This window comes from Physcomitrium patens, chromosome 7, assembly GCF_059467195.1.
Source record: "Physcomitrium patens ecotype Gransden chromosome 7, ASM5946719v1, whole genome shotgun sequence".
Lineage (NCBI taxonomy): Eukaryota > Viridiplantae > Streptophyta > Bryopsida > Funariales > Funariaceae > Physcomitrium > Physcomitrium patens.
Window position 1 is genome coordinate 16,344,188 of NC_143416.1, and position 142,034 is coordinate 16,486,221.

At 35.0% G+C, this 142,034-nt stretch overlaps 13 protein-coding genes and 2 long non-coding RNA genes across 23 annotated transcripts in view; 10 read left to right on the plus strand and 5 right to left on the minus strand.

The window, feature by feature from the left end:
• Positions 1-24,022: 24,022 nt before the first annotated feature.
• Positions 24,023-29,254, minus strand: LOC112284760 (high mobility group B protein 9). Its single transcript, XM_024524938.3, has 7 exons — positions 28,839-29,254; positions 28,178-28,566; positions 26,916-26,994; positions 26,212-26,374; positions 25,712-25,870; positions 25,113-25,522; positions 24,023-24,931 (listed from the first exon to the last, which is right to left on the minus strand). The coding sequence occupies exons 2-7, from the start codon at positions 28,486-28,488 to the stop codon at positions 24,470-24,472; spliced, it is 1,584 nt and encodes a 527-aa protein (XP_024380706.1). The 5' UTR covers positions 28,489-28,566; positions 28,839-29,254; the 3' UTR covers positions 24,023-24,469.
• Positions 26,374-27,815, plus strand: LOC149988589 (uncharacterized). Its single transcript, XR_016504275.1, has 2 exons — positions 26,374-26,694; positions 26,821-27,815. It is a non-coding gene; the product is annotated as an uncharacterized LOC149988589 (long non-coding RNA).
• Positions 29,255-30,635: 1,381 nt separating the features above from the next.
• LOC112284325 (cytidine deaminase 1) lies at positions 30,636-33,380 on the plus strand. Of its 2 annotated transcripts, none has more exons than XM_024524035.3 (4): positions 30,636-30,800; positions 30,940-31,023; positions 31,426-31,743; positions 32,196-33,380. In XM_024524035.3, exons 2-4 carry the CDS (start codon positions 30,977-30,979, stop codon positions 32,854-32,856), a joined length of 1,026 nt encoding a protein of 341 aa, XP_024379803.1. In that variant the 5' UTR covers positions 30,636-30,800; positions 30,940-30,976; the 3' UTR covers positions 32,857-33,380. The 2 variants fall into 2 exon arrangements, with proteins under 2 accessions (XP_024379803.1, XP_024379802.1); XM_024524034.3 differs by having other exon boundaries at positions 30,640-30,800; positions 30,931-31,023.
• Positions 33,381-35,411: 2,031 nt separating this feature from the next.
• LOC112284731 (acetyl-CoA acetyltransferase 2) lies at positions 35,412-39,019 on the plus strand. 2 transcript variants are annotated; one of them, XM_024524865.3, is made up of 8 exons: positions 35,412-35,769; positions 36,209-36,315; positions 36,405-36,471; positions 36,825-37,069; positions 37,215-37,349; positions 37,680-37,883; positions 38,045-38,155; positions 38,280-39,019. In XM_024524865.3, exons 1-8 carry the CDS (start codon positions 35,577-35,579, stop codon positions 38,550-38,552), a joined length of 1,335 nt encoding a protein of 444 aa, XP_024380633.1. In that variant the 5' UTR covers positions 35,412-35,576; the 3' UTR covers positions 38,553-39,019. The 2 variants fall into 2 exon arrangements, with proteins under 2 accessions (XP_024380633.1, XP_024380634.1); XM_024524866.3 differs by having other exon boundaries at positions 37,701-37,883.
• A 467-nt stretch (positions 39,020-39,486) lies between these two features.
• LOC112284733 (vesicle transport v-SNARE 13) lies at positions 39,487-41,476 on the plus strand. The gene is made up of 5 exons (XM_024524867.3): positions 39,487-39,670; positions 39,821-39,879; positions 40,240-40,425; positions 40,692-40,862; positions 41,064-41,476. The coding sequence occupies exons 1-5, from the start codon at positions 39,577-39,579 to the stop codon at positions 41,214-41,216; spliced, it is 663 nt and encodes a 220-aa protein (XP_024380635.1). The 5' UTR covers positions 39,487-39,576; the 3' UTR covers positions 41,217-41,476.
• A 5,875-nt stretch (positions 41,477-47,351) lies between these two features.
• Positions 47,352-50,056, plus strand: LOC112285185 (uncharacterized). 2 transcript variants are annotated; one of them, XM_024525813.2, is made up of 3 exons: positions 47,547-47,849; positions 48,258-49,105; positions 49,375-50,056. In XM_024525813.2, the coding sequence occupies exons 2-3, from the start codon at positions 48,434-48,436 to the stop codon at positions 49,552-49,554; spliced, it is 852 nt and encodes a 283-aa protein (XP_024381581.1). In that variant the 5' UTR covers positions 47,547-47,849; positions 48,258-48,433; the 3' UTR covers positions 49,555-50,056. The 2 variants fall into 2 exon arrangements, with proteins under 2 accessions (XP_073391652.1, XP_024381581.1); XM_073535551.2 differs by having other exon boundaries at positions 47,352-49,105.
• A 2,545-nt stretch (positions 50,057-52,601) lies between these two features.
• On the plus strand, positions 52,602-54,760 carry LOC112284829 (uncharacterized). The gene is made up of 3 exons (XM_024525113.3): positions 52,602-52,799; positions 53,231-54,100; positions 54,366-54,760. The coding sequence occupies exons 2-3, from the start codon at positions 53,384-53,386 to the stop codon at positions 54,549-54,551; spliced, it is 903 nt and encodes a 300-aa protein (XP_024380881.1). The 5' UTR covers positions 52,602-52,799; positions 53,231-53,383; the 3' UTR covers positions 54,552-54,760.
• A 970-nt stretch (positions 54,761-55,730) lies between these two features.
• On the minus strand, positions 55,731-64,783 carry LOC112284827 (uncharacterized). Of its 2 annotated transcripts, none has more exons than XM_024525110.3 (25): positions 64,353-64,783; positions 63,902-64,003; positions 63,210-63,647; positions 62,837-62,898; positions 62,468-62,611; positions 62,040-62,291; positions 61,795-61,881; positions 61,304-61,405; positions 60,815-60,886; positions 60,162-60,275; positions 59,931-59,992; positions 59,636-59,680; positions 59,369-59,442; positions 59,200-59,267; positions 58,998-59,066; positions 58,794-58,912; positions 58,584-58,665; positions 58,366-58,444; positions 57,883-58,124; positions 57,565-57,747; positions 57,172-57,231; positions 56,947-57,021; positions 56,469-56,662; positions 56,153-56,258; positions 55,731-55,980 (listed from the first exon to the last, which is right to left on the minus strand). In XM_024525110.3, the coding sequence occupies exons 1-25, from the start codon at positions 64,744-64,746 to the stop codon at positions 55,930-55,932; spliced, it is 3,276 nt and encodes a 1,091-aa protein (XP_024380878.2). In that variant the 5' UTR covers positions 64,747-64,783; the 3' UTR covers positions 55,731-55,929. The 2 variants fall into 2 exon arrangements, with proteins under 2 accessions (XP_024380878.2, XP_024380877.2); XM_024525109.3 differs by having other exon boundaries at positions 63,210-63,650.
• A 2,341-nt stretch (positions 64,784-67,124) lies between these two features.
• On the minus strand, positions 67,125-69,103 carry LOC112284828 (tetraspanin-8). Its single transcript, XM_024525112.3, has 3 exons — positions 69,039-69,103; positions 68,163-68,702; positions 67,125-67,833 (listed from the first exon to the last, which is right to left on the minus strand). The coding sequence occupies exons 2-3, from the start codon at positions 68,658-68,660 to the stop codon at positions 67,543-67,545; spliced, it is 789 nt and encodes a 262-aa protein (XP_024380880.1). The 5' UTR covers positions 68,661-68,702; positions 69,039-69,103; the 3' UTR covers positions 67,125-67,542.
• A 945-nt stretch (positions 69,104-70,048) lies between these two features.
• Positions 70,049-72,609, minus strand: LOC149988590 (uncharacterized). Its single transcript, XR_016504276.1, has 2 exons — positions 71,589-72,609; positions 70,049-71,266 (listed from the first exon to the last, which is right to left on the minus strand). It is a non-coding gene; the product is annotated as an uncharacterized LOC149988590 (long non-coding RNA).
• A 39,682-nt stretch (positions 72,610-112,291) lies between these two features.
• Positions 112,292-117,701, plus strand: LOC112285213 (uncharacterized). 3 transcript variants are annotated; one of them, XM_024525877.3, is made up of 7 exons: positions 112,292-112,565; positions 113,155-113,276; positions 113,513-115,862; positions 116,093-116,192; positions 116,330-117,039; positions 117,149-117,247; positions 117,435-117,701. In XM_024525877.3, the coding sequence occupies exons 3-7, from the start codon at positions 113,550-113,552 to the stop codon at positions 117,549-117,551; spliced, it is 3,339 nt and encodes a 1,112-aa protein (XP_024381645.1). In that variant the 5' UTR covers positions 112,292-112,565; positions 113,155-113,276; positions 113,513-113,549; the 3' UTR covers positions 117,552-117,701. The 3 variants fall into 3 exon arrangements, with proteins under 3 accessions (XP_024381645.1, XP_024381646.1, XP_090108297.1); XM_024525878.3 differs by having other exon boundaries at positions 112,411-112,548; XM_090252171.1 differs by lacking the exon at positions 112,292-112,565 and adding an exon at positions 112,784-112,898.
• Positions 117,702-118,827: 1,126 nt separating this feature from the next.
• LOC112285216 (small ribosomal subunit protein eS4z) lies at positions 118,828-121,279 on the plus strand. The gene is made up of 6 exons (XM_024525883.3): positions 118,828-118,904; positions 119,409-119,486; positions 119,908-120,088; positions 120,263-120,360; positions 120,537-120,619; positions 120,757-121,279. The coding sequence occupies exons 1-6, from the start codon at positions 118,902-118,904 to the stop codon at positions 121,103-121,105; spliced, it is 792 nt and encodes a 263-aa protein (XP_024381651.2). The 5' UTR covers positions 118,828-118,901; the 3' UTR covers positions 121,106-121,279.
• Positions 121,280-127,005: 5,726 nt separating this feature from the next.
• On the plus strand, positions 127,006-130,136 carry LOC112284833 (ribulose-phosphate 3-epimerase, chloroplastic). Its single transcript, XM_024525121.3, has 9 exons — positions 127,006-127,204; positions 127,583-127,700; positions 128,198-128,338; positions 128,678-128,791; positions 128,978-129,056; positions 129,177-129,286; positions 129,399-129,455; positions 129,616-129,685; positions 129,812-130,136. The coding sequence occupies exons 1-9, from the start codon at positions 127,089-127,091 to the stop codon at positions 129,865-129,867; spliced, it is 861 nt and encodes a 286-aa protein (XP_024380889.1). The 5' UTR covers positions 127,006-127,088; the 3' UTR covers positions 129,868-130,136.
• A 1,460-nt stretch (positions 130,137-131,596) lies between these two features.
• On the minus strand, positions 131,597-136,906 carry LOC112284832 (uncharacterized). 3 transcript variants are annotated; one of them, XM_024525119.3, is made up of 11 exons: positions 136,755-136,892; positions 136,379-136,496; positions 135,520-135,638; positions 135,227-135,391; positions 134,880-135,077; positions 134,630-134,714; positions 134,144-134,310; positions 133,952-134,036; positions 133,563-133,686; positions 133,123-133,285; positions 131,597-132,851 (listed from the first exon to the last, which is right to left on the minus strand). In XM_024525119.3, the coding sequence occupies exons 3-11, from the start codon at positions 135,592-135,594 to the stop codon at positions 131,868-131,870; spliced, it is 2,046 nt and encodes a 681-aa protein (XP_024380887.1). In that variant the 5' UTR covers positions 135,595-135,638; positions 136,379-136,496; positions 136,755-136,892; the 3' UTR covers positions 131,597-131,867. The 3 variants fall into 3 exon arrangements, with proteins under 3 accessions (XP_024380887.1, XP_024380885.1, XP_024380886.1); XM_024525117.3 differs by lacking the exon at positions 136,379-136,496 and having other exon boundaries at positions 136,755-136,906; XM_024525118.3 differs by lacking the exon at positions 136,755-136,892 and having other exon boundaries at positions 136,379-136,703.
• A 3,851-nt stretch (positions 136,907-140,757) lies between these two features.
• The window catches only part of LOC112284205 (uncharacterized), a 2,879-nt gene continuing 1,602 nt past the window's right edge, over positions 140,758-142,034 (plus strand). The window contains exon 1 of the mRNA XM_073535489.2: positions 140,758-141,171. Coding sequence (XP_073391590.1) covers positions 141,043-141,171 — 129 coding nt within the window. The 5' untranslated portion in view covers positions 140,758-141,042. The remainder of the gene's footprint in view (positions 141,172-142,034) is intronic.

The following is a 142,034-nucleotide window of genomic DNA, read 5'->3' on the forward strand; positions in this document are numbered from 1 at the left end:
ACCTTAATATGCTTCTTAGATGAAGAATTTGCTAAAAGATTTAGCACATTTTTAGTAAAAAAAACAGAACTTGTTCATGTAGAAGTCATAGATAGTTGTGCGTTGTCTTCTGATGATGTTACTGACAAAATCCTTCGTACAAAAGTAATAATGAATAGTCATAATAGCTTTGTGGTATTTAATATCATTAAATTTTTTCTAATCTAATTATGTTAGGATTATTGTGGTTAGAAAAAATACAACCCTTGAATAGATTGGATTTCTTATACTCTTGACTTTTCTAAAAGTAAAACTAAGAGTGTAGTTAATCAAGTAAAAAATCACAAGTCTAGTCCAATTAAACATTTATTTGTAAGTACAAGAGCTTTCTTGCATACTACAAAAAAATGATCACCTTGTGTCATTTATGCCACATCCATTTCTAATAGTGCAAAGACTTTAAGTGGCATTTTAAGCCAATATCAAGAATTTCAAGATATAATAAAAAAAAAAATATGGATATTCTTTCAAAACATCATCCCTATAACTACTCAATTAACTTTCAAGAAGGAACACAACCTCCTTTTGGACCAATCTACAATTTATCACAAAACAAATTGGATGAACTCAATAAATATATTAAAGAAAATCTAGCTAAGAATTTCAAACGCTATTTCAAATCTTGAGTAGGAGCCTCAATTCTATTTGTCAAGAAAAAAGATGGATCATTGCGAATGTGTGTTGATTATCGAAAACTCAACAAGATCACCATCAAGAATAAGTATCTACTACCTTTAATATCTCGACTTCTTGATCAGTTGAATCAAGCTAAGATCTATACAAAAATAGATCTATAAGGAGCATACAATTTGGTATGCATAAAAAAAAAAAATGAATTAAAGAATGAATTTTGAACCAAGTACAAACATTTTGAATATAATGTCATACCCTTTGGATTTACAAATGTACCAATAGCTTTTCAACATCTTATGAATGATATTTTTTGAGATTTTTTGGACAATTTTGTTGTCTATTATCTAAACAACATCTTGATCTATTCTAAGAACACAAAAGAATATGAATTTCATGTTTGTCATGTCTTACAAAAATTAAGAGATATAAGATTCTATCTCAAGATAAAAATAAAATAAAATAAAATAAAAAATAAAAAATATATATATTCTATACTACTTAAATTGACTTCTCAGATTACAACATTTCAAATGATGGATTTATGATGGATCCTAAAAAAATTCAAACTATTAAAGTTTGGAAGATCTCAAAAATGGTATAAGATGATTAATTTTTTTTAGGATTTGCCAAATACTATGAGATCTTCATCAAAGACTTCTTTCAAGTTTCAGCTTCACTTACACATTTGAGTTGTAAAGACATACTTTAGTGGAATTAAGAAGTGGAAGCAATATTTGAAGCTTTAAAGATAATCTTTATTTTTACACCAATTTTATATCAAGTTGACTTCTCTAAAGCATTCTTTGTAGAAACGGACGCATTAGACTTTGCTTTGAGTGCCGTATTATTATAAATGGTAATAGATGATAAACTTCATTAGTAGCTTTTCATTTCAAGAAATCTTCAGCAACTAAGATTAATTGTGAGATCCACCACAAAGAGCTTCTTGCAATTATGGATTCTTTTTAAGAATCGCATAATTATTTAGAAAGCACTTCTAGTTTAATCATCATATATACAGATTACAAAAATCTCAAATATTTCATATCAGTACATGTTTTGAATTGTTATTAAACCCATTGGAGTATATCTTTATTAAGATTTGATTTCAAGATCATATATCAACTTAGTAAATAATAAGATTTATTAAATATTCTTTTTTAGACATTCTTATCTTGCACCAAAAGAAGTAGATGTATTTTTTAATCAACATAGAATGATTCTCTTGAAGCCCGAGCATTTTTATCTTTGAATATTGAAATGAACATTGATTATTGATTCAACTTTTGTTAAATAAATTCAATCAAGTATGTCTTCTCATCTTCTTGTTCATGATATTAAGAATCCTTCTTTCAAATTTCATGATACTTCAAAATTCAAATTCAAAAACAACCTATTCTATTTTCAAAGATGTTTATATGTTCTAAAAGGAGAAGCACGTTTACATATTCTTTAAGCATGCCACAATATTCCAACAGCTAGGTATTTTGGATACAAAAAGATTTTAGATCTGATATCTAGAGATTTTTGGTGGCGACAAATGTAGAAGACAGTGAAAGATTTTGTTCAATTATGTGATGTTTGCTCAAAATCAAAAACTCCCCATCATTGATTTTACAGACTTTTTTAGCCATTACCTATTCCAAAACAACCATGGACTTTTGTTTCTATAGACTTTATCATATATCTTTTAGTCTTAGGTTTGTATAATTTTATATTTGTAATAATAGATCATTTACAAAGTTGGCATAATTTATATTATGTATAAAATCTATCATAGATGAAGAAATAGCCAAGCTTTTTCTTGATAATATCTATTAATATCATAGATTATTCAAAGATATTATATTGAATATGAAGACTCAATTTGTATCAAGATTTTTGAAAATTATTTTTAAGATTTTAAAGATAGACATGAAGCTATCTTCGACCTTTTATTTTTAAACTAATAGATAGACAAAACATGTAAATTTAGTTTTGGAGTAGTATTTAAGGTATACTATTAATCACCAATAAAATGATTAGGAAGCTCTTTTGCCACTAGCAAGGTTTGTTGTAATAATATGGTCCATTCTTTTATGCAACAAACACCTTTTTTTTTACCAATTATGGTTATTATCCATGACTTAATACTTTTAACTTTTCAAAAGTTGATAATCGTGTAGCAAAAGATTTAGTAAATTGTTTGTCTGAGCTACATGCAACAATGAAGGTGTATTTAAAGGAAGCTCAAGAATGACAAAAGATCAACATGGATGCCTATCGAAAAGAACAATCATAATTCAATGTAAGAAATAAAGTATAATTACTTCATTATAATATTAAGACTACTTGTCCTTGTGATAAGTTGGACTACTATAAGCTTTGATTTTTTCCTATTTATAGATAAATCAATCCACTTGCTTATCAATTATATCTACTAGAATCAATGAAGATCCATCAACTTTTACGTGTCTCTTCTTGAATTATACAAGAGTGTGAACATATCAAGAAGAAAGATAACAAATCTTTGCTATAAATAAAATATAATTCAAAAAAGTTTCATTCTATTTTTATCTTTTTTTATAATTTCTATATAATTATTTCTTCAAAGAGATGTAGAATCAACAACCAACAGACTTACCTTAAGAGCCATCATTTGCTGACTTATCAGATAAGATATTACAATTATCACAATCTTTAAGACAACATAATAGACATTAAGACTTTCAAGAATGACATATCTTTCCTCAAATAGATGGCAAGATACAATGTGTTTGATTTCATGACTTGAGAAAAGACTTTCAATATTTGGTGATTTTATTAGAGGTAGGTACAATTCATGATGGTATTGTAAATATTTTATTTGAAGGAAGTTATGAAGGTTCTAATAATAATCAAATCACAATGTAATCTTTTTACCTTGGATTGAGACATTTTCAATGGCTGAAATGACCTATCAACTATATTTGAAGGAAACAAAGATCAAAATATGTGGCAAACACAATTTGTTGCATCTTAGACTTCCTCAACATATGATCACTTTTCTTTGTGGAACTTGACTCTAATAAGGGAGATAATGTCACAAATATATACCTACTCATTATTTAAATGAGTAGAATTAAATAAAAGTAAATTAATTTTATAATATCTTCTAAAAAAGCCTTTTAGAGGCTTCTTAGATATTGTTTTAACTTTACATATGTTTATAGTTGATTAATAGGTTAGAAACTTGGTCAATAAGCTATGCATGTGCCACATTTGTTGATAGCTTGGAGAACAAGATAACTATATGGCAGCCATATAGAAAACTTGCCTTGCAAGTCAAGATATGTTTCATGCAAAGTCAACACATTTTTTGAGGTCCTAAAGAATATTGCTACATAGATCTTAGATAGATAGTATATATAGAGGTAAAAATGAAGCTTTGTTCACTCTTATCAACTCCTTTCTTTCTTTTAATTTAGATTCAAGAATCTTTAATTTCCTTGTCTTTTGGCAATAGCCATTCCAGTTTTTTTTTAATATACATACTTGTTTATTTTTATTTTATTTTAATTTTTTATTTACTTTTATCAAGTTCTTATTGAAGATCAGCAAGACCTTCCATAATTTCCACAATATAGATTTAAATGATAGTAAGTTGTTAATAATGAAAAGATAATAAAAAATTAAAAGATATTACTATGGTAAGGGCTAGGATTTTTAGGTGGTGGTTACAATAAAAAGAATCTAAGATTTAGTTAGATGTAAAAAAGAATGATGAAAATAATTAAGCTCATCTAAAATCGATGTAATCTCTAGCTATAAGTAAAGAATGTTGGAAGTCAGAGTCATCTTATTCCACACTTCACTTTGTGTTCAACCTTGCTGATACTAAGTATTGTGGCTTCTAACTTCTCATTCTTCAATAGGTTATGGACCTACTCACATTATTTTATGAATTTCTTTGAAGTTTTATGAATTCTTTGTTGTTGTATGGAGTAGATCATGTTGTTGTTGCTAATGTTAGGATTTTGAAACTCCTAACTTATAGATTCAGATATAAATCTAGATCTTTGTTTGTTATTACTTGCTGTTACATACAACTTGAATTCAAGATTTGATTTGCACCTTATGGTGATTTTATAGAATACTAGTATTATATTTTTTTATTGATTAAGATCCTTGGTGGACTAACTTTGTAGTTTCATCTGTTAGAAGAGTATAAAGTGCTTAAAAGACCTGTTATGGTGCCTAGAGGTGATATGTGAGTATAAAAGTGATAGAAGAGTGACAAATCTAATTTGATACATTTATATTGATCATTGAATTTGTGAGAGGTCCTAGAAGTGAAGTTTAGAGTGTTTTGAGAGTGAAAACACTAATTGATTCACAAAGAGGGTATTTTGAGATTTTAAGGCGGCAACTTCTTCTTTGTGATTTTGAGAGCTTTAAGACCATTTTTCTTAATCTTTTTTGATACATCTCTTCTTTAAACATGGCTTCAATTGAAGGTGAAGGCTTGAGAGCAATTGAAAAGTTTAGAAGTAAGAATTTTTTCCATTGGAAGGTCAAAATGAAACTTTTGTTGGCTTCTTTGGACCTATGGAATATTGTAGATGAAAGTAAAGAGCCTCCAAGCATGCATGCTAATACAAAGAAAAAGAAAGACTATAAATATCATGAAAAGAAGGCCTTTGGTTTGATTTCATGCAATGTGGATGAAGCCAACTTCTCCCACATTATCTCTTAGAAAGGACCAACGGAAGTATGGAAAACTCTTTGCAATATCTATGAGAGCAAGAACTTATCCAATATCATCTGTACAAAGAAGAAGTTCTTCACATGTAAGATGGAAGAAGGTGGAGACTTCATGGCACACATCAACAACGTAAAGGCACTTACAAATCAGCTTGTAATTATAGATAAGCCTTTAAAGGAAGAAAATATTGTCATGATTCTATTCATGAACTTGTTGAAATCCTAAAACTATCTTATAGTGGCTTTGGAATCCATCAAAATGAAAGAACTTACAATCGACTATATCATAGCAAGACTTAGCCATGAAGTAACCAAGAAGAAAGAAAAAAACTATCAAAGTGAAGATTCAATATTCTACTCATAACAAGCCAAGGGCAACTATTTAAATCAATGAGCTAATATCAAAACTTGCTTCATTTGTAGCAAAGTAGGATATTTTGCTTGAAATTTCTACAAAAAAAAAATATATATATATATATATATATATATATAAATAGTATATAAGATGAATTTGGACGACAAGATTATATATTTACTGCAATAAATGAGACATCTATGGTTACCATATCACTATATCACTGTATCTCTATGGATTGTAGATTCTAGTTATTCTAAGTATATGACACCTTATAAATATTCAATTAACACTTATGATGTTATTTTAGCATCAAATGTGATTTTGGCAAATAGTGGCACATGTAAAGCCATTGGAATTGGTTCTATTATAAAAGAGGTTGTTGTGAATGGACTAAGTAATAGAATCAGATTCAAAAATATCCTCCATATGCTTAAGATGAAGAAAAACCTATTTTTGGTGAGTAAAATTATAGTAGAAGGTTTTATGGTTCAATTCAATAAGAATGGATGTTTTGTAAAAATATTGTGTAGAAACATGGTTGCCAAAGGCTCTAAATAGGAGAATTTATACTACCTCAAGTATAAAAAAGTCAATAGAGTGGAAGTAGCTGCATTTGCTAAGTTTACATCAAACCAAGACAAGTTGAATATATGGCATTGTCGCCTTGGCCATTTGAACGTAAAGAGCATGACAAAGCTTAAATCTATGGTAAGTGGCTTAAGACTTAGTAAAACAAGCCAAAATGCAATATAACTTACATGTAAAAGATGCATATAAGGCAAACAACAAAAGACTTCATTTTCAAGTGGTATAACAATACATTGTCGTAATACGTGAAGTCTTGCTTGAAAATTCTCCAGACACCTAGTTGTAGAAGGTAGAATGGAAATTGCAACAATAAAATCTTAACTCTAATAGAATATTAACTAAACTCTAATTAGACCATAATAATGCTAAGCAAGCTTTAATCAAATTCAAAGAAACCTCAAAGGAATTACAAAGAAATAATAAGAAATCTTAAAGAAATATTAAAATAATCACAAATATATCTCAAATACATCTCAACTCAATCTTAATTTAATCTTAGTTAAAATCCTATTAGACTTCATTCAAACTTTAGGCCAAAAACTAACTAAAGCTTAAATCTTAAACAAATCCTAATAAAATCCTAAATTCTAAACCAAATTGTAGAATAGATAAATAAACTTTGTAGTGAGTTATTGATTGATTATTAATAACCTTGAGAATTAGACTGATAGTTAGGCAGTTTAGTTGATAATAATAGGTTGTTAGTGGAATAAATGGTTAAGAATTCAAAGGATCATAATCTTTGGAATTTGCTGGCCAAAAGATCATCTTTTAGGTGGGATAAATAGGTTGAGGAAAGAGAAATCGGAGCCAGACTATGAGAGTCATAAGCTGGGAACCATACTGTGAGAATCGTAAGCTGAGAGCCAGATTGTGAGAGTTGTAAGCCGAGAGCCAGACTGTGAGAGTCATAAGCCGAGAGCCAGATTGTGAGAGTCGTAAGCCGGGGTAAGCTTGGTACTACCTCTTTGTTTTCTTTATTATTTGCTTATGAAGAATTGTGATTATGAGAAGTATTGTTGAATTAATAATCATAGAATGGATTATAGATTGAATAAAGACAGAAGTAGTAAGCCTTAGTGTTTTGTAGTTTGATACTTGATATCACATAGCCAAAATATAGTCAATTGTGACACTAATAGATCCAATTCATATAACCAATCTTTTCCCATGTTCGAAGCTACCTCTATTAGTTCAATTGCTTTGGAATACTGAAGCTTGAACACAACGAGAATAACATTTTGGCATCACTGCTCGGAAAATGGTAACAATATAAAATGTTAGAAATTGATTGTATGGGAAGAATAAAAGATTATGAGTGATAATCATGAAAGAGAGGATTATCAAAGAATTAATCGACAAGCAAAAGAAAGATAGGAGTGATTATGCATAAGAAATCTCCTACGGGAACGACAAAAAGGAATTGTAGGTCCAAGTAAAATCAAAGGAAGAAAAATTCAAATTCAAATAGCAAGGAGACCAGTGATAATACCAATGGCTGCGGGAGTGCCAAAAGTACCAATTGCAGTATAAATGGGAGCAATAGGAGACTGAACTACAAGTATGGCACCATTACCTACTTTTAGTGGTTGGCCGGGCTCTGATCCCAATTACCATATATCTCAATTCTTGACAGCTTGCATAGCTAATAATCGTAGAACTGAAGATATTTGGTTGAGATGGTTGCCAGCAACTTTAAAAGATACAGCTTTTGAATGGTATATTCGACAACTAGTGGGTAGATTTTCCAATTGAGAGGCCTTGAGGAATGCCTTCCTAATCCATTTTAGACTAATTGGATTTGAAGATCAGCTTCGAGAAAGTTTTATGAATAGCAGTATGTTTGCAGGGGAATCCGTAGAGTCCTATTATGGCTAGATCGTAGATATACTTTGTAAATGGTCAAATAATCAAATGCTAGATGCGTTTATATTGTCGATATTAATTAACGGTTTGCATCCACCAAAATTAAAAATGTTTGTAAAAGAGGCTTGACTAGCTACGGTAGAGGCATCGTTGGCACGAGCAAAGGTGTAGGAAGAATGTCATTATGACCAATTATTAACAATAGGGGCCACGATGATTCTAAGTTCAAGAAGCCAACAAATACAACCGAAAAATGTGTCGATGGATAATTATCCACAAATGGCTACCTCCAATGTAAAGAATATTATGTTGCAACAACCAATTAATGCTACACTATTCTAAGCAATAGCGCCAATAATAATGACACCTTATTTTACATTGCCAACCTATCAATAACCAGAGTTGTTCACAAATGCCATTGTTAAAGATCCAAATGAAGCCTTGTTATTAAATCTAACAAAGAAGATGGAAGAATTGGCCGTGAATTTGGCTAAAGATAAGGAGAAATGACATAAACGTTTTAATACAAGACCTAATGTATGGTGTAATAATTGTAAGAGACAAGGTCATTTTGATGTGGAATGTCCATCACCAAGACAAACAGGTATTCAATGTACATTTTGTAGAAGAAAGCACCTTACTCAAAATTGTTGGCATTTACAAAGGCAACAACAATTCAGTAATCAGACCATGATCCCACCGACTCAATGGGAAGTCAATCAAGTTCAAATGAGAAATACGTATGGATAGAATGGTAATCGATTTAATCGACAAAATCAAATATATAATAACTTTCAAAGTTCCAATTTTAATCAGGGATCGACATCAAGGAGTAGCAAAGGTATCAGCAATATGCTCCATCAGCGTCATCAAATCAAGTACCCTCCATACCAATGGGACAATCAGGATCATTTTCTAACCCTATATGGAACAAGCCTAGTAGGTATATATCGGTGGAGACACCCAATATGCCAGATGGAGGTGCAAGAAGACCACTTCATTGTTTTTTTTATAGGCAAATTGGTCATTATGCCAGTGAATTTTCTAATCCCAGAGCTAGTGTCGATTATGTGCCAGTATGTGCAAATTGCAAGCAATCAGGACATACTTATCAGCAATGTAATGCTCCGTTCAATTTTAATAATCAAGATCAGCAGATCCAAAGCCAAGGAACAATGGAGGAGATAAATCAAGGTCCTCAAGATTCCCTAATTCATCGTGTAGAAGTAGTCCAAGTTGTCCTTACAAGAAGTCAATAAAAGGAGAAAGGACCAATTCAATATTTGGGTGATCCTGAAGCGAAGAGCCAATTGGACCCAATTACGGGGACATCCAATCTAGGTCCTGACATGGGCCCTTTACTCAGTATAAGACCTGAATCGGTTGTGCACCCTAATGAGGTACCAATTATAGAGGCTTCAGTTCCATGTTAAGATGTTTTATTTTCTACACAGTTTTGAGAAACGTCCTTTCCGTTGAAAGATCCTCTAAGAGGCATGAATTCCAAGGAACCAATATTAGCCTAATTAGAAGAAAAATCTTACCCATTGAAAGAACCAATTTTACAAGCTCCGTCAAATTCAGTTCCAGTAGCTCTACCAATTTTTAATATAGAAAAAACCAATTTATCTGCGACAATGTCTTGGACTGAGAAGAAGAAACGAACATTGGAAATTACTACTAATACAGAACCATATGATATTCTAAAAGATTTGGACACCATACAGTCTACAATCTCTATGAAGCAACTATTGGTGGTAACACCTGAGTGCCAAACTATCTTGAAATCCTCATTAATTTGTTGCAGATCTTGAAATAAAGAAATCCAAGAAGTAAGTTTGAATCTCGATCCGAGTGCACCTATGATTGATATCTCAATTCATGGAGTGTTATTATCAAGAGTGCAAGTAGATGGAGGATCTAATGTAAATCTTATGAATGCCGCTACAATAGAGGAGTTGGATTTGAATCATTTCTTGCCTACTACAGTGGTTTTGAGAATGGTTGACTCCAATCGAGTTAAATCTATGGATATTTTAGGAAGTATTGATATAGTAATTGTGGAAATTACCTACAAAATTGATTATATTGTTTTTTGATTGTGAAGCTCTATATTGTCATACCAAATTTTATTGGAGCGATCATGGTTATATCAAGCTAAAGTTCAAAATGATTGAAGTCGTGGTACATTGACAATTGGAAAAGGTAATGATAAAATTGTACTTCAAATGTACCCTGTGGTGCCTAGGAAAATCATTTATTTTAAATTTTGTAGAAATAGATTAGAAAAGATCTGAAGAAGAAGCTGTTAAGTAAGAAGATAGGAGATAAACAGTGAATTAGGAATATAGTGTTAGAAGACTGAAGAGAAGGTCAAAATCCCGAAGATGGTTATCTTGAAGATCTTCGGAAATTTACATTTGGAAGATGACCTTCAAACAGACCTTCGACCTTCGAGATTAGCTATCTTCTAGATTTTATACTTAGTAGGATAAAGTTAGAGTTTATTAGAAAAAACCTTTTTGTACATTTTCCGAAGGCGAAGGACCTTCAACCCATTTCCTAAAGGAAGATGAGCTAGTCCGAAGACCAAAAGTTAGGAATTATTGGCAAGCTCTTCAAGCAAAGGATCGCAAATTCATAGCGACAGGAATCGCAGACTTAGAGGATGTGGATTTCGTGCAGTCACCGAAAGGGAAACGTAAGAGCGGAGCTGTAACCACGACACGCAAGAAACGAAGGCAGCAACCCAAAAATGTGCCCTCGGATCAGACAATTTGGATGGACGGGCAGGACCAACCTGAAGATGAGGTCGTTTCTCACCCGCATGTGTAGGAAACTGAAGGTGAGAAGAGCGGAGGTCCCTTTTGAAGGGCCTTCGAAAGAGCCACAAAGAGCAGGACGTTCGGAAGCAACTTCGGAAGCAACTCCACAGGGAGATCAAAGATTTGAAGGCCTTCAACCAGCGAGCTGAAGGAACTCTGGAACGGGCTAGGAAGATCGATGAAGAATGGAAGGCGGCAGTAGTAGCGGCACAGAAGGCTCTTGAGAATCTTTTAAGAGTCTCAGTTGACACATTTTCTACTAAGACAGAAGGTACTGGACCTTCACGTACTTAGTAAAACAAACCTTTGACCTTCGAGATTAGTGTATCCACAGTTATAACAGATTTCAGTTAGTTAGTTAGAGGTAGGTAGTTAGACCTTTCCGAACTGGAGTAGTATAAATAGAGAGGGATCTGAGGAAATCAGGATCCTTTGTTCCGGTGGCTGTAGCTATTGAAGGTTGAATTCAGATTCCCTCGTCGATACTCTGAGACTCAAGCAGCTTGGTGCTCATCTCTTTTGGTAGTTGAAGCTCTGTGGGAGTAAGTCCCTCTACACAATGAAGATCCTTGTCTTGGAGGCAAGAGTAGTTGTGTGGCATCCATAGTAGCATTGAAGGTAGCACACTTCGAGGAAGGTGTTATTCCCTTGCAGTAGACTGCCAAATCGAGAGGACCTGCCTTCAAATTGAGTTTCTGAGCTCGGAATAAAGTGATCATCCATCTCAAGAGACTTTGTTTCATTCCAGATAAGAGAGGATTTGAATAGAGAAACTAGAAGATTGTGTATCTGAAGACCTGTTTAGAACTGGCCTTCAACTCGTTGGGTTATGTCTATCACCCAGGAGTCTAAACTAAGAGTGAAGTGACTGAATGAAGAAGATGTGGCATATTTGCAAGCTATTTGAGATCTTTGACCATTTTCCTCATGGGATCGACCTGTATTCACCATATACCTACAATCTTGTGGTTTTGTGAGTCGTTACATACCCCATCCAATATCACAAAGAAACTCAAGTTGTCAATTCAAAATTCACATCAAATTATAAAGATGAATCTACAGAAGAAATTGGTGCACTTGACCCAATTTATATTAATACAAGGCAAGTTGTTGAGCACACTAGAATGAAATACTAGTGCAGGGAACCGAGAGAGTACCTAGTTCTTCCAGATGTTATTGACGATTCTGATCATATGATTGCATATTGGATGAATAGACAAGTTGTTAATCATGTTAATACTATGGAACTGAAGTTGGAAAGTTCTAATCTCTCGAATTTTATAAAAGATTCTTGAATTGAGTAGAATATCAATCCAGGGACTCCTAAAATTCTACGATGTCAACCAATTAATTTAGGTACAAGAGAGGCTCTCCAAATCATTCAGATTTACAACGGTATAAAAAGCAAGGAGAAAGAAATTTGGATGGATTACTTTTTAATGCATAAAACTGCTTTCACATGGTCGTATGCGGATTTGAAAGGAATTCCAGCTGAAGTTTGTGAGCATCAAATTATATTGGAAGAGAATGCTACACTAGTATGCCAAAGACAACATCGACTTAATCCAAAATACTTACTTATGGTAAAAGAAGAACTAGATAAACTCTTGGAGGTTGAATTCATCTATCCAGTTCCTTTCAGTGAATAGGTTTCACCGATTGTTATGGTACTGAAAAAGAATGGAAAATTTTGCATCTGTCAAGATTTCTAAAAATTAAATGCGGCTACCAAGAAGGATTATTTTCTTTTACCATTTATAAATAGTATATTGGATGCTGTTGCTGGACATGATTGTTATTCATTTCTTGATGGATTCTCTGGTTATAATCAAGTTAAAATTACAAAAGAAGACTAGTTAAAAACTACTTTTACTACGGATTGGCGGACCTTTGCCTATAAAGTTATGCCGTTTGGGCTTTGTAATGCACCCACTACATTTCAAAGGATAATGATACAAGCATTCGAAGATTATCTATGAATTTCAATGGAAATATTTCTAGATGATTTCTATACATTTAGTACAAGAGCCAGGCATTTAGAATGTCTCAGTCAATGTTTGAATCAATGTACCAAATATGGAATTTCTTTAAATTTAGAAAAGTACCAATTTGGTGTACCTTTTGGTAAATTATTAGATCATATAGTGTCGATGGTAGACATTGCTATAGATCCAGATAAAATAAAGATTATAGTAGAATTAAAGCAACCAGACACTATTACGGATGTTCAAGCATTTGTCGGCCATGTCAGTTATTATCGGTGATTTATCTATCTATTCACAGTTATATGTCTTTCTTTGACAAATCTCTTGAAGAAACCACCGACCGATGGGACCAGTCCATTTTGGATAAAGGAATGTACAATTGCATTCGAAACATTGAAAGAGAAATTAGTTTCAGTACCAATATTGGTGGCACCTTGTTGGACAAAACCATTCCAAGTTTATGTGGATGCATCTAATGTCACGATTGATTTTGTGCTAAGCCAGAAAGATGACCGGGGTTTTGATCATCCTATTTATTATGCAAGTCGTCAATTCATAGCAGCTGAAAGAAATTATACAACAACCGAAAGAAAAGCATTGGGGATGATTTATTTCGTACAAAAGTTTTGACATTATCTTCTTGGTTATAAATTTATTTTCCATGTCGACCATGATGCTTTAAAATATATGATTAATAAGCCTCAATTGAGTGATCATATTATACGATGGATTTTACTCTTGTAGGAATTTGACTTTACTATTTAGGTAAGACCAAGAAAATCACATTCCAATGCAGACCATTTATCTCCATTATCCAATATATTGGATAATGAACCCATTAACGATGCACTACCTGATGCGGAACTGTTTGCAATAGATGTAATTATTCCAAAGTATAGTGAAATAATTCAATACTTGACATTTCAAACCTTTCCACCTAATTTTAATGAAAAGCTTAAACGATGCTTAATATTAAAATGTGTACTTTATATGATGATTGGTGAAGCTTTATATAAACAAGGCAAGGATGGATTTTTGCGATGCTGTATTTATCAGACTGAAGTGCGTACTATATTAAAAGGTTGCCACTTGGACAATTGTTGTAGACATTTTACGGGAGATAGTACGGCTCATAAAGCTTTATAGGCTGATTATTGGTGGCCAATAATGTTTGCAGATGTCCACCAATTCGTCCGTCATTGTGATCCATGTCAGAGAACGGGTCGACCTACTGGAATTTCAGCCATGCCATTGGTACCAATTCTGGCTCAAGCGCCTTTTAAAAAATGGAGAATTGATTTTGTGGGACCAATTATACCAGCCTCGAGAAATGGACAAAAATGGTATATACTAGTAGCAATGAATTACGTAACAAAATGGACTGAAGCCATAGCTATAAAAACCGATAGTGCAAGTACAATAGCAACTTTTTTGTATAAAAATATTATTACACGGTTTGATTGTCCACGAGAATTGGTTAGTGATCAAGGAACTTATTTTATAAATAGTACAATGGAAGCACTCACGGCTAAATATGAAATAAAACATCATAAGACTACACCGTATCACCCTAGAACCAATAGACAAACGGAAAAGACTAATGGAATTTTATGTAAAATCTTAACAAAAACAATTTTAGGAGCGGGAACAGATTGGGACACTAAATTGTTCGTAGCTTTATGGGCATACCGTACTACGTATAAAGTTACTACCAATATTATCCCTTTCTAATTGATTTATGGCCAGGAAGTAATATTACCTATTGAATTGGAAGTCCAAAGTTTACAAATTACTATAGATACTAGATTGAGAGATCATGATTCATTACGACACCGTTTAGAAGAATTGAAAAAATTAGATGAAACTAGAGCCAATGTATTAATGATAATAGAAACTACACAAAAACGAAGGAAGACTTATTATGATAGTAAGCTTAGACCAAAGGCTTTTATGCGAAATGATTTGGTACTTCTTTATGATAGTCAATTTAAAAAAAAATTAGGAAAATTTCAAGTTCGATGGCATGGGCTATATCAAGTTATTGACTGATTTCCAAATGGTTCAGTACAATTGAAAGATTTTATGGGTACTAAATTTATAACACGGATCAATGGTAATCGGCTTAAACTTTATCCTACATAAATCCGGGACGGATTTTCTGTTACAAAAGGGGGAGTCGACTCAATTGATTGGACCATAGTAAGAAGTAGGAGGGGGGCTCTTGATAAGCATTGTATTTTCTTTTGTACTTAAGAAGAAGTGGATGGAAGAAAAGGAGTAGATGGCGAACATGGTATTTGAGAAAGCAAGGATGGAGACCGATTGGAAGGAACGGTAAGAGCAGCTATAGGTAGAGGTTGCAATGTTGCAGGCTAAACTAGCCACAATAGCGAAGGAGGCCAATAATTTAGTGCAGACTAATATGCCAGTTTCAGCGACAACACCTTCGGAGATACCTTTGAAACCGACAGAAGAATGGCAGAAGATGTTGGAGGAGTGTAACAACCAAATTGTCCAACTTGAATGTCAAGTACTGGAATTGGGTTTGTTGAATGAAGATCTGACGGTGCCTTTGGATGAAAAACCATCGAACATCGAGGCAGATGATGAAGATGTAAAGAGGAGAAGATCACCAATTCAAAGGGTGGTAAGCCAACGCCATTGATTGAAGAAGCCAACGTTGCTACGTCTTTATAAGTTGAGGCTAAATAATGTTTGCGAGGGCACTGCATAATTAGGAGTGGGGCTATGTAGAATAGGTAAATAAACTTTGTAGTAAGTTACTGGTTGGTTATTGATAACCTTGAGAATTAGACTGATAGTTAGGTAGTTTAGTTGATAACAATAGGTTGTTAATGGAATAAATGGTTAACAATTCAAAGGATCATAATCTTTGAAATGCGCTGGTCGACGGATCATCTTTTAGGTAAGATAAATAGGTTGAAGAAAGAGAGATCGAAGCTAGACTATGAGAATCATAAGCCGAGAACCATACTGTGAGAGTCGTAAGCTGAGAACTAGATTATGAGAGTCGTAAGCCGAGAGCCAGATTGTGAGAGTCATAAGTCGAGAGCCAGACTGTGAGAGTGATAAGCCAGGGTACGCTTGGTGCTACCTCTTTATTTTCTTTGATTTTATTATTTACTTATGAAGAATTGTGATTGAGAGAAGTATTATTGAATTGATAATCGTAGAATGGATTATAGATTGAATTAAGATGGAAGTAGTAAGCCTCGATGTTTTGTAATTTGATACTTGATTCCAGATAGCCAGAATATAGTCAATTGTGATATTAACAGACCCAATTCATATAACCAGTCTTTCTCCATGTTCAAACCCACTTCTATTAGTTCAATTGCTTTGGTATACTAAAGCTTGAATACAACGAGAACAACAAAAATCCTCACCAAATCCTAAATCAAATCCTAATCAAATCCTAAATCTTAAATCAAAGCTTAATCAAATCCTAAATCCTAAATCAAACCCTAATCAAATCTTAAACCCTAAATCAAACCCCAGTAATTCCTATAATAGATTTAAATCTCAATTACTAATGAATGAATCGTTGATCTTAACTCAAAATTTGCATGCTTTTTAATAATTAAGTTGACAACAAGCATAAGAAAAATTTGAAAAGGATGAGAATTATCAAATAGATGATAGCCTCAAAAACGTGCTTGAATATTGGTCGGCTTCCTTCTTCGACCTTGATGTCAATCTTCCAGAGCCAATATCTCTCTTTTTCACCATTCAATTGATGTCAAAATTTTTATATACAAAAGAAAATAAGCTTAATATTCTCTTACATATATTTGACTCCAATCCAACTAGTAGATTGCAAGAAATCTTAAAAACCCTCACTAGACCTAAAATTCTACTTTCTGAGACCTTTACCCACTTAAACCTCAATAATCCTCAATTCAACTCCTTGATCAAGCTAAGATTCACAACACATATTAAGAACAATTATGACCATTAATCCACAAAATTTCACCTATAGATCTATTACAAAACTCTTGAAATCACTAGAAACGTCAACCCTATTTTATTTCACAAAATTCAAGTCATCCAAAAACAAATTTGACTTTGTAAAGCTCTTACAAAGTCATTACAAATCCAAATCATCCAAAATCAATGCTCATAGAAATCCTATCTAGTTTGCTCTCAAATCCCACTCTTTGATCTGCAAAAGAATCCTTGAATTACCATAGGTGCTTGATTTTGTGCCTCATGGTCTGATTTCGACCCAGGTTGCTAACCGGCCCTCCTTAGGTATCAATATCTAATTTTTCTTAGTAATTTTTGCTAGAATTTACTTTCAACTTCCTCCTAAAGATATTTATATCATTTATTTTTTCAATATACTTTATTTTGCCTTACTTATGGTCCTATAAAGTAAATAGAAGTCACTTTTGTAAAAAGGTAGTAGTACTACTAAAAGTTTTATTACCTTTCTATCTTTTATCCATATTTTTTTACTTTATCTTTTAACTTGGCTCTTCTACAATAAGATCCATATTATCATCTTTCACCATATAGTCATGTTACAATATGACAACGTACTAAAAAATTGTTGGAGATTGTTCATTCTAATCTATATGAACCTATGAAGAATACAAGTATTGGAAGAAAAAGGTATTTTTTCATTTTTATTGATGATTTCTCAAGAAAAATTTGGATATATATTTCTAAAGAAAAAAGTGAGTATTTTTGGAAATTTAATGAGTTTAAAGTACTTTTTGAAAAACAAAGTGAGTACAAGATCAAAGTATTATATATGGACAATAGAAGTGAGTGCATGTTTAAATAATTTGATGTTTATTTGAAGAATGAAGGAAGTATTAGATAAACAACAACTCTATATATTCTTTAAAAAAATGGTGTTGCTGAAAAGACAAATCAAATCATTATGGAGATGGCAAGAAATATACTTCATGCTCAAAATCTTGGTTATGAGTTTTGGGCGGAAGCTGTGGTGAATACAATATATACAAGGAATAGGTATTCAACAAATGCTCTTGCATCAAAGATACCACAAGAAGCTTGGAATGGGAGACAATTTTATATTTTATATATGAGAACCTTTGGATGCATTACATATGCAAAGACATCAGATTGTATGAAGTCCAAACTTGATGCAAAAGGTACAAAGTGTATTTTCTTAGGATATTGTGAAGGTATTAAAGCATATAGGCTAATGTGTTTGGAGACCAAAAAGATCATCAAAATTTGTGATGTTAAATTTTTAGAGCATAAAAATACTTATGAGTACTTGAAGATGTATCTAAGTAGGAATAATGATGTGTTTATGGACACATCTTCAATTCTAGCAATAAAAGAAGAAGATGAAGAAAATGAAGATGATAAAGGTGTGAATGACAATGAAGAGGCAAAAAAGATGAGAAAGAAGGCCTTGCAAATTTCAAAAACCAATAATGAAGATGTTGAAGATTATGATAATGATGATGATAAAGAGTATCAACCTTTAAGTAAGAAAAGACAAGCTTTACGAAAGAAAAAACTTGGAAGAAAGCTTGGAGTATAACAAGCTGAATCTTCTTCAAATAAAAGTAGATATCTCTTAAAAGAAAAAAGACCTTATGGCAAATGTTGGAAGAACCACATCTTTCTTTAAGTAAGTGAAGAACATGCAAATGTTGCTCTTCTTATTGATCCATTGTCTTTGTATGATTTTATAAATTTTTAAGATGGAATGAAGTAGGAAAAGGCTATGGAAGAATATTAATCTCTTATGAACAATAGTACATGGGAATTCGCACCTCTTCCAACAAATTAATCTAGTGTTGGTTGTAAATGGGTGTTTAGAATTAAAAGAGATGTAATAGATATGGTGGTGAGACACAAAGCAAGATTAGTTGCTAAAAGATATTCACAAGTTGTTGGAATTGACTTCAATGAGATTTATACATCCATTGCCAAATTTACTATCATTAGGACCATTGTTGCAATTGAGGCAACAATGAACTTACAAATGTACCAAATGAATGTGAAGATTGCCTTTATAAATAGAGAATTGCAAAAAAAACATCTATATGGACCAACTTCAAGGATTTGTACAACAAGACAAAGAAAATATTGTATGCAAGTTGAAGAAATCTTTGTATGGATTGAAACAATTATCAAGAGCATAGTATCAATTTATTGACATATTTTTTGTCAATAAAGAATTTATAAGGAGTGAGGCTGATCATTTACTATATGTGATAGAATCTAAAGAGTTTTTGTTGATTGTAATCTTTTATGTTGATGATTTGATCATCTTGGCTAACAATATAAAAAAGATGGATTGGACGAAGGCCATATTAGAAAAAAAATATGAGAAGAGTAATATGGGAGAGGTCTATTATTGCTTAAGAATGGAGATTGTGGCAACAAGATCATTACAATGAGCCAAACTAAGTACATTGAAGAAGTGTTAAAAGAATTCAACATGGAGGAGTGCAAGTCCATTCGATCACCGTTGCAGGCCAACTTGAAGTTGATGAAGCTCACAGATGAAGAGTATGCATAAGTTGAAGGTGAGATGCAAAGTATTCCATATAAGGCAGCAGTAGGCTCACTTATGTATCAAATAGTGGCCACAAGAGTGGATCTTGTATTTAGTATGAGTATTGTTAGCCAACACATGTCTAAAGAAGGACCTTTATATTAGAAAACAGTAAAAAAGATACTAAGGTACTTGAAAGGTACAAAGAACTTCAAATTGTTTCTTGGTGGTAATAACATTGTTTTGCAAGGATATTGTGAAGCAGATTGGATTAGAAATATAAATGATAGAAGATCCACAATGGGATATGTGTTCTTTATTAAAGTGGGAATCATTTCATGGAATTGCAAGAAACAACATACTATTGCAAGATCAACTATGGAAGTTGAGTACATTGCAACAAGTCATTTTGCAATAAAAGCATGTTAGATAAGACAACTCTTAAAAGATATTGGACAAGTGCAATTGGAAGCAACTCCAATAATGTGTGTTAATCTAAGATGTCTTGCATTTGCTAAGAATCCAAATCACCATTGAAGAATCAAGCATATTGATGTTCAACATTATTTCATTCAAGAGAAAATTGAAGATGGAGTAATAGGTATGAAGTATTGTGCTACAAAAGACATGCTTACTAATGTACTTAGAAAAATAATAGTAAAGGATAGACACCACAAGTTGATAGAGGCATTAAGTTTCAAAGCCTTTAGACAATTAGCAAAGTAGGAGTATTGAAGATCAGTAAATTCTTACATAGTTGCCACTACATAGAATTAAATCATAATAAGTTGCTAATAGTCAAAAGATAATAACAGATTAAAAGATATTACTATGGTGGTGGTTAGGATTTTTAGATGGGAGCTATGATAAGAGGAATTTAGGGTTTAGTTGGATGTAAGAAAGAAAGATGAAAATGATTAAATTCATTTATAATTGTTGTAAATTCTAGCTATAAGTAAAGAGTGTTGGAAGTGAGAATCATCTTATTCTACACTTCACTTTATATGCAACTTTGCTGATGCTAAGTGTTGTGGCTTCTAAATTCTCTTTCTTCAATAATTCTTGTCTTTGACATTAATACATGATGCTTCAACTGAGGATGGAATTTTTATATTAGTAATAACACAATATAAATAATAATCTTTATAAGTTCAAACTAATTTGTGCATCTGATTGGCTTATATATATATATATATATATATATATATATATATATATGTGTGTGTGTGTGTGTGTGTGTGTGTGTGTATGTATGTAAAATTTGATAAAGCTACATTAGAAAAAGCCATGCCTCCTTCTCTTTCTTTTGTCATTTTATAATTAATTCCATCTATTTCCATCTTTATTGTCTGTTTCTAGTCCCCTCTCATCCTTCCCTCCCTTCTCCTCTTTTTCCATCTTTTATTTCAAACCAACCCATTTAAAGAATTTTTTCAAATGAACATTTTGGATGTTAATTAAGAAAAATTGTATGTGTTATTTTTAAAAAAAATAAAGTATTATTGAGAAAATATTGGTAGTGAGAACATGTTTTCAATTTTGCAAAGAATAGAAGGTTGATAACAAGAGATAGAGATGGTAGATGGACAAAATCAATCATAAAATAGTAAAAGAGGTTGTGGCTTTAATAACATTAGAATGTGGCTTTATCAATTCCATATATATATATATATATATATATATATATATATATATTTGTTTTTTAAACTTATATTTTAAAAACAAAGTTGTAGAGAGATCATACAACATATTTTTATTGAGAAGATTTTTTCAATTATCTTTAATTATTTTACCAACTCTATGATCAAACACCTCTATGACATGAAATTTTCTTAACCATCCAAATCATGTTTTATTTACAAAAAAAAATAAAGATTGTGATGCAAATTCTATTCCATATTATTTTTTAATTTAATTATTAGTTTTTGTTCATTATATTTAAACCTTTTATTTGAAGAATTGTATACAAGTTTATATTTATTAATATACCAAGAGATTCAATTCAATTCTTAAGCTTTAAAAATTATAAATTTAATCTAAGATATTATATCATCTTTAAAAATAAAAAATTATGAATTAACTCTAGTAAAATAACTATATTCTCTATTTGAGGAGCTATTTTATTTTGGTTTCTTAAAAATTCAAAACTTCTTCATCTTTCTAATTATAAATATCAATTATTTGTTGTAATTTTTTAAAATACTTATTTTGGCTAACTTTTATTATAGATAGATAAGTGCCAATTAATAGATGAGGCAAATCTCACCATAAAAATATAATTTATGTTGGATAAATAGAATATGGATCTTATAGTTTTAGAAACCAAACTATTGTCTACTAAAATTTGTCAATTCTAGACTAAGTTTTAGAAGTTGGTTTACATTTTTAGCTATAAATTTCTATCCTTATGAAAAAAACCATTTGCATTAGTTAATATTTGAGAAGTTGTTTGATTCTTTTGTATTTATTTGGTGGGAAAGCTTATACTACATTATTTTGGTTGTTAAGTCCAAGCTTGCTTGTTTTATTGGCTTATAAGATAGGTTTTGCACTACTTTAAAATATATTATTGATTGTAAAATTCTCTGAAAAATTTTCAATTGCCATTAGTAAATCTGTCTATAAAGCTAAAAAAATAAAATATTCATAAAATAATTATATTGTTTGTAATAATTGTTCTTTTTTCCATGTTTAGTTTAATTTTATATTAATAATTCAGTTTTTTTAATCTTATTTATAAAAAAATATTAATATTACTTTTAAGAAAAAATCTTTAAAAAATTTTAAAATTATTTATGTATTTTGTTTCAACCAAGTCCTAATTAAAATCTCTTATTTATACTAGTTTTAGATTATTATTTTTTTGATAATAAAAAGCCAATTTAGTCCAATTAATATTCAAACATGATGCAAGACTAAATTGATTGAAGATATAGATATTATGTCTTATGTGATATTTTTAAAAAATTAAATAATATTAAATTATGGACATATTAACTTAGAATTCTTTATGAAGTTATTTTTGGTAGTTTTATACTTCTTATTAATCTATTTTCAATGACTTCCAAAAAAAATTATATATATGGCTTCTTCTATAGTTATAAATAGATAACAATAAATAAATCTCTTTATCTTGGTCTAATAAAAAAATCTAATTATATAGTTTTGAAAAAAGCCTTAACTTATGTCTTGTATAATTATATAAAAATCATCTTTATCTAGTATTTTTGAAAATTCTTAATTCTTTAATATTTACTTTATCAAATACTAGAGCTTCTTCAAAAGAAATATATAAAAGAGCATCTTCCAACTCAAATATTTAAATTTTCTTCTAAATTCTTTATTCATTTCTTTTGTAACTATCTTTAAAATGATTTTTGTGAAGAATCTTTTTATCCCTCTACTTCTAAATGAGATTGGTATATCTTGTTATAGTTTGGAATAATATTCTAAACATTTGGTCATAACTTATATTATTTATTGATCATTTTATTGAGATTATTTTGTAATATCATTATTTTTATATGTAGTCAATTTTTTTGATTGAAAAATTTTACAAGTATAATTATCTCCAACATTTCTGCACCATACTTGTGTTCTACTAATTTGTCCTTTTATTTTCTAATCTTCTATTTTTCCTAGTTGGACTTTGGCTTCATAGAAATTTTTGATTATTTTGTCCCATGAATTTCTTTTTGGTTGAGAACAGACTTATATACATAATTCTACATAATTTTACAAGCAAATGATTAAACAAAATCATATCTCCTTTACTATCTTGTATAGAAATTTTATGGTTTGAGAAAAAATCATTTGTTACATAAGAACTAATTCAACCTTATGTCGTCGTCCTTATCTCAAATTATTTTGTAAGTACCTTTGACCATTTTTATCTAAAAATAAAATAATTTAAAATTATCTTTTACATAGATATGTGTCTTAAGTTTAAAACCACACCCCACATTACTATCTCATGATTGATTCTGACAATCTCCATCTCTGTCCCTTGTTCTATGTCCCCCACATGATTTGGAGGTGCAGCTTTAACAACCCCCTAGATTTATTTAATATCATAATAATTGCAAAACAGCAATGATCTTACCTATCCAACCTATCCAAGAATACTTATTTCATAAGCAAAAAATATTTTTTTAAATACAACAAAAACAGCACGGCTGGGTATAATTATTATAAAAAAAGCTACCACTGTATTGTTCTGGTTTATTTGCTGAATGTTTATTACTACACAAATTAAATTATTCTTGAGAATTTGAAATATAGACCCTACATCAAATTTCCTTTATAAGGCAATGCTCTGACAAGCACAATTGTCCCATCTGTTCACTTTTAGGAATGAAATTTGGCAATATACAGAATGTTGTCATCTTGTAAAACGCATAATCAGAAGAGTACAAATCGTAAAAATAATTCGCCACTTATACACCAAGTATAACATTCAAAAGCATCATGGGAATATAAAGCACAAAGTAGACAAGTATTGAAACATGGGGTAAAATTTTAAAATGCAGACTTCACTGCAAAATCAAGCCACAATCCCAAAACCCTCCCGAATGTGGGCCTCGATCAAAAGACAACGTCAAAAAGTAAGGCAATTTTCACATTCTGGCGGTATGATCGAAGCCAAACCACTAGCCTGCATATTCTTTCTTCGCTCAAAATAAGAGGTTTCGTCTGTACCCTACGTTGTCAGATGATTAACATATATATGAACACCACTAAGTGTTTGAGATAGAAACCTGCATCACATCGTGGGACTATTATGAGCAACACTACCAGAAAGAATCAAAATTGGGTAAGCTTGCTTACCAGGGCCGGCAACGTCTTCATGAGGTAGTCGATTACGGAATGCTTAGTACATCCAGATTTCCGTTTACCGCAAAGCATTTTAATGGCCGGAACGTCAGATATGCACAGAAAATTGTAATCAGTCCATGAACTGATGAGCTACTGGTTGGCTTTTAGAACCTTGATTTCCTTGAGGGCCAACCTTTTTGTGATCTGGGTAAGGATGCTGCTGAGCAGAGGAAGGAAGTGTGGTTCCTGTGGTGCTATGAAGGGGATTGGTGAAATGATGTGGAAAATACTGATGTGTAGAGTGTTGGTCAGGTGCAGATTGTGATGAGTTGACAAGCTGCTGGGTCGACGGGAATTCATAAAAACAAGTTGCGGGTGGAGTAGCTGGAACCACAGCTGGTCTCAGATGGGGCTCCACTGCCGCGACATTATAATCACCATCCCCAGCATTTGCAGTTGCCACTTCAACTGCTTCTCGACGTACTTCTTCTGGAATAGCACTGCCTAAAGTCTGGGAAATTTTCAACTGCTTATATTCACGCATTTCTTTCTCGTACCTTTCCTTGTCCTTGACTCCTTTCTCTTGATATGGCTACATCAACGCAAACACACAAGCACTTAGGACTCACCTCTTCCGTTCAAATAGGGATTAACTCTAGAATAGACAAAGACATTACTCATACCGCTAAGCTTGACAAAATGAAGGAAGAGAGCACTTAAGATACGGAATTGACAAGTAGGAACTGATGAATAGATAACTGCATTTTTTATACCAATTTTTGTTCCTCGGTAAGGCTATTCCAAGCGTCGCCAATCATGCGGCTCAATTCCCTTTCCTTGTCCGGATAAATGACTTTAAGTTTTGCTCGTTCTTCGGCAAAAAAAAAGTTATACCCTGTCCGGTTAGATCGAGGAGCATTCGGATCCTTTTTAAGCTCCTCTCTTAGTTTCCGTTTTCGAATTTTCTCAGGCACCACATTTTCAGGTATCGTTACCTCAGCACCAGGTGATAGCGCATAATTTACAACCTGTGCATGCTGGGGAACACGCTGTCCGGGTGGAATATGATAGATAACTCCTCTCAGCTTCTCAGTACCAACCGTTACAGTAACCAAGTAACCGTCCTCAAATTTACCTTCAATCGCGCCACTTACAGCATTTCCAACTGCAGATACTGGATTCACTGCAGAACAGATACATTGTTTCTTTTCTGTGAAACAAGCATGAAGTGCCCTATATGCAAGGCTCAAACTTCTGGAGCTCATCATTACTTTCTCTTTTCGCAACAATCCTAAAAACAAGATTAAAACAAGTCAAGAGAGAGGACACCATGAAATTTGTCAGTTTCAAATATTGATAAGAGTGCACAAACCTGGTGCCATTGCCGGCAATATTGGAGTAAGCTTCCTCTTGCGAACTTTCTTCCCTTCTGTATTAATTACTTCCGGCTCCTCTGAATGTACCTGTGGCTCCACGGCAGGGGCGTACTCAATTTGCTTCACAGTAACAGGGGTAGGTGCAGGTAGTGGTGCTGCAAATACAAAGGGGTGGTAAAGATTGGAGCAAACTTCTACAAAGGACAAAAAAAAAAAAAAAAAAAAAAAAAAAAGGGAGTTCACGGAGTGTTTTAAGTATCATAACTATAGCGGCATAACTATAATGGCATGCTTATCTTTCTGTTGTTGCAATCCAGATCGATTGAGCCTAAGCTCTACAGAGGCTCTTATGTGAAGCGTCATTTCTGTCAACCTCCAATCTAGCTTGCACAAGCAGAAAGGGAAAATGATATGCGTCACTGGCTACAACTTGAACAGTAATCAGATGTTACAGAGAAATAAAATGAGTAGTTCGGTAAAAGCTTCGAGTGCTTACTTGGAGGAGCTACGAGGAGACCCCTAGAACCAAAAAAATATAATTGCTCATAATGATGAAGTAATGTGATGTAGTATTTGCGCAAGACATACGAGGCACTTGTGGTAGTGCGAGGAAAGTTAAAAGCCCCTGTGATTTCCTTCCACTTTCTGTCCTTGATAACCTGTAAGTTATATGTCAGAACCATCTACATAAAAGTAACAATGCCGCAAAACAGGAAGCTGCACCTGCTTGTGATTTTTCTCTGCTAAGCAAGCCATCTAACTCAAGTTAAATTGTAAAGGCAAACAATACCCAACTGTTCAACCCACCGTCGGAGGAAGTCACTTCAGAAAACTCACTAGAGCGACGGCAATAAATGAACAATATGGAGAAGAATTATCTTAAGGGAGAACGAGGATGACGACAGAGAAAGGAAGATATCAGGAGAGATATGACCTGGTCGTCAAATAATTGCAGGGAAATCGTAATGATTAAGAAACGGTACATATAATTCGTCCCCAATGATATGATAAGAGATGGTGCTTAACAATGATAAACTAAGCAGAATATGTGAGAAGAATTCAGTTAAATAATCAAATCAAAGTCCGTAAATTTAACTCATAACAGTGATGTAGGATGTGAAAAACTACCATCTGGAAAAAGGTGGCCAACATAAAACAAGAAGAGATAGAAACTGAAATGAGAAATCTGTGATGGAGTACCTGTTGCAGACCACCTCGCTGTGTAACTTCAACGTACAAAACATGTAGGTCAAGGTCCTTGCCTCCCATCTTTGGAATCCTGTAGCCGAAGTCAGTGAGTCAAATCTGAGGGATACTGCAAAATCTTGAAAATAGCTAGTAACCTTGAGAGCAGCTTACCAGCCAAGAATATCTAGCACCCTGGAAAAAATTTACAATAGATACGAACTGATAAACTCACAAAACCAGGAAGAGAAATGATTTATAATCGACATCAAACATTCGAAAATACAATTGAGACGCTCTTAGGCAACCCTTAACCTGGAGGAGCGTTTCCTCGTACAATTTACAAATTTCACGTTACACATAACATGCCTGGGAGGGATAGTGGTCATTTTCGCACAAAAAGTGTTCTGTTCTCATTTCTTTTTCTTTTGTTCTTTAAGGAGGATGTCCTATGTGCTCTAGAAATTGTCGAATCGATTGAGATGTATATGTTGCCTTGATCCTCAAAGGATCAAAGATACAAGAAACTAAAGCTCAGAGCTCAAATGACAATGCCTCCGAGGCGTTGAAAACTGGGACAGAGGACGCAGAATGTTCAGACGAGTAACCTGACACGTACAATTCATGTAATAACGTGGTTATTTTAGCATCATTCTTCAACCTCGGACAGCGACTGACGGAAAAAGGGAGCAGAATGAAATTAACGAGAAAGAGCTGCTGCTCCGGTGTATTCATCACAATGCTCAAGCTTAAAGACAATCCTTGTCCTCACACTACATAGAACTTCTTCGGGAGAAAGTGGCAAATCTGATGATAAGAGAGTTACTGTTAAGCGAACGTGACATCAAGCGTGTGACGTTACTGCACTTCTGACCACAAAGAGTAGACGTCAAGTTTGTTTGGACATCTCAAAAATTAAGAAGGCGATAGTGATAACTTTAGTGTAACATCACCTCATTTTTTCTGCGTTGACACTAGTAAATGTCAACCCAGTGCTACTGTTGCTTTGCCCTGTGTAGTTATTTCAATGAAACTACATTCTTTCTGGCAAATACGAAAATCCGTAAAATCCCCGCAAGAATCTGTGTGAAACTGAACATGATTGGAAAACCAAGGACATCTGATAACTATGTTGATAACTATGTGCGGTGAGAACATACGATACACTGCGCAGGTTGCCTTCAGCCCACAGATTTAAGAGGGGCGGAATCGGGAGGGAAAAAAGAAAAACGTCGGTAGGAGAGAAAAAGGGCTAGTAATGCATGATAGGGTCTTACACGAGACGAGTGCCAAGAGCGATGTGAAACTTCTTGAGAGTGTCAAGAAAGAGCTCCTTGCTTGCAACTACGTCCTGGTGCTTGGCAAGTGGGGTCGGGTACAACTGATTAGGAGCAATGGAGTGCGATAGTAACCCTGGAGGCGTCATCGTCGGCGAAAGCACTGTTCTAACGGGCGTCGAGCCTGGTGTAACTGGTGCCTCTGTGTGCACTAGTGGCCGTGGAGGTAATGGGGAAGCTCCATTATGACTCATGGTTAGCATTTGTCCTTCTAATGGTGAGGAAACCGACGGCGCTGCCACCACCTCCATATTCGAGACACACTCTAAAAAGTTCTACTCTTCTTCCTTTACTGCGTACAGTCAATGCGAAACTTCTCCTGTAAAACCCTGAGACCTAAAACATGTTACTCCTCATGAAGTACTCTCACAATGTCACGGAACGGCATGCAACGCTCCAGACAACCGTCAAGTCAACATCCACACAAACTACCTGCACAGCAAGCTAAGCCAATTTTTTTTAAAGCCTCTGCAACGAAGCCAGCACTTCTAACACTCTTCCAAAATGTAGACGCGACCAGAAATCCCTCCAAGATGAAGAACAAGCCCCCTCAGAGCGCTGGAAAATATAGCTACACGCAACGACGCAGAGCGACTCATACCGACAAACATAACTCTCTGCAATTTTCGTGCCACTGTTTCCCGCACTTCTTAAACACTCTCCGGAAGTTTGAGCGACAGGAGCAAGTTAGGTAGCCGAATCATCGAAACTAGCATCGTGTGCGTGTAGTTGCCACCCTCAACGGCCAAAAGCCCACACGAACTTGTCCTGCACGAAACTCGTCACGGACCAAACAGCTACCACACTAGGCGCCGAGAATAAGCTTCAAACAAACACGAATCTGCACCAAATTCGGAGCTACAAAGTCCAAGAAAAACTGCACGGAAGTGAGGGGAGCGAGGCGAGGGGGCGATGGCGCCAAAACGGACTCAAATCCCTCGTCCTTGCAGCAATCAAACTTACGCAAAACTCTCCGCGGCCAAACGACATCGACGAAGGAAAGACCCCGTCATCTCACACTCACCCTGAGCCCTTGTCCAACTCAGCAATCGGAGAAGTTTCTAGTGCTGATTCCTCGTTTGTTTGACGGCGAGAAAATCCTACATGGCACGCGTGGCGAAGACACCGCTTCCCGCCACTGGAGCGGAGTTCTGGACTGTCCAATAGAATTTGATCTGCAGCACTGAGAGGTCTTCAAGTGACCACACAGTGTTAGGGTTGGTTTTGTAGTGGTGAGTGCACGCCCACAAAGTGGCTAGAGAACCCTCTCCTAAAACTTTGCTCACATATTATGAGTTCTTGCGAAACCTTTTGAATTCAGTTGGAAAATTTGCACTACCTTTAATACTATATATGTATATATATGCTAATGGGTGTCTCATTGATCCCTTAATATTGTTGTATACAAATGGATAGAATTAGTTGCGAATATTAAGACTATTCAATTGATCCAAAATTCAAAAGTTATTATTCTTTCTATGGCAAAAATTACGTACTTCAAAAATATGCCTATTAAAAAGTTAATAAAAGAAGTTGTAATTTACTTTCTCAATCATCACCCTTGCTAATATATATATATATATATATATAAACACATACATACATGCTATTAAATTATTTAAAAGTTTTTATTTTTTACAATCACTAAATTATAATACATCTTATTATTTGATTAACTACTTCTTGAAATTTAGATTTAAGATTATGTATAAATTAATATGATTATTAAAAAAAAATCAGATATTGCGTACTGAATAAAACATAGTTACACCTAGAATCAATTCTTAAGAATGACTTGAACAGTGTAAAACTAAATTTCAAATTATTATTATTATTTTTATTTTAGTGAAGAATTTTTTTCCTGATTAGTTTTATCTTTCAAAAGATACTTTTCTTTTATCCTAAAATTTTATTTATAAAGCCAATACCTTTACTGTAAATTATATATTGTGTGTGTGTGTATGTGTATATATATATATATATATATATATCCAAAACCTCCACTAATTAGCCTGAATAATTGTGTTTCGGGTCAAAAAAAAAATAAAAAATAAAAAAAAATCAATCAATCACATTTAATTCACTTTTGTTTTCCTCGAAGAGAAAAAGAAAACACAACTTCGAAGGCAGCGAAAGTTTGTAATATGTCACTACCGTCGGGCTCCGAGCACGACAGACGCAGTGTGAACGGGGGTTTTCACGTGGGGATACCGAAGCGGGGCTCGATGCACATAGTGCAGTGTGAATGGGGCTTGCTTTTCTAAATTACGGCATCCTCCATTGCTGCACAGTAAAAGCTTCATGAATTGCCAGTCGACCTCGTTGGAAGATCCGAGCTCCGCAGGCTCGAAGGCCACAACAAAAACGGAGGGTCGGCTCGTCCAAAGCATCACATCCACAGCGCCGATTTCGCCAACCTCGGTCAACTACGCACCCCTTTGCAACTGAATATGCCAACACCGTTTTGATGGATGCCATCGATGTGGAAGCCTTTTCGCAGGCCTTCCATGCAACAAGTCAACAGTGGCAATGTTCTTGCAGTGTAGTGCACTTAACATCTTCGGTGAATATCCTAATCCGATCCGGTTAGATGCTAGGAGGTCTTTTTGGCGCATCATTGACTGGTGGGTTTGTCAGATTGACGTTCCCTAATCACGTTGCATTTCTTACATTTCCGTATCGTCACCTCGTAGTGATTGCAGTTGAACTGTCCGGAAGGAGAAGTACTGGTTGGAATCGATGAGTTATCAGAATTTGGTGACCGAAAATGTTATCGACCTTAATCGGTATGTGTTCTCGAGCTGGAATGCGTTTCTGGCCTTGTTTCTGGTCTGGCAAGTGGGCGCTTGAAAGCGCGCAGCCCTGTAGCGTCGGTTGTAAGGAGCTAGTGTGCTGTGTGCCACGCCGTTTCTAGTTTCTGTTTGATTGTGATAGTGTAGGGAATTGCTGGTCGGTGAATTTTCGCGAGGAATATTGGCTGTCAGATTGTTGGGTTGTGGTTCAATTTTTAAGTAGAAACGGAGAGTGCCAGTTTTTACAGGTTGGGTCTCCGTCTTAAAATACCGCAAATCTCGTAGACCTTGAACTGCACAGTGCGTGTGTGTGTGTGTGAGAGAGAGAGAGAGCAAGAGAGATTACTTTGAGATCAAGGGCTACCCATCAGTCTTGGTGCGACCTGGGGTTGGAAGAATGCAGGAATTCGTCATTGGGGCCGCGAAGGCGTCAAAGCTGCGGCGTGCGTCGGGTTTAGGAGTGGAACAGTTCCTTGCTAGCCTTGTGAGGTCGACTGCAGAGTCGGCGCGGCCGGCGATATCTAAGTTTCACGTTGGAGCTGTGGGTCTAGGAGTTAGTGGACGCATCTACAAGGGTGTGAACCTGGAATTTCCAAAACTTCCTTTGAGCCATTCTGTGCATGCCGAGCAATTCCTCGTCGCAAATGCGCTGCAACACGGCGAGACGAGATTAGTGTTTATCGCCGTATCTACTGCTCCCTGTGGGCATTGCAGGTTTACCTCATACCCAACCTTCCAAACCAGATCTACATATTCTTTACTGTCGGCGTCATTTTCTATGTGATTATACGCTAAACATAGTCAACCCTATTTGACCTCGCTCTCCAGTGTACATGTTAGAAACGTCCATGATCAAAGCGTGCCATTTTGTCTCTGTTCATGTTTTCCCAATCACTTCGTTTCGACAAAGCAATTTCGTTTTGATGCCATTCTCACCGGGTACATATTTTGCTGTTGGGGTTCATAATTGATAGTAATAAGAATAATGCGTGCACCCTACGGTATAGCAGCAAGCACGCCCTGTGCGTGCTTTGAATTTCTCATAATCGATAGAAGGGTTCAGATGAGTTCAGCTACAACTTCTTGCCCTCAATTTCTTGCTTTTTGAGAGCTATGTGGTTGACTAAGAATTGTGGGATTGCATGGGATGCATGTGGATGCTGCAGGCAATTTCTCCAGGAGTTGAGGGATGCAGGCGACATCCGGGTGTTGGTCACAAATGGAAAGGATTCTCAAGCGCACCCACTGTCGTACTTCCTCCCCCATAGATTCGGTCCAGATGATGTACTGTCCAAGGAATTCCCACCTCTCCTCGAGTCAAGAAGTAACAGACTGATTTTTTTAGCGAGTACAACAAACAGTGAAGACGATTGCGACTTATCCTGTGGGGTACACAACGACGACTCGACGGATGTCACGAAGAAGCGTAACCTGACGAGGGAGGCCAGCTTCGGTTCCTGGCTGCGTGGCAGCAAGCGCTCATTGCTAGACCTCAAACTCGCAGCTTTCAATGCAGCCAATGCGTCCTACGCGGTCTACAGCAGGTGTCCTTCGGGAGTAGCCCTCGTAACCAGAAACGGCGAAGTCTACAGCGGCTCTTACATCGAATCAGCCGCCTACAACCCAGGACTTCCTGCTCTCCAAGCCGCGATCGTGTCATTCATTTGTGGAGGAGGCACAGACTACGAGGAAATCGACACCGCCATTCTGGTCGAGACGAGAGACGCAATTGTGCAGCAAGCTTCTACAGTCCGTCTCACCTTGCAGACCATCGCCCCGCAAGCCAACTTCCGTCATTTCGAAGCTGACGCTCACAAAAGTGAGTAGTGAGCCTCAGAATCATCAGCTTCAAACCTCATTCTTCTTCTCCTCCGCTTAGCTCCACCACGAGATCCTCTTCTTCTTCACAATTTTGTACATAGCATAATGCCGCATACGCAATGCCAGGGCAATGCTCTCTCAAAGCTTCTCCTCCTCCTCCTCACCGCAGGTATGAGTCCATCATGCTCCTCCGCCTTGCAAAACCCACACCACTCATACTTCACAAATTAGGGTTTGACGCCGAGCTTGTATTAAAGAAGAAGAAGACAGAAATCATAGCATTACGAGGATTACTTTACATCCAAGGAATCCTAACTAAGTTGCTCTTGATGATCAAGTTATTAACATCTCCATTTGTAGAAGTTTCTATGATACCATGATAGCTAGGATTAAATATAAGGAAATATGGATTATGATACTAGAGGCTAGAATTGTTAAGGAACAACTCATTTTAAGAGTTTGATGGAAACATGTAAACCATTAAAAATAGTGGTGAATGGACACAATAAAGTTCTATGATTTTCAAGAGATTCTTAATTTTTTTGAGGAGCATAATTTTTTTTGTTATGTAGCAGAAATAGAAATAATATATTGATTGGTTAGTGTTTGTATCATAAGTGGATGTAGAAGAAATATGGTAGCTTGCATGGTTTGAAGTGAAAATATGCAAAATAAATCAATGCTTTGAATATAATGTCTTTTGCTATTTTTGAAATTTGAATAGGTAGGCTCTTTAAAATCTTACTTAAAATTATGTAAAAATGTCAACTATCTTTGTAACATTTATATAGAATGATTTGGTGATAAAAATCTTAATCTATGCTTCAAGGAATATTAGAGCATAATTTTAAAAAGATTGTAGTGATATTACTTGAAGACTCTTAAAGATGAACTTAGATGTTTTTTATAACATTTTAGAAATCTTAAGGCAATATTCATAAATAATATATTGATAATTTTAAATTAATTTGAAAGACTTGACATATAACAAAAATATATTTAGAAATAGCATCACTTCTTAAGAAATAAGATAAGAATGATAGTCCACCAATTATATTAAATAAATTTATGCATAAGAATGTTAATTCTTTAATATAACACAGGTTTACCTATTTTTATTATACAATATAATACAATTAAAAATATTTAACAATATTTTATGTTTGTATGATTTATTACCAAAAATAAAAAGGAACATCTTGGATATTGTTTTGTTGTAAAAATATTTTCTAAAAGTATTTAAAACAACACTAAATTTGTAAATAATACTTTTATAACTTATTTTTAAATACATCAATTCTGTTATACTTATTTAGAATAAAATATATTATAACTCTTATCTTGAACAAAATCAACAAACTATACTGCAATTCTCTATAAAGGCATTGTTTAAAAAGAAAATTCAAAACCAGAAAATTATATTAAATGGTTTTATTTTTTATTTTCTTTGACCTGTTTAAATCGAGTTGGAATGGAAAATTACACAGGCACTTCATTAGATTTCACAATTTCCATAATCTCCACCATTTCAAACACAATGAATTTTTCCAACACATACTTCTTTAGAGTTAGTGTTTTGATTAATTTGATTCTTATTCTAAATTACATAAACAACTATGCACAATGGATACATGTATAAAAATGTCTTTTGTTTCAGAACAAGACTTTAAAATCAGGTATTTAACCCAAATTCTTCAAAATTCAATAAAAAATTTCATCAATTTCATCCATCAAAAAAAGTGAAAATCATCTTTAAAAATTAAAAGTAGATATACAATTACAGATTACAGTTCAACCACATTCAAAACCATCTCTGTCTCCTACATCTCAACATGCAAGTCAAAAAAATATTGCTATATATATTTTTTATAATGTACTAGTTTAAATTGATAGAGAGTAAATAATTATTACTTTATATTACAATATTTCACATGTTCGGATCAAGACAATTCATTTGATAGATCAACAATAAATTACCCACTTAAATACCATTGTCTCAATATATATATATATATATATATATATGAAACACACAATATATTCCGGCAGCCAATCAGTGCCCCTTACTGCAATTAAAATAACAATAAGAATAATAATAATGAAAACACACAATATACCTTAGCAATGAGTGCCCCCTACTGTTTGATCCAATGGGATTTTTTGACGCTACATACAAATGTAGGCTGATCAATTTTATTATATCAATAGAGATATATTTATTTCCCAACTACTTGTTCATTACTTTCATGGCTTAGATTCAAATTAATAACTTACCTTATGTCTCAAAATCTAGGATTTATAATAATCCAAACCATCCTCTAATTCCAGGGTCACCATGCGAATTCCACATGGAATCTGCACCCGAGAAGAACTCTAGGTGTCTACTGCGAAGTCACATCAGCTGGTCACCGCCACATCAGCAAGCAGCTTCTCCACGTCGGCATGCAGTCCCGGCACGTCAGCGTCTCCACCCCCACCAACACCCGCCATCTAGCACGTTCCTCGCAGTCAGTCACTACTTATAATTGGTTTGTGCGTGTTTGTGTTTTCTGCACCTTCATCGATTTGTAGCTTCGTCGCTCGGGCGAGATCCTCGTCTGATTGAGGATGGCATTTAGTTTGTTTCTAGCAGATTGTTGGGAGGATTAGCGCAGTGCAGACGGGTGGAGGAAGCAGCAGAGAGCGCCGGAGACGAGAAAGAAGGGGGAATTGCTGTGGCGATAGCGATGGCGGTACGCACGCTGTGGAAACAAGTCAGAAAGAGGTCTGTAGGTGGCGTTGCACTCACTGCTGGATTTGCCGCTTCGGCCAGTTTACCCGAGGTGGTGATTGTAGCAGCGAAGCGTACTCCGGTGGGATCGTTTCAAGGCTCCCTCGCTTCTCTATCCGCGCCTGAGCTTGGATCAATTGCAATTCGAGGTTAGGCACAACTCAGTTATCTTGAAATTAAGTTGACTTATTGGTTTGATTAGGATGGAATGTGATTGTTTGTGCCGGGAATTGTACTGTAAGAGGCGAGTCATCATTTTTCGTCCTAGATTGTGAAAGTATCGCTTAAACCTGCTGAATCAAAGTTGCAGAAACAATCTCACAGACAGACAATTACCTTGATAGCTTTGATGTAGGTTCTGTTTTCCTATTTGCAATTGTTGCTCGGAGGAATACACTCAGCAACCTAGTTTGATCCAGTCAGTTATTTTTCACAGAAAATAAAATTAAATAAATTCTTACCGTGTTTGAAAGTTGGGCGATTTTCGACATCAATACTTGCCGACACCGATGCATGTGGTTTTTATGGTTTGCTGATTTCAAAATGGTTAGTGTGTTCTGGAGAAGGGCACTGAAATTATTTTTTCAGGTGCACTGGAATCCGTCAAGCTGTCTCCAGAGCACGTCAACGAGGTGTTCATGGGGAATGTTTTGAGTTCAGGGGTAGGTCAAGCTCCGGCTCGCCAAGCCGCCTTGGTAAGTTGACTTGATCTCTAACAATAAACTTCTCTGTACTATTCATTCAACGGTCATGGAAATCTAATTGAAATGTAATGGCTTTACAGAAAGGCGGATTATTACCTGCTACCGTATGCACTACTGTGAACAAAGTCTGCTCCTCCGGCATGAAGGGTATGCCAGGAAGACAACCTCATCCTTTTTTGTGTGATTAGCTGGTTCTCGGTCTTGGTACTATGTATTAAGCATTTGAGGTACACAACTGAGAAATCTCGATTAGGTTGGAATTACATACAAAGAACTTTTTAATCAGCAATACCTTTCCCATTGCTACAAAACCTGCTGTCATTGCTTATTGGTACTTCTGACGAGGAATCAATGCTTTTAAAAGGTAGTTTTTGGTGTAATTATAGGTTCGCGTGCCTGAATAATTCGATGTTGCTATGGTAAATAGTTCGCCGTCTCAAACAGATGAGAGTGGACTTCTATTACGAAGTTAACACAGTTGTCCAACGATTTAAATGCAGCGGTAATGTTGGGGGCTCAAAGCATAATGCTAGGAATCAACAACGTCGTGGTTGCTGGTGGAATGGAAAGTATGTCCAATGCACCTTTCATTTTGCCGCGAAATCTTTCTTCCAAAATGATAGGTCACGTCCAACTGAGGGATGCCATGGTCGCTGACGGTCTTTGGGATCCACACAAAGACATTTCTATGGGCAGTTGTGCAGAGTTATGTGTAGACGATCTCAGCATTTCTCGTGAGGCACAGGTACCCAGAGATGTGTTCTTCTTTTCAGTTTGATAAGGTATGTTAGATCATAATTGGCAGGATTTCTGATGGCGTGCACAACCTATTTGGTCAGAGGTTATCCTGGTTTATTGTCTCCATCGTGATTTGTGTGCTCTTCGAACAGGATGATTATGCAATTACAAGTTATGAGCGTGCAGCGGCTGCTCAAACTCTAGGAGTGATGAAAAATGAAATTGTGCCCGTCACTATTGTAGGCAAGAAAATTGTCGTCGTAAACCATGACGAGGAATGTCTCAAGGTTTTTCTTCACTTAAACTCAGGCTGTTAGGTTCGTTGCTTATTGTAGTGGTTACTTGTTACTTTCAGCATATGCTAGAACGTAGTTGAAATTAGCTTCAGCGCATTATTACAGTGAATGTAATTTTCACAACTGGAGCGGAGATATGATTTAGTTCCCAATGTTTGAACATTGCAGTGCATAACCTTGCGTTGTGTAAGTTTTCGGGAGTAATGACTTTAAGAATGATTTTATGGATGGCTTTTACAACGAAAGCACTATCGAATTGGGGTTGCAATTTCCCTTCCTTTTCTGATTCTGGAGAGAATTTGCGTGCATTAACGTCTGCAGAGTATTCCTTGGACTTTGCAGTTCGATCCAGAGAAGCTGAAGAAGCTACGACCTGTCTTCAAGGAAGACGGCACAATCACTGCAGGCAACTCATCAAGCATTAGTGATGGTGCAGCTGTTTTACTTCTAACATCTGCAGCCTTTGCACATGACCATAACCTTCAAATCCTTGGGCGGATTCGAGGTTTCGGAGATGCTGAGCAGGTACTTCATCGGGATTGCTATCTAGTTATTTTCCACTCAATGCTTGTTATTGCAAAGAATTTGCACATGTACTGAGAGGGTCCGGCATACCTTGTTCGTTATAATTGTCTAATAGCATGTTTTCTGGCCATTAAGTATCAATTTTGCTTCTTATGTGACAGGATCCAGAAAAGTTTCCGACATCACCATCTCTTGCGATTCCCAAAGCACTAGAACATGCAGGTCTGAAGAAGGAAGATGTAGATCTGTATGAGATCAACGAAGCATTTTCGGCAAGTTTTTTCACCATTTCAGTTTTCTCTTTCCGTTTAAGTGTCTGGCACAACACATCTTTTTCATTAAATTTTTGTTATTCTTTTTCTGTTCTAAACATGAAGAGTGAGACTTATTGTGCAGGTGGTGAGTTTAGCGAATCAACAATTGCTGGGTTTGAGATCAGATCAGTTGAATATTCATGGAGGAGCTGTGTCAATTGGACATCCGATAGGTGCATCGGGTGCTCGGATCATCATCTCTCTTCTCACTGGACTAGCATTAAAAAATCTCAAGATTGGAGTTGCTTCAATCTGCAACGGCGGTGGTGGCGCTTCTGCCATAGTTATCGAGCGAGTTCCTGAGTACCGCATATCTTTACACGGTCGTGGTGGGAACAAGTCCGAGAAGGACTGAAACTTCTGATAAATACTATAATGCATTTCCTTCGTCAATCCCGATTTGTAGTCACCTCTAGTAGTGGAATGTATATTATTTTATCTAACATCAGTTAGCTGTGTGATAGAGGAACCCCCGCTTCTTGTGTCAGTCCCCGAATCATTTACACTAGAGGGTGGCTGAAAGTTCCCGAGTGCTTCAGGTTACTGCTTTCAAACTTCAACTTCAAGCCACTTATAAACTCCACGAAACAATCCTGACAAAGCTGAGGGGTTACACTTACTAATATGAGAACGATCTCTCGATCCGAGAATGTAGATTTGGTTAGAGAGCTAGAGACACATCTGAAGTACAAAGACAGGTACTCAATGGATGTGCAAATAATGTCAAGTGTAGTAGGCAGAGTGAAGGTTTAGCACTTTGCCGACAGCAAGGTAATTTTTACTTTATTATATGTCTCAATAAATATCTCTCATACGCTCCAATCATCCACAAGTTGACCTTCTCAAGAACCAAAATTGTGGGTTCTCGCTAAAGCTTAGGAGCTTACTCCTCCATCAATTCTGCAATTCAAACAACTTTTAACTTTGCCTTGTTCATCACTCTGGCTTCAACAAAGTCTTTGCATTCTGAAATTATGATTCATCCCAATTATTAACGTCACCAAAGACTCACGGCTTCTGAATGTTCTGTACTGGCTAAGTATCGAGACCACAGCAATTGTGAATCAGTTGTACGCTCTCCTTCAATCGCGGGGTGATAAAATTGCTGCGCTCCAATGTGAACAAATGTTTTTGCTCTGTTCCTTGTGATGAAGTGCGGCCTCGGCTTCTCCGAAGAAGAGGGTGGAGAAAGTTTCGTCCGCTTCCGTCGCGTGTTCGTCGTCTGCTCCAGCGCGTGGCTCTTGCTAAATCTAAGTTTTAGGGTTACAACTCTCTTTGGTGTCTGTGGAGTGTGGTATTTTACGATTTCTCGCCGGTGTTGACGCAAGCTTTCGGGGGGATTCGGTGCGCCGGGAGCCGTTTCAGCGCCGAACGTCGCCATGAGTGAGATATTCGATGGCTACGAGAGGCAGTACTGCGAGCTCTCGGCTAACCTTTCTCGCAAGTGTACCTCTGTTGCTGCGCTCCATGGCGGTAAGCAACCACTGAACTACAAGGCTTTACTTCACATTGAGTGGAAGGAAAAGTTTTACATGGCGAATTGGTGTTGAAGATTTTCGGTTTTCCTGCATTTGTGAGAGAAATTGGCGTTTCTGGTGACATGGATTGTATTTCTGGTCGCAGAGGAGAAGAAGCAGAAGCTCGCGGAGCTTAAGGCTGGGATGGATGAAGCAGATTCGCTGGTAGGGTATTGGCTGTTTGACTCCTTTGTGACAATTCCTGCTTTGCAATCTGGATTTCATTTCGCACGAAGCGGGTGTAGGTTGTCTAGCAGTCTGGATATTCATAGTTGAAGCATTACTGTCTTTCGCTCTCATGTTTGCCCATCGTCGAAAATTTCACGATTAAATATTTTGCACTCCTAATTAGCAGTTGACACATAAACTGTATGCTAGTAGAGTTATCCAGTCATTGTGCTTCTTGAAATTTTATTGTTCGCGTAATTAACGAATGGGAATGATGTAGAGTTGTGGATTGGTGTCAGTTTTGGTAATTAGAAGGATTCTGTAAAGATTTGGACTGAGTAGATTTTATTTGTATAGATTCGTCGCATGGATCTGGAGGCCAGAAGCCTGCCTCCGACTCAAAAAGCCACCTTATTGGCCAAGTTGAGGGAGTACAAGTCCGATTTGACTAACTTGAAACGAGATGTTAAGAAGTCTGCTACAACTGATGCAGCTGCTGCTAGGGATGACCTTTTGGAATCTGGGATGGCCGATCGTGCCAACGTAAGCACACTTCTGTTACTTGTAATTGAGTTGTTGATAGCTTTAGCTTCCATTACTTAATAATGGACACGGCTTGTCGAGCACGTTACCAATGCTGTTGTCTGGTCCTTTGGTGCTTACTCTCTAGTAAACATCTAAACTTAACATGTCGAGTTTTAGTTCAGCTCGATTTTCAAGCAGTATTGATTGCACTTCTTGAATAGAGACACTTTTCATAATAATGTATTCAACAACGCATCTTTATGTGGTGGTAATTATGTGTACAGCCTACCCACGACCAAAGAGGCAGACTGCTGATGTCGACGGAACGCCTGAATCAGTCTGGTGAGAGAATCAAGGAGAGCAAGCGGACCCTTCTCGAAACGGAAGAGCTTGGTGTGTCCATCCTGCAAGATCTTGCCTCGCAGAGACAAACCCTTCTTCATGCCCAGAACAATGTACGTTCGCTGCCGCTGCTAGGTTTTTTGGTGTTTGATACTCATTAGAATATGATTAGTCTAGCTCTGATGATCTAGTAAGTGTTATGTGGTGCACACTGAGCATTATGTGCACATGGTTTGTACGATCCGAGGAGTTGAGGGATGGATTGATGCTGATAAGTTTTTGATATTCAACTATTGTCTGTGTTGACTTAACAGCTGCATGGTGTGGACGATAACATTGGGAAGAGTCGGCGGATCCTGAATTCGATGTCTCGACGGATGTCACGAAATAAGTGGATAATGGGAAGCATAATTGGAGTGCTCACTCTGGCCATTGTGTTCGTGATTTATGTGAAAGTGACCAAGTGAAAGTTGGGGGAAGTACTGGTTGGGTCAAGTTATCATAGGCTCTTCTCTTGCGTGACCAAAGATATCAATTGTGTAACATCATTTAGCTGTGTGAATATCTCCTAGTGTGTATAGATCGAGAGATTAAGCGAGTGCCCAAAGAATAAGTGGGAACGATTCTGTGGTAAGTTGTTGCACCATTCGCTTGAAGACACTACACTGATGGTTGCAACTGTATACATTCTTTTTTTTGAAAGGTCATTAAAGACTGTCTTTAATTATCCATGGTGTCTCGATTGAGAATTTAGTGTTTGAAACCTGACGATGTAGCTTATGTGATTGCGTGCTCTACCTATGGCGTGTATGGTTTACTCATTTGCTTAAGAAACTTAAACTGTACGTTTGGAGAAGGCCTCATCAGATGTGGATGGCACAGCACATTATGCTTCTACTTTCACTTAATGTAAATGTATGTTTCACATATGTTGCAACTTGCCATACGTGTGCGCACCAAATTACAGTAACGATATGAATATTTACTGGAGACGAAGAGTGAGATAATTCGTAATCTTTGTAGATCGAATATTGTAAAGTTCTTAAAGGGGATCGGCCTTTCTGAGAGGAGACGCTTCCCACCGTGGAAAATCGAGCAAGATAGTATTCAACTAGCAGTCGAAGCGTTTCATCTGTTTGGGGGGGGGGGAGGGGGGGCGGAGAGGACAATGCAACCTTTTAGTAATGTTTCCTTATGCACTCCAGTATTGTTTACTCATGAACTCCATGCCATTGTCTGCGACCCATATATGCCACAACACACCACCCATGTAGACATGGCTTTTCCTTACTTTGTCTGGGCTTGAAAAACCATCCTGATCGCATGCCTCAGGTGGACGAGGTGTGGGCAGGGCTCATTGCCGAATATGGACCTCGTGGACGAGAATGATCGACTTCCTTCCCATTCTCTGGCCAAGCAAAGTCCACATCGGAATCCTTGGAGTCTGGTTACACAGCCACTCCGACACGACGTGATCGAAGTGGGCCCATCCGGGTAAAAAGCTCCAAGGCAGTTTTGCTAATGCTTCTTCAATATCACGTGCATGCTGGCCTGTGGATCTACGTAAAACGCGTCCCTTCTCACATCTTCTCAGAGCTGGTCACGACCTGCATCCTTATCATTCTTGTTAACGAACAGATCGTAGGAATCTTCCACGCCACCTGGTTGACAGAAGGATTCTCGCCGACTCTCATACCCCAGCTCTTTTTCGAGCATTTCAGAGCTCTTCTATCTGCGCAAATTCGTTGACTTGATTGTATCAGCGGCAGTTTTTTCACTGTAGGATGAATGGATTCCTGTCTGGAGAATAAGTGTCAACTGTGTACCTGTGATGGTTGTGTGTCTGTGGCGATTCGAGTGCGGTGCTAACCACGAGGACTCACGCTCAAAACCTGAACAGAGAGTCCCAAGTTTGTCTCGTTTCTGAGGGAATTCCTTGCGTGAAGGGTGTGCAGCTAAGACCCATGGTCAACAGAAATCACCTCCAAAGATCGCTCTGGACTTTCGCCAGGCTGAAATACTCGGAGGGTAAAACTTTGCGCGAAATTCAATAATTGGATGTCCCCCTGTTTCATGCCCGGGCCCTGATGTAACAGTGTCATACTGTAGAATCACCATAGCCACAGAAGAAATAGGGGGTGCAAACCTAAAAACTTTATTTTATTTTTGATTTACTTATCGATCCTAGAAGCATCACGACTTTTCGATTGCGATTAATGATCAGTTTGGTGCAAGAAGAATTTCATGATCTTTTTACACTGCCTCTCCCATGTTTTCGCTCCGCAGAGGGTCTTTTGCAGTAAATGCAAGAGTACGAGAATCACAGTGAAGACCAGGTGTTTAGAGTCGGAGGCTTGACAGTGAAAAGTCAGTAACAATCAAAGCAGCTTCAGAAACGGCTTTAGAACAAGGCAATAGTTCTCTTCCCTAAAGATTTCTAAAATCAGCTCAATGGCGCAGTGATACAATGTATGATATGATCCCTCAAGCCGGGAGTCTCACAAGATAAACGATTCTACCTGAAGCTTGTGCTCCGAACAAGTCGAGCTAGTTATACGGCAGCCTGGTTCCGCAGCTCTATCTCGAGACCAGCCGTTCGAATTCTGCAACAATCAACCGCCGCTCTGGGCCATCTCCACACTCGGATCCGAGAGTTGCATTTCGCATAGATATATAAAGTCGAGGAACATGAGGGTTAATTCTCATGCATCTCCCGCACGAGCGACCTGGACACGTCTCCTTGTGCTTGTCATGCTACAGTTACTAACGCGATGTCAACATACCCCCTCGCTCCAAATACAGAAACCAGGCAGTAAAGCGACGAGGAACTCCAATGTCGACGACTTGGGTATGACAGACAACCCATCGCGGTTAAGATTTGCAACTGATGAAATGGTAAGCTGCACCGTGTCACTGCCATCACGAGAGACCCCTTCTCCCGCACCTCGCGCGTTGCCTCCTCGCCCGAGTTTGTCCGCAACAGCTCGAGTGCCGATGCCACGCCGACAACATGCGGAGTGTGTCACGTTTGTCTTGGTTTTGTCGCCACGATGAATGCGCTAAAAACCGCGGATGCGGATCTAGACACGCCGAAAGTGGTGTGGTATCGCCTCGGATTCCGCGCTATCATCGGGATCGATGAGAGCCTGAATGCGGCGGTTTTCCCAATTCCTGCCTTAGCTTCGAAAACATTAAACATTTTTTCTTCAGGTGTTCATCTAAAACGAGCACGAAGATCGAACTTTTGATCTATTTGGGAGCTTCGATTCTTGCTATGAAATCTGGCGTGGCAATGAAAATGGGGTTTATTTGCATGTGGGTATTTCATTAGGATTTTTTTAATAAATTACTAAAAAATATAATAAATTAGGGATATGGAGAAATTTGTTTTCTACAACATGAGAGAATAAAAGTAGAGGTGCAACTAGCATTTGAGTTGTGTGGTGGAATGTCGGTGGTTAGTGGTTAATACCCCTTCTTGCTTTGAATTTACCAAAGATTGTGTATTAGTCCAAACTATAATGTCAGACAGTTCAACACCAAAAATGTAAAAGATTCATACATTTAAAATATCAGCATTTAGTGTGATAAACAACATCCAAGCAATTCAAATTATCACAGTATACATGCCATCCACAATACATATATTAAAAAATAAATATTGTCTTGAATTGTTTCTTGTCATAGAATGTTTGAAAAGAGTACAACACCCGAGTTACACCACACATGATGTAAGAATAGATACTTCACAAACATCAAACATCTCTCCTCTCACAATTGCACACACATGTATTAAGTAAACAAAAGCAAACTCTGCTTTTGTAAACAACATAAACACCTCAATAAGTTTTAAGAACATTTTTTTAACAACCTTTACAAGTAAACAAAACAAAAAAGTAAGAGACGAAATGTGTATCAAACCATTACAAATTTTGTATTATTTTCCATATTGTATTGCATGGGGATTTTGATGGCCAATAAAATTATAAAACTGACACGTGTCAGTAACCAAACAATGAAGCCATATCTAACACGTGTGAGCCATTCCAGTGTCATCTCCATTATACGAGTCATCCAAATATGGATGAACGATAATTCCGAATAACAGAAACAATGGATGAGAACCACCTCGTTGGGCAATTGATGCTTCCCCACACTAGCAACAACTACCCCACCTCGCCTCTTAAATGCACATTCTATTATAGTTTTTGTCCTCATTATCTTTTTTTTCTTTTCCTACAAATTTTTGAAATGGATTCTTCTTTTTCCTGGATTTTCCTTTTTTGGGTTAGCGTTTGTTCTAGAGAAATAACATAAAAATTTCTCCTTTGTCATTGTCAGACACACATTTAATTTGAACATCCTTCTGACAGTTATCAAAATTATAAAATTAGGGCTAACCCAGAAAGGCAAATGGAAAACCCGACAATGAATTGGAAAGGAATGGAGGTAGGTGTAGAACTAACCCCAAATAGCTCACTTCTCATTAAGAGGGAGGGTGGGGGGGGGATACTGGGGCTCCACACCCATAATAATGCCAAAAGCCAATCCTACGTGGCTTGGACTTATATCACACGCACCCCTCCAGCTGGGCCTTTACCTTGGTGGTGACTCCACCTCATTGCCACGTACGCACTCCACGTCGGCTTTCTTTAGACGGTCCAGATCACATCCCCCTGCCCACGATGGACTGTGTGCCGTGAAATACAAGCGAAGTTGGTAATTTGAGAAAGGGGGTTAATTTTAAGATGAATGAGAATTTTTTAAACTAGACGCTGATTAAACTGTTTTATTTTTATTTTTATGGTAGTTTAGATTCCAGATACCTCCTTTTGAGATTTCTGGATAACTTTAATCAATTTTACAATTATCTATGGAACTCACCATGGTTTTGATTAGTTTCTTTGCTTTTTGATGTAATTTTTTTCACGATGTGTTTTTTTCTTTAGTTGTGCCATTACATTTCGTTGAACGTTACTATTAAAATTAATGTGTTTAGCTTTCTATGTCACTTTATTGAACGTACATTGGGAATGTTAAAACGTGCTTGAATAGTTGGATTTAATATTAAACCAAAGTTGGGTGTATGTGTGTGCTGCCTCATTGCAACAAGTTTTCCAAATCGAACTGAAGACCAATCGAATTTTACATAATAAAATAAGCATCCATTTTCATTATTATATATATATATATATATATATATATATTTAATTCCTGATGATGTGTAATTGATTAAACAACTATGTTTATTATAATGCTAACAAAATTTGAAATCATATTGAAAGAAGGGTGATAATTGACAGAAATAATTGCTCAAACAAAAAGAATTTTATGCAAATGGTGTTATTTTATTTTTCTTCTTGTTTGAGCAATTTAAAATAACACCATTTGTATAAAATGTAAAAGCAACAAACTCAGCACTTATAATAATGTATACATGTGTATATGTATATATATATATATATATGTGTGTGTGTGTGTGTATGTGTAATGAGTAGTTCCATACTCAGTTAACCATCTTAAAAGAATATCAAATACAAAAAGAATTCATTTAGAAAATTAATAGTTATTTATAAATATTGTCAAGTTTTTAATAATGATAATATTAAAAAAAACACATTGTAGCATGTAAACGCTATAAATGCTTTGAGATTGTGTTAAAATATATTATATTACCATGTAAATTTTCTATTGCCGCACTATATCCATAACTATATTTATACGAGAAAACCAGAGAATAAGATTAAACCATCAAGTTTTAAAGATTCTTTCTCGTGTAATTTTTTTTATTACCGTAGAAATGGAATGTTCAGTACAAACTAATAATCCTACAAATACTGCATCGTTTGAACTTTGAATTAATGGCTTTTGTGAGTTCAATGTCAGTTACAACAACTTATTTATATATATATATATAAGTTGTTTGAACAGCCAATTAAAGTAATATCTTGGATACATGTCATATCTAAGGGAGAATTTAATCTGTTAAATTGGAAAAAATATAAATTACCCAATTATCCACACCAATTTTACATGCCAAATAACCACTGACAAACAATTTGGAAATTGTAAAACATCAAACAATTTTATTATTATTATTATTATTATTATTGAGACTGAACACATAAGAAGTTGTCATTGAATGGGTTTTATTTCAATAATTAGTCGTAGATGTCGATTGTTTGAAATCATATAAAATTGAGTCCTTTCTACGTTTTTAAAACTTTATCGAAAACATATAAGTTGCAAAGTATTTCCACAAGAATGTTAAACATATGAAAGTTGATACCCACATAAAAACCACAAAACTACAATTTCTATGGCGTGTTGGTATCAAGTTCTTCAGCCAAATTCGATGCCACCCACCTTTCATTCTTGTCACGCATTTCTAAACAAAATATAGTGCTTAGAGCAAAATTAGAATGCGCACCGTTCACACAGTGCAGCGACACAGTTACAGGAAACCACATCCACGTCAACCGAACGAACAGAGTCCCAACCAAGACGAACACAAAATGGAAAGCCGGTCTCCAAGCGCACTAGTAAAGCACCCCACCGGATAAAGCCAGTTGCGACCACGGGGAGCACCGGCGCAAGTTCAAATTCTCAGACAGGCGCGAGAGTCAGGCTTCCCTCGTTCACTGCCCCAACCCGCTGAGACGGCGGGTGACCCCTGGATCTGGTTTGAAATGTTTTGGGCGGGGATAGGGAGCCAGGCTCACCCTAGCCGCCGTTTGCTGGGGCCACCCCATGTTGGGCTCAGTCTACAATACTGCCCCGCCCATTCTACTGTGGGCAGTCTGCTTGGGCGGAGTTGTCTTCCTCCCCGCTTTGCAAATCGCTTCTTAGTTCCTCCGAGAACAGTGTTTACAGTTTAGTTACATTTTTCCCGCGTGCTACTGTAGCTCAGGTTTCAAACGATTTGGTGGTCTGGTGTGGGAGTTCAAGCGCGGAGGAGGTGCAGTGCAGTGCAGAGCTGCGTCGTCGTAGTGTATGGGTTCTGTGCCTTCGTGGTGTTTTGTTTTTTGAGGTTTGAGCTTCACGCGTGTGCATTGGAAGTCGGGTTTGCGGTAAGGTTCCACAACGGGAGGTGTCCGAAGGTGAGACTCGTCTTGGACTTTCCTCGACTTGGTTTTGAGGTGTAGCCGACTGTTGCAGTTTGTGAGGAGTGTTTTGTGAGGCCGGGAACTGCTTTTTTGAGAGTGGGGAATATGTTTTTTCCATGACTAAGTTGCGTTTACGCTCTTCACTGATAGTAGATTGCCTCGAGTGTTGGTGTTTCCGAGTGCTGGATTTGTTGTCTGTGAATATTGATGTACATGTACGTGGTATGTGTTTTCTTCTATTGTTGCTGATGATTTGAGCGACCGTTCAATGGACGGATTCTTGGGAGGAGGAGATGAATGTGTAGGCGATGTCTGATGCCCTTGGTTGATATGTGAGATTGCACCTTGCAACTCGATACTTTCCGGTAGTACTGAAAAACAACTTACTCATTGTTTTTCAAGAGGGAAGGAGCGGAAGATCTTGTTAACAGTGTTCACATCACCCAGTATCTCCGCTGCCACTTGCGAATTGGAATTGGTCGAGCTATTTAACTCGAATATAGAGTTATTGGGAAGGAGTTGGTTGGCCCTAGACACAGCTGATATCATTGGAAGGTTTGGTACGAGAGAGTTCAACAATGAAGAGGAGCCAACTCGAGGAGGAGAATTGTGGGCACTGGGAATATGATGTTCCATGTGATGTAGCATCTTCGGATGGCGTAGGAACGGTGGACCCCGACTTGGTGGCAACAAATTTTGGCATGACCATGCGCAGGTTGCGGTTTACAAGGGCATTGACCAGAGAGTATTCAGGGAAGTCGCTCTCTTTGGAAGAGTTATCCAGCAGAGTCCGCGAGAATCACAGCACTTCTCAGAGAGTAATGATGGCTCTGGATGCGGTTGGACCAACCGAGGGGGTTGTGGTCCGAAGATTACCTGTGCTACACTTTGGCTCAAGTATGGTATCAGATGAGAGGGATGGATGCGAGACAATAATCACACCTGGTGTCTTGGATGCCACGGAGTATCCTATGTTAGAGGTCTGCGGGCGTAATTCTGCTGGGACTGTACCTATATCCCATGGGTTAGAGGAAGAGCGTAACCGTGACGTTTCATCCGACGCAACTAGGCCAGTCGGGTCCAACGCAGAAGTGGACGTGGCTAATGAGAGACACGATCAAGATGAACTTGGAAAGGAGAACTGCGATCCCCTCGGCCAGTGGAATATCCTGGAGTCTCGCAGCCCGTTGCCTGCGTGGTTTCCCCGGAGGCCATTGCAAGACATCACTAATGTGCTGGCTTCTGAGCTTGTGAGTCGCCGTGCCTTTGTCTCGATGTATCTGTCTCACGGGTCCACGCCATTAAGACAAAACCTGCATGTCTGCCATTTTTTCTGAATTGGATGGGAATTAGTTTGAAGTAGGTTACTAGAACTTGGAGCAGCTATAAACGTATGGCTGGTTCAACACGATTGGAAGCTTATGGGAATGTGTCTGTCAGGATTGCAAGTGATCCATCCTTGAAGTTTGAGTCGTTGGATGCGATTGCCTCACCTGACAATGCGTTTGTGGGTTGGCAGGATAATGAATTGCCTCAACCAAAGAAAAAGCGCAATAAAAAGATAACCTCTGGTGTGCCTCCACAATTGGAGCTGCGGTGTGAAATCCCAGCAAAGAATGCTATGTCGCTCTGGCAACCCAAGGCTTTGAGCTGTGTAGCCTCAAAGAAATGTTCCAATCTCAGGAAGAATTTCAGATAATTTGAATTTTCGGGAGTGGTCACTGTACTTATGTGACACTATTTCAAGGCGAATTGAATGATACACATGCTGCTGGGAGATGATTCCAGAAAGCGATGGAGGGATTTACTACTGGTGAATGCCTCGGAGCTACTCTGAAGTGGTTGTGTCATCACAAGATGATTTACCGCCGCGTTCGTGAGTTGGGCTGAGAGTCAGATTCAGCAGCTATGATTGCAAGTGTTGTCCATGTGAATAAATGTCGGAAGCCTCTATTTGAGTGGGTGTTCTGTAGGTTGCGGATTATTTAGTTGTGCCGTTCCAGTCTAACTGCGTGGCATAGAAAGACATGTTGAATGTCCCTTCAATTTTGGTAGCCGGCACGATAGGCTTCGGAAGGCAGACGTCTGAAATCAGTAGTATCGTCATGGGGCTGAAGCTGAAGAAGTTTGTGGGTGTAAACCAGAATTCATTATGTAAGTCAAATCATTGTTAAATATGAACTAATTATTTCTCCTCTTCAGATATGGCCTTGTATCAACAGCTTAGTGTATCTAGCAACTAAAAACATATTGCAAAAAGTTTGATTAAATGACATGTTTCAATGGTACTGACCTGTATTTTGGTACGGCAGAAGTAATTGAGGCTTTGTACTATTGTTCAACTTTAATGTTTAATTATATAAACACTTTCCTTCATTATTTGATCCTTAATATATTTGGGGTTCAAATTTAAGTATTAGAATTTAGACAATAACTACGTTCATAGTTATTATGTGTATATATTAAGTTTTGTGATGACAATACATATATATTCTTGGATATATGTATATTAGCATAATCTTTGATGTAGGACATTGCAAACTTTGTTCTACATTTTGTAATATATGACACAACTTGTCCTAGATTATACTTCATATAAAACACAATTGAGTGTGAATATAAATAGAGCTACTAAAGAGGATTATTTTTATTTTTATTTTTATTTGCATTTAATGCTCAATAACAACTTTATGCCCTATCAAAGTTGTCTTATAACTATGAGTTTAAAAAGTATTCTCTTATCCCCCTAATAAACAACGCAATTTTTGATAATGTCATGACACATGTCTTTCATAAGAAGCGCATATGTAATAGTTTATTTATTTATTTATTTAAAAAAGTATGCTAAGATTATATAGTGGAAGACTCCAAATTTAGGTGGTCCAGATATAAATTAAATAATTTGTTACAAAATTTATGGAGATAATTTTATTAAAAATACATTTTTATTTTTAAAACTCGAGAACCTAATATTAACTTATTTTAGATGATGGAGTATATAAAACAAATTCTATGGCCATTATCTATATACCAACATAACAATATGCAAGAAAAAGTTGTTGCAAGTTGGTGACAATATTGGTACAATGTTTTATTTGCATGTAAACTAATATTTATTTATTTGTTTTAATTAGAACTATAAAATACATATTACTTGTTTGTGAAGAGTTTGCAACTGAAAATAATACAACGTATATTATTTTATTTAGTAATTTATTATTATATATATATATATATATATATATATATATAAATCAAAAAAATTACTCAAATGATGTTAATATTGTTAATTTATTTCAAAATTGAAGATAAATTTTAATGTAGAAATAATAACAACGTATGTATATATATTCATACAGTAAAAAACGTGGTGTTAGATTTTTTTTGTTTAAGATTCAACAATCTTTAATTGTTATTTACTGCAAGTGTGCCAAAAGTATATTGTTTATTATAGTATTTTTTGTAATAAACAAAGATATACTTGTGTAAATCATATGATAGTAGTTGGTCAAAAACATCTTCATGTGAGAAATTGAGTTTAATTTTTTATAACAGGTTGAGTAACACATTACAGGGGTACTTATATAGAGTGAACAATGGAGTTACATAGGATATTTGTTTTTATTGTTGTGTAAATAATTTGAACTTAGTAGATTAGATGTGCAAGGTTGAATTAATGTCAATTGGTCTTAGACATATTTAAAATAAATTTGATCAAGTTCATCATCTTGAGTTTTACTATGCTAGGCTAATATTAATAAGGCTGATTTAACATTGCACTGACTTGTCAAATATTTTTTTTGGATAAGTACTAAATTTAATTCTAAAATAATATATTATAGAATTTTTGTATGGCCTTAACTATTTATTGATTATATAATTATTATTTTAGTATTTTATTATTTAAATATATTAGAAAAAAACATAAATATGATATTTATTTGTATAATATTTTTAGTTATTAGATTATTTAAGATATATTTTCTTCTTGGTTGAAGTAATTTCAATCTTAAAAAATTAACCTTCAAATTGAATAAATGCAAGCCTTATAAAGGACACTACAAATTTTTGTTAGTTGACTCAATAAACTCACAAGTCAAGAAGTGAAGTTACCTACAATAATTCAAAAGTATTAAAAAATTTCAAATTCTTCTTCTTCTTATTTTACTGATTCTTAAATAAAGTGACATAAAAAACAAATTAAATTGTTGCTAATTAGATTTTACAGCCTCCAACTATATTTCTTCAATAATAGTTTAGAACGAGTTAATAAATTTTCGTGAAAGTGGTGTATGAGATAAGAAGACATGCTTAGAATTACAAAACTTAAAACAAAAACTTACCTATATACTTTTATTTATTTATTTATTTAATGTATTTTGGTTGTTGTTGTGGTGGAAATACCCTTGTAATCCTCGAAACTCATGTCTCAAGAATGGATGTAGACATACAACTCCAGGTGGGGAATGTGAACTAATCAGTGCACGTCTCCAACCCAATGCAAAACGTGCGAGATTCCCCGGCGCGAGGCTTCTTCTTCATTGCGGCCCAGCCGGGTGTGGCCCCAACACTTTGTCGGTAGCGACGGCGCCATGTGTGGAGGAGAAGGAGAGAGTGGGAACAAGCGCATGCTCGACGCGAGAAACAGAGGAAGAAATCGGTGCAAGTCGAGCCACAACTGACAACAGGCCACGGCGACTCCACGTCAGAATCTGACGTGGAATCCGACCCCCTGATTCGAAGGGTGGGTGGAAATTCAATCCTCCGCCACCCCTTCGGCTCGGTTCCGGACCGATTTCCCAAGCCTGCGAGAGTCGATGGCGAGCGGTAGGGGCCCCGAACGAGAGAGGCTCCGTGTTGTGGAATGTTTCTGCGCAGCGTGGTTTTTTCAGACCAGTTTGCATCAACTTGCTGCTTCGTATTTCAAGCCCCGGCGCTGTGAGGGTGCGTCACAACTCGTTCCTGTTAGGGTTACACTGTGGTGTGCGTAGTGGCGAAGTACTTCGCTTCGAGGTGCCTGCACTGGAGGTTCAGTTGTCCGGTTGGTGGTGAGTGAGTGGTTTGGAGTATAGAGCATTGTCTTGAGTGATGTCTGCTTGAGTGGCGGGTTTTCCGTGTGTGTGTGTGTTATTTTTTTCTTTTCTTAGCTCTGCGTATGTTTGGTTCATTCTGCTATCGTTGCTGCGGGTGGGAAGTGGTGGAGGTGGCGTGGTCTTGTTTGAAGTGGAGTATTTGACAACATTTTTGTTTCGTGTTGTGATTGCTCATCGTTCTTGAATTGCATGGTTTTTGCGATATGAGTCACTGTTAGCTGGAGCTCCACGCGGTTTGTTTGAGCTTTGTAATCACCACTTGTTGTTGGTGCTGGGATTCAGTCACGGAGTGCCGAAAGCTCATTTCATATTGTTAGCTTCCCGGGCAATTGGGATGCCACCAATCCTCACGCTAATCACAGAGAGAATATCTTCACGCCAAACGTCTTGAATTTGGTGTGGTTTTTGATATGCATACTACTTGAACAATTATCAATGGAAAGAGTAAGAGAGCAGATGAAGAGGGGTCAGCTCGTTGAGCGTAACAGCGATCTCCTTAAGTTCGTGGTGCAACAGCCCATTGCATCCCTGGATCTTGGAGAAAAAGAGCAAAGTTCGGTGTCGAGAAATTCTGTTGTAACTCCTCGCAATTTGAGGTTCAGGACAACATTTAGTAGGGAAAGTTGTACAGAAGCTGCACTGGAGGACTTGTGCATTCGATTGAATGAGACTTACAGCACGGTGCAAAAAGCATGTCCAATTGATCTCCACGTCGATTGTTCCGAGCGAGAGTTGAACGGAAGGGTAACTTTAGAAGATCTGAATGATGCATTGGAAAAGAATGGAGGTGCGGTCGGTGCCAGAGATTGTGTTTTGGAAATCTCTCAGATTAGGGTATGCTCTTCGGTACTGGCTGCAAAGGGACTTTCGAAGATGGAGTTGGAGATCGACGAAGACCTCCCTCAAATTGTGATGAACACTCACAGCAGGGTGGATGAGTCTGAACAAGGCTTTTCATCCCCTGTTGCGCGAAATGTCACGTCCAGCTCTATCATGAAAGAACCACAAAGCGTTCTTGGCAAGGGTGACCCTGGCAAAGAAAATTGGGATCCTAATGTCGAATGGAGTGACAAAAAGAGTGGCAGTCCCTTGCCTGAGTGGTTCTCTCGAAAACCCTTGCAAGATATCACTGATGTACTCGCCGCTGAACAGGCAAGTTTCCACTCATTGTCTGGTTCGAGTTTGTACCCCACTTATGTCCTGGATGTTTTAGTTCAAATTTCACCTTTAACTTGTTCACATGTCCTTGCATAGTTCTTCGCTCTCGACATGCATTTAGCATTCTATGGAATCTCCTTTTCTATTTATGATTGAGCATGCAGGAAACATTACTCAATCTAGATAGATAACTGCGGCCTTTCACATGCCCTTTCAGGTGTCCTCGGTAATTGAGCTGACAGTGCTTGCGATCTTGCAGGGCAAGGAGCAACAGCCACAACCAAAGAAAAAACTCAAGAGGAAGGTATCCTCTTCAGTGACTTCTTTATTCCCAACACTCTCTGAGTCTCTAACGACGAGGAAAGATTCATCCGTCATTCAGCTCAAGTGTGCTACTTTTGCAGCCCCAAAGCAATATTCATATCTTGGGAAGAATTTCCGATAACCTAATTTTCTTTCCCTCTGGGATCAATTCGTTGTGTTTGTCACCCATTCAAAGATCAATTGAATGGTGCGGGAATTTTGTCATGAGCATGACATCAGGAGACAAATGAGGGAATTACCTATTGGCAGTGCCTCTTCTTTTCTGTTGTTGGATCTGAAAAAAAAATTAATGTAGGTTTGTACCCCGCATCTTGCATGGGCATTCGTTCACCTAAAGTTGTGGAGAAAATTGAGTATGTTCAGCTGATATTTCCTGCGCATTTAGATGATGATTGAATGGGCTTGCATCTAGGGCTAGGTTGTTTGAGGCAGTACGTGGCAGCTGTTACAATGTATCCTCTCCTGGGTTACTGCTTGACATCTGTCATCCTGTGGATTTAGTAGCCTATTTCCAGGACCCGTTACACGTGTAAATATTTTCTAACTAACAGTATCGTAGGAGATCATTGAGCAATGAAGTCCCCTTCGTTGACAGTGTCTACGGAATACTCCGAAATCCGCACGGATCTTAGTTTTGCAGTAGAACACTGTTTCAGCGTCGCTAATTTACAGCTACAGAGTTGCTGAGTCGATGTTTTGCCTGCATTAACGTATCTTGGAAATGTTGCTAATTCTTTTAATGCACGTTTTTACAGTTTCGATGACGTTCAATGTTGAGTATACTTACAGCCTTCTTGACGAGTCGCACAGCAAGAAAAAATGATCATTATTTAGAAATCAAGCCTACAAACTACTTCGAAAAGTCTTTGCTCATGTCGCTTGAGAGCATCTGTTTACCAATGTAAAGAGCATCACATAATCCACAACCAACTAAAACATTTTTTCGTCAAGCACATATGTACATGTAAATGAATGTTTATATGAATTAAAAATGTAAATCATCGTAGTTTGAATGAACTAGTTTGCTTTTTTTACTTGATATTAAATAGGTTACAAGTTGGGACTAAATGTAAGCAACACTTACTACAAAATTTCAGAATTATACACTACTTTGACACCATCAAACACCTAAGAATATCCTGGAAAGCAAAATAGAAAATACCAGGAAATGTAACCGATTTCACCCAAAATTTCCTATCAATTTCCTTGTTTATAATCACGAAGTATTCACAAACCTAATTAACCCAGAATTTTTCACAGCACGCTTCACCAGATTCACGATAAACTCAGAAAAAAGGGCTTATGAAATAGTTCTGAAATGTCATACAATTTAGTTAAAATTATGCATACATCCAAAACCAGAGGACATGTAACAGGTGAACCTAGCCTCATAAGATGTGAAACGATAATGTTTCCACAAGAGGCATTGCGGATACAGCATAATAAATGCGTTAATCACTACCATAAACATAATGGGCTACCGATACCTTCGTTTTGAATCACAAAAAATCGCGGACAAACATCGGTCGCTTAACAGCATTTGTAAGTCCCTGCGATAACCACCGCATAACCTCCGTTATTTAGCAACTTGGTAAAGGAACAGATTCGACTACCATTTTCAAACGTTTCCAGGTTATTTCATGTACACAGAAGTGCAAATATATATATGTGAATATATATTTTCACATACACAATACACGTGACCGGTGAAAGGCAACTTACTTCATGATATTTGTACAGCAAAGGGCGTGAGTCACGCTGTAGAGTAGCCAATTTCTCCTTAGCTTTCACATCGGCGGTAACATCTGTCTGGGTGGACTTTTTAAACCTGTGGCCACATTAAGAAAAGGAAGAGGAATGTCATGTATTGAAAATGAAGTGTACCAAAACCTAATTCTTGATAAATACACTGCTGACACTAATATTAATAGTTCACGTACTGTAGCTTGTGTCTACATGATATTTAGGCAATCTAAGCAGTAAATATGTGTCTGTGGCAGCAGAGTCCATATATTGAAAATGGAAACGGGAAATCAACCTTTCGAAAAAGTTCATGGACCGGCGAGGTTGCGGTTTCTCTTGTTCAGGTACGCTCTTCTTAGAAGAAGAAATATAGCACATTTTTTTAGGAACCTCGATTTTCTCATCGCAAGGCTGCAACGGATCCTCCACAAGTTGCAGTGGAGGTTTACCTCGCTCTTCATCTTTCTTATTAGGAGCATCAATGGTTAGCTGCGCCAAACAAAAAAATATTTGAACTAAGAGATAAGAAATCTCTAACACATAATTTGAATCTCCAAAACGTGTGATTACTAGTAGTACTCTCATGTTTAATAGAATCATAAAGTACTGAATAAATTGTACAGCATAATAGGCCAGAGATAAATAAAACATACGCAACACATACCCCAAGATGAATAGCAGACGATGTAACCTAATTGAAATCTACTATTTTTTACATACTCATGATATTAGAGAAAGTTGTGTCTTAAATTTGAAACATATTCTGTGCTTACCTTTGGTGTGGGATTGACTGCTATCATCTTATTTTCACGCAGAGCTCCTTCCCGTCGGATGCGTTCAATTTCAACCTACACATGCAGAATATATATTCCGAAACTTAGAATAAATTTGAGAGAATATTCTGAAATAAAGTAATAGAAAAGCTGCACAATAGTTGGCCAAATTTAGTCTATGAACTGTTCACGAGGAATTCCAAACGATGATAGAGAGAAGAGAACCTCATGAGCCAACATTTGGCATAGTGTACTAGACAGTTGACGATAACCTGCTGTGAATTCCTGCGAAACAAGAATAGAGGATGCCGATTGAAGCATTTGTCAAGTTCATAACAGCAATTATAATCCCCCAAGCTTCAAATGAACAATAGTTCCTGAGTTAATCAGAAACCCTTCAGCTTTACATAGAAATGTTCTAGTTTCAGTACGGCCGGGAGTAAACTTGAAAGGAAAAAAAAGACACACATGATACTACTGTCGACATCTACCCATCCTACTGAAATTCTTATTTCTGGGTTGAAATGATGCCCAATTCCAAGGAAAACAGCCCTCGCACTTGTAGACTCAACACTGATAGAATTAAGAGACCTCAAACATTGCAAAAATGGAAGTCACCTTATATTTAACCAAAGTATCAATGGGAGGATCCAACGTAAGCGAACTGTGTCCATCTATACCATGGTCAGCTTTAAGCATGCCTGCCTTTGGATGTCTGTATGAAAGCCCGAACCCTAGCATTGTATCCACAAGCTGTACAATTTCATCTTTCTCTTTCGAAGTTAGCAGCTGAGTAGCAACCTGGAAAAACAATCCATTTGTTGCATATTATCCACTTATTATTGAAAATACGACATAAGTCAAACAATGCAGATAAAAGAGACAAAAGTGAAACGGGAGGAGATAGAGGATAAATCCATAAGGATAGCGACTTACCGGTCTGATGGTTGGGGGGGTAATGATCGTAAGCAACGGGGTGACTATGTCAAGTCCAAGACAAACAGGAGATAATGCGCGAGAAATTGAGGCCGTCATAGATCCAAGCCAGGAATTCAACATTTCCATCTTTACAGCCTGCTCGGTTCTGCTATTCTGATGTTGCTTTGGCCATTGAACTTGGGGTCGCTCTTGTTGCGCAACAAGTCCTCTAATTGCAATCATTGGCAATGGCTGATATGCTGCCCTCACAGACAATTGGACTTATCTTTTAATCGGAAAATGCAGATATAATCATGTATAATTTTAGGCCAGCAAGTGAGACAGTTACGAGAAGAATTAACGATTAATAGCGTAGAACGACTAAAAGTCGACCTAAACACGGACACATTTCATATTACAATTTTTCTATTCATACCAGCACAAAATCGTTGATCCGTCAGGATAGACTGACTTATCCTATTTCTGCAGGTTAGAAAGTACCTAAGAGATGGAACTGCTGTTTGGCTATGATATGGTGACTGAAAATTTCTGAGTCTCCCATCCATTCAAGCGCTTCCACCTGAGGTCACCTCCTTTAATTACTAGAACAACTTAAAAGTAGGAGCTGTAGCTAGTCAAGTACCACCACAAAAGCCTGAATATATGAATCTTGATCATTAGCCAGTATAAGATCGAAAGTGCGTTGTCTGGAACCTTACTGTTTTTTCCAGGGAAGGGTCGAGATAACGCATGTGTAGAATATTCTCATGAATGCCACTCATTGTGAGATCATAATCTCCGCTGCGCAGTTGAAACGAAAATAGTAAACATAATGAGTTTAAGGAACACACTATCACAAGTTTCCGCAACATCCAATACCACTAAAAAGTGAAACCCAAATTCTGAAAAACGGCACAGCAATTTCTTACTGGTTCGAAAACAATCCATAGCGACGAACGAATTCTTTGTGGTCCTGGTTGCCAATTTCTGGCATTTCAACCAGACCGCGCATGCCAGAACCTGCTCGCACTTTTCGTTTGTGGAAGATCTGCCAAGCAGTTGATAGTAAGCAACGAAAATACTAGCTACTGCCATACATTGGGAAGACGACATCAACGGAAGTCCATGCTCACCTCTCCCCAGATATCAAATATGCTGCTGGTCATATCTTTCCGGCCCACAACTTGAGAGCCTACATCCAACTGAAATGTCATGGGAAGCTCAAGATTAGACTGGAAGACAGCTGCGCCCAAATCCCTATGTAGCTAAGTTAATAAAGACGATAAAGCGACGTATAATTGAAACATATACATAAAGATACCACGAGAAAATTACCGTCTTCAAGTTCTGCTTCTTCCGGTTCAGAAACTGGCAAGTGTTGAGGCATGATCGAATATCGCACTCTGCATAATCACCACAACTAATAGTGAGATAACCTTCTGCTGCTGTAGAACACACTAAAAAAAAACTAATTAGTCCCATGTCGGTCAAAGAAATGTACTACCTGTATGTGAAGCCAAAGCGGAGAGAGCACGGGCATTAGTTTTGAAACCCTCCTTGCCACAGATGTATTTGAGTCTGATAAGAATGCACGCTGACAAAGTTCAGGACTTAAAATTTTACGTGATTACATGTGAGGTTGAGAAATCAATACAAGCACTATCGTGCAAAATATAATGAGGAATATTGAAATTTTGGGAGAGCGTATGGGACGAGGTGCATAAGACAGGTAAAAGAATGTCTGAGAATGAGAAAAACTAGAAATTCGAACCTGGACACAACTCGGCTGACACTTGGTTGCACGAAGACATGCACTCTGCGGTCCCAAAATTCACAAAGAGCGGCCGTTTCTCAGAACAAAGTAGTATGCTTTGACAAAACAATAAACTAAAAACCAAACATGGCAACTGATACAAGAGGAAGCAAATGTAGCTGCAACACTATCTAACACTATCAGATAAATTCAAAGCGCAATTTTCTCAAACGTAAAACCCAATTTTTATAGGCATAATACTGTCATATACCAAGCTAATCAGAGTCTTGATTCTTTACCCTAGATTCCATACCTGGCCACTTGTCGAAGTTTTCTTAAGGCAGGTGCATAGAAATCATTACAGATACATATTACCTGAAATGTGAACATTATTCATTTGGAATTACATTAGCACTTCGATTATCAAATAGAGAATAGTATTTAAAAATACAAAAATTTAACAAAGGCAGTTTAGTTGCTACTATTCAAAACAACAATTCGATTATGTCTCAACCGTGCGACAAGTGGAAAAGATCGAACATACTGGTCTTGACAAGCGACGCACTGCTGAACCTCCTGTCTTCTTGGAGCTCACTTTGGTGACACCCTCTTGCATTTCATTCTCCTTTCCCAGTGATGATTTCTTGTCTGCATTAATCTGACAAAAAATAATAGGTAGGAAACACTTATTAAAGCTTCATCAATTCCCAGAGACGCCAACAACGATTTATTACTAGAAGTACACAAGCAAATAGTTACAACGAACACAAAAAAAATTTCCCTCAAAGTTTAACCAAAATCTGTTCTGTGTATCTTACACTTGAATAACGAGAATTACACGTACAAATGTGTGTTACGTTTACCCAAAATCGTGTACTCTTCTCTTAATCGTAAATAAATGAATTACATAAAACTTATAGATTATTCAACAGGAACGGTAAGGGGAATTGATGGCTTCAACGTGAATAATATGGATAAGGATATATGAGGATGCTGTAAGTGACGTGCCTCTAATACTCCAGAGGCTACCTGCTATGAATAGCTATAGAGCAATGATAAATTTAATCTACTCGTCGAACACTTGAGAAATAATGAAAGATGTGCGATAAGGACGTCTCAAAACTAGACACTCTAATGGTCGTACTCTCGTTCAAATTTGTTATTTTATGCGTTTTTTGAATTACACGCCAATCTTACAATTTCCAGTAGGGAATCAATCGCCCCTTTCCCCTCTGCACCACTTAGTGCTCCGTCAATTTCATCTATAACCTGTCATTTGTTGCCAAAAGTAAAAGTCAGTAGACGATTAACATATTTTGCCACAAACTGCAACATTGCAAACAAAAGATAGAACTCATCATAAAGTTCCGGAATGAATCAAAACTCATCTCAGGGCTCAGCACCTACAATTGTCGATATGACTGAAACCACCTAAAAACCACCATGGTGACGATAAAAAAAAATTTGAACGCATACATCAGTGAGTTAGTCAGAACGCTTCATTCATCATTCCTTGAGACTGTTTGTTCTCAGTTCATGATTAAAAGGGTACAAACTGAAGTATAAAAGGGCCCATATCAGAAACCCGTGAACTTGATTTAATTAAAAAAGAAAGGAATATCAAAAACGCTGGTCGCTGCGATGGCTAAGCCATCTACTCCAAAATGATAATCCTAACAAACTCACCAGGCAATTTGGTCGATTGTCGCCCGTAACCGATTTCATCTGTATAGCATCTAGTATCTTTCCTTGAAGTGTTGTTGCCACTCGATCATCGCTAGCGTTTATCTGGGGAATTAAGCATGCACAATTCCATAAGCATTGTCTCGATTGTTGGTGCTTACCTCTAAAAATACATCAACTGACTCGTAGCTTCATCTACAAAGCGGCAAATTTAAGAATTCCATAACCAAGTAGAAGAGGGTAACATGCAAAAATTCTAAACTTAAGTTTCTCACGCTGATAAGTGAAGGTATTAGTGATAAGGTACGAAAGATGAGAGTATGGTCATGTCAAAACAAATAAATAAATGAACAAAATGAACTTAACAAGTAAAGAGGTAGCACCACTAAAAAATAAAAAATAAAAAATAAAAAATTTAGAGAATTGAGGATTCACATCACCCAATTCATCACTAAATTATCAATTCTATGCATTTAGTTGCAATAACGACTTACCTCCACGACCCGATACCCGCAGTGTCTAGCAGCAACATGTGCCAACGTTGTCTTGCCCAAACCTGGTGGTCCGCACAGAAGCAAAACCTGCACTCATATTTTTATATTTACTTTTATTTTTGTTCTTTTTTAAAATGGGAAGACAATTCTACGACCATTTAGAAGCTACACAACTCTCTCCTGAGTTCATAAAGGATAAATTATCAAGAACGGATAATTGATATATGATGAAACAAACACTAAACCTTTTCTTCAGGTCGGTCGAGAGTGGACTTTTCTTCAGTTGCCACTTTCCGAGTAGAATCACTATTGAACGTATCATTCCGGTACGCCATGCTCTTGTTCACATTGTTGTTGAAAGATCCCCTTCCTCCCATATTTACATTCCCATGTAAGTGAGTCGCTTGGCGCCTCAGGGATGTTAAAACTTCCTCAGAGGTAGAATATCTCTTGGATCCAAAAACACAAGGGTCCCATTGCTTCAACCATCTAAGAACCTGAACACCACGTAGCAAAAGGGACAAATTAAGAAGAAACTCAACACTCTGATGACTTAAGTATGAAAGTTCAAATCTAAGAGCTAACATTGCTTTAGTAAAGCTAGGTGACTGGGTCCCTCTGGTTATTATTGAGCGTGCAGCAAGACTTGACAAGAGGGTCAGGTGAAAATTACCTCTCTGTTGGTTTTTTCGTCACTAAGAAGTTCCGTAAACGACCGAGGTGCATATTTATCAACCCACAGGTCTTCGTGCTCTGAGGCAGGTACTGTTCCAATCGTATCAGCTGAGAGCATTTTCTTGTCACTTGCTGCAATAACCTACTTTCAAAGCTGAGTTGATAATCAGAAGTGCTCAGATTTGTCTTAAAGACGTCTTCGCTGTATTACAGAATGATAGACATTTCCTACAAAACATGGCTTGCAAATACGCTAAGGATAGACGAATGAACCTAGTTAGCAGACAAGACAGCGACCATATAATGGGTGTTGCAGATCATAATACATCAACCCTAAATGTACAAAGAATAAGTAACTGCTGGCAACCTGCTCAAATGATTCCCGCTCGATCCTTTCGATCATTTTTGCAATCGGCTCTCCCAGCAGATCTGCAACTCATAGTACCTCAAGACTATCACTCATTGCCATATGCGGGCTTACACGGAAAAGAAGCAAAAAGAACTGCACACAAGAAATGACCCTCAATTGCACTAATGGCTCAGTCGCAGACATGAAAACTATGATAACTGACGTAAACCAAGTAAACTAAGAAGCAAGTGGCGCTAAAACATCTCTAAAATGAACTACTCAGCTTCAGAACAATAACCGGGATCTAAGCAAAGAGAACTATGATATTTCCTCTTTGTCCCCCTCAGAATCGCAATCAAACATATGAAGAGTTACCAATCAGGAACTGCACCTTTATTATGAAGAGCGGTCAAATTGTAGTTGGCTTTGACAGGCTCTACTTTTGCAGAATATACTCGATCACCATCAAGACCGGTGATTGGGATGAAATCGCCATCTATATCTGTAACACATCGACGAGGTAATTTGCATGAAGTTGGAACTTCTGGTACTTCGATGTATTCTTCTTCTTGGTTTCTAGGAGACATGTGACAGACTTCCTCGGTTGCAGGAGGCGGCCGGAGTGTCCACGGGTCTGCCGCCAAGACCGATGCCAACGGTTGTCCTTCTGTGCAAGGAATTGGACTACCCTTTGTAAAAGTAGCTGGGGAAGTACGAAGAGAAACTGTATTCTGTGTCGGGGGATTTAGAACCGTTCCAGGTATAAAAAGGGATTTTTTCGATGAAGTCCCCGCTGGATCTGACAGTAAACCGCGGTGTTTCTTCACAGCTACTGGAAAGACACGTCCACATCATTCAGTCAATGCAAAGGCAATGGCATGTGTAACAAGCATTTGAAGCATAACAAAACTGATTGTTGAATTCATCTTAAAAAGACACTTGACACTACGAATATAAGCAGTATCGTGTTCATAAATCACTACAGAATTAATGACATAGGGGTCGTATACATGAAGTAGATTTCTGAAAGCAACTCAATGATACAATCCATCCCAACATAAGTTCCGTAGGAGGTCGTTATACCTGCATTTCCAGATGACTCCCGGTCGTGTGAATCCTCAACATACCAGGGCCGCTTTCGAGAGCTGTCATCATGAGAAAATGATTCATCTATACGGTCGGTTTCTGCAAAAATCAAAGACAAAGACACGCTCTCAATGTTGGAAGACCAAAGTCCTAATAAAATTCCCTCTAATGTATTCAAATTCAACCGTCTAGGTCGGAATAAATCCTTCAAGGTGTAAGCTAAAGTTCAAAGATATCACGAGTAGCGTTAAAAAAAAACGACAGATTCCAACCATTCATGTCAATGGAAAAATGGTCCACCCTAGAAATAACTCCGAATTAGACGCCTCATACCATCTTATTTCAAAGAAATGATAAATTATCAAAACGATTTCACAAGGTCATAAAATCCAGAACATACTCACAGAAATTGAAATTCATCCAGAAAAATTTGAAAAGACACACGCACCAGGAGGATGCTCAGGTGGCGGAGGCATTTCCTCGTAGCCGTCGTAATAATCTTCGTCTTCCTCAGGCGGGAACTGCTGACACGCCATCCATTCCAGCTCGTCTAGATCCGCTTCCTCCATTGCGACTACTCTCAACCCAAATCCCGCAATGCAACAAAAGGGAGCAGCAATGCGCACAAACGCAGATGCAGAGGGTGAGGAAGATTGGTGGAAGACGAAGAAGGGCGGAAGACGAAGGGCATGGCCATCCCGCAATGCAACAAGGGAACTGAACCGCGGGAAGAAGCGGGAGAGGGCGGGGTCGAGGGCGAGGTCGAGGCTCCCATTGGTTATGACCCTTCCACGCCACGTCGGCTTTTCGACAGTGATTCTTGCTGACGTGGACGGCTCCATTTTGAATACCGTCGTGTCAGCACAACAATAACCACTACTGATGCAATCTTAACAAGTTGGAATTCTGAGTAATATGGTAAATAAGGAAATAATTGTGCATGTGAAAGCCATTTAGGGTAAAAATATATTTGGCGAGAGAAAAAGATATATTGTAAGCACCAATAAACAAGTGAACATATTTTATTTTTGTTACCAAATCAGTAAGATTGTAATTTTAGATTTTAAAATAAGAATTATTTCTATCTAAAATTAAAATCTAAAGATAATTGAGTCCAAATACAAAATATGCATCTAAACACATGCTATAGACATAAAAATGATATATATATATATATATATATATATATATGGGTGTGTGTGTATGTATGTATGTATGTGTATTATAATAGTAATGATAATTGCTTTCTAAAGTAAAATATATGGATATTAATTTAACTCAAAAAAGTAAGAATGAAAATAATGTTTGTTTATTATAAACAATGTTTAAATGGATGCTAAACTGTATTGGTATTAAAACATTGTTTTTGAACTATAATTACAAACATGATTAATTAAATAATTTTACTTTATAGTTTATGTGACAATAAGCATTGACAATTTAAATTTTTATTAATTTTGTTGATTTGAATTTTGTGCTTCAATTATTACTAAATTTTATTTTTATATTTCAATTTTGAAATAGCTTTAAGAATAGCAAAACATATTTATTTATCAAAATCATAGTGTAAGTTGTTGCAAAAATATGTCAAATAATAATTATTTCAGGAATCTTCATAATATCAAAAAAAATAATTTGTAACTAATATTAATAATACAACTAAATAAAATATTAAAAAAATATATGTTGCTTAAATTTATGCTACAAAGTATTTAAAATATTAAAATAAACTAACTAATATTAATTATTATGCATAATTAAAAATATAATTTTAAATACATCATAATTTTAAATTACAACATCCCTCTTAAAAATAAAATAATCAATTTTATTTTAGTATTTGCATTCCATTACTAGATTTTTATATAATAGAATAATTTAAAAATTCTAAATCAAACAACTAGTTATTTATTTATTTATTTATTTATTTTACATGGTATTATTTATATAAGAAGAGAATATATATATATATATATATATATGTATATTTAAGGGAATGATAAAGCAACCCAAATTTTTACTAAAGCAATTCATTTGGGAGACTAGGAACTTCAAAAATAGGGGCGATGGTTGAGAACAAGATAACAGTTGGGAACATGGCATTTAGGTGGATTTAGTAAAAAAAAAAATTGTCACTTTATTATTTCCCAATATATATATATATATATATATATATATAAATTAATGTAGAGAATTTTTAAATATAATAGAAACTAAATTTTTCTTTAGTGATTGTTTTATTGATATTTATGTAATTAAATCTACAAAAAAAAAAAAACTAAATAATATTATAATATTTTTAGATATATATATTTTAATTGAAATAACTTTAAAATCACCATTCTTAATTATCAATTATACATTAAGTAATATGTTATTAATATTTTAAATTGACATCTACTTGTTGTAATTGTTTACTAAATTTGACATAAATGTAAATAAAAAACATTAATGTTGTTCAAATAATTTGTCTAAAAAAATTATAATTTTTCATGTGATCCAAAAAAAAATTTATTCTAATCTATTTGTCTTATTTTATTATATTTTTATAATAATTATACTCACATTTTAAATAATATCAAAGTCGACAGCAATTAATAATATCTTTATCAAAGAATCAAATTTTTAGGTTGTGTTGTAACCTAATGGAAAACAAGTATGCACATAACACATACCAATGCCAAGCATCTAATAGAGCTCTTCAAGTTCTATGTCTTACTAAATATAGTACATTTGAAAAAAATTAATAAGACATGTTCTCATCTATATACTATTCAATAGTTGAATTGAATCTCTAATCAATCAAGGTTAGTTTGACTATTCTAATATTGGTTGAAATATATGTAGATTTAATGGAATAACGGTAAAAGCATGTAATGGAAAACTTACAGCACGCAATCTAAGGTGCATTGAAAAGTTGCAAAGACAATGATGTACTCAAAGGTATAAAAATGGAAAAATAAAAAGTAAATTGAGGCTTTTAAAATGCAGTGTTGCACAGGAATGTCTTAGCAAGGTACAAAGGATAGGGTAAAACTTATGTAATACCCAAAAGGATTTGTCTGTGCGAACAAAACAATACGAAGAAGTTCATGTCATGAGACCCAAACAAACAGCCACAACGGAACATACAAAAACAATTAAGAGAAAACTTAACAATTGAAGAATCGAAATAGTAGAGCGACATTTGTAACACACACACTTAAAATTTTAAAAAAAATTAAAAAAAAAAACAATAAGCTTATATCATGGTTTCTCAGTAGTGGCACAAGTGATAGAATTAACATTCACTTGTGCAACAGTATGTGAACCAGTCCCAACACTTACAGCCCTTTGTGGGTGCTGCATGAATTTGACTCCAAGATTTCATCAACCTTCAAACCACTGAATGATCTCAACTTTTTGAGAGCAAAGTAAAGAGCTAGAAATAATAAACACTAAAACCAGCCGGTAACCTATCTAAGTTCTGCAAGTAAGAATATCATCCGCGTTGCCCTAAGAGTCTAGTACATCTGGTTCTAGATGTATATGATGTCTTCATCAACACCTTCTTTTGTATTCACAATAACTTCAGGTAGTCCCCACTTGTCTTTCAAGGCACTTATCCATGGCGTTGTTGGCTGCCTCTTCAAGTTTGCTTACGCATAGCCCTTGTCATATCTCTTATTGTTTCGGTATGCACAACATCCACAGGAATACACAATGACGAGGAAAACCAGCACAATAATGTTGCCAATGGCGACCCTACGCCAGTTGGACTTCACATTCTGTAAAACTCCAGCTCGGCAGGAATTGCAACCCAGACACCATTCTTGAGGGGTGTTTTTCCAAGTTCCGCAGTCCGCATCTGCAGTCGAATTAGTTCCCGTCCACTCTATGGGGGTCACGAATTTGTAACCGCATGCCGTTGGCGGCTTGCAGCATCCAGACTGTCAATACAAAGTCGACCAAGGTAGGGATTTAGTTTCACGGATAACAAGCTTCCTAGTTTGCAAAGATTTGAGTAAAACATGAATCCTATTCTTTACTTTTTATTTGAGCATGCTGCATTCCGAATTCAGATATAAGCATTTTGAATCAGCCTCCCGGTGCCAAGAATGCAGCAAACATTTCAGTGTTTCACTCAGTTTAGGATCGGGACAAGAAGGAATGACTTCCTTAGCATCTTAAACACACCAAACATACTCTCCAAGGATAATAACAGCCACACTGCAATTCTAACTTTCTGGAAGTAGAGGAAATTGGTGAAGCAATTTACCTCGAGAGGAGTAAGAGAGGCTTTGTTAAAATCAGTTTCTGTGGTGTACTTTTTGCCCAAGTCGCTGCACACTTTAGAGTCCTGTATGCAGCTTCTGATCTTCTCCCAGGTAGATGGATTGTCGACTCTCTTTTGCAACCAATTAGAATAATCACCAAGTCGGTACTCCTTATATCCTTTCCCAGAGACCGCACTTCCGGCGCCGGAATTCGTCACCACGAATGCGAAGATTGTGAAGCAGAAGAGCAGAACAATCAGGATAAACATAAAGAAGAGGTAGATCAGTAGGAGAAACTTCTTGTCGCACCAAGCGCCGATCATGCCAGCGAGGGACATGAGCAGCATGAACACTCCAATAACTATGATCGGATACTGCAAGAAGCGCATACAAGTTGAATCATGCGTCTTCGCGAGATATGCCCCAAGAGCAATGATCGGTAAGGAAAGTAAGAAAGTTAACAAATTCAGAAACCCCGTAAGTCCATTGCTGCACCCCATGGTGTCTGGCTAGGTCTTCAACACACTTTGTCGAATAACGCCCTGCAATACAGCAATTTCGTCAGTCTGTGGCTTCTGACAAAACGGTCCTTCAAGACCTCCAACGGCCGCCGCACCAGCAAAACCCAATCAGTACACAAAAGAAAACGCCATGTCTTAGTTCGTAAAACCATCTCCATGTCATCCTCAAGTCAAAACCCCAAGCAGAGCACTCCTGCTTCGAAACAAGAAGCCTCTATGTCACCAACCACAAAACAAGCAACAATTAAAGAAAAAACAAAAAACCAAAACTCCCAGCACCTCCTCCTCCTCTGCAACCCCAAATTTTACGTGTCCCCATCAACCAACAGACGTGAAGGTGAATACGCAATCACCCACCTGAAGCAGTCCGGCGTGCAAGTCGTCGCCTCTGTTCTAGCTCTCTTGTGCGACTTCACAAAATCAAGGCGCATGATACAAAAACGGAGCTTGTCGATCGTCTATAACTCTGGTTTTCAGTAATAGTCGGGCCAAGTAACCACAACCGCCCGCTCCTGGAAGCTGCCTCCCACATCGCCCTTGGCAACGCGGAACGTGTTTTTTTTAACTCGGCGACTAGGTCTTCAATCGCGTCCCAATTTCAGAGACTCTTCCCCTAATTACACCATCACCGTGGATTTGGATGAACCAGTCACCATCTCCGCAAGTCTAGGATCTATGGTTGTCGGCAACGAGTTTGGTTGGTGAGAGCGAGTTCATCGGACAATCTGCGCCGTGGTTGAAAGTCAAGTCACTGCGGCAGGTCCAGCGGGCGCGTGAAAGAATTGTTCCATGTGGGCCATTTATTAAATATATTATCACCCTGAATCCTATAGTCGGTGTTTTTTTTGGGTTTTTCCAGCAGCATTGGGCACCAACTCTCTTGCTCCAGGGAATTTCTTTCACATCATATTCAAGGCGACAGTCTGATATATAGATCAAGTCTGTATCCGGTGCAATACTCGCCACTCACGAGCGTACTGAATTGCAATGTTGTGATAGATATTGTTCTGAAAAAGGAGAGCACAAGTAATCGTGCAGCGGCTACCCAACAGTTTCTTCGTACGCCAGTGTCTGCACGATTGTTCTCAAGCTGACCTACGTTGAAAGTGGGTTTCGCTTATGATTCAAAAGTACATGCAGGAGGCTGCAAGGAGTAAGACATCGTGACATCAGGGAGTGAGCGTTTTGGAGTATATTCGAACGTGAGCGTGGACTTCGATGTGTTTTAATTTTGTTGCTGTGCTTTTCCAGCGAGTGAATCCACTTACGTCGGCATCGGCTATGAATATACTGCAAGCCCTAAACCCTACCCTGGAGAGATGACATTCTGTAAACAATGGAAGTACAGCTTGTATTGTTTTTGAAGGTCCTGGTGGAGAATACTATTATCATGATGCACTATTTTTCAGTATTCAGTTTCTTGCAACAAAAGATAATTGATCAGGTTTACCAAGCTCGTTTAGCTGTTCTTCTAGAAGCGACTGCCCTGGCAAGCGTAAGAAAACTAACATTTCTTCATAAATGTTTAATTTTTAAAACTTCATCTTCATGAAAACGACAAAAACTAGAAAAATCAGCCAAATCAACTAAATCAACGTTTACCAAATCATTGGTGATGTTTTCTAGGTGTTGCGGTTACCATTTACAGAGAGAAGTTCTTAAAACAATATGACATTGCTTTTCGTTTTTGTCCACATTGCTGCTGACCGTGGCTGACAGAGTTGAAGATAAATATGGGCTTTAAAAAGCTGATTTCGGAAGCACAAGCAACGCAACAAAAGTTGGCGAGTTTTCAGTTTTCTCTCATTGGACGGTCAAATGCGGTATCGTATGATTTGCGAATGCTGAAATTGGCTAGAACACGCCAAGCTTAGAAATCATATGCTATTATTTCCCTGCTGTGGTCTATGCTGGCAAAGGGATGAAGGAGTAGCTGCCTTTACCGAATGAAACCTGATCCACCTGCAGTTTAATCCTTTATAGTATCTACAACGGCATCTTCGGGGGGCCCATCAAACACTGGATCCCTGTAGATGGGTCGAGCGCTCCAGGGTTTAAGCTGGGACCCAGAACATGGAGACCAAATCGCAAGTGGTGCTTTTTTTCAGACTACCCACAGCGTGAAACCAAGTAGCAAAAGCCGCGATAGGAAGTCTAACACCAAGGTGATGTGTTCAGTCTTTCTTAGTTCGAGCCTACTCAGAAGATAAGCGCACTAGAACCGACCGCCACGTCCAGGCTCCCGATGTTCGGAGGTGCTTTTCATGTGAGGTCAGTCCATCGGATCCCATTTGGGACACTCCTCCGGACGGGTTCATCGAAGTATGACTGAAAGTTTTTTTCGCTGACTTTTAAAATGGATTCCTCGACTGCTGTAGGGGCATAGGGAATATGGGAACAATTCTGCGACTGAGCTGTGCAGAAATGTCAAAGAGGCATGAACGCACGAGCTCAAGACTTCATCTCGATTGCTACTACCGTGCCCCGCACGATATTGCTTTCTAGGCGAATATATTGGTGGTATCTAGCTGCCACAGTACTCCGTTGCCCGTTACCAACTCTCGTCGACACAAGCTTCCCCAATACTGTCATCAGAAGCCAATTCGTAGTATAATATGAGTTCCTCCGTTGCACCTCACCAAGCCACTGCTAGCACCTAGTTTCGAAACCTCAAGACCCTAACTCTGACAGAATCAAATGGTAACAAGTTGTTACATGGGCCTAATTGCAACTGCAGTGATATCTTCTGAAGATTTGAATCCATCTCGTCTCCATTACTCTCTCAGAACAATCATGGGAGGTCAGATCACATTCGAGAAACATGATTTTACAATCTCCCAGTAAAAAGAAAAAAACAAAAAACAAAAAACAAATAAAGTCTTTCATATAAAGTGTAAGGGTGCTTACAGAGTCCGTTTTAGCACATGTTCGCGAATCCAACGCCCAAGGCTTGTCCACAAGTAGTGACTACCATACTCACACAAGGCTGTGCTCCTGAGTCTTTCATATAAAGTGTAAGGGTGCTTACAGAGCCCGTTTTAGCACATGTTCGCGAATCCAACGCCCAAGGCTTGTCCACAAGTAGTGACTACCATACTCACACAAGGCTGTGCTCCTGAGTCTTTCATATAAAGTGTAAGGGTGCTTACAGAGCCCGTTTTAGCACATGTTCGCGAATCCAACGCCCAAGGCTTGTCCACAAGTAGTGACTACCATACTCACACAAGGCTGTGCTCCTGACGAAAATTAGGTCAAGAAACAAGTGGTGCTCTGAGCTGAGGCAAATTAAGCCCCACACCAGGCGATTTTTCTACCGATTCTAAGTTAGTAAGAATTGGGTATACGCACTAGCACGCAACTGCCCTATACATCATAGTAGACTACCGGTTTATTGAACCTCAACCTTCATACAGGGACAAAGAAGTTCGTCACGAGTAATCTTTAATATTGGACGCTTGAGACCCTGTACAACAGACAAGTGCACCAAACAGCCTTCGTGAATGCCGTAATCTTGCAGGCTCTTGCTTTCGCATTCTAACCACGTTCCTTCAAAAATCAGACGTTGGCAGTGCACAGGAAGCCCTTCGACCTCCATCAGCTTGGCCTTCAGCTGCTTCACAGTTGTGATCGCTTCCAATTCCAACGTGAAGTGCTTCCGCAACAGAGTTCTAAAGATGACCCTCATCTTGGGCGTCATCAACCCTTGCTTCACTAGTCTAAAACTGGAAACATCCGAAGCGTGCGCCGCTCTAAAAGTCTAAAACTGAACCAGCAGCAAACCTTGCCTTGGAAACTTGATAAGTTTTATATACAAATGTGCAGACTCTGTCGTTGCTGTTTGCAATATCGGTGATGCTAGACGATAGTGCAGTGCTCTCCATCACTGTGATTGTCTGTGATATAGATATTCCTCTATTTGCGCTTTGCTGGATGCCTTTGCTTGTCATGCTTGAAATTCAGGACCAATTGTAGGAGTTGCGGAGATTCAACATTCAGACACGGAGTTCATTGACCGACCATGCTGACAACATGGATATGCAGACCGACGAGGAAGCCTTATGCTTGAGCACCAAGCACCTGGCGAAGGAAACCACCATGAGTGGGCCCGCCTATCACCTGTGCTGGCAAACAATGAAACCAAGCACCAATGAATGTTTCAGTAGCATATTGTCAAATCTACACAGAGAATTTGGAGGTGGTGGGGTAGAAGTGGATGCTGAGTACTTCCTTGGAATTTGTTACACTTGAGCTTTGTAGAGTTTTGTTGAATCCTGTCTGTAAATTTGACAATATGCTACTGAAACATTCATAGCGAACATGTGCTAAAACGGGCTCTGTAAGCACCCTTACACTTTATATGAAAGACTTTTTTTGTTTTTTGTTTTTTGTTTTTTTCTTTTTACTGGGAGATTGTAAAATCATGTTTCTCGAATGTGATCTGACCTCCCATGATTGTTCTGAGAGAGTAATGGAGACGAGATGGATTCAAATCTTCAGAAGATATCACTGCAGTTGCAATTAGGCCCATGTAACAACTTGTTACCATTTGATTCTGTCAGAGTTAGGGTCTTGAGGTTTCGAAACTAGGTGCTAGCAGTGGCTTGGTGAGGTGCAACGGAGGAACTCATATTATACTACGAATTGGCTTCTGATGACAGTATTGGGGAAGCTTGTGTCGACGAGAGTTGGTAACGGGCAACGGAGTACTGTGGCAGCTAGATACCACCAATATATTCGCGTAGAAAGCAATATCGTGCGGGGCACGGTAGTAGCAATCGAGATGAAGTCTTGAGTGTTGTACAGTGTGTGCATCCACGGAGTCAACTAGTTTGCAAGTATGCGAGTAATTGTTCTGGTGTGTGTAGTTATTAAGGAGGTGGACCATCCCCTTGGCAATGTCTGCGGCGCAATATTCACATGAGCCCACGCAGGTACAGAGGTTCCAAGCCTCCTCCTTTGCCACAGTTGCATTCTCACTCTGACCATCTCTGTAAAAGAAGAGTGGAAGCAGAAAGACAGATGCGAGCTTTAGTTTTCAATTGGCAATCAGCCAGGCTCGCGGATGCGCCCATCAGTTCCCGAAACACTTCAATAAATTTTTTCAATTGACCAGCCATGCTCTAATATTTATCCGCTGAAGAGAGCTTTCTCAACCGCTCCTCGAGATCCGTCTTCAATCTTGACCGAATGACACAAACCTCAGCTGCCCTGTCATATGCTTTAGAACAAACGTATTCTCCCACAAACACTCTCTCCAAGCAAAGCTCTATCCAGAATGCGTCCTGTACAACGTCGTCCCTGAGAAGGGCTTCTGAAATGACATCGGCTATTGTTTGATCTGCTGGAATTCTTTGACTCTCATAACAAAAAACTATGGGCGCAAGAACACAGAACGAGTGAACTATGACATCTACTGGGTGAGCATCAGCGGGAGATCCTGAGAACCTTAATCAAGCAAGGTCGTTGGCATGGACATTGTTGATATCATTCTCTGCAACTCCTTGCGGGATAGACTCTCTTATCTGTTCACAAGTGCTCTGAATTTCTGAGTCCCCAACCATCTCACGCACCCTCAACTGAGATTGTAGGGCTCTGCTGTAATACTGGAGCGCTCTATAAAAGTGTCCATTGTCAAATTCCATATTACCTAATCGCTTATACAACGAACTCACCAAGTGCGTCATGCAACTAGGAGGCTCTGTAGCAAGCTCAATCGGCCTGAGCTGCCGGTGCTCCTCCAGCCTCCTTTCAACTACTCGTCAGTGTAGGTCAGAATCACTTGTAAGGCCCGCCTTGGGCACTCCAATCGCCTGCAAGGTGGCAAGTCTCAATTTGCACACCCAAAATGTCTGAATATCAAATACACCGCAGAATCTGATTCAGCTTGCACCCTGCATCTCAGCTGCAGCTGTTCAACTTGGAACCTAACTAAAGTTAATGTAACCAAGAGATTACAAAGAAACAATCTCTGCGCACTCCATAATACTTAGAAGGCTCGAAAGTGCGGCGACCATCAATCCCAACATTGCATCCCAAAGATGGTACCATCTTCCTTTGTAAACCGGTGAAAAGTCCTCGCTGACAACCAACTTCTTGTACACACAACGTAGGTCTCGACCAGCACCTAACTGCACTCCTGATCTCTACACAAAAATGCAACTCTCACGCCCTGCCTCCTGTCCCAAAACTTGAGAAGTTTCTACGGTGAACTGAGCACTCTCCTGCTGTAAACAAGAACATCCATACAAAAAAAATCAATAAAAGTTATCTGTACAGAAGAAAAGTGAATCTAGTTTATGCAAAATGGTGTCGAATACCCCACGAACGTCTAGATCGCATGCGGCAGGCTAACATGTGTAAAATTCAACAACCGTGGGAGTGATGTTGTTTACAATATTAGCCAATTTGGGGTAGAGTTCGACCCTTTGACTCTTTCTTTTGAAATCTGTCCTTTTTGCTTGGAATACATCCAAGTACTGCTGTGCACAAATTACTAATTATTGTAACTATATGCTTTCAGAAAGTTGTGGATCTTATTATCAAGACGTTCCAGAATATTGACACGGATAACGAGGGGAAATCTATCCAGAGTCCCGCAGATTTCAAGAATGAGATGCTCATCATCACTTCAGTTGATGATCATTTCCAACTGTGGAGAGAATTTATTACAAAACATCGCACGGGTGCGTCGTATGATCCAGATGGGGGTGATTTATTCAACAAGAAACCCAATTTTAAAGTTGGGAAGACTTTCCAACTTGCTCGATCATTTTTCAGCAGAAAGAAAAATCTGGTAGAGATGTAGACCAAGTTATTGGTTATCCACTTGCTTGGGGAAACTAAGAAACAAAGAACATGACCTTGGCCTATTCCAAGGTTACTGTGCACAAAATCAAGTCCGTTCTTCCTCACCATTACTCTGCAGATGAGTGGTTGCAGCGCCAAAAGAGGAAAAGAATTGTGATGCAGAAGCTTAACTAAATCGATCCTTCCCTTGGATTCCTGAACTGATATTTGACGTTGAATGCAGCAAAGTGAGGTTACTGGAAGGACAAGTATCACATATCCGCTGCAACTATGAACATTCTGTTGTATAGACCACCAAAGGCACTCTATGCGTTTCGACAGCAGAAACAAAGGACGAAGAAGCAAGCAAAGGGCTGTCTTCAAAAGTACCCCACTGATCTTCCATTCTTACGGAAATTCCTTGTGGTGACAGGCGAATGCGCAGCAGCCAGGTTAGCATACTTAACCAGCAAGGTTCCGGATAATTCTTGATCATGACGATAGACCACGTGGATGATTCTTGATCGTATTCTGCACCTCATGTACGCAAAATGTGCTAGAATAGTGTACCTCATGCACAGATATCTCTCAAGCTACTAATGTGGGATGTCTCAAGTGAAATGGACAAGATTACTACGTTGTGAATCTGTCTAGGTTCCTTGTGTTTGTATGAATCATGGTTTGCCTTTTTGTGGTGCATCTCCATCTTGTTGCACAAATGGTCCACAATTTCATGAATCGGATGTTAGTTGCATGATCGTTTATGATTACCAAGATTTTTATAATTTGGTGGCGCAGGGTCAAAGACTGTTGAAGCTAGAAGTGCCAAAACTGCAATTCCAGCACAGTTTCAAATATATATATATATATATATATATATAGTTAAATATTTAATTGGATAATACTTTGAAATTCAATATCTTTTTGTCCTAGCTCTGAATTATGCAAGACCAAGCCAGTGCAGGCACTTGTGCTCTCCAACAGATTTTTGACAATAGCAAGTATGCCTCTAATCAACTAATAGTGTGGATGATCTCAACATTGTCACAAACCAAGTAAACAACAAACATACACAAAAGTTCAATAATATACACTAGTATGACATGTACCATTGGATATCACTTTGCAAGAAATTTCTAACAATATCAAGTATACTCCATGTCAACTTAGAGTGTGGCATGTGATTTTTGCAATAGTAGATGTAAATATGTTAAATAAATTTATTCAAAATTTTAAAATAATTATTTTATTAATTAAATTATATATATATATATATATATATATATATATACATTGAGAGAGAAATGTTAAAATAACCATAAAAATTATTAAATTGATCCATTTATTATTACAAAATATTCAAAATATTGGTCTCATTTGCTTCATTATTATTCTAACCCATATTTGGATTGATATAATAATGATTTTTTAAAAATATAATTAATACAATAATAGTCATATTACTAAAGACAAAAATTAATTATAAATGGCTATAATTAATAATCTCTTATCTTTATTCTATGTTGTCAAAAATATATCTTCTTATATATTAAGCTAATTTGCTATTGAATATGCATTGTACTATTGTAATATATTTGGTATTGTGTCCAATGTTCAAAGAAAGAGAGAGAGCTCTACTTTTAGGTTATTTGGATTTTTTAATGGATATTGTATTGTATATGTCTCTTCTACCAAAAGGAATAATTGATTCTTTTGAAGACATGAAAGAAAGTATAGATAAGTTTGCATATATTTAAGATTGCATCATTTGCAAGCAACAATTTTATAAAGATTGCATGAATTTTAAATATGATAGAAGACAAGTTTATATTGAATAAATTAATTTCACTTGTTAGCAAAATATTGCAAGCTAATTAATTGGATGTCCATTTGTAGTGCATGCATAGTGTATCCAAAGTACTACACAATGATACTTAATAGTATAAAATGGAAAATACAATCATATCATTTATCATCTTTAATAGGATATTTGATTGTACAACAACTCCAACTAACAAAAAAGGAGATGATAACTTGGATGCTTGCAACAAGAATACCATCAAAAAAAATTATAACTACATTATGTTTGAAAAATCCTAAAAGTTAAATTATTATACGTATTATTTATAATAAACACCAACAACTACATTACATTGCTATTGATGGTTGTGCTCCCATTTTTTCACTTATGAAAATTCTATGCAATGGTACATATCAATTATCTTATTAATGTGATGACAAGAACAAGGTAACATTTATTTATTTATTTCACATAATAAATATACTAAATTAATAAAGAGATATTAATTTTTTTATTATTATGAATTGCACTTACATAATAAATTGATTTAAGATACCTATATTACACATAGTGGAAATAATCAACTTTAATACATCTTTAATAATTATTATTTTTTTGTAAGAATAAATAAAATTATTTTTTGTTATACCTTAATTCAACTTATTTAATTGTATGGAAATATTTGATCCATTTGTATTGGATTTGATCAAGATTTGGTATTAATAAATGCCATTAAAAATATTTTTCATACTTCTAATATCTTACTTTATATATGGCATATTAAAAAAAATATCTTGATAAATTGTAAGAAGTATTTTACTACAAAGTTGAAAGCATGTTGGTTTACATTTCTAGCAAATTGGACTAATGTCATAAATGCTTCTTTTGAGGTGCTTTACAATTAAGACTATACTAGCTTTTTTTACCAAGTATACACCAACTACTACCTATGTAGCTATTAAGTATTTGCAAAATACTTGGATATCATAGAATAATTTTTTTGTTAAAGCTTAGATAAACTCTTATTTTCATTTTCGAAGTGTAATCATATTTTGATTTAAGGATCAATAATAAACTTTCAAATTGTATTTAAAAATTTCTACCAAAGATTTATAAGAGATACAAATTTGCTTCTCTTACTTTTTAAAAAATAAAATAAAAAATTTTAATACACAAGAAAGTTTAAAAAGAAATTATACATATTAATAATATATAATTATTTTACAAATATTGTAAAATGAGTATCTATGTATGCACTCAACATTATCTTTGAGCAGTTTGAATGTGCTATAGAGGTATTTGATGTTAATTCCTACATGTGTATATTAATAAAGACATTGGAAATGCCATGTAGGCATAAGATTTAAACTATACTATGTAATAGAGGTATTTTGGTAATAGAAGATTTTTATGCTTACTGTTATTTGGTGAATATTGCTGATTTAATATCTCAATTACTACCAAGAAATCTATTTGCATGTTCCTAAGATCTTTGCATTGTCTTCAATATTGTTGATTAAACAATTGAAGTATTATTTTTCCACCAACAAGAAAGAAGCATGCTCAATTGTTGGAGCTTATATCAATGATTGTGAGATTAAAAAATCTAATAGTTAGTCATTCAAAGGGCCGACTATGTAAAACACCTAATTGTACAAGATAATTTTGTATAGAATCTTCTATACAATGTATACTTTTACAATTTGAAGTTGTTGAAGCAGCAGTAAATATTTGGTATTACAAAAATTACAAATGCCATAGATACAACAAGAGTACTAATAATATTCAAACTATTATACCTTCATAACTATCTAAAAGTGCATCTCAAAGATTATAAAATATATAATAGCTATGTACAAATTTTTATTTTAAAAAAAAATCACTTGATGTGCAGGTGGTAGGAAATAATTTTTTCCAATAATATGAAAAGTGATTTATGATCATGATTGTATAAAATATATACTTCTAGCTATCGTATAAATTTATAATTATTTATATTTATTTAGCGGATTTAAATTCACTTACATATACAAACTTATATATTATCTTTAAATACAATATAATATTATAGAAACAACATGTATGCAATGACATCCATGCTATTTATTTTCATAGTATTAAATAACCAACCACTACCATTGGTGCTACAAATTCTTTCTATTGTTTTGTAGTTCAAGCTAACTATTCATTATGGGCTTATATATAAAAACTATTTTTTTATTTTATTTTATTAAAAGTACTTATAAAAGCTAAAAAATAAAAATTTAATTTATAATAGGTACTACCAATAACTATAAGTTTATATTCTATAGCTATTAATAGAATTTAATTATATTAACAAAGCTAATAGTCCTAAAATACAAATAAAATCAATTAAAATAAATTAATTGAGAAAATAATACTAATGACTTGTCAATAAATTCACTTCCAACTTAGAAATTATTAAATCAAAGCATTATTATTTATTTATTTATTTATATTTTTTTTTCTAAATGCCCTAAAATTCTTCAACGTGACTTAAATTTTTTTACATGAATAGAATTGCCTTTAACACTTATAAAATTTTAAAAATCTAACATATCTTCTACTAATAAAATCCTCCAAATATCAAATACTTACTTCCTTTAACTACATAACTTCTTGCCACAAACTCCGAACTTCTTCTATAGGCGTAGAAATAGTACCTCCATGATTTATGTTGAAAATATGTGAGATTGCTACTATAAGAGTGTTGACAAGTGTGAGCCCAAATTTCACCACGCGATGAAATTAATGCCACACAACAAGTTCAAGAGATGGAATAAGAAAGCTCTCAATTGTGTAATTGTTAAATTATTTTAAATCTTTGTATTAACAATTCAATTAACTTTAAGCCTTCCAAGCAATAGTTACCAAAATTAAAAAAAAATATTTAATGAGATTACTATGATCTTCAAGGCCATTTGCATGATCCCTACTTAAATCTCAATAGATTCTTCAAGTTTATTTATATAATCCATAATTACTAATTTTTATGTGATTACAAAAGAATAATTAATTATAATAGATAAATAATTAATTAATTGAGGCTTATAAATTATAATATCTTAAATAATTGATGGTAAAAGTGATTATTCAAATTATTACCATTAATTCATAATAAAAGTAAAAAAATCTTAAAGTTTGAATTAAAAGTAAAAGTTAAAAGTTAAAAGTTAAAAGTAAAGAATTAAAAGTAAAAGAGAGAATATTAAAGGTTAAAAGTTAAAAATTAAAATCTAAAAGTTGAAATATAGAAGTTACAAATCACTATAAAGATAAAAGTAAAAGTAGGGCTAAAGAAAGATAAAAACAAAGGTACTTTAACAACCCCTAAGAATTGAAGGTAGCAAACTCTTTTCTATTCCAAAATTTGCCAAATTTTTTGATTAATTCCAAATTACATGATTTTTATTTTATTGCAAATTTAACTTGAAGGCGCTCTTGTTCCAATAAATTTAAATTTAATCCAGTATCTAAGCCGTGAGAAATGCTCCTTTAAAGTTGACTAACCAAGTTTGCCATGGCAGGCAACCTCCTTCCACTTGAAAATTAACCAAAAATTTAGTGAAATTTATGCCATTAGAAGCTCAGCTTAAAGATGCACTTAATTCCAATTTTTTTTAATAATCCAATAAGGAGGCATTAAAAAATATTTTTTCAAAAGTGGTTGATTTAAATTGCTAAGGCAACCGATCCCTACACATTCAAAATTCTACCAAAATTCCGCCCTTACTCCAAATCAAACAATCCTTATCTTGTTGGAAAGCTAAAAACAAAAGCTATAACTAAAAATAGAATTTATATCAAAAATAAAAAAATTGAATGATTGATTGAGAGAAATCCGAGGCTCTTGAATCCTTAGAGTATTTGAGAGGCTAAGGGAACTACCTACTACAATGACCTATGTCTTAAACTCCAATGACCATCATTCACTACTCCAAATCCATGCATATACAACCACGAGTTTACAATGAGATTAAAATCATTTTTTTTTTTTTTTTTTTTTTTTTTTTTTAAGATTAAGATTTAGGGCCAAAATTTGGCATGGCTTTGCTCTTCATCCAAAAGAGGAGAGAGAGAGAGGGCTTAAAGGACCAAGCCACTCTTACACAATTGAATGATGGATTGTGGAAGGGCAGTCACATCTCCATCCTCGATCTCTAAGATCCCTAATGTAGATCTATGGCGCTCATTCATCCAAGAGCCAATCTCGTTACTAAGGCTGATGGCACTTATAAGTGGTCAAGAAAATATTTTTTTGGTAAATATAACTTCACTATTATATTCAAAACATCTTTTTATGCTAAGATCAACTACTCACATGCCTCAATCCATGCTCAATTGTAATTTTCATGGAAGTTTTTTGTGAGTGTAAATTTCACTCTTTAACCCCAATTACAAGATGGCCTCAATTAATAGTTGCTTGTAATTGGTGGTATGAAGGGAAGTAAGCAATTAACAAGAACAAAAATGAACAACCACAAAACAATTGAAATGAATTACATAAAGCAAATACACAATCAAAAACTAAGTCACAGTCTGTTCATTGTGTTTTTATCCAGTAAAAAGTAAAAAGTAAAAAATAAAACATAAAATTTTAGATAGGTAATTTTATTATCTTTCCAATGACATAAGAAACATGTAAATCCGAATTACTATGAGTAAGTTATGAAGTTTTAAAAAATAGGAAGTAAATAATTAAAAAAGTGGAGTGGAAATATTTTACCTCAAGGATAATTTGCTTATAGATCATGGGTTCGAACCTCACCAAGGGTCACATGTAGTGTATATCGGTTGCCTAAAGAGGCCTTGAGGCCTTAGTCTTATCTTCCTACCTACATCCAAGATGCTACAACCCATATGGGACTTGTGCACCTCCCTTCTTACAAGGACTATATTAGCTGCTGGTCCTCATATTTTCTACAAGTAGAATTAATATTTTTGCATTTTTGACTTCAAACCTTGCTCCATTTCTTCATAAAAACTCCCCAAGTGGTAAAACTCAATTTTATCAAGGTCTTAAAAATTACCCTAAAAATTCATAGAAAATTCTAAATAAATTTTAAATAAATTCTAAAAATTCCTATAATATTTTTATAATTCTAGTATCCATTTAAAGATATAATTCCCTATATTGATGATTTTTTATAGTGATAAAAATTAATTTGAATTTACTAAAAATTCTAAATAAATTCTAAATAAATTCTAAAAATTCCTATAATATTTTTATAATGCTAATAGCAATTTAAGGATATAATTTCCTATATTATTGATTTTTTATATTAATAGAATAAATTTAAATCTACTATAAATTCTACTTTTTATATAAATAACTAAAAAGACATGAGATTCTTTCTTATGCTTCTTTTAACTACTAACTAATATTTATTGTTTTTGTATAAGTAATACATATAGATATAAGATTAATATAAATATTGATTTTAGTAACTAATCCTTACTCCTCAATAATAAGTAAAAATACTAAATCAACTAAAATAATTGCCTCCAAGGCTTACTAAGACTCCATTTCTTCTCTACTAATACTATTCTTCTTTCTTTAACATTTTCTAAGTACATCTTTACCTAATAATTGTAATTTTGGCATTCTACATGTATTCTTTTGTTCTAAAACAACTAGTGAGTCAATCTGATGATTCACATTTTTATTTACAAGGATCTTGGAAATTTTTGTAAAATTCTTCAAAATGAGAATTTCATTGCTTTACTTGTATTTTGAAAGAGAGGGTACTGATCTTATTTTTTTTTTCACTCCATAAGGTGAATCAATAATAGAAGTATGATAATCCACTAATTTTTAAAATAAGTCAAAAATAATAAGTTAGCATTCTTGTCAAACTCTCAAGGATATGAATCTCAAAAAAAAAAAAAAAAAAAAACAACGAGATTAGAAAGACTTGAAAGAAGATTAACGACTAAAAAAGTATTGACAAGAGTGAAGAAGGATTTACTCTTGACTCCATATATACTCTTAACTAAAAGCTACATGATGATATCTTATAGGACCTCCAAAACATGTTAATTTTGCAAGACACATATCTTTACTTGCAAGGCAAGATTTTTATATGTGTACCACATAATTAACTTGTTTTGAAAACTATCAAGATGTGATTTACTTGTTGACCAAGTATCTAATCTATCAATCAAGTATAAATATATGTAAAGTCAAAATAGCATCTATGAAGCTTTTAAGAAGCTTTGTAGAATATAATATAAAATTAATTTATTTTTATCTACTTTTACTTATTTCTATCTAATTATATAGATATTTACTAGAGTATATATATTTATCTATGACAAGCGGCTAATGACTAAGATATTTTGGAAGTTTTTTTTGTAATTGATAAGTCCGATTTTTTAAAAATTTGCATGATTATTAATTTCTTGTTGATTAAAGTTTGAATAAAACTTTAAGCAAGACCTATGTTTCAATTAATATTTATTGAGGTTTCAAATAGCTATAGTAATTGATAGAAATATATTTTGGATTTTTTTGGAGTTGTTTATGGTTTTAGATATCATTAGGATTATCTTAGTTATTTTAGGATCCAATTATTTTAAAATTGTATTAATTAAAAAAGTATAATCCTCAAATAAATTGTATTTCTTATAATTTTATTTTTTCTCGTAGTTAAATCCAAAATCTTATTAGTCAAGTAGAAATATATAAATTTAGTATATCCAAATTCTTATTAGTAGGTGCAAGAGCTTTCATGAATGCCATAAAAGAAAGATTATTTTTATTAGGAACTATATATAAGAGAAGGATTTAAGATCAAGAAATAGAATTAATTTGACATTAGAACAATAACTAGATATAAGGCTAGAAGGTCCTAGCTAGACCACAAGAAGTGAATTGTTAAGACTAAGGATTTCTTCACCTTTGGCTTCTATATACACTAGGTTCTAGGAAGCTTCTTGAGAAGTTTTCATGAGGCTTGGAAACAAAGTAAGTCTAAGATCCTTCTTTGTCAACTTCATAAATCATCTAAAGCCTCCTAGAACCTTCCAAGATCTCCTATGACCTTCTAAAACTTCCTAGAATCTTCTCAAATCTTCTTCAGTTGTATATCTGTGACATCGCCTCCTCTTCTAGCTTCAAGGTCTCCAAGAAGCAATGTTGTTATAAGTCAGTATATGCACAAGAAGTTGAAGATCTACAGCATAGTATTCATTATATATTCTAGTTGTTTTTTACGAGGAAAATGATTCATAGGCCCCTGTAGCTATCGATAGTGTCCCAAGCCTTTTACTTGTGATTAAGCATGAACTTTGATATCTTCGTCCTGGAATTTTCTTGCAAACACTCTTTTTGGACATCCTTCATAAGCAAATTCTACCTCAAATACAATTAACAAAGACCTATTACTTGGTATCCTTTGACATCTTTGTGGTTTAGGTAGCTTTTCATTTCAAGATTGTCTCTACAAACTACTTGGTTGAGATATTATGACCAAAAGGGTGTCTATCTATTGACTATCTATCACGGACATAATCATATAAGCTAATAATTACATATACAAATAAGTAGAAGTAAGTAAAAGTAGGTAAAAGTAAATTAATTCTATAGTATTTAATATGAAAGCTTCCTAGAAGCTTCATAGACACTGCTTTGACTTCATAGGTGTCTTTAATTGACTTTTTGGATTAAAAACGTGGTCAACAAGTTGGCCATGTGCCACACATGTTGTTAGCTTGAAGATCAAGCTAACTATGTGGTCCACATGTAGAAAAACTTGCCTTGTAAGTCAAGGCATGTGTCCTACAAAGTCAACACATATTGGAGGTCCTATAGAGCATCGCCACATAGCCCCTAGTTAGATAGTATATATAGAGACAAGAGTGAAGGCTTCTTCACTCTTGTCAACTCCTTTCTTGCTTCTAGTCTAGTTTCAAGGGTCTCTAGTTTTCTTGTCTTTTGGCAATAGCCATTCCAGTTTCTCTTTCAATATATATACTTATTTATTATCTCTCTTTGAATGAAGGCTCACTTCTCTGAATTGTTTTTTCATCAAGTTCTTGTCGTTGAAAGATTGACAAGAGTATACCTACAATATCAAAGCTTTGTCTAATCTTGATTAAGAATGGATTACCCCTTTTTCTTGATAAGATATAAACATATTAGAAGTTGTGGATTACCTTCTTCTAAACTGATATTGTCCTTAGTATTTTTTTTGTTCTCAAGTCCTCTCTTCTATTTGTCTTGAGCGATATTAGACATCTTCTCTCTTCTAAGTATTATCATGGCAGAACTTGTTGAAATAAAGAGTGCAATGGCACAAATGTAAGAGCAATTGAAGGAGTTAATGCTTGCGATGCATCAACTCAATTTACCACCACAAGGAGCAACAAGATTGGCAAGAAGTGAAGATATAGAAATAGTTGGAGCTGCTTCAACATCTACACCAAACCATATCCTTTCTCCTATGGTGGAATGCCCTTCAAATATTAGAGAACCAAGAATTGCCCTACCTGAGAAGTTTGATGGCACTAGATCCAAGTTTCGAGGATTTATCAATCAAGTGCAATTTATGATTGAACTTCAATCCCAAAGCTATCCAACTCAAGGATCGCAAGTTAGATTCATTGATACGCTTCTTTCAAGTTCAGCACTATCGTGGTTTTCATCTTTTCTTGAACAACGAGATCCAATATTGGATAATCTAGAGGCTTTTTTGGCGGAGTTTTGATCCATGTAAAGAGAACATAATGCAATTCGTGTTGCAACCAATAAGATCCATATTTTACGACAAGGCAATCGATCAGTAACGTTATATGCTTCACAATTTTGACAACTTGCAACTGATATCAAGTGGGATGATGTTGCACTTATTAGCCAATTTTTCTACGGATTACAATATGAGGTAAAAAAATTAATGCTCAACTTACCTGATCCTCAAACATTGAGTCAAGCAATTGACTTTGCTATGAAGTGTGACAATTGCCTTTTTGAATTTCGATCTGAGAACCGTACAAGTGGACCTCAACGTTACTATAATTCTATGGCAACACCAATACCTCTTCAACACATACATTCAGAAGTAGAGGATATGCAAATTGATGCAGTACGTTTCAAACCTCTTACTGAGCAAGAAAAGACTCGTCGTCGTCAAGAAGGATTATGTTTATATTGTGGAGAACCAAAGCACACTGCTCAACATTATCCAAAGAAACGACGCAATCACAAATAAGGAGTATGGTTGTGAAAGAAGACAGTATGTCGGAAAACAAGTTTGTCCAGCTACAATAGGAACCGTGTGGCTGGAACCTTGCACAACATCTAGTAAAGGTCATATTCTCTTCTCAGAGCCCTCTTCTTGTTTTATATTAAATATTATTTTAAGACCTAAATATTACTGAGTCTTTGTCTTGTTAGATTCAGGAGCCTCAGCGTATTTTTTAGATGAAGAATTTACTAAAAGACATAGCATATCTTTAGTAAAGAAAACTAAACCTGTTCATGTAGAAGTCATAGATGGTCGTCCATTGTCTTCTGGAGATATTACTCACGAAATCCTTCCTATAGAAGTAATAATCAATGGTCATAATAGTTTTGTAGTATTTAATATCATTAGATCTCCCTCTAATCCAATCATTTTAAGTTTATCGTGGTTAGAAAAATACAACCCTCAAATAAATTGAATTTCCCGAACTCTTACTTTCTCTAAAAGTATAACTAACAGTGCAGTTAATCAAGTAGAGAGTCATAAGTCCAGTTCAATTAAACCCATATTTATAGGTGCAAAAGCTTTCTTGCATGCTGCTATGAAAGAATCACCATATATTATTTATGCCACATCCGTTTCTACTGGTGAAAAGACTTCAAGTGGCATTCCAAGCCAATATCAAGAATTTCAAGATGTATTTGAAAAAAAGAATGTGGATACACTCCCAAAACATCGTCACTATGATTGCTCAATTGACCTTCAAGAAGGAGCACAACCGCCATTCGGACCAATCTACAGTTTATCACAAAATGAGTTGGCTGAACTCAAGGAGTATATTGAAGAAAATCTAGCCATGAATTTCATACGCCATTCTAAATCTCCGGCAGGAGCTCCAATTCTATTTGTGAAGAAAAAAGATGGATCATTGCGGATGTGTGTTGATTATCGAGGACTCAACAAGATTACGATCAAGAACAGGTATCCACTACCTTTAATATCTGAACTTCTTGATCAGCTGAATCAAGCTAAGATCTATACAAAAATATATCTTTGGAGAGCATACAATCTAGTACGCATTAAAGAAGGAGATGAATGGAAGACTACGTTTCGAACTAGGTATGGACATTTTGAATACAACGTCATGCCTTTTGGACTTACAAATGCACCAGCAGCTTTTCAACATCTAATGAATGATATTTTTCAAGAGTTTTTGGACGATTTTGTGGTCTGTTATCTAGACGACATCTTCATCTATTCTAAGAATCCAGAAGAACATGAACTTCATGTTCGTCGTGTGTTACAAAAATTAAGAGATGCAGGACTCTATGCCAAGATACAAAAGTGTATGTTCCACACTACTCAAGTCGATTTCTTAGGTTACATCATTTCAAATGATGGACTTATAATGGATCCTAAGAAAGTTCAAACTATTATAGACTGGAAGATCCCAAAAACGGTAAGAGATGTCTAATGTTTTTTGGGATTTACCAACTACTATCGGATCTTCATCAAAGACTTCTCTCGAGTTATAGCTCCACTTACACGTTTGACTTGTAAAGACAAACTCCAATGGAATCAAGAAGCAGAAGTTGCTTTTGAATCTTTAAAGACAACGTTTGTTTCTGCACCAATCTTGTATCGTGTTGATTTTTTCAAAGCATTCTTTATGGAAACAGATGCATCAGACTTTACTTTAGGTGCAGTTTTATCACAAATGGGAACAGATGACAAACTTCATCCAGTAGCCTTTCATTCAAGAAAATTCTCAGCAGCAGAAATCAATTATGAGATCCACGACAAAGAACTTCTTGCAATTGTGGATTCTTTTCAAGAATGGCGTCATTATCTAGAAGGCACTTCAAGTCCAGTCACCGTGCATACGGATCACAAGAACCTCGAATATTTTATGTCAACACGCGTATTAAATCATCGCCAAGCTCGTTGGAGCATGTCTTTATCAAGATTTGAGTTCATCATCACTTATCGGTCAAGAAAACAACAAGGTTTGTCCGATGCCTTGTCTAGACGTTCTTATCTTGTACCAAAAGAAGGAGATGCAGCTTTTGAGCAACAAAGAATGGTTCTCTTGAAGCCGGAGCAATTTCATCTTTGAGCAATAAAATCAACATTGACTGTTGATTTAACTTTTCTTAAACAAGTCCAGTTAAGTATGTCTTCAGACCCTCTTGTTCGTGATATCAAGAATAATTCTTCTAAATCTCATGATCGCTCTAAATTTGAATTCAAGAACAACCTACTCTATTTTGAAGGACGCCTACATGTTCCAGAAGGAGAAGCACATTTACGTGTTCTTTAAGATCGTCATGACTTCCCAGCAACAAGACATTTTGGATATAATAAGACTTTAGAGCTGATATCTAGGGATTTTTGGTGGCCTCAAATATGGAAGGCAATTAAAGATTTTGTACAATCATGTGATGTTTGCTCAAGATCGAAAACTCCTCGTCATCGATCTTTTGGACTTCTTCAGCCATTACCCATTCCTGAACAACCATGGTCTTCTATTTCTATGGACTTCATCACGGATCTTCCAATCTCAGGTTCTTATGACTCTATATTCGTGATAGTAGATCGTTTTACCAAGATGGCACATTTTGTACCATGTACAAAATCTATCACAGGTGAAGAAACAGCTAAGCTCTTTCTTGACAATATCTATTGCTATCATGGATTATCCAAGGATATTATATCAGATAGGGGAACTCAATTTGTATCAAGATTTTGGCGGATTCTTTTCAAGATTCTTAAAGTGGATATAAAACTATCTTTGGCATTCCATCCTCAAACTGATAGACAAACGGAGCGTGTTAATCAAGTTTTGGAGTAATATTTAAGATATACCATTAATTATCAACAAGATGATTGGACAACTCTTTTGCCATTGGCAGAGTTTGCTTACAATAACACGGTACATTCTTCTACAAAACAAATACCTTTCTTTGCTAATTATGGTTATCATCCACGACTTGATACTTTTGACTTTTCAAAAGTTAATAATCCTGTTGCGAAAGATTTGGCAGTTCATTTATCAGAGCTACATGCAACAATAAAGGTGCAATTAAAAGAGGCTCAAGAACAACAAAAGGTCAATGCGGATGTCTATCGAAAGGAACAACCATCATTTGTCTTGGGTGATAAGGTATGGCTACTTCGTCGCAATATCAAGACCACTCGTCTTTGTGACAAGTTGGACTATCAAAGGCTGAGACCATTTTCTATTTCTGTACAAATCAATCCAGTTGCATATCGTTTACATCTACCGGAGTCAATGAAAATCAATCCAGTATTCCACGTGTCTCTTCTTAAACCATACAAGACAGTGGACATTAATGAAGAGTTTGAAGTAGAAGAAGTCTTAGATTCAAGGTAGCGCCGAAATAAATTAGAATATCTTATCCATTGGCACGGATATGGTATTAGTGAACGCACATGGGAGCCAATAAAGAATCTTGCAAATGCAGCAAAGGTGGTGGAGGCTTTTCATCGACGACATCCATCAAAATCAAGATGAAAACATTTTTTTATAAAAGAAACAATATCTAGGCAAGATAACATTCTACTTTCAATTCTTGTTCATAGCTTCTTTGTAGTAGTGACGCTCAGGAGATGGAGAACCAACAACCAGTGGATTCGACTCAAGAGCCTTCATTTGCTTACCTGTTGGATGAGACATTACGATTGTCACAACCATAAGACGACACAATCGTGATGAAGATCTTCAAGAACGACATGTTCTTCTTCGAATAGATGGCGAGATACAATGCGTTTGGTATCACGATTTGAGAAGGGACTCCCGATGTTTGGTGATTGTGCTAGAGGTAGGAACAACTCCTGATGGTGTTCCATATATTCTATTCGAAGGAAGTTACGAAAGCCTCAACAATGATCAAATAACTGGATGGTCTTCTCGCCCTGGTATGGGACACTACCGATGGTTGTGAGGCCCTATCAATCATCTTTGAAGAGAACAAAGATCAGAGTATGTGGCAAATATAATTCATCGCATCATAGATTTCATCAACATATGATGACCGCTCCTCGTGGAACTCGTCCCTAGAAGGAGGGGTAATGTCACGGACATAATCATGTAAGCTAATAATTACATATACAAATAGATAGAAGTAAGTAAAAGTAGGTAAAAATAAGTTAATTCTATAGTATTTAATATGGAAGCTTCATAGATGCTGCTTTGACTTCATAGGTGTCTTTAATTGACTTTTTGGATTAGAGACATGGTCAACAAGTTGGCCATGTGCTACACATGTTGTTAGCTTGAAGATCAAACTAACTATGTGGCCCACACGTAGAAAAACTTACCTTGTAAGTCAAAGCATGTGTCCTATAAGGTCAACACACATTGGAGGTCCTATAGAATGTCACGACATAGCCCTTAGTTAGATAGTATATACAGAGACAAGAGTGAAGGCTTCTTCACTCTTGTCAACTCCTTTCTTGCTTCTAGTCTAGTTTCAAGGGTCTCTAGTTTTCTTGTCTTTTGGCAATAGCCATTCCAGTTTTTTTTTCAATATATATACTTATTTATATATATATATTTTTATCTCTCTTTGAGTGAAGGCTGACTTGTCTGAATTATTTTTTCATCGAGTTCTTGTCCTTAATACTATTTATATCACATAAAGTAGATAAAATCAAAAGAATATAAACATGCTATGATCATAAATTCAAACTATTGACTTATATTATTTTAAATATATGAAAAAATTGCCTCTTCAAAGGCTATCTCTTCTCCTTCTTTATGAAGCCAAGAACTAAGAATCTTTATAGTGTAGCCATCTTACCAAGCTATTATTTCTTATTTCTCTACTTTTGGTCTAGATGGATATTGTTGATAAAACTTTTGAATCTTCATTTGTGCATTTATAAGGTTGACAGTTAATTCCCACATGTAATCATTAATATCATATCCACACCAATGAATCGGATATTTGAGCCTTCTATATCTTATCTTTGAATCTAATACCTCTTCTACCTCAAATTCAATATGATCATTGATTTCAACCATAAGAGGTGGTATTTATCTTCGACTAAGTATGTTTGATTCTTTATATCTTTCCAAAAGTGAAACATAAAAGATAAGATGAATTTTTATGGATGAAAGTAACTCTAAGCAATAAGTTATATTATTGATTTATTTTTGAATCACAAATGATCCCAACTTTTGATAGTCCAACTTATCACATGGCCTATTGGTTTTTATATTGTATTAAAGAAGCTACACTTTATGACCAACTTCGAATGGAGGAATGTTCTTTCTTCAATTCATCCGCCACTAGCTTATAATATTATTGAGGTTTTTTTAGGTGAGTCTTCATGGTTGCTTAAAGTTTGGCCATCTTCGTAGTAAACTCATGTGCTACTAGATTTGTCAACTTTGAAGGCTCTATCATATCCAACTTTGGATGATGATTGTAGTTTGAGTAGAATGGAGTTTGTTGTGTAGATACATAGATTGTATTGTTATATGCAAATTCCACCAAAGACAAGTAGAAAGTCCAATCATCTTATTGATAGTTGATGTTGTACTTCAAATATTAGTAAAGAATTTGATTGACTTGCTCCATTTGACCATCAATTTGAGATTGGAAGGTAGAAAAAAAGTTGATGTCAACCTTAAGAATCTTAAAGAGTACCTTCTAAAACCTTGATATAAATTACGGCCCATGATCTGACACAATATTGTCTAGCAACCCATGGTAAGGATAGACATTATCAATAAAGAGTCTTGTCATCTCTTTACTAGTAATTGACTTCTTACAAGATATAAAATGTGTCATCTTGGTCAATCAATCAAAAACTACAAAGATAGTATCAAATAAGCTTGATGGTGGAAGATCTATAATGAAATCCATGGACATAGATGACCATAGTTGTTTTGAAATAGAAAAGAGTTGAAGAAGTCCATATAGCTAGTGTTGAGGATTATTTGATCTTAAACAAGTATCACACAATAGTACAAATTTCTCAACATCTTCCTATATTTTAGGCCACCAAAAATCTCTAGATAGAAGTTCCAAGGTCTTGTTGAATCTAAAATGTCTGACTGCATGGAAGTCATGGCGTATTTGAAGAATGCATAGACAAGTTCGCCATTCAAGAATGAATAAATATTCTTTAAAGAATAAGAAGTTATCTTCAATCTTGAATTTAGAAGTCTCTTTAAGAATTTTATTGGCAAGGTGTTTGATATTAAGAACAAGACGGTCCATGGTTGAGTCTTTACAAACTTAATCAAGAAATGATAAATCCATAGGCATTGATACATTGATTGTTCAAAGATAAAATTACTCAAGTTTTAACAAGATTGCCCATTATTGATCATATGTTGCCTTGTCTTCTTTTGGTTTAAGGTAGGAATATCTTGATAATGCATTTGATAACTCTTGTTGGCTCTTGGGTCGATATATAATGCAAAAGTCAAATTGTGATAAAAATATATTCTAATACACTCGACGATAGTTGAAAACTTAGGCTAATATGAAGTATTTAAGATTCTTTTATTTTATATATACAGTCACTTGATGAAAGGCGCGTTGAAGAAAGTAGTGTCATTCTTGGAAAGAATCCATGATGGCAAGTAACTCTTTATTGTGGATTTTATAGTTGATTTTTATCACTAAGTATTTTCTGAAATGGAATGTAATTTGATGAAGTTTGTTATCTTCTCTATATTGCAACAAGATTGCTCTCATTGCAAAGTTTGAGGCATCAGTCTCTATAAAGTAGGACTTATTGAAATCTAAATGTATCAAAATTGGAGTTCTTATAAAAGTACCTTTTAAGCTTTAAAAAGCTTTCTCTACTTTGGGGCCTTAGTTTAGCTTATCTTTTCATATCAATTGTATAAAAAGAGAAATGATTTTGGAATAATTTCTAACAAAATGCTTGTAAAAATTTGCAAATCTAAAAAAATATTAGACATCACGTATAGTTTTTGGCTTTTCTGAATCAATGATTGCTTGTACATTCTTTGGATCCATAAAAAGGCCTTTGTTGGGAATAATATATCCAACAAATTTGACTTGAGGTGCATGAAATATATACTTTTCTAGTTTTGCATATGGCCGAGCGCTTTGTTTTTTGTGGTCTTTCAGATTCTTCAAAAAGATTAGAATATCATCCAAATAGATCACAAAAAAGTCATCAAGATGTTCACAAATTATGTCATTTATTAAGTATTGGAATATGGCTCATGCATTCGTAAGTCCAAAAGACATGATATTATATTTAAAATGTCCATAGCTAGTTTAAAATGTTATCTTCCATTCATTTCCTTCTTTAATGCATACTAAGTCATTATGCACCTCGTAGTTCAATCTTTGTAAAGATCTTTGCTTGACTAAGTTGATCAAGAAGTCCAGATATCAACGACATTGGGAATCAATTCTTTACCGTGATTTTATTAAAACCATAATAATCAACACACATCTATTGTCATATTGTAATTGCTTATAATATGTAAAAATTAGTTAGAATATATAATATATTCATAAGTCTTAATGTGTGTTAAAATGGTTAATAGATTAATTTAAAGTGGATATAAGAAACTTTATTTTAAATTTTATCTATTTTGATTATGGAATTTAAAAAATTATAGGACCTAAATGTTTAGTATGAAGCCTTAAGAGGAGATTAGAGTCCAAAGATAAAAATTTAAACTAATACGAGGCTTATTGGGAAGGATGAAAGTAAGGTATGGTTGAATGAAGTCAATGGATGAAGATCTTCATCCCTATTGGTCGAATGTTATGTCCAATGGACTTCAAGGAGGCTGCTCGAGGCCTTATTAGGGATTAGGATTTTTCTTTCGAAGTCATTTGAGCTTTGGAGTCTAGGTTCAGTAAGTTTAGGTATTTAGATATGGATTGGGTAAAAATTTTGTATTATTTAGAGTTTTTATGAAGGAGTTATTGGCATTCAAAGTTAAGGTGTCAATTTCATATCTACTATCATTCTTTGGAGCATAACATATATTTACAAAGAGCAACAAAGGATCAACGACTAGAATTGAAGAGAGCACTTTTTTGAATATAATTTTTATATATTGTTTGATGAATTCTAAGTCTAAATAAAGAAGTCATAGAAAGTTGAAGTCAGTACATCCAAATCAAAGGTAGCAAATGAGTGATTTTGTTCATAGTAATGGTTGGAGTCATAGCTTGAATTTTTGGACGAATTTTTGGCTCAAACCTTCTATAGATATGAAGAAAATAGTATTTAGGTGCTTGTAAATTAGGATTTAAAGCACCTACTAGGATTTCTAAGATTCCAAATAATCTATATTAGATTTATAATTTTTTTTTGTAATAAAGCTTAAAAATAAATACTACATTATGTAAAAATTTGAAAAAAATTAAATTATTTGATCAAGAGATATAATATTCTAAAATTTAGGGAAAAAAATCTTTTGTGAGAAAAAAAATATTTTGAAAGGATTTTTCTACAATTAGATATTTTATGCAAAGTAAAGGAATTTTAGAAGGTAAGACTTTATATATATATATATATATATATATATATATATATATATATATATATATTAAAAATAGAAATATAGAGCTATAAAAAAATTATGATATAAAGGTAGATTTTTATAAAAACATTATGGATTTTCTTTGAGCTTATAGAAAATCTAACTTACTAGCAAATAGTTAGTTATGATTTGGTATAACAAAGGATGTGAAGACATTTCTAAATGCTTTAGAAAGTCTTGTGTATAAACCTTCTTAAGTATAATTTTTTTATTATTAGAATATTATTTTATATTGCTGCATTTATTTATCTTCTATAATAAAAAATAAATCAATTATTAAATTTTGGCCAATAAGTTAAAGCTAAACTCTTTATAGCTAGGTACCCAATGTATTTTCAAATAAAAAATCATGTTATATGACAATATGCTAGCAACTTATGGTACAAGCTAATTATGCAACATACATATAAAAAAATTACCTTGCAAGTTAAGACATATGTTATATAAGTTGGAGATGTATTTGAGGTCTTATAAAAAATTACCATATAATTCTTAATTAGCTAGTATATTTTGATGTAATAATAGAGCCTTTTTTACTCTTATCAATATTTTTTTAGTCTTTAATCTTATTTCAAAACTTTTCAATCTTCTTGTCTTTAGCAATAGCCATAGTAATTTAATATTATGCTATCTTTGAGTAATTTTCTAGTCTTTTTAAGTGATTCGAGAGTATATTGATCTTTTAGTCTTTTAAGATTTATATCTTTGACACCAACTACAGCTTCTTCTTCTCCATAAAGCAATGTTGGATTGTCATTCTACACATGCTATTAAATACTAAGATAAGAAATAATTTATAAAAGAATTGAGATATTTTTCTCTATAACTATCAAATCTATATGTAATATCAAATAAAAAATCAATTACTAAGATATTATAATAACTATAATACATCTCTTTTTTAGATATATAATTTTTGCTTACATATTTTTTACACAATTAATAATTACAACTTATTAATTCTACATATCCAATCAAATTACAACACAAACATATTTCAATCTTTTAATCACTCTCCTAACAATTTTTATAAGCTAATTGTCTTCATATTTCAAAGTCTCAATAAAATGTAACTTATTAAAATAAACAACAAATAATAACTTCGTTAAGAATACACCTATACTCAATATTATAATATAAAATAAAAAAATAGTCATATTGAATAAGAATTGTAATAAATGATAGATCAAAAGGTCTATTATGTCTAATAAGTTATAACTTATTTAAGACAAGGTGACAATCTATATACATTCTTGATTGCTAACTAAAGCTTTGTAGGTCAGTGGCTAATGATAATGGTAGCAAACCATCCAAATGAATCTAATATTGAATTGATAATCTTTCTTTGGATCCATTTCTTTCTTGTCCATATATACATAAAGGTAAAATATAAAAAAATACTTATCTCTTAATGCTTTCAAATAATATCTAACCTAAAAAGAAAAAATATTGTACACTAAGATACTTGACAATTAATACAAAAACATCAGTAGTAGTATTATTATAATTTTTAATATTAAAAATTTCAAAACTAAAATTGATTTATATGTTAAAAGTCCAAAATTAGTGAATAAAAATAAACAACTAAAAAATATATATAATATATAATTAGGGCTATTTACAACTTAAATCTTTATACTTCTTATAGTTTAAATAATTATTATTTATTTAAGGTTTTTATTTTATATTTTTTTAAGATTTCTTTATTATTATTTTTTGAAATTAATTTATGAATTCTTGTCACAGACATATATATACTATAATTTTTACTTAGATAATATTAATAAGTAGAAGTATGTGAAAATAGATTAATTTCATAATATCTTCTAAAGAAGCATCTTAGAAGCTTCAAAGATGTTGCTTTCACTTTACATATATTTATAGTTGATTGATAGGTTAGAAACTTGTCCAACAAGCTAATCATATGCCATATATATTGATATCTTATAGATGAAGTTAATTATAAGGCATCTATATAAAAAACTTGCCTTGTAAGTTAAAATTTGTATCGTACAAAGTCAATACGTTGTTGGAATTTTTTGCCTAGATTAAAAACCTAATAAAAGCTAATAATCAAGTGGGACTTTTTTCAAAGAAGTACAAAAAAATAGAAGTAAAAAAATAGATATATTAAATAAAATTGGAATGGCTATTATCTAAATACAAAAAAAATTAAAGACTCTTGAATCTAAACTAGAGCAAGAAAAGAATTAATAAGAGTGAAGAAGGCTTTACTCTTGCTTCTATATATATTATCTATTTAGGAGCTATATAGTGATGTTCTATAAGATCTTAAACATTGACTTTGCAAGCCACATGTCGTAACTTGCAAGGCAAGTTTTTTATGTGTGCATTATATACTTAGCTTGTTCTACAAGCTACTGACATGTGTAACATGTGGCTAACTTTTTGACAAAGTTTCTAACCTAAAACTCAACTATAAACATGTGTAAAGTCAAAATAGTATCTACAAAGCTTTTAAAAAGTTTTTTTAGATGATATTATAAAATTAATTTATTTTTATTTATTTTTATCTATTTCTATCTAATCATATAAGTAATTAATATAGTAAGTATATTTGTCCATAATAATATATCCCTGACATTATTTTCCTTCTAAGAAGAAATTCCATAAAGAGCAATCATCATATATTGAAAAAATTTAAGATACGATAAATTATATTTGTTACATAATTTGATCTTTGTTCTCTTTGAAGGTGGTTGAGAGGTCCTCTCAGCCATCAATAATATTTTATATCAAGATGGAAAGACTATCCTATTATTTGACTATTATTGAGGCCTATATAATATTTTTCAAATAAAACATTTAAAACACTATCAAGACTTGTTTCTACTTCTATAAAATTACCAAATATTATGATTCTTCTCCAAGGTTGTAATACCAAACATGTTCTTTCTTGCTATCTATTTAAGGAAGAATATGTTGTTTTTGAAAACCTTCATTTCAAATACATCATCTTGAAGGTTGAAACAATTGTAATGCCTCATCCAGCAAGTTAATAAAAGATAACTATTGAGTTGAATCCAGTGGTTGTTGATTCTCTATCTCTTTAGTGCCACAATATACATAAAGGCTACAAACAAAGATAGAAGATATATATATATATATATATATATATATTTATCTTCTTTCTTTTATATATATATATATATATCTTCTTTCTTTTATTGCATAGATTTACTATTTTTTGTCTAGGTTTTGATAGATGTTGTTGATGAAAAGCCTCCACCTTCTTTGTTGCATTTGTAATATTCTTTATAGGCTTTTATATGCATTAATTAATATGATATCTGTATGAATGAATAAGATATTTCAACTTATTTTGGTATTGCTTTGAATCTAAGACTTCTTCTACCTCAAATTCTTTATTATTTCTACTTCCATAGGAGGAAGTGGAACCTATTTTTTTCTTAGTATGTTCATTGTCTTCTATGGTTCAAGAAGACATACGTAGAATATAAGATGGATCTTCATTGATTTTGATAGGTATAATTGATAAGCAACTAGATTGATTTGTTTACAAATAGAAAAAGGTTCAAGCTTACAATAGTCCAACTTGTCATAAGGATAAGTATTCTTGATATTACTACAAAATAATCATACTCTATCACCTACATTGAATTGTGGTTGCTCCTTATAATAGGCATTTATGTTTATCTTTGTTTGTTCTTGAGCTTCTCTTAATTATATCTTTATTATTGCATGTGGCTTTGACAACTAATTTGCTAAATTTTTGTGAGCACAATTAAAAGTTCCAATAATTAGTTATAATTAATTTTATAATTTTTTCATATTTTTATTAATTTTAATACTAAAATAATTAATTAATAGATTTAAATTAATTATTTAGTTAATTATGACTTTAATCATATTTTTAGATTTTTAATTAGATAAATAATTCTAATTACTAGATTAATTGATTATTAAAATTCTAAAAATATTAAATTTAGAAAATCTATGATTTCTTTCTTGATTTGGTTTAAATTCTCTTTTAGCACCAAAATTAAAATTTTAGTAGAATTTTTCTTCTAATTTTTAGAAATTATATTTTGAATTAATTTGCAATCTTAATTTTCAACTCCAAGGCTAATCTTTAATTTCACTATGGTTAAAAAACTCCTCAAATCTAATTGCTCTATCTTCCTAATTAATTTCAAGATCTGAATCTTAAATTTTATTTTATAATTTAAATGAATTAAAATTTATAAAATCTAATTATTAAATTAATGATGATCTTTAGAAGATAGAGACAAGCTATTTTTTATGGTAGATTTTCCTTTCATAGTGATTTTTATCATTACTTAGAATTAAAGAATGGACAAAAAATAAATAAATCAAAAATCAAAAGCATATTAACTCAAGACCAAATTGAAATTAGGGGTTGTGATTTGCCAAGAGTTTGTACTTAAGGGAGTTCAAATTGAAGAATGGTAATTATGAAGGCTTTGATAGTAAGAATCTTTGCTGATCTCCTAATTAGGATACTTACAATTAAAATTATAGTTAAAATTTACAACTAGATTAGCAAATTAATTGGTTTTAATGATTTAGAACTCAGATTTGAGCTTCTGAATAGTCAAACTTAGGATGAAAATATGTTTTTGATATATTTGTGGTGTTAGTTTTACCAAAAAGGCATTAGTCTTTGAGTTATGATATTTCTAGTATTAAAATTGGATTTAGGCCTAAGATTATTATAGGTTGTAGATCTAGATTATGAATCTTAGAAATCAAGGGTGGAGATGTGGCCACCCTTCAACGAGCCTGCACTCAATTGTATAAGAGAGGCTTGATTTTCCAAGCCCTCTCTCTCTCCTTTTTTATAGCAAAGCTATGCTAATTTATCTCTTTTTTTAAAAAAAACTTTCTCTATTTTATAACTGCTTAGGTTTCTGCGTCTCAATTTCTTTAGTTGTATTTTTTTCCTTTAAATATTTTATAACCGCCTTTTTTTAGTTACTAACTTTTCAAGGACACCAAGCACATATAATTTGGAGCTTTAATGAATTGTTTGCAGAATTTCAAGTGAAATGAAGAAGAGTGCACTACCATGGCCTTGGAGAACTACCTACTTCAAAAAATCATTGCTCAATGATCTCTATCTTGCTTCCGAAGTGGTTTTTGGTACTTATTAAGCTCTAAAGTCTAATTTTTAGGAAAATTTTGATTGGAATGTTTGAAGCTTTTATGAATTTTCAGTGAATTCTTTAAGTAAGAAGGAGTTTGCTGCCGGTTGGTACAAGGGCATTGCATTAGAATTAATTTTAGAATTTTGTAGCGTAATGCTTGTTAAATATTGTTTTGTAAATATTATTGCAAAAAAGGCACTTTAAAGGGAAAAAATAGTACAACAAAGGTGTTTTAAAGTCTAGTTTGAAGGAAAATTTAAATTGGAAATTTTGAAGCTTTTATGAATCTTTAGTGAATTTTTAAGTGCAAGGATATCTGCTGCCTTGACAGTTCGGAAGGCCAACTTAAAAAAATCACATCTCAACTATCACATACTAAAATATTTCAAAAATTGAGGTATTGGAGCTCATTCAAGTGAAGGTTCAGCAAAAAAAAAAAAAAAAAAAAAAAAAACTCACACATGTAAGAGCTAAAGAGGATTTTTGACGGATTTCTAATTGGTCAAGGTTTGCTACCTCAATTCGGCATGATAAAGGTAACCTTTCTTTCCTAATCACCTCCTTATTACACTTGTTAATGCATGGATTTCTGGATTGACTCTTCACTCATCTTATTATCTCTAATTAATACTACTTTAGTGAATCTTTTACCTCATCTTGTTAATTAATTGTTAATTTTTAACTTTCAATTATCTTCTGACCTTCAATTTTTAACCTTATGTTATTTCAATCTATTCTTAACTTTTAACTTAAATTTTACCTTTTTATCTTCAACTTTTGACCTTTATGTTATTCCATTTTTATTCAACTTTTAACTTTAATTTTACTTTTTATCTTCAACTTTTAATCTTTAGGTTATTTTATTTTAATTTAGTTATTAATCTTAATTTATAACTTTTATTTTTTACCTCCATTTTTAACTATGTTATTTATTTTAATTTTTATCTTTTATATTAAAATTTTTAATTCCATATTAATACTGAATTTTAATATTTGAATCTAATTATTAAAGAATCTTCAACTTTTGATGAAGTTTTGCCATCAAAACTTTATCCATAGATAACTTCTTGTATGTAACTCAAATTTGCATCATTGATACTATTTTGGAAAGTCCTAGACTAGAACTCTAGTGTCGTACTAATTCTTTTTATTTTAATACTAACTCATAATTTTCAAAGTTTAAGCTTAATTGGATAAGTCTTAGAAGGTATTTACATAAATGAATTGCAATTGCTAAAAAATAAATCATAAAAATATGTAATTGACTTCGTTATATTTTTTTTGGATAAATTATGATTATTATATCATTATATATTTTTTTAATTTATCTTATCTATGGTTTGCATCTCTACATTAATATTGGATTCTAATCCAAGTTAAAATTTAATTAAATTGGACTTAAGTGAACGGAGAAAAAAATACTCACATCTTTTTTGTAGGATTATCAACTCTTGAAAAGTCAAAAGCTTCAAATTATGGATGATAATCATAACTAACAAAGAAATATATTTAGTAAATAAAAAAATATATTATATTATTATAGGCAAATTCTACTAATAGCAAAAGAATTATCTAATAATCTTCTTGATAATTCATAATACACTTCAAATATTATTTCAAAAATAAATTAACATGTTTTTTTTATTCAACAATTTGAAGATAAAAGGTCAAAGATAATTTTATATATACTTTTATAATCTTAAAAAAGGTTCTCTAAAATCTTGATATAAATTGAATCCTCTCATCTAATATAATATCTTTGAATAATCTATGATATCAATAGATATTTTCAAAAAAAAACTTAGCTATTTTTTTTACTTATAATAGATTTTGTATATGGTACAAAATATACCATCTTGATAAAATGATCTACTATCACAAATATGGAATCATATAGACATTAGACTAGAAGATCCATGATAAAATCCATAGAAATAGAAGACCATGGTTATTCAAATATGGACAATGGTTGAAGAAGTTTATAAGATTGATGATGAGGAATTTTTGATCTTGAATAAACATACCATAATTAAATAAAGTCTTTCACTACCTTCTATATTTGTGACCACTAAAAATTTCTAAATATAAGCTCTAAAGTCTTGTTGTATCCAAAATATTTGGCCACTCAAAAGTCATGATAAGCTTGAAGAATACGTAAATGTATTTCTTTTTCTAGAGTATATAAGTATTCTTTGAAATAGAATAGGTTATTTTTGAATTCAAACTTAGGAGCATCATGAGACTTAGAAGAAAGATTTTTGATATTATGAATAAGAGAATCAAAAGACATACTTGATTGAAATTATTTAACAAAGATTAAATCAATAGTTAATGTTGATTTAATTACTCAAAGATGAAAATACTCTCGCTTCAAGAAAATCATTCTTTGTTGATTAAAAGATGTATTTCTTTCTTTTGATGTAAGATAAAAATCTCAACAAAGGATATTTGACAAACTTTGTTATTTTTTGGATCAATAAGTGATCTTGAAATCAAATCTTGACAATAATATGTTTCAATGGACTTAACAAGGATTCAAAAGATGTGTTGGCATAAAATATTTAAGATTCTTGTGGTCCATATAAACAATGATTGAATTAAAAGTACCTTCTAGATAATGGCATCATTTTTAAAATAAATCCATAATTACAAGAAGTTCTTTTTCATGAAGCTTGTACTTGATCTTAGCTATTAAAAATTTTCTTCAATGAAAAGCTATTGGATGAAATTTATTATCTATTTTTATTTGTGATAATACAACACTCAAAGCAAAATCTGATTCATTTTTTTCCATAAAAAAAGGTTTTGAAAAACTCAATGTGATATAAGATTGGTGCAAAAATAAAAGTTGTCTTCAAAGCTTCAAATTTTGCTTCTGCTTCTTGATTGTATTAAAATTTATCTTTGTAAGTCAAATGTATAAATAAAACTACAACTTGAAAGAAGTCCTTCATAAAGATTTGATAGTAGTTGGCAAATTTCAAAAAGCATTAGATATTTCTTATTGTTTTTAAGATCTTCTAATCTATAATAATTTGAATTTTCTTAGGATCCATCATAAGTCTATTATTTGAAATGATATATTTTAAGAAGTCAACTTGAGTAGTATGAAATATACACTTTTCTATCTTGGCATAGAATCTTGCTATTTCTTAGTTTTTGTAATACATGACAAACATGAAGTTTATATTCTTCTCTATTTTTAAAATAGATTAACATGTTGTTTAGGTAATAGATAATAAAATCATCTAAAAACTCTCAAAAAATATCATTCATTAGATGTTGAAAAGGTATTGGTACATTTGTAAGTCCAAAAGATATGACGTTGTATTCAAAATATCTATACCTAGTTCAAAATATAATCTTCTATTCATCTTTTTTTTATATATGTATTAGATTGTATATTCTTCATAGATCTATTTTTGTACAGATCTTAATTTGATTCAAGTGATCAAAAAATTTAGATATCAAAAGTAGCAAGTATTTATTCTTAATAATGATTTTATTGAGTCCTCAATAATCGATATACATTCGCAATGATTTATTTTTTTTCTTCACAAATAAAATTGAAATTTTTGTTGGAGATTTGGAATAGCATTTGAAGTTCTTAGCTAGATTCTCTTCAATATGCTTCTTGAGTTTAGCCAACTCATGTAGATTGGTCTAAATGGCAATTGAGATCTTTTTTAAAGGTCAATTGAATAATTATAAGAATGAAATTCTAGAAGAATATCTACATTTTTTTTTCAAATATACTTTAAAAATCTCTTAAAAATATACCTTCAATATTAGCTTGGAATGCCACTAGAAGTCTTTCTATTATTAAAAATAGATGAAACATAAATGACATAAGGTAATCCTTCATTTACAACATGTAAGAAAGGTCTTGTACTTATAATTATAAGTTTAGTTGTACTAGACTTATGACTTTCTATTTAATTAATTATACTCTTAATTATACTTTTAAAAAAGTCAAGACTATAAGAAATTCAATCTATTGTAGGATTATATTTTTTTAGCCATAATAAACCTAAAATAATTGAATTCAAAGAAATCTAATAATATTAAATATTACAAAGCTACTATAATCATTAATTATTATTTTCATAAGAAAGTTTTTGTGAATAATATCCCTTGAAGACAATAAACGATCATCTATAATTTCTACATGAACAAGTTTAGTTTTCTCTATTAAAGATATGTTATACCTTTTAGCAAATTCTTCATCTAAAAAACATGCTAAGGCTCCTGAATCTAATAAGGCAAAGTCTTTGTAATATTTAGGTGTTAAAATAATATTTATTATAAAACAAAGATAAGATTTTAAGAAGTGAATAAGACCTTCATTAGGTGTTGTATAAGGTTTCAACTACATAGTTCTTATTGTCGCTTAATAAAATTATTTTTTGACATATTATATTCTTTCATAGCCATACTTTTCATTTTGTGGTTGTATTATTTCTTTAAATAATGTTGAATAGCGTGCTTAGATTCTCTATAATTCAAGCACAATCTATTTTAATAATGATGAGTCTTTTTTGCTTAATAAGAGCTTTAAAATGTATCACATCAATTTACATATTTTCTACTTTTGAATATATGTATTAAAGAAATATTGATGTTGCCATTAAATTATAATAATATTGAGGCACATTTGTACAACTCTTAAATCAAAATTCAATAAGTCGATTATTATATTTCATAACAAAGTCAATTACTTGACTCAATGTTTGAAGATCAAATAAGTTGAATATCATTTTTTTACCTCATATTGTAATCTGTAGAAAAATTAGTTAACAAGTGTAGCATCTTCCTATTTGATATCAATTACAAGTTATCAAAACTATAAAGTATATAATATTATTAATTAATTTTTTTATTGTAAAATACAAATTTTATTGATTTCAATAAAAATTGTATCATGCTTCCTATACATGCATCAAAATTCTATCAAAAAAGTCTCTAAATTATCTAATATTAGATCTTATCATTGAATAAAAGATAAAAATTATAATAATGTTGAACTTGAAAGAAGTGTATCAATGAATCTAACTTGTAGTCTTTGAGTTGAATAGTTTTGGAGTTGAAGTTCAATCATAAGTTGTACTTGATTGATAAATCCTTGAAACTTGGATCTTGTGCCATCAAACTTCTTGTGCATTACAATCTTTAGTTTTCTAACACTAAAAGAATATTCTATTATAGGAGAAGGGACATGATTTGGTACAAATGTTGAAGCAACTCTAATCATCTCTATATCTTTACTCCCTACCATTCTTATTACTTCTTCTGATAGTAAATTGAATTGATATATTACAAGAATTAATTTCTTTAATTGCTCTTATATTTATGCCATTGCACTCTTTATTTTAAGAAGTTTTGCTATAATAACACTTAAAAAAGAAGAGATGTCTAATATTGCTTAAGATTAATAGAAAAGAAGACTTGATGATAAAGAAAATACTAAAAAAAAATATAGGTTTAGAAGTGAGTAGCCCACAACTTTTAATACGCTTATATCTTATATAAAAAAAAAAAGGGATAATTCACTCTTAATTAAAAAAGAAAAAGCTCTAATATTGTAAGTATGCTCTTATCAATTTGTTAAAGATAAGAACTCAATGAAAGTAAATAAATAAGTGAGACTTTTTTCAAAGAAGTATGATAAAATAGAAGTAAAAAAATAGGTATATTAAAAAGAAACTAAAATGGCTTTTGTCAAAAGATAAGAAAACTGAAGACTTTTGAATCTAGACTACAATAAAAAAAAGAGTTGACAAGAGTGAAGAAGGCTTCATTCTTGCCTTTATATATATTATCTACCTAGGAGCTATATGGCAATGTTCTATAGGATTTTTAATATGTATTGACTTTGCAAGCCACATGTCTTAACTTGTAAGATAAGTTTTCTATGCATGAGCCACATAATTAGTTTGTTCCATAATTTTTCCATACATGTGACATGTAGCTAATTTATTGACTAAGTTTCTAATCTAAAAGTCAATTATAAACACATATAAAGTTAAAACTATGTCATATATTCTTAAAAAGCTTTCTTAGAAGATATTATGAAATTAATATATTTTTATTTATTTTTACTTATTTCTACCTAATTATATGAGTAATTACTAGAATAAGTATGTATGTTCATGATAATATGTCTATAACACTCTTATAGAACATCAATACATAGCTCATAGGTAGATAGTATATATAGAGACAAGAGTGAAGTCTTCTTCACTCTCATCAATCTTTTTCTTGCTTCTAGTTTAATTTCAAGGGTCTCTAGTTTTTTTTATCTCTTGGCAATAGCCATTTTAGTTTCTTTTCAATAAACATACTTTTTTATTTTTATTGTATTATACTTCTTTCAAAAAGTCTCACTTGATTAATTTCTTTCATCTAGTTTTTGTCCTTCACAAGTTGACAAGAGTATACTTGTAATATCAAAGCTTTGTCTTTTTTTGATTAAGAGTAGATTATTCCTTTTTTTTAATAAGATATAAGCGTATTAAAAGTTTTGGATTAATTTCTTCTAAATTGATATTATTTTTAGTATTTACTTTATTCTTAAGTTTATTTTTTTATTTATCTTCAATGATATTAAATATTTCTTTTCTTCTAAGTATTATTATCGTAGAGCTTGTTGAAATGAAGAGTGCAATGGCACAAATGTAAGAAAAATTGAGGGAGTTAATACTTGCAATGCATCAATTCAATTTACCACCACAAAAGATAAGAAGAAAAGCAAAAATTGGAGATATAGAGATGATTGGAGCTACTTTAGTATTTGCACCAAATCATATTCTTTCTCCTATAGTGGAACACTATTCAAGTACTAAAAAACTAAAAATTACCTTACTTGAGAAGTTTGATGCTATAAGATCAAAGTTTTGAGAGTTTATTAATCAAGTACAATTAGCAATTGAACTTCAACCTCAAAGCTATCCAACTCTAAGTTCACAAGTCATGTTTATTGAAACACTACTTTTTAATTCTGCATTATCATAATTTTTATCTTTTTTTAAACAACATGACTCAATATTGGATAATTTAGAAGGTTTTTTTGGTAGAATTTTGATCTATGTATAGAAAACATGATGTAATTTGTGTTGCAACAAATAAAATCCACATTTCGATATAAGTAAATAAATTTTTAATATTATATGCTTTATAATTTTGACAACTTATAATTGATATTAAGTGAAATGATACTGCATTCTTTAGCCAATTTTTTTATGGATTACAATATGAGGTAAAGAAATTGATGTTGAATTTATTTGATCCTCAAACATTAAGTCAAGGAATTGATTTTGCTATAAAGTGTGACAATCAACTTTTTGAATTTTGATTTGAAAATTATATAAGTAGGTTTCAACATTATTATAATTTAATGGCAACACCAACATCTTTTCAAGACATACTTTTGGAAGTAGAGGATATGCAAATTGATATGATATATTTTAAATCTCTTATTGAGCAAAACAAGATTCATTACTATCAAGAAGGATTGTATTTATATTGTGGAGAAGCAAAGCACATTATTTAATATTATCTAAAAAAATGAGACAATCATAAAATAAGAAGTATAATTGTCAAAAAATACAATATGTTAGAAAATGAGTTTATTGAATTATAATAGAAATCATGTGTCTATAATCTTGTACAGTATCTAATAAAGTTTTTATTCTTTCTTCAAAATCATCTCTTTATTTTATAATAGATATTAATTTAGGACCTAAACATTGCAAAGTCTCTGCCTTGCTAGATTTAAAAGCCTCAACTTGTTTCTAAGATGAAAAATTTGCTAAAAGACATAACATATCTTAAATAAAGAAAAAAAAAATTTATTCATGTAGAAATCATAGATGATTGTTTTTTATCTTTTAGAAATATTATTTATAAAAAAATACTTTTAAAAGTAATAATTAATAATTATAGTAGCTTTGTAGTATTTAATATCATTAGATCTCTTTTCAATTTAATTATTTTAGATTTATTATAATTAAAAAAATATAATCCTTGAATAGATTAAATTTCTTATAGTCTTGATTTTTTTGAAAGCATAATTAAGAGTATAATTAATCAAGTACAAAGTTGTAAGTCTAGTATAATGATACTTGTATTTATAGGTATAAGAGCTCTCTTACATGTTAAAAAAGAAGGATCACCTTGTATCATTTATGCTATGCCTATTTTTAATAAAAAAAATCAAATGATAATTTTAGCCAATATTAAGATTTTTAAGGTATTTGAGAAGAAAAATAAGGATACTCTTCAAAAACACTATCCTTATGACTACTCAATTCATCTTCAAGAGAGAAATCAACTAGCAATTGGACCAATCTACAATTTATCAAAAAATGAGTTGGCTAAATTCAACAATATATTGAAGAAAATTTGGCCAAGAACCTTATATGTCAATCCAAATTTTTAGCACAAGCTCCAATTTTATTTGTGAAGAAAAAAGATGGATCATTGCAGATAAGTATTGATTATCAAGGATTCAATAAAATCACTATCAAGAATAGGTACCTACTATTTTTAATATCTAGACTTTTTGATTAATCAAATCAAGTTAAAATCTATATAAAAATAGATCAATGAGGGACATACAATTTGGAATGCATTAAAAAAAGAGATGAATGAAAGACTACATTTCAAACCATATATAGGATTTTAAATATAATGTCATGCCTTTTGGATTTACAAATGTATTAAAAACTTTTAACATCTAATGAATGATGTCTTTTGAGAATTTTTACAAAATTTTATTCTTTGTTATCTAGACAATATCTTAATTTATTCTAAAAATTCATAAAAATATGAACTTCATATTTTTTGTATGTTACAAAAACTAAGACATGTAGGACTCTATGTCAAGATTAAAAAGTATGTATTTCATACTACTCAAGTTGACTTCTTAGAATATATCATTTCAAATGATAAGCTTATGATAGATCTTAAGAAAGTTCAAATTATTATGGATTAGAAGATCTCAATAATGGTAAAAGGTGTCCAATGTTTTTTAAGATTTGCCAACTACTCTCACATCTTCATTAAAGACTTCTCTTAAGTTGTAGCTCTACTTACATATTTGACTTTTAATGACAAATTTCAATAGAATCAAGAAGTAGAAGTAGTATTTGAAGTTTTAAAGATAATTTTTATTTTTGCACCAATTCTGTATGGTGTCAATTTCTTTAACCATTTTTTATAAAAATAGATGCATCAATTTTTTTATTATTATTTTTTCATAAATAGAAATAAATGATAAACTTTATCTGATAGTTTTTTATTTCAAAAATATTTTAGCAAAAAAAATTAATTATAAGATCCACAATAAAAAACTTCTTATAATTATGGATTAATTTTAAGAATGGTACTATTATTTAAAAAACACTCATAATCTAATTATCATATATACAATCACAAGAACCTTGAGAATTTTATATTAGCATACATTTTGAATTGTCGCCAAGTCTGTTGGAGTATATCCTTGTCAAGATTCAAATTCAAGATCACTTATCGACTAAAAAAATAATAAGGTTCGTTAGGTGTACTCTTTAGATAATCTTACCTTGAATTAAAGGAAGAGATATTACTTTCAATCAACAATAGATAATTCTCTTGAAACAAGAGCATTTCCATCTCTAAGCAATGAAATCAACAATAATTATTGATTCAACTTTCATTAAGCAAATTCAATCAAGTATGTCTTCCATTCTTCTTATTTTTGATATTAAAGAAAATCCTTAAAAGTCTTATGATAATTTTAGGTTTAAATTCAAAAACTATCTACTATATTTTGAAGGCTACTTATATGTTCTAAAAGGTGAAGGTTGATTATATGTTCTTCAAGCTTATTATGAATTTCTAGGAGTAAGACATTTAAAGTATAATAAGACTTTGGAACTAATATCCAAAGATTATTGGTGAGTCCAAATGTAGAAGGAAGTTTAAGATTTTATACAATCCTATGATGTTTGCTTAAGATCAAAAACTCCTCGTCATCAACCTTATGAACTTTTTCAGCCATTATTCATCTCAAGACAATCATAGTCTTTTGTTTCTATAGATTTTATCATGGAACTTCTAGTCTCAAATTCTTATGATTCTATATTTGTGATAATAGATTGTTTCATCGAGATGACATATTTTGAACCATGTACAAAATCTATCACAAGTGAAAAAATAGCTAAGTTTTTTCCTTAACAACATCTATTACTATTATGGATTGCCTACAAATATCATATCAGATAAGAGAACTTATTTTGTATAGAATTTTTAGAAAATACTTTTAAAATTTCTAAAAGTCAAAATAAAACTATTTTTGGCTTTCCATCTTCAAATTGATAGACAAATATAGCATATAAATTAAGTTTTGGAGTAGTATTTGAGGTGTATTATCAACTACCAATAAGATGATTGGATAACTCTTTTACCATTGATAAAATTTACTTTGAATAATATGATATATTCTTCTATGTAATTAACATCTTTTTTTGTTAATTATGGTTATCATCTATAACTAGATGCTTTTGGCTTTTCAAAAGTTAATAATCTTGTGACAAAAAAATTTATAAATTTTTTATTTGAACTTCATATAAAAATGAAAGCATAATTAAAAGAGACATAAGAACAATAAAAGAGCAATGCAGATGCCTATTACAAGCAACAACCTCATTTTTACGTTGGTGATAAGATATGATTATTTTGTTATAATATTAAAACTATTGGCTCTTGTAATAAGTTGAATTATCATACTTTTGAACCATTTTCTATTTGAAAACAAGTAAATCTAGTTGCTTATTAATTACATCTATTAGAATCTAAGAAAATCCATCTTATATTTTACATGTCTCTTTTGGAACCATATAAGATATTGAATATCTTAGAAAGAAGACAAATACTACTACATATTATAAAAATAGGTAATTATGAAGAATTTGAGGTAGAAGAAGTCTTAAACTTGAAGTGGCGCTAATTTAGATTAGAATATCTTATTCATTGGCATGAATATGATATTAACAAATACACATAGAAGCCAACAAAAAAAACTTACAAATGCAATAGAGACAGTCAAAGCTTTTTATGAAGATGAAAGATAATAAATCTTTACTACAATAGAAGCATAATTTTTTAAAAATTACATTATACCTTTTATCATTGTTTGTAGTTTTTATCTAATTATGGCATTTAAAAGATGAAGAATCAATAGCTAATAAATTCAACTTAAGAGCCATCATTTACTAACTTATAAGATAAGATGTTGCAATTATCACAGCCTTTAAGATACTGTAATAAAGATGAAGACCTTCAAGAATGACATGTTCTTCTTCAAATAAATAACAAAATATAATGGATTTGGTATTATGACTTGAGAAGAGAGTTTCAATATTTGGTGATTTTATATATACAAATATTTGAAATATACAAATAAATAGATGTAATAAGATTCATGTGATTTGAAATATACAAATAAATAGATGTAATAAGATTCATTTGTAAAAATCTGTAATAGAAATCACAATACTATTTGTACCATATAGAAGGAGAAAAATAAAAAATAAAAAAAATGCATTCCACTTAGGACTTTTTTTTTTTTTTTTTTTTTTTTTTTTTGGAAATTAAGCCAACTCAATGAGGTTTCTCTATTCAAACCAATAAAAACATTTAAAAAGTTGTGGTCCCTCACCTTATCTCCACTTTATGTCTTTATTTTTTAGTAAACATATTTAGACTCTGAATATACTAGATTCAAGCATATACTATATATTTATATGCAAAACCTTTACTATGCATAGTTTCGAAAAGAAAAGTAACAATAACGATGGTAAAGAAAAGGAAAGGAACCACAAAGTTCCAGAAGAAAAAGACATGGAATCATAAGGGAAAGGAAAGAAGGCGAAATCGAAAAGCAACAGAAACTAAATGGTGAGTGAAAATGGGAACATTGGAAGTTAGCATTGATACCCGCGACAGGTCCTCCAAATCCCAACGTCTCCTTGACCACGTCATCATAATTGATTCGCGCTAACGTTTATCTTCCTCATTTGGCGCCACTCTGCCTGCCTTCCCGCCATCTCGCGCTCGTCAGCCAGAGTTGGCTATGGCCTACAGTTTCAAAGACGCTCTCTCTCTCTCAATTGCTGGCCGTTGAAGGTTGCATCAGTGCTTGCAGGTATTGTGGGACGGAGAGAGTTGGTGTTAGGATCTTGTATCGTAGGACTTAAGCCTTTCTGGTTTCTGAAGGGGTTTTCATTCTGTCGTGGAGTTGGAGCGCTTTTGGTGTGGACTCGGCTCTGTCGAGGAGTTGGAGCGCTTATGGTGTGGACCCGGCTCTGTCGAGGTTTGATGCCGCCCTAGGTCTGTTGTTTACATCCCTTATGCGTATCAATCTGTGTGGTCCGGGCACGTCGTCTATTCCTGATGTGTCTTGACTCAGCAAGGTCACGATCGTCGACGTGCTTTATCTTGGTTTGTCGAACATGGTACGCATTCTTGGGAATGGGTCTCATTGGGAGCGTGTTTGCGCTTCGAGGCACTACCGTGTGTTCTTCAATTTGCAACGTAGAATGTGGAACACCAGCACATATCTCTTACGTCGTTTCTAGGCAAAGTCCAGCTCTCTCTTACGAGGGTTGTGTTCCTTGGAATCCCGAGTGGGACTTTTTGAGAATCGGATGCGACTCTAATTTCGTAGGCTTTTTACTCGCAATCGCCCTGTAATCGTCAGTTGGTTTTGATCTTGCGTCGGTGTCCTGTCATATAGGGTCTGTCCATGTCATTGATCATTTTCGGAACTTATGACTTTATCTCCTGGAACCAATAATTTGGCAGTGAATCACTTGTGATTCTGTATGAAATGGGTCAGATGCCTGCTACATTGCTAATTTTTGGTGGTTAGCATTAAAGTAATGACACATTCTGAGATCTCTTGCACTGTGTGTGGCAGGAAGTTAAAAGGTTGATGTCCTTTTGAACTCTGATGCAATGTGCTGTGAGGAGCATGCCTACGGAAATCTCGAACATCTGAGGTCTTGCCGATCTAGAAGCATTCAAATCAGATCGCTGCTGGTGAGTCCATTTGTTGGAGTGTGAAGCGAACTAAATTGCGCGAAACACGCGATGTTTTCTTGCATGCTGATTTCATTAGGTTTGTCTCTTCAGCCTAGCGATTGCTTCTTGAGGCAGGAATTTGAATCCTGTTAGTCAGGTTTAGCCCAGGAAGTCTGTTGACACTAATTAAGTTAGGTTCGCTCAATTCATATGCTACAGTTGCGTCTTCCTGATCTTCTGACCTATCTTCGCAGGTCTCCAGGTCCTCAATCTAAGAACCTGCTGTCTCTCATGACTATTCTTGTGAATCGTTGTGAAATGGCACCTCCCGTTAAGGTTGAAGTTCCAATATCAGTATCATTACTGAACTCTTCGAACGATGCTGACTTTTATGTGGCGACCTTCAAAGAAGGTGAAATTTGTAAAGTCTTGAACACGAGGAGAGGCTCATCGTTAAAATTTAAGAGAGTGTTAGACTTCAATGACACAGTGAAGCTAGAGCAAAGAACGACACCTTCCCATACGCGCGATCATTTGAGGTCCGGATCTGGAAACGACGTACAGGAGGGTAAGCGCGAGAAGACACTCGCAGAATTCGTACTTGAATTGAAACGGAGGAAGAACAGGGGATCTTTAGCAACTGTAAAATGGAACCCTCCCGTGATGGAACTGATTCCGCCGGTAGACACTGTTACTTCTCTGGCGGAAGAAGTCGACGCTCCAGTGAGCGCGGTGATACCTCCCTCGGGGGGAGAGGTTCCTCCTGTGGACATGGTGGCTTCTCCTGTGGACGTAGTGATTGCCCCCTCCAAGGAAGTGGTTGCTCCAGTGGATGAGGCGATCTCTGCTGCAGAGATTCCTGTGACTCCCTTGAAGGCTAGGTCTTCCAAGGATAGGAAGAGGAGAAGAAGTTCAAATGAGCTGCAATTATGCTCCAAGCTCTTGGACACTCCTAGTAAGAATTTGAACAGCCAATATGACAACGAAACCCGTCCAGGAAGTTTGAAAAAGTCCGCAAGCACTGTGGGCAGGGCGTCAAGCGACAACACTGGCATCAAGGTCTTCCAGCGTCGCAAGGTTAAGTTCAAAGCTATTAGGGCTCGCGTTACCGAGGCGAGAGCAGGTGGGGCAAATGCGGGCTCCAACAGTGGAGTTCAGGAGTCTTCTACTGTGATTCAGATTTGTGACGATCTGTGTCAATGTGAGAATTGTGAATCATATGATAGTGTTGTGCGAGAATCATTTGCCCTCCAGCCAACTGTGGACATTCTTGCGGCACGGTCAAGTATGGACATGGCCAGGTCGGATGGCCACGCTATGCAGAGTTCTGCGATTGAAATATCACAATCATCTAGCGTCGTCCGTATGTATCATCCAGAGAATACAAGCCCCACTGAATCAAATGACGTGACGCTGGAGAAGTTATCACACCTAGATCCTTCTGTGCAGGGCTTACCAACCCCTAGTACATCTTGTAACTCTTCTCAAGTATGCATCCTCGATCCATCCACTCGGGAGATTGCAATTCAAGGCATCAATGACGTCATTGATGCCGCGTCAAAACACCTTGGTGGCGAGATCGCACAAGAATTGCCCTCCGACATTGAGGGCGAGGAAACCCTAGACTCTTGTCTCTCCTGTAACTCTGAACATTCACTAGCTGGTAGAGATGACCAGTCTGTCCTCGCTCCTGATGTGGGTCTAGTTCTACGTGCACCTAACGTGCTAATGGAAGACGCTGTAATAGCACCTGTAGATAATTCTTTGGTGGCTCCTAGGAAAGAGAACTCTTCTCTGGAGAGCTCGGAGATCTCTGCCGACATTAGGATCGCATCATGTCATTCGGAACCTCCCACTGGCAACTCTCAATTTGCCGCAGTGAATTTCGCATCAACTGTTACTCCAACGGAACTTGAAATGACAGAGGGCCGAATTGATGCCCTGCTAGATTCTTTAGCGACACCAGATGATTTACTGCCGAATCACCTCTCTGGTACAGCCCTAGGAGTCTCGAAGACCTCGAAGAAAAAGAAAAGAAAGAGAAGAAGTTTTACGGAAGATATGGCTCTCGATATGCTGGTAGGTATGGATGATACAATGTACGTTCTTAATGTGCCCGACTTTTCCCCGAAGCACCAGGAGGTCTTGAATGCACCATTTCCTTTGAGTGTTCCGCAGTCAGGCCTGGACTTTGTCCCAAGCTCCACAAAGGACCTCGTGGGGAAATACTTATTGTCTCGCATTACTACCCGCAGTGAGACGTGTGTATCAGACACTTTCAACGAAGTCAACCTCACTCCCCAGCCCCATGGTCTTGCCCCTGAAGCAAAATTGGGCTCACATTCTGGCGATGAAGACGCTCTTAGGGTCCAGGAAAATATCCTCCCTACTGCTGAAGAGAATCGCTCTAGTGAGAGTAATAGCCCCAAGGCAGACAGTCTGGCGGATGTATCAGAGTCACCAACCAAGTCTTCCTGCCCCAAAGAAGTTTCTGGGGTTGTTCTCGAAGGAGATGCCAATGATGCCAGTGATACTGTTTCGACTCCCAAAGGAGTTTTGTTTAGCAACTTGAAGACCGACAGTCTCAGCAAGCGAAATCGAAAGGTGAGAAGCCCGAGTCACTTATACTATCACTTGTCGGATTCGTGACTTACATTGTGCCTCTCAAAAAGTGTTTGCTTACTGAAGTGGTAGGAAATTCTTCTTCATGGGATGAATGTTTTCAATAGAAGTTAAAAAGGGAGAATGTGAAGAGCGTCTGGATGCTGGAAGTCGTCTGATTCCGACACGTTTTCTGTGGAACCTGAACCTCATGGATGCTTTCGGCTTGACAGACCTTCTCTCCTAATTCTCGGCTGAAACTCATCGAAGCTAGTCGACCTGACTCAGCAAGGAAGTCCTCTATTCAGCTGAAGATTAAAAAGATGAAGTCTAGTAAGTCAATATGTTCAGCATTCCTTTGAGGTGATTTGGAAATCTCTGATTATGGAAAGCAGGTTAATATCCGTGACGGGATTACACTGGCTGTCTCACCCTTATAACATGTAGAAGTGCCTTGTTCGATGGTGTAGATTTAAGCGAGGCATGTCCAAGCAAGACGGTATGTCGGAAAATAGACTTGAGCGAGAATTGTACGCCTCAAGTTCTAAGCCCATCCAATGATGACATCCCTGCTTCAAATGAAGTTCAGGAAGTGATGCGCTGCGGTGTGGAGCACATTGAGCAAGACACTATATCCGTGCAGCATACCTCCTCTTTGCCTCCAGTAACTACTGAGGTTGACTCAAGTACGTTGAGTCCTGCTTCTACTGAACCTTCGTCCGGCACTGTAACTCGCATTGTGGCAGGTTCTCCTGAACATAAGAAGCCCTCCGCACGGAGGCACAGCCCCAATGCTGATTGTACTGGTAGTGAATCTATCAGCAATCTTCCCCTTCCGCAAGGATCATTGCCCGTCGGAGTAGGTAGCCAGACTGAACTACCAGTTGGGCCCTGTACCCTGATAGAGAAATCGAAAACCTCACAACGACCGAGAAGTATACTGAAGACTGGTGAGGAGTCCCGCACTTGCCGCGGGATATGCAAATGCCCAAGATGCATTTCCACTCGTGACCAGTCGGTTGCTGCAAGGGAGTTCATTACCTCTCAGATGAAACTGGCGGAGAACATTACTACCAGGTTAATTCAGGAGATGCGAAGCATGCGCTCCGTGGTTGAAGGCAATCTGAATTCTCCGTCGGAACCAGGAACATCCACCGCATACGATACCGTTTCAGACAAGGTATATGAATGGATCCCTATGTCGTGATACGATAATTGACACTTGATGTAGTTATAGATCATCCAATGTACCATGATTAACACCATGCCAATTATGGTTGCCCTCACAGTCGAAGGGAGCTCTAGACCGCGCGGTCAAAATGGAGGATTGGGCCATTGCTCAGATCCTAAAATTGAGTCGTGACAGCAAGCGCGTTTGTCGCCTCATTGTAAGTACAAATTCAACGACGCAACTCTGGATCAAGCTTAAAAATTTACATAGATACATGGGTCATCTGTTGATCTAACCCTTGAATATCCAAACTGTGTTTTAGTTCACTATTCTCAAGAAGAATTGCGTGTTACTTGATGAAATCCAGTCCTGAACATCGACATGTTCATGCCCTTTCTCCGCAGGAAACAGGACCGCGAAGGACAATCTTCGCCGATGCAGCGGGAAGCGACCTCGAACATGTCCGACTTTTCCCATCAAAGAAAACTCCCCCTGGAAAGAAAATCGCTAGTGTACTATGATGCTACAAAACACAGCGCAGCATTCATTCTACAGATTTATTTGAGTCGTTTCAATGTCCAATTGACTCACCCGAGTGCTGCGCCTCGGAACTTGTATTCTAAACACTCTGATTATGAACCTCATTAATTGGACCTTTTTCTTTTCCCTTATATTTTCTGTTCTCTACGACCCATTTTATATATCTTCACAACACTCTAAGTTGCAGTATCTTCTGCATAATGTGGAATCTATGTATGTTTTTCAGAGTGGTCTAATGACAGCCTTGTGTAGACACAGTCCTGCTGAGGTTTTTACACAGCTTGTGCATTTTTGCAATGTCAGTTTCACGTGTATATGACTCTCAACATGTGGGACCTTAAACTGTGGTTTGAAACAGCTTATCGCAAGTAAACAAAATATGACAGTAGACAACATATTTGCACCTTTCTTTATTAGTGGCAGCGAGTAGAGTGAGAACTGAACTGCAAAAAAAAGTTTGAATTGGGTTTGTTAAAACACCTATACCGCTCTGATGCAATTGTAAAATATAAAGCCTTCTAAGTTGGATTTTGAGTGAAGCGAAACATTTACTGGGGTTTTATAGTTCTGAAACTCCAGTAACTCAATATTAGTGGTTGTGATCATGGAATTGTTCAATTGTCATGCTTGAGTACTTCCGTTTCAAGTTTGAATTCAAACTCACTGTTTGTCTATGTGGAACGGAATGTACAGAATATGCAATTTTATTCGTCCGTAAAATTAAACAGAGGATTTTACCCAAATTAATTTCTAATTTTTCTTACTGAGTAGAGAACTAACAAACATGGTTGTACAGTATTGAAGAAAGATAAAATAACATGCTGAATTCCAGACGTGAATAAGTTTGTACACGCATATTACATTCACCTTCTCTCTTATTTTTTCCTTCTTAAAAGCGGGTATAAATTCTCAGCTTCACATATCAATGTACGGAAAAGAATCAAAATGAAAATTTGAAGTCATACTTGAGTGCCCAAGATAATTAAACCAGAAAATATGTCGATGCAAGTGATAACATTACACAACACAAATTAAATTAAAAAATTAAAAAAATAATTGTGATTTTTTACATTCTCGACACAAGTTTTTTTTTTTTTTTTTTTTTTTTTTTTTTTTTCTATTTTTCATGTTCTTTTTCAAGTTGCAAGTGCAGGCCTACACGGCGACCAGATCCTCCGGCGCGGTGATCGAAGACCGCCCATCGTATCGCTCCTCCCAAAACCCTAGCCATGACGATTGTGAAGTCTCTTCGCAGCACGATTTGTGTGCACTCTCTCGCGCCGGACCGCCATCCCTCGCCCTCGTGCGGGTTCTTACTCCGCCTCGCCACGATGGTACGTCACCTGTGTCTCCTCATTTGAATTTTTCTATAACGTGTTTCAATTCTGGCGTCTAACTGTCCAGAAAAATAGGTTTTAGTGTTATAACTTCTTAGGTTTGGTTATATGCCCGTGTGTGAAACATCGAAAATGATACGGTTTGGGAGTGACCATCTTTCGATATTTTTTCTAGTTATTTCTGGTAGATGGTGTATGTTTTAGGGTTTTCTTCTGTTCACTCATTGAGAAGAAGAAATTTCTAGGTGTTGCACCTTGGAGAGTTTGTCTTGTATAGTGGTAGTGATGTATGGATGCTCTGAGCGAGTACTGTATTTTTCGTTTATGGCAATGCTGATGTATTCTTGGTACATGATCAGCAGTATAGTCCAGGAATTGAGTTGGACACTTGGAAGGATGTTTTTCGTTTACGTCATTGTTCGCTTCATTTTTGTGGTCGGTTTATCGACTGGATTTTGGCCTGTCATGGTCTCCTGTATTCATCTTTCCAATCTCTGGCAGGCTCGCGGTTTGAAGAAGCATTTGAAGAGGCTCAATGCGCCCAGGCACTGGATGCTTGACAAGTTGGGTGGTGCCTTTGTAAGTTTTACATCTTGCTTTTATACTCAACGTTCAATCGTCATGCTAGTACGCATTTCTCTGACTATCTCAGGGATTCGAATGTCAGTCTCAGCGAATTGCTCACATTCTTGAATAGAACGATTTTCAAGTATTCTAGAATAGAACGTGGTCATAGTGAGTATTCTAATGCGTTCATATCATTATGTCTAGCGCCTTGCGATTTGGATGCTGGTGCTTCTCTTTCTTTCTTCTTCCTTTTTTTTTTTTTTTTTTTTTTTTTTTTTTTTTTTTTTTTTTTTTTTGCATTGTTATGAAGAATATGTGCACCAAAAAACTATCGAACACTAGATGTCCAGCGAAACATTGCAATGCCTAGTTTTTGGATCTAATTTTTATGTTAAATAATTAAGTTGGATGTGTTGTTTGGTTATATTATCAGGCCCCCAAGCCATCTCCTGGACCACACAAGGAGAGAGAATGCTTGCCTCTGGTGGTTATGCTGAGGAATAGGCTGAAGTATGCGTTGACCTACCGTGAAGTTGTTGCTATTGTCATGCAACGCCTTATTTCCATTGATGGCAAGGTCCGTACTGACAAGTGCTACCCAGCAGGGTTCATGGGTGAGTAAACCAGCGGCGCAAAAATGCCCACGTTTTTAGCTTGTTATCAATGTCTCGTGAATGATATAGTAAGTATTGGCTTTTCAAAGAGTTTTTTTCGGATATAGGTCATGTCCTGTAGTGTACTGCTGTCTCCCTTCGGCTCCTGAGTACTCTCATCTCATCCTTTGCTAGATGTGATATCCATTGCCAAGACGAACGAGAACTTCCGGTTGTTGTATGACAACAAAGGTCGTTTCACCCTGCACAACATCAGCGCCGAAGAAGCCAAGGTACGTATTTTTACAAGGTCAACCGTTGTGGTTGAACTGCCTGTAGCTGTAATTTGCTAGGTGAGGGATGCTGTTAAGCTGTGCCGGGTTAGTATCAGGTGATCTGTCAGGTGATCGTCTCAAACTTTAAAGAAAAAAATTCTTGTACTTTCTGAACAGTTTTGATCCTTTTGCAGTACAAGCTGTGCAAGGTCAGGTCTGCTCAGTTTGGAGACAAGGGCGTACCACACATTACCACTTTCGATGGCCGGACCATTAGGTATGGAAGTATCAAATTGATTCTTTATCATGCAAATTAGCTCCACTTATTATTTACAGAATCTCTCTCTGGTTGGTCTTCAAAAATTCCATAGGCTTGCATTCGACCTCTCTTGACACCATTGTTTTGCATGTAAGGTACCCGGACCCCCTTATCAAGGCCAACGATACTGTCAAGATCAATCTTGAGACTGGAAAGGTTGTTGAGTTCATCAAGTTCGATATTGGCAACATTGTTATGGTGACTGGAGGGCGTAACAGAGGGCGTATTGGTGTGATTCAACATCGTGAGAAGCACAAAGGAAGTTTTGACATCATCCACGTAACTGATGCAACTGGACAGCAGTTTGCCACCCGCATGGGGAATGTGTTCACTGTTGGTCAGGGCACCAAGCCCTGGATCACCCTACCTCGTGGCAAGGGTATCAAGCTTTCAATTGTGGAGGAGGCTAAGAAGCGAGGTCAAGCTCTCAAGGCTGCTGCCTAAATGTAGTTTGAGTTTCACTGTGACTAGTGTTATCATCTCATAGCGGAGCTATGTGTATGGTCATTGGTAAGAAAGTCATATTTTTTATTCTTCAGAATTTTCCCTACTGACCTTCTGTCTTCGCGCATTGTTCATTTTTGATTAATTGGCAAAACAATGTCTTATTTCGTCGCATATTCCACCAGAGTTTATTTGGGGAAACTCCTCTACGGTTTACAAAAACGGCTTTTTTCGAAATGAGCTTGTTTTGCAATTATCTTAGGTTGTCATCCAAAAGCACTTCTAAATTCGAAAGTGAAAAAGACAATAGTTTGAAATCATTTTCTAAAGTATCTTTTTGAGATCAAGGAGCACAAGTGTGGCTTTTATCTCTTTCAGTCCAAGTAGCACAAGTTTTTGCGATTATCTACATGAATGAGAATAGAGCCCATGAAAGAAACACAAACAATGGATGAAGGATTACTGATAAATGGATGGCTTTCTTGAGACAATTTTACTTCTAACTTGGAATGTCCTATTGTTTTTGTCAAGCCCCAAATGTTTAGTATGGACTCTTTTACAATACATTGCTTGAATGTTTTACAGAGCAATATGTAACGTGCATTTTTGTTGTTTTTTAAAATTTATTCTTTTGCAGGATCAAAGTTTTGCTAATTTGGTTTAAATTTGACTGGAATGCATGGTCCATCTTCAATGTCTTCTTTTTGTGTAGTGTAGTATTTCAAAAAAATTCTGACATCGATTCCTATCGTAGTTTTTATAAGATTTTTAGATTCTTAATTAACTATTGTATAACTAAGTGCATGTAGTTCTATCTTAAGATTAGATTTAATAGAATTAAACAGAATCTATTTTATAGTTTTTTGGATGAGAGAATTTGGTAACACCAATTTAAAAAAAAAGAATATAGGATCAAAAAGAACAATGATGGTGTTGCTAACGAAATTTATGTTCTTGTACTACTTTATGAATTTTGATTAAATTATACATTTGAAATTTATAGTTCTTAAAAAATACATGCTTTTAGTTTCTAAAATAATAGGTTTTAAGATAGATTTTTAATAATCTTATAATAAGAATTGTAGAAATTATACTTGATGATGTAGATTACATTCAAATTAGTTTTTTTTTTTACTATCTCTAAATATAATTATTTCATGATGAAAAATATATAAATATAAATAAAATATTCTAATGTATTTATTTTGAGCAAATTTGGATTATAATAGCCATAGAAGATATTTCCATTTTATTTTTTATAGATTAATTTTTAATTTTATAAAATAATAGAAATTTAAAATTACTATGGTGGAATAAGTATTGTGCTAGAATGTAATCTATATGTTATAGACATACAATAGAAGCAAATTCTTGAAGATTCTATTTGGCCTTAGAAGGTTCTTGATGATTTCAAAAAATTCCTAATAGATTCTAGTAGATTCTAAGAAGCTTCCGAAAGGTCCTAGGAGGTCTCAAAGAATCTTGAGAATTATCATCAACTATTTGAGCAATATTTAAGATGTACCATTAATTAACATCAAGATGATTGAAATATTCATTTGTCATTGATAAATATTGCCTATAATAATACAATACACTCTTCTACTCAACAAACACCTTTTTATTTCAATTATGATTATCATCCACAACTTAATACTTTTGACTATTCAAAAGTTGATAATCCTATGTCAAAAGATTTGGCAAATTGTTTATTACACCTACACACAATAATAAAGGCACAATTAAAAGAAACTCAAGACTGACAAAAAATTAATACAGATGCCTATTGTAATAAATAACATCAATTCTATATAGACAACAATGTATAATTACTTTATTGTAATATCAAGACTATTTGTTATAATAACAAGTTGGAATATTACAGACTTGAATCATTTTTTATTTTTAAATAATTCAATCCAATGGCTTATTGATTGAACCTATAAGAATCTATTAAGATCTTTCTTGCATTTTACATGTCTCTTAAATGGATATGCCAAAAAAGAAATAAATGCCACCTTATTCTATAAAAGTAGATAATAATTTAAAAAAATTAAGGTTGAATTTTTTTTAAATTCAAAGTAATTCTAAAATTGATTAGAATATCTTATATATTGGTGCAAAAATGATATTAGTGAATGCTTATGGAAACCAACAAAGAATCTTACAAATGAAACAAAAGATGTTGATTTTTTTATATTAAGAAAATCCATCCAAACCAATTTGAAGAATCAAGCAATTATTTGTTATAAAAGAAATAAGTTCAATAAAGATTGCATTCTAACATCTATCATTGTTTGTAATTTCTATGTATTTATAGTACTAATGAAATAGAGAATCAATAACCAACAAATTCACAACATGAATTATTTTTTGCTAAGTTACCGAATAATGCATTAAGATTGTTACAGCCTTTACAACCATGTAATAATAATGAAGATCTTTAAGAAAAATATTTTCTTTCTCAAATAGATGGTAAGATATAACATGTTTGGTATTACAACCTTGAAAGAGACTATTTATATCAAATGATATTATTGGAGATAAAAACCACTTCTTGTAGTACTTCAAAAGTTTTAATTAAAGAAAGTTACAAAAGCGTTGACAATAATCAAATATCAGAGACATCTTTCTCCCCCTAGTATACGATACTATCAATGGCTGAGATGACCTATCAACTATCTTAAAGAAAAAACAAAGATCAAAATATGTGGAAAATAATATTTGTTGCATCTTGCTTTTTCTCAATATGTAATTATTGCTCATTGTAGAACTTGTATCTAAAAGGAGGGATAATATCATGAATATACATATTTATTTAGATTAAAAGAATTAAATAAAAATAAATAGAAGTAAATAAATTTAATAATGTATTGTGAACAAGTTTCTTATAAGCTTTATAGATACAAATTTGACTTTATGCATGTTTATTGGTAATTAATGGGTTGAAAACTTGGCTAATAAGTTAGCCACATGTTGCACATATTCATGACTTGTGGTGTACATTAGTCACGTGGCGCACATGTAAGAAACTTGTTTTGTAAATTACATATGAGTCCTCCAAATTGGACACATCTTAGAGATCCTATAGAATATTGCCACATAGCTTCTAATTAGATAGTATATATGGAGGTAAGAATGAAGCCTTTTTCATTCTTATCAATACCTTTCTTATTTTAGTCTTATTTCAAAGATTTTGACTTTTTATATTTGAAAATAGCTATTATAGTCTTAATATTATAACATCTTTAAATGAATATCTATACTTTTTGAATGACACAAGAGTATATGATGTTTTGGATCTTTGTAATTTATATCCTTGGCAACTAATATAATTAGATATAAATAGTTAAGATAACAATAATATGTCAATTAGTCCATCTCAACCAAACATTTTACATTGTGAATCTTAAAAAGAAGAAAAACTTGAACCAAATAGGAGTTAAAGAATACCTAGCATGTGCTTTGTAGCAATGGTCATTGAAGTAGAACTTGTCCATAAAGGACATCTTGAAGCAATTTTTGAAGAATAATTTTACAACCAAGACACAAAAATTCAAATTTGGTCTATTTTAAAAAATATTAATTACTATTATTACTTATAAGGACCAATGAATCTTTTGAATGATAAAAAATGCAACTTCAATATGTGGTAACACATCTTTGACTTCTTTTGCTTTTAATCAACTTTGACTCTATCCCCCTTATAGAACTCAAAGACAAAAGAAGTTATGATGTTATGAACATACAATAGAAGAAGATTCTAAGAAGTTTTAAAGAATATATTAGACTCTAGAAGGTTCTAAAAGATTTGCAATGGTTCTAGAAAGTCCCTAATAGATTCTAATAGATTCAAAGAAGCTTGCAAAATGTCCTCAAAGGTTCCAATGGATCTAAGATGAATATAGAAGATTTTTGGAAGCTTACTTAATTTCTATGCATCAAAAAAACTTCTCAAGGAGTTTCTTTGTATCTAATATATATATATATATATATATATATATAGTTATTGAGATCCTTAATTTAAACAATATAATCCTTATAGCTTAACTTGATCTTTTTAGTCTTCTTTTTGTGCCTTGTTTTAGCTCTTTGTTTGTGATATAAAGTAAATTTCTTGTGTTTTATTTCCTTAAACTCTTGAAATCTTATCCTACTTGAATGGTATATCCATAACATTAAGTCCATTAGAATTGCTATTATTTAACTTAGAGCTAAAGGTTGGATATTCAATTATGTTGTTGCATAATATTTCAAACTTTGCATCTAAGGCTTTACAATGGATCATACATGGTCATTATAGATCTCACTAATTGAGTTATAGAGACAAGACTATTAGGTAGAGATTATAAGGAATAATTAATTTTTCTTCTACCAATCTTATTATGCCCATCATATACACAAGTTTTGTTTTAGTTCAAGCAAAGGTAATTTTCAATAAAGATAGCATTTATAATAGCAATAAACAAATTTTAAAGACAATCATTGAAGAATATAAAAATAAATCTTAAAATCTCTATATTTATACAACAAAAATTATATGTTACATTTTAAAATTATATATTGCATTTTTGTGATACAATTCTCTAAATACAATAAAGATCCTTTATTATCAAGAAAGTAAAGACAAGATACCAATGTAAATATAATTTATTCTAATTTTTTTTACCTTAATTATTTTAGTTGTTGTCATATGTATATATATATATATATATATATATATATATTTATCAAGACATTGAAGAAATATAAATGATGCTCTCGTTATGAGTATTTTATTTTATTTTATTTTCATTTTCTTAGGTTTGATGTTTCTTTAGGAGTTATCAATTTGTAACTTAGTAACCTCAAATTAAAAAATTTACAACCTATTTGTATCCAACAACATTAGTTTTTGTTAGTGCCTTGGTGAAGTTTCTATCCATTAGTCATGTTCTAGAGGTGATTTAACCAAAGCAACAAGAAAAGGCCTCCATGTTATATATAGTTGGTCTCTAGTTAGTTGGCCTATATTATGTTTAGTATGATTGTGGTATTTCATATTTATTTTTTATTTAATTAATAATATAATTTAATAGAAAAATCATATATCCCTTATGTTTCAAATGAACAAATATACATTTCACTTTTAAATGATGGTTGTCTTTACTTAAGCAATGTGAAAATATATTACACATGTGTATTATTAACACATGACTTAGTAACCACAAATTAAAATAGTTACATCCTTTCAATGTCCAACCAACTGCACTGCTTTGTACTGTAATAAATAAATAAATTTATTTATTTATTACCGTTGGAATATTACAGCACCGCATATTGTGACTGAATGAAGGAATGAAGGTGCGCGGCAATATTAGTGGTCGGCGGTAATCCTCGAAGAAGATTCATGTGAAAGCGGTGGCAACTTCGATAAAAAGTTCAATGCTGATTCACTGGGTAATGAATGAATGATTGAATGAGCAGGTTGCATCGTCAAATGACCAGCTCCCAGAGATATAGCTCGGGACAAAGATCAGAATGCGGAAAATGCTGAAGAATATGCTGAGTTTTAGGGCGTGAAAGATGAACGAGAATTCAGAATGATTGGTACTGGCATATAACGTTTACTTGGACTGACAGCGGCAGAAAGAAACCCAGATGAAACGGGGAAGAAATCGTTGTAAAAGTTTGATCGGCGTTGGTGGGTGTGAGGATGGCAGATCCTGGGCCACCTGTTTTCCAGATGGCTTCGTGAGACTGTTTGTGTGCGTGCCCTGCCGTGCGCTTTTTCTCCCTTATCCTGTTCAGCCACGCTCAACCACGCTTCATATTTCGTTACAAGACCCACAAGCCACACGCTGATTAATGTATATAAATGCGTTCGTGTCCTGACCCATGTTCTAGTTACATTTTAATTCTCTCAATTCCGCCCCAGTATTTAGTGTGCGAGCAAATTTGAATTGCGGGGGTCCTGAAGTCTGTTGTAAAGTTGCAAGGAGCGATGGTGACGATGACAATGACAGGGGCTGCCTTGGGAGGGTGCACGGCGAAAATTACTGCGCAGAGCAGCTTCTGGGGCGAAAGGCAGCGCTCTGTCAAGGTCTCCGCCACCACGAGGTGTGAGTCTGTTACAATTTTGGAGCATCTCCCCATTTCATTGTCTTCTTCAATTTTGAGAGGTGTTCCGTTGCCTCGTGCCATAGTGTTTTTGGCTCAATCGCTTCCGTAGATGTTATCTATGGCCTCTCCGGATCGCTCTAGTGAAACATCTCGTATGAAGTTGTGCTTTGTAGTTTTTCGTAGCAAATATATATGCATTTGTACTATTGAGCTTTTTTTGAGATTGCGACATCTCAGCTCCGACAGTTTGCTTGTGCGTATGTTATTTAGTTTGTGTCTTTATCTTGATGTCTCACTTGTGTAGTGTGACCCAAACTGAGATGCTGATGGTTCGAATTTGTTCTGATATATTTCTTTTTTTCCCCATGAGTGCAGTGGAAGGGCGGCGATGCCAGCAATTGAGGCAACTCACCGTGTTGATAAGTTCTCAAAGAATGACATCATCGTTTCGCCCTCTATCCTATCAGCTAACTTCGCCAAGTTGGGAGAGCAGGTACAGTAGCCTAGTTTGCAAGTCATTTGAATCTTACGTCTTCGCTATTCTCATGCTTCTTGTTTTTGATCATATCACATTCTAGGGATAGAGAACCCTGCTGCCGAAATTTTGCTTGGGGCCAACAAACAGTCATCAATTCTATCCTGACATTTGGGAGTCTCTCTGCTGTCCCAGCTCTGAAACATCGGCATAATGCTGAATTCATGAACCAGTCGTAGAATGGGAAGCCTTTTTGATACTCATGTACAGATTGTCCTCCACACAACCTTGTCTATCAGTTTTTTCTTTTTTTTTTCTTTTATTTATTTATTTATCTTTTTCTGGACCGTTTGTGTTTCAGTCATGCTCAAACTTTTTCTGGAAGAAGACTTCAATCTTGGATCAACCTGTTCAGTAATTTTGAGAGCAAAGCATGCTGTGTTACTCCCTAACCTATCTGAATGAGTAATTGATTGACTTTTTATTCACTAGTATATGCGATTGTTCTTTGACAGATCAAGGCTGTGGAAAACGCCGGATGCGACTGGATCCACGTTGACGTGATGGACGGGCGCTTCGTACCCAACATCACAATTGGCCCTCTTGTTGTGGACGCTATTCGTCCCGTCACCGACTTACCTCTTGACGTCCACCTGGTCAGTAGCATTAATTGCTGTCCTGGAAACTCAATATGAATTATTCATCATACTTGGTTATAATATTCTACTTTCTGGACTAAATTTATAACGGTTGCTGCTAAAATTCGGTCTTATTCTGAAACTCCGACGCGATACAGTTAATCATGTTCCCATTCCGGGATTTGCAGGATTAGGTAGCTAGTTGAAACACACTCTTGTCTATTGCTTAAGTGTGTTTGACTGGTTGAATGATTTGATTGCTTTTCCCTCTTCATCGGCTAGGTTAGTAAACCATTGGACAACGATAGCTATGGAATGATGCGTGACTGTTTCACTGATGCTGTTCGTGTGCTTCAGATGATTGTTGAACCGGAGCAGCGTGTCCCAGACTTCATCAAGGCTGGTGCTGACATAGTTTCCGTGCACTGCGAGAACGCTTCAACTATTCACTTGCATCGCACCATCAACCAGGTTAAGATTTACTTAACTTGGATTTTTTTTTTCGTCTGATGATTGTCTGTATGTGTGTGTGCGCGCGCCCGCGCTAAGTAGAGATGCTGAAAATCATTTTTCCGGGCTGTCTCTTCATTTCACGGCATCTTTTTATGACCATAAGAATGTGATGTTTTAATGATTGGGATTATATCATTCGTACAGATCAAAAGTTTGGGAGCTAAGGCCGGAGTGGTGCTGAACCCTGGAACATCTCTGTCTCAAATTGAATACGTTCTAGATTGTAAGCAACTCCGATCACAACCTTGTCACAGTATAAGAGTCGCTTCTGATCAATTCACTGACTCCATAGTTCAGACTCATTATTTTTCTGGTTCTGATAAATTGGGACGCGAATGAGCAGGTGTGGATTTGATCTTGATCATGTCTGTCAACCCTGGATTTGGTGGACAGAGCTTCATCGAAACCCAAGTAAAGAAGATCGCCGACCTCAGGAAGTTGTGCGCTGAGAAGGTAAATGTAGTGCACTAATTTGACGGTAGCTCACAGAAGCTCTCACGTTTCTTTCACAGTTGTGAGTAGAACAGTCACTTGACACAATGTGATGGTTCGTGGTGTGATTCAGGGTGTGAACCCATGGATCGAGGTGGACGGTGGCGTTACCCCAAAGAATGCTTACAAGGTAATTTACTTGCTCATGGTTTCACTCAGCACTTCTCCAGTTCATCTTCTGCTCCAGATTTTCGTGTATTTTGTTTTTTCATTACTTGGTTCTTTCTCAACGGATTTATATAAGGACGCAGATTTCGATTGTATAATTACTTTTTGACCCTTCCCTTCAGGTTATTGAGGCTGGAGCCAACGCCCTGGTAGCGGGATCCGCAGTCTTTGGAGCTAAGGACTACGCTGAGGGTACGTAGCCACTGCAAATTCAGTTTTAACTAGATTCTTATTTCTCTACTGCACAATTGCACACCTTTCTGGTGATGCAGTTATCAAAGCAACTAACGAAACATTGCGTTGTTGCCAACTCTACAGCTATTAGCGGAATCAAGGCGAGCAAGAGGCCCCAGGAGGCTCCCGTGGCAGCTTAAATTGAATCAATCAAGTCGGCAACGCGTCTTAACATGAACAGGAGGTTTAGTTTTTTGTACTGGCAGATTCCCGCGCTAGGATGAATTGGCCGACCTGGAGTTTTGTACCATTTAGATTCTGCAGCCAAGGTCTAGACACCGTTGGCTTGTTGAGGGAATTCGGTGTAAGATTATTGTCTCTCCTAATATAGATCAATCTCTTTCTCTCTCTCCTCTCCCAGCTAAATCTGTAACTTTTCCATTCTTAATCATTTGATTTTTCAACGTGAGAGTTTTCCAGTGCTGCTGCATTCGTTTTGTATGATACATGTGACTTTCTTTGACCCACTTTTGTTTTGGCCTATCTCATAGCTGATGTTGTGTGAATTGAACATGTTGAAGCTTCAGTTTGTTTGCTTTCGAATGGGAAACTGGCCGTTCAGGTAAGCTTTACAGAATGAACGACTCTCCTTATTTGCTTATGTTAGCTAATTAGATAAAAAAACGCTGGAGGATTAGCGTCCATAGATTGGTGAAGTATGAATCAAAATACCAACAATATTTTTCGGCTTGGCATGCTTCTTCTCACATTTACGAATTTATGTCAGAGCCGATCACAACTCTTTGTCAGAACAACTCCCATTTTAGAAACATTTGATGAATGTCATCCTGACCTTGACCTTGACCTCAGGGGAGTGCGTAGTGGCATATTCCTCTTATAGAATGTCAAATGTATACTTCCAAATGAAGGACTAAATGTGATCTTTCATTATCCACATATTTGTTGAACATACACCGGCAAAATATGGTTATCACATAAAACGTAAAATCATCCAGATATGGCTAGAAAGAAAATGCCCTCGTATTCACAACACTGAACATTTGTTTGAAATGGGTATCCAATTTAAGAATTTGGCATAATCACATGTTTCAGTGCCCTCAGCCATCAGTATGAAAATACAAACCTCTTCATACAACCTGTTACTTCTAATTGTGAAGAGTGGTTTTTTCACTCACAATGCAATGTGTAAAACAACACTAAGTTAATTACTTAATAAACACGTATGAAGTAAAATATAATTAAAATAACAGTAAATGCAAAATCGTTTTAAAGATGACTCGCTGGTATTTGTGCCAAATATGAATGGGAATATCGCTTTAAATGGATTCGATAATTAAAAGTAAATGAAATTTATTAGATGAAATATAAACCAAAATTCAAACCAAATTTCCTTTTGAAGTGTACAAAAACATAGTAATTTGACAATATGAAAAATATAATGATAATAATTAATTAGTTTTAAAAATTAAAAAATTAAAAATGCGAGAAAAAAAATACTGGATTAGAAAGAAGACAAGATACAGACAAGGAACAAAAAAATAGCACATAACAGACAGAAAAACCAATTGGAGTGCTAAACAAATAAGACACAAATATATTTAAATTAAAAAAACATAAATTAATTCTTGAAATAAATAGCACTAACGACCTCTGCAGGCATATTTTTAACAAATTACTTCTTATAACTAAAACTTTAAAATGTTAATGCAAAGGAGTATTAAAATAATGTGGGCTAACATTGTAACATATTGTACACCTGCAGTACTCAAAGTTTGGAATCTAGATTTTTAATAATTCATGAAACAGTAAGGTTTAGTTTTAGCATATTGATGGATTTAAATCACAATTAGACGGATGATTATTATTAACATTAATTTATTCCTAACACCTTTGCAAGAGAGGCATCTCTGAGGATTAAAAACCAGTGATTTTCTGAGGGACATAGCTTGAAGATCTGTTACAAAACCAGAATACAATCGCTCGGCAGGAGCAACTCCAACGAGATGGGCAGAGCCACAAACAGAAACCTGCTCAAAAATAGAAGCGCAGACGAATAACCAATCCGTGTTGCCACTGTGTGCACAACAATACACTAGCAAACTAAAAGCACTCTACTGTTGAATGTATGCGCACCACTAATTCAACGAAAAAATGAGACAAATGAATAAGGCAAGTGTCATCATTCGCTTTCCTCATCATCGCTATCACCAAATAATGACTTCTTTAGTGCACTAGATCTATTCGTGTTTTTCCAATCTGGAAGAGACAAGAACGGTTGCTGGGAAGAATTAGCCTTGTCAGTAAGTCCCGAATCAGCAGCTGATTCTGATTCAATCGGAGGCTCTGTGGACAAGTCATTGAAGTCATCAAATAGCCGCTGTCGAACCATACTGTTACTAGAAACCAACTTGGGCCCACAAAGTGGAGAGCTTGGATTTGTACTAAGTTTTGCAGCTCCGTTTCTAGGTGTGCCTGGAACTTCCTTCGACGGAAAAGAACTAGTGTTTTCATTGATATCATCATCATTATCGTCATCATCGAACAGACTACCTTGAAATGAAATCGAACGTTGTGGTATCCGCCCAGGTGGCACTTTTGATGCCTGTAATCTTGAAGTCGTCTCCCCCTTGTTCTTGCTGATGATACCTCTATTATCCTTCAGGTTAGGCTTCATTGGTGAAAACCTACTTGGAATAGAAGTTTTAGGAGAAAGTGTTTTTCTACCCTCATCTGCAGCTTCTGGCGTCGGTGGAGCTTCTTTAATCGCGGGATCTTCGCTTCTTTGCATTGACTGCGACCTCGATTGCCGAGCTTGAATCGCTGCTCTCAACCCTTGAAATAAACTGTCTGGAAGAGTTGGCATTGGAAGGTCGTCAGCAAATGCTGGAGGCCCAGACTGTGGAGCAGGTGAAGCAGATTGGGGCTTATTTTCTTCCGTGCGTAAGTTAAGCGGGAGGCTGGACCTAGTGATATTCTGGATCTTCAAAGTGCCGATTTTGTCGGTCCTTGGACTTATTCCATGAGTGGGGTCTCGATCTTTAGGAAATCCGTCAAATGGACCGTGTGCAGCTGGGGTATGACTCAGTTTCAAAGGCGAAAGGTTTTGTGGGCTCATAGAACCAGTAACATCGGCATTATCATTCCTGTCCAGTTGGGGTAGCACCTGGAAACAAAAACATCGTGTTCAAACCCTTCCTAGCTCTGCTAATTCAAAGGACTACCACAAAATACCATTCGAACAATCCAAAAACAACATGCAAATTTTGCTTAATACTATAATCACAGAAGAAAAAAGAAAAAGAAAGAAAAAGAAAGAAAGAAAAAAGGCACGAAGACGGTGCTTTAATTCCTCACAAAATTTGCAGCGACACACTAACCATTCATGCAATACATGTATCCGTGTTACAACAGTAGAACGTGCGTAGAGTACGTACTTTAAGCGGAGGAGGCCGTAGCAAAATTGTTCTGTTCACTTGTGCTGGAGCCTGTGAAGCTAACAGTTGATCCTGATGCTGTTCGTTGTACTCCGCAGATGTCTCTTCCTTCTTTGGGGATAAATCTCCGTCCAACTTAACCTCTCCTGGTTCAGATCTTGTCCTGCCAATAAACTTCACATTGTCTAGGTTAAGCAGAGCCTCCTGTGCCCGAAAACAGTTCTTTTCTTGCACGCAAATTAAAATCGCAATAACATTAAAATGGACAATAGAACAGTTTGAACAGCAACAGCCTTAAAAATTCAGCACTATTGCACAGGTTATGACTGAAAAACGTCTTACAATAAACAATTCCTTAACAAAGGGAAGCCAAACATTCCATAGAAATAGTTGTAGCACATAACCCACATCATAAGACAGCCAATGAGAGTCATTTATACCTAGGAGTATCGCTGTCTGTTTCTTGTGTTGAACTAATAATGTGTTGAACTAATGTTGAAGCGTTATCCACGTCGCTGTGCTGCTCATGCGCATTCTCCAGGTTTAGTATGATACCTCCATCATCTGATTGATTAAATTCACGTCAAAGATCACTCTGACATATATTGCTTCAAGTTTCGAGTTCCAAAGACAACTTAAAAGAGTTGGAAAAGTTCACTAACATCACGATAACTCTATTAAGGTTATTCATCATAGAAATGTATGTGGAACAAGAGAAACCATCGTTAAAAAAGTGTTACTAAATAAATAAAATGATCCCAACGATCAGATGGAAAGCTCAATGCAAGCAGTAACTGAAATTTCCTGAGCAAAACCAGAGTCTACGTACATGGGAATGATGGTCCGCGCAGAGCAGCTTCCAACATTGCCTTAAAATCCAGAGCAGCGGAGACTGCGGGCTCTAGAACACCTCCCTGATTATTGAAGGGTGCCTCATGTCAAAGTGTGATAACATGAACTTGCTTTGCAAAATAGACAACTCGTTTCTAGTAACTCCAACTGCAATCGATTGAGAATGGACCTGATGGCCTGATGTCTCGCTTTCAGATGCAGACCACTCCCCGTCCAACCAGGGGCGTCCACCCACCATTTCTTCAGCCAATTTAGCTTCATCTCTATCAGTGTCACTACCACTTTCAACAGCCTCTGAGCTTGGGGCTCTTGCATTCACCTCAGGGATTTTGAAATCTGTTAAAAGAGAAACTTCAGTACAGACTTTCAGGTGAGAGACATCAATAAGACAACAAGAGCCTGTCCGAGGACAATACGTCACTTCAAAGATGAAGAAGTGTCATTGCATTCTTCGTGCACTCTCGACAAAACACATGTTTGAAAATCTTCCCAAATCCAATCGACAGTTACAAATAGACGATACAGATCATAGAATGAATCTCTAGCTGAAATAGATGATAAAGTCGACGAACCATGCAATTGTTTAGTATCACACTATGAACTAGACATGAATAACAAAGAATAGTATGAACAAAAACTAGGCAAAAATATTTACCTGCAAGGCCACAATGGCTGTCCCTTGTGAATTCCTCCGTTCCAATAACGTGGGGTAGCTTCATTGATGGCCTATTTTGAACACCCTACAACCAGATAATTCAATTCAAATCGATTCGTTTCCAAACGTTCCTTTGTGTGCAAAACTGAGGAGCGACAAAAGAAAAAAATCCACCTTGCTTATAACCTAAAGTGGTTATTCATGATCTATTCGGTGCACTCAATTCAACCACATGCAAGATGCTAAACACCTGACTTATTGGTCTTGATTTCACATTCAAGGATTGCAGATCGATCTTGTTGGATCTAAACCCTTCAAATGCACCCCAAGCTGCCAAGACTGCTTCCTTGTAACGTGGTATTATCTGAGAGTCGTAGCCCTCAACGCGAGACAGTTTGGGTGGTTGTTCCATCTTCTCAACAAAAACCTCATCCACTTCGTCAACACGCTGTAAAAACATATTATTGTCACAAATCAATAAAACAGAAGCAATAAAGAAGTTCTGTATTTGCAGATTCTCCAGTAGGAAACTTAGCTGCACGAGGTACACATATGGTAAAACCTACTGCAAAAGATGAATTAAATTCAAAGACTTACATTTTCAATGAATTGAGTGGCCGATAGATCTCGCAATCTGTTCAAACTATTTTTTAGATGCAGCTCTACATTACCAGTTTCTGCTCCCAAGAGATGCACCTCTGCCGCAACTTTCCTCGTTCTCTCCTTCAAACGCTCGGCAAAACCCTCCAGCCACTCTTGTAGCTATTAGATAAAACCCAACAAAACCATTACGTCAATCCACGTAGTTCCAAACCAAAGAACTTTGACACTCCATGATAAATCATGCCAAGAAGGGTAGATTTAGAAAAAAACTAGAGGAGAGCCCAGACCTGCACATCAGAGCGAAGCGACCATCCAGCACGGGAGGCTTCGGAGAAAACAGTGAGAAGACCATCTTTGTCCATCTTGGTTTACACAAAAGCACAAGGTTCTGACACCCACTTCACTCCTGCAAGAAGACAACAATAATTTACACTCACGCCCTCCTTCATGTCCGACAAATTCATGTCATACATGGTTCTGGTTCAACACACACATCCCAGCTTCACTAGAAACGTAAGCAAATAATTCACCTACACGCAATAACAACCAGGATTGTGACGTTCCCTCAACTCAGTGCTCGGTTAGAACTTCTATCCTTGGTACAAAATTCCTCTTGGTTCTCATGAACTTTAGTTACTGCAATGCCAGCTAATTTTAATAAACTAGGCCACATAATCGGCAAGCGAGTAACAGTGCTTCTCTTCGAGAGGTTCAGTCATAAAGGTTACAACATACAGTAACACTAGGGAAATAGCTGGATTATGAACAAACGTATTACACAAAATTAGTCCGTGACTCGAGAGTACTGAAAGGAGTAGATGACAAAAGCTAGACAGGAAGGTCCAACATGGCACTTGAGGCCCAATGGCACAGCTGAAGTACTCAAAGTGTAAGAGGAGATGTAGCATATCTAGTGAATCTCGTACATCAAGATTTCGATATTCAATTCTTGAGAACTTTTACATTACTTACCATTTAATACTCCACTGACAACCATCCAAAACACATATAAACTCCATTACTCTGCTACAAATAGCCACTGAACCAATGACATGTGTGGATTGGACAGATACTACTCTCACCACGAATCATTAAAGCATAGCACATTTTGCATTACTACAAGGATCACAGAGAGTAGACACTTACAATTTCTAAGAGAGCATCAATCGTTCCCTTTCCCTCTGCACAACTTAAGTCTCAAACAATCTCTCAGCTCCTCACAACCAAATCAAATCCGAACAAATCATCGTTCTTCACTCCGTTCCTGGATGCTTCCAGCGGGTCAAAATGAGTTCACAACCACCAGCCACGATTGCCAACACCAATACCTCAATCCGTCCTACCAATACCTCAACACTAGAAGCACAGGCTCAAAATCCTCCCCCCTTAATCCACTCTACCCCGTATCCGAAACCTAAGTTACAGAGTCCATCGACGCGAGCAGACCAGAGGCCACAAAAGCGCGAGAGTAGAGATGGAATTTGTAGATTCAGGATCAATGCGAAGAGCTTCTTCAACTTACGGAGATGGCGATGCACACGGCTTCAGCGATCGAGTGCGGAATCCAGTGCGCGTGGCTATGGCGCCTGGATCAAAGACGATTCTGCGGCGAATCCATTCTGTGAGTCCAAATTGCATGTGCCGAATCAGAGGGGGTCAAGCGGAGTGCTCCACAAGCAAATTGCTCGCCTCGTGAATTTTTTATTATGCTTTGTTCGCGGTGTGGCGTCCCCAGTGGCAAGATTCCGTCGGAACGATCGAAACGTTTTTGCGGCGAATCTTTTCTGGAATATGTTGGAATCTTTGAGAGGATCTTTGGACAAAGATTCCTTTTAGGTGTTCAATTGCTGTCGCCAGATGTAAGGCAGCAATTGAACTGACCTCTTGTCATAATATTGTACTCTTACAACAACAACAACAAAAACAAACAAACAATAAAGAGTTTTTAATGATGTACTAAGATTAAGAAGAGAAGGGAAAAAATTAAATAAATTAATAAATAAATAAGTAGGTAAAAGATGCTTCTTGTTCAATGTTGTAAAATTTAATATTGTGAAATTCCATTCCCTATAAGAGAATTTAGAATGGAAGAGATTTTAAAATGTCAATTTGTTGCTCTGGTTAGATTTGTTAAAATAGCATCTTAAACGGGTGAATTGCATTGTAGACTAAGACTCACTGATTGGCGTTTTAATTCTATAAATGGGTGTTATTATTATCATTGTCTTAGAGACAATAATAACTCAACAAGGTTCAATAAAATTGTGTGGGTTATATTTAGAACCAAGAGCATCTTGTACTAAAAATGATAATAATATATGCCTATTTACAATACCTATCTTTAAATTAAGAATTGAGCATAAATTTCAAAAATTAGAAATTGTTGATTCATTTATTTTGAAATAAAATTATATATATATATATGCTATTCATTTAAGAGGAGCATTAAATATCTAACAACAAATGCAGTGAATATATGTATTTTTCTTTTTATCATTTCACTGTCTCAATTCATTGCACACTAGAATGTTAATAAATAAAATATATATTTATTGGAAAATATAGTAAAATCCATCAAATATTTAATATTGGCTTTCAAACTAATAATAGAAATTTGAATCTTATTTAGAATTTGATTTACACATTTGAATCATAAATACAAATATATATTCAATTCTTCATATCATACATTTTATTATTTCAATACAAGACAAGTTATCTAACAATAAATAATATACATTTGTTGGGGGAATATTAAATAGACCCAAATAAATCTTAAATTAACCCACCTTTTCTCTTATTGTCTAATATCACATCATATATTCCTCACCAATCCAAAGAAAGTCATCATCCTCATCAATTCTTCAATTTTGCATCTCTTGAGTTCTTTCTCATTCAAAAATGTTAACAAATAGTCTAAGGTTTTTTAGGTATTTTAATTGAGAGGATGGTAGCATGGAATGACTCCAATGCTTTGATGCAAGGGTGGCTTCAAAATCTATTTAGTAAATACTTAAGGCAAATTTATCATGATCTAAGAATGGACTTTTTTTGGATTAGTGAGGAGTAAGAGCTAAAGGGGGTCAATTTTAAATTTACTTGACTCAAATTAATATTTCCCTATTTTTTTCATATATTGATAATTAATAAATTTTATAAAAGACATTATTGCACATTCTTTTGAAATGATTATTTTTTAAAGGATAAAAATGACAGTGACTATTGTTTTGTTTTTATTGTAAAGAAATTGTAATAATAGTAGTATATATAAAATTTTATATTAAGATCCAAAATTTATAAAATCTAAACATAAAACTAAACAAACAAATGAAATCTAAATACACTGTTTGTTGTGATATTAATCTAAGGAAATTTAAATCAATCTTATATAAATTGCTGATGACAATACAAAAATCAACAAAAATAAGGACTACTTTTTAATTAAATTTATTATGGTTATTTTAGGAATGTATTTTTTTAAGAGACTTTTCAATTTTATAATTCAGCAGAATATTACATAAATAAATTTTTTATTTGTATTAAAAAACTAATACATTATATTTTAAATTAAAATTACAAATTGTAAATTCTTATATTACAATTTTTCATATATATAATGTTGCCACAAAAAATACTTATACAACATCAAATGCTATGACAAAACATAATCATAATCAAATGTTATGACAAAACATAACTATGTTACATAACATAGTTATAAGACAAAGTAGCATAATAAAAAAATATATCATAAATTTGAAGAACCTTACTTATAAACATGTATTTTTAATTTTTTATTTTAAAAAAATAAAATGATTCAAGATATTTTTATCATATTAAATTGTCAAACATTTAGAGAATTATTTTTAGAAATGATTAGAAGTAGCAAACTTCATATCAAGTAATGTAAACTCCTCTAAAACAATCTCTTAAATCTCAAAATTGGAGAAAAAACAAAACAAAACAAAACAAACAACAAAAACTTATCTCTTAATAACTAGATAATCTGGGTGTTATTAATAATGTCCAAAATTCCAATTTTAAAAAAGTTAAAAAACCACAATTTAAGTAATGTGTTACTTTAGCTTTGATAATAAATAAAAAAATAAAAAAATTTGTACAATTCAACCATTGCAAATGGTTTTACATCCAAAGATGTGTGGCTTAGTAGAATCTCTTAACCATCTATAATAATGTGACTCAAAGTTCAAGCCTATTTAAAAGTGTTAAAATGATTTATTTCTAAAAACATTCCAAGAATTACAAACAAATCAAAATCCAATATAAAAATAATTTAAAACTTTAAAAACTTTTTATGCAATATTATAAATAAATTAAATATTATTATATTCTTACACACAATTCTAAATAAAAGACTAACTTTATTATGTTGTAAGCTTGCTTATTTACTTAGTACATATTTGAATTGATTTTTTACATAAAAGAAACTTGTATATCATCTAAGGGATTTATATTACTTTCTAAAATATTAAGTATAGACAATGGATCAACTTTTACACATTCAATCAAAAGAATTACTAAATATATGTAATTTTTTGTTATATATATATATATATATATATATATCTGTATTCATATTTTTGGCATGTAATGAAAACTAAACTATTTCGGAATAGATGTTTATGATTGATTTTGAATTAGGCAATAATTCCAAAGTCCAAATCATGAGCAATAATTTGTTGTCATTTCAAAAATGTGTAACATCCTACTACATTTTATTTTCAATAGTCTTTGAAAGTTTCCTACTACCAAACATTTCTAAAAAAAATCCTTTAAATGTTTTTTTAGATTCAAGAATTTGAAGACATTAATAAGCCATGTAAAATTTGAAGGTAACTTATGAAATTTTGGTACTTTAAAGTGTACAATTTGCTTCTCAAACAAAACTTATTGTGAGATTTATTCTTTTTGTAATTATCTAAAAACATTCTAAACCAACATCTAATGTTTTTACATATACATGTTTAGAGTAAATTAGCATTTAGTTATAGAAGAAAAAATAAATATTGCAAAGAGTGTTGACCACTTTAGTTTTAAAATTACAGTTGAAACATTACATTGTATCATTTTAATTAACATTTAATACAAAATCATTTTACACTCAGAAGAAAATACAACAATCTAGATTAATGCTTAAATATCTACAGTTCTCAACAAGATCATATCAGAAATCACCCAATACTATCAGGAAAGCTAAAGCTAAAATAACACCACCTTTAACGTTGTCCAAAACTAGTTCGAACAGTTTCAGATTAAAGAACAAAAAAAACCTCCACAATAAGTAACAGAAAAGTCAGAATTCACTATTCGATATCATAAAAAAGTTATTCGAAAAAGAAGACGTCGCGGGCCCCGAAAAGTAACGTTCAAAGAAAAGTCAAAACCCACAAAACCAAGTCCATCGAGCGGGTCTCGAGTCGGGAGCGGGGACACTTTCGACCCGCGGTCTTTAGAAGTGGAGCGGGGGCGACCGGGGGACGATGCGCGAAGGTGAAGCAAAGGGAGAGAGAAGGCTTCGGGGACGAAGTGAAGTGCTTCATTAAGAGTTGGCTATGGCGGGGGAGATGAAGAAGGCCTCGGCGTCCCCGTGATGGAGCACACAGCCCCCCTGCACGGCGCTTCCCTCTGCTTGATCACGCCAATGCTGCTGCCGCATCACTAGGGTGCACACCCGAACCACTAGTCTGCTCAGCTTCTACACGCGGCGCGGTGCGGCACGGCCTGCCTCTGCGAAGAAGCGCGGAGACGGACGGCGAAGAAGTAGACCCAGGGTCGGACGTCCGGCCGCCATGGAGGGCGCTGGGAGCGCGGGGCGGGACTTTGCGGAGGGTTGCAAACTGCAGATCAAAACCACGCTCGGCGATAATATCGAAGGCCTTGTCTTGACCTTCGATAAGACCACCAACATTGTGGTTATTCATATCTTTTTTTCGTCATTTCTTGGGGCCGGAATTTCTGTTCGTGGGACGGGGATTTTTGGGTGCTGGGTTTGAGGGTATGTGCCGTATAGGGGTTTTGAGTCTCGGATTTGGGTTAGCAGATGGGGCTTGTGGGGTGGGGGTTTATCACTCCGGTCATTTATGAGGTGGAAATCGGCTATGGAAAGCTGAGAGCCTGTTGAGTGTCCTTAGATTTTGGGTGGGGAGGAGATCGGGGTCGGGGGTGATTTTCGTTTGGTGTTGGATTGTTTGCGCTAGATGGGGCAGTTCGAATTCTGTGCGATTATTCGGGGCAAGAAACTTGACGCGTGTTAGTTTGCATGTGTTGGTCTAGCTTTTATCTCGAGATTTTTTGTGGCGTACACCGCCCCGTGTTCAAGCATTTTGTGGCTGTTTAGGTTCGATCAGAGTTTGGCTTTAGGGTTTCATAGCTGTACTTGTATTATTTGAACATCGAGCTGGACCGAGAACTTCCATAGTTTTGATTTATGTTATTTGATATTTTTCACAGAATTCGGACCAAGGGTTGTTCCTGGGAAGGTTGCAACATCGTAGAGTGGCTATTAGTTTCCTCTAATTTTAAGTCATAGTGCTCCTCCTGCTAATTTTAAGTCCATGGTTACTACTCTTCATTGCTGTAGCTATGTATGCTTCAGAAATTTGAAGCAATATCCGTTGTTTTGTGAAATAACGAGACTATTGTATTGGAGGGTGTTTTGAGGGCAGGGCACGCAGGGGATTGATAATTAGGACTTAATACGTGAAGTTCAGAATGACAATTATCTCACGGTCTGATGTTGCGTAACACATTTGCGTCGTGCCCAGACCATGCCTGAGGCGAG

Bases quoted from the DNA above. Each gene is read 5' to 3' on its own strand.
- LOC112284760 (XM_024524938.3), bottom strand. From the start codon at position 28,488: ATGGAGGTGGTGGCAGCGCCGTCGGTTTCCTCACCATTAGAAGGACAA. The intron at 26,995-28,177 runs GTAAGACCCTAT...CTTCGGCTACAG, and splicing joins GCTCTTGGCACTCGTCTCGT to GATTCCAAAGATGGGAGGCA. The intron at 25,523-25,711 runs GTTTGTGCACTC...TCTGTTCTGCAG, and splicing joins ATTGCCGGCAATGGCACCAG to TGAATCCAGTATCTGCAGTT.
- LOC112284325 (XM_024524035.3), top strand. From the start codon at position 30,977: ATGAGTTATCAGAATTTGGTGACCGAAAATGTTATCGACCTTAATCG. The intron at 31,024-31,425 runs GTATGTGTTCTC...TGGGGTTGGAAG, and splicing joins AATGTTATCGACCTTAATCG to AATGCAGGAATTCGTCATTG. The intron at 31,744-32,195 runs GTTTACCTCATA...TGGATGCTGCAG, and splicing joins GCTCCCTGTGGGCATTGCAG to GCAATTTCTCCAGGAGTTGA.
- LOC112284731 (XM_024524865.3), top strand. From the start codon at position 35,577: ATGGCGGTACGCACGCTGTGGAAACAAGTCAGAAAGAGGTCTGTAGGT. The intron at 35,770-36,208 runs GTTAGGCACAAC...TTATTTTTTCAG, and splicing joins TGGATCAATTGCAATTCGAG to GTGCACTGGAATCCGTCAAG. The intron at 37,350-37,679 runs GTTTTTCTTCAC...TAACGTCTGCAG, and splicing joins ATGACGAGGAATGTCTCAAG to AGTATTCCTTGGACTTTGCA.
- LOC112284733 (XM_024524867.3), top strand. From the start codon at position 39,577: ATGAGTGAGATATTCGATGGCTACGAGAGGCAGTACTGCGAGCTCTCG. The intron at 39,671-39,820 runs GTAAGCAACCAC...TTCTGGTCGCAG, and splicing joins TGTTGCTGCGCTCCATGGCG to AGGAGAAGAAGCAGAAGCTC. The intron at 40,863-41,063 runs GTACGTTCGCTG...TTGACTTAACAG, and splicing joins TTCTTCATGCCCAGAACAAT to CTGCATGGTGTGGACGATAA.
- LOC112285185 (XM_073535551.2), top strand. From the start codon at position 48,434: ATGAAGAGGAGCCAACTCGAGGAGGAGAATTGTGGGCACTGGGAATAT. The intron at 49,106-49,374 runs GTGAGTCGCCGT...GTGGGTTGGCAG, and splicing joins ATGTGCTGGCTTCTGAGCTT to GATAATGAATTGCCTCAACC.
- LOC112284829 (XM_024525113.3), top strand. From the start codon at position 53,384: ATGGAAAGAGTAAGAGAGCAGATGAAGAGGGGTCAGCTCGTTGAGCGT. The intron at 54,101-54,365 runs GCAAGTTTCCAC...GCGATCTTGCAG, and splicing joins ATGTACTCGCCGCTGAACAG to GGCAAGGAGCAACAGCCACA.
- LOC112284827 (XM_024525109.3), bottom strand. From the start codon at position 64,746: ATGGAGCCGTCCACGTCAGCAAGAATCACTGTCGAAAAGCCGACGTGG. The intron at 58,913-58,997 runs GTGAGCATGGAC...ACTGCTTGGCAG, and splicing joins TATTTGATATCTGGGGAGAG to ATCTTCCACAAACGAAAAGT. The intron at 56,259-56,468 runs GTTGATTTCCCG...ATGTGGCCACAG, and splicing joins TCCATGAACTTTTTCGAAAG to GTTTAAAAAGTCCACCCAGA.
- LOC112284828 (XM_024525112.3), bottom strand. From the start codon at position 68,660: ATGGGGTGCAGCAATGGACTTACGGGGTTTCTGAATTTGTTAACTTTC. The intron at 67,834-68,162 runs GTAAATTGCTTC...TTGTATTGACAG, and splicing joins CCTCTCTTACTCCTCTCGAG to TCTGGATGCTGCAAGCCGCC.
- LOC112285213 (XM_024525877.3), top strand. From the start codon at position 113,550: ATGACTATTCTTGTGAATCGTTGTGAAATGGCACCTCCCGTTAAGGTT. The intron at 116,193-116,329 runs GTAAGTCAATAT...TCGATGGTGTAG, and splicing joins GATTAAAAAGATGAAGTCTA to ATTTAAGCGAGGCATGTCCA. The intron at 117,248-117,434 runs GTAAGTACAAAT...CTTTCTCCGCAG, and splicing joins AGCGCGTTTGTCGCCTCATT to GAAACAGGACCGCGAAGGAC.
- LOC112285216 (XM_024525883.3), top strand. The intron at 120,361-120,536 runs GTACGTATTTTT...ATCCTTTTGCAG, and splicing joins TCAGCGCCGAAGAAGCCAAG to TACAAGCTGTGCAAGGTCAG. The intron at 120,620-120,756 runs GTATGGAAGTAT...TTTGCATGTAAG, and splicing joins TTCGATGGCCGGACCATTAG to GTACCCGGACCCCCTTATCA.
- LOC112284833 (XM_024525121.3), top strand. From the start codon at position 127,089: ATGGTGACGATGACAATGACAGGGGCTGCCTTGGGAGGGTGCACGGCG. The intron at 127,205-127,582 runs GTGTGAGTCTGT...CCATGAGTGCAG, and splicing joins AAGGTCTCCGCCACCACGAG to TGGAAGGGCGGCGATGCCAG. The intron at 129,287-129,398 runs GTAAATGTAGTG...GGTGTGATTCAG, and splicing joins GGAAGTTGTGCGCTGAGAAG to GGTGTGAACCCATGGATCGA.
- LOC112284832 (XM_024525117.3), bottom strand. From the start codon at position 135,594: ATGGACAAAGATGGTCTTCTCACTGTTTTCTCCGAAGCCTCCCGTGCT. The intron at 134,715-134,879 runs GTGTTTAGCATC...ATCTGGTTGTAG, and splicing joins AATCAAGACCAATAAGTCAG to GGTGTTCAAAATAGGCCATC. The intron at 133,687-133,951 runs GTACGTAGACTC...TTAATCAATCAG, and splicing joins GCGCGGACCATCATTCCCAT to ATGATGGAGGTATCATACTA.